This window comes from Apodemus sylvaticus, chromosome 8 (genome assembly GCF_947179515.1).
Source record: "Apodemus sylvaticus chromosome 8, mApoSyl1.1, whole genome shotgun sequence".
Classification (NCBI taxonomy): Eukaryota; Metazoa; Chordata; class Mammalia; order Rodentia; family Muridae; genus Apodemus; species Apodemus sylvaticus.
In genome coordinates this window covers 38,333,570-38,477,748 of record NC_067479.1, presented here as the reverse complement: position 1 = coordinate 38,477,748, position 144,179 = coordinate 38,333,570, and the positions used below count along the sequence as shown (strand labels likewise).

Genomic DNA, 144,179 nt, shown 5'->3' with positions numbered 1-144,179 from the left:
GAATACATTTTTTATTTTCCTCCTAGGATAGGTGAACAGAAGTGTACTCAAGCTAATATAAAACCCACGAAAAAATTGCTGCTGACCAGTGAAGATTGCACTAAGATGGCATAAACCCCAAGCGAGCAAGCAGAGACTGAGACACTGACTTGTGTGTCTTGCTCTTTAACTGAATGCAATGTCTAGAGGCTTTTCATGTAAGAAAGAATACACAGCTGATGCCCACCCCCTGTAATTCTAGCAAGTGCAGTGGTAAAGCAAACAGAAAGCAGGTGGAGTTACACAAAACATTTCACTCTCCAGCAGGTCAAATTTGTAACACATGGCAGGGTGTTGATGCTTGCCCCAAATGAATTGTACTTCTTTTTAAATGTCTTCTCTTTCAAACTATAAGCCAGGTACCTATGAGGTAATACATTTTCTGTTTACAAGTGGATTTCTTTTCTTTGTCATATATTTAAGTAGAGATTCAATTTACCTTAGTTTTACATTTAATGTTAAAAACAATATATTTAAAATATACTCTCTCCTTAATTTCATGTACAACAACTATCATGTACAATGCCAAAGTTCCCTGCAAAGGGGAAGCTGGTGCCCTCTTGTGGTGAAAAGACATTTTACAATCAACAAAAAATGTACTTCTCTTACCTTAGTCTTGAGTTTTGCCAGTCATCTGCTTGGTGTATTAGAGCTGCCAGTTATAGCCAACATTTTATATATATGTATTTATATATATATAAATAACAATGATATAGCTGTTAGTACTAATTCTCCTTTAAAAATTCTGTACACCTTTTATAACTTCTGAATTTGAATTAAAAACCTGTAAACAGCTATTTACAATATGGTACAAGTTATAAATTAATCGTCCTTTAGTGGAACTGCATCAGCGCACTGTTGTTTGTGTGACAAGGATTACCTGGGGCAGTTATAATGTCCCTCCATGTTATTCCACAATGGCATATCAAATGTTAGAAATATCCACTGGTTTTCTCTCTCTCATACACAAGTCAATTTTTCCTTTCAATGGAATCTGTACTTCCAAATTGTCATCTTCCCTGTGATGTTTTTTACCTTTCCGCAAGCAGATGTATATTCCCATCCCTGTGACTAGTGTGATAGAACCCAGGCTTATGACAGACAGAGCTACCAATGTGGGCATACAGGACATAGATTCTACCTTCCTATGAGTTGGCTCTATTGAGATTTGTGGTTCTTTCTCTTCTATATTAATTTCTGGCTCCTTTCTCAAAAGGCTTTCAATGTAGCTCTCATTACTGACAGTGTCATTGACAAATAAGTTCACCATGACCGTGGAATGGAGAGGTTCCGGGTATCCGTGATCACTCACTTTCACCAGCAAGCGATGCAACCCATAATCTGTCTGCAGCAAGGCTTCCTCCAGAGTGATGTTGCCGGTCTTGGGGTCAATTCTGAAGGACTCCGGCCTGGGACCTCTTCTGCCTATGATGCTATAGGCTATGACGGCATTCATGCCTGTATCTTTGTCAACTGCATAGACCTCTGTTACTGGTGAGCCAGGGAGAGTAGAAGGTAGTACCAGCAAGTAAGACATATTAGATTGAGGAAATAAAACAAGAGGAGGGTTATCGTTGATATCCAGGAGGAGAATTGTGATCTTTGTGGTAGACGAAAGGGCAGGCTCACCCCCGTCAACAGCTTCCACCCACAGAGTGTAAGAGCTTTGCTGTTCTCTGTCTAAAGAGACTTTAGCTCTCAACATACCCTTGCCTGTATCTATGACAAAAATGTCACTCTGGTTCATTACCGAGAGGGCGACCCATCCATTCCTCCCAGCATCAGCATCTGTTACACTAATGACTCCAATTTCGCCATAGCCTGGAAAGTTTTCCGGCACGAAAAAGCTGAAGTCCTTGTTGATGAACCTCGGACTGTTGTCATTTTTATCCAACACAGTGAGAGCCACAGTGGCCACTGATTCTCTGGGTGGCTTACCACAGTCCACTGCTCGGACAGTGTACCTGTACTTTTCTTTCTCCTCTCTGTCCAGCTGAGTAGAAACTGTCAGAATCCCTGTGACACTGTCTAAGGAAAAATACGATGGAGCATCAGGTCCCAAGAAGTAGGAAACTCGGCCCATCTCTCCACTGTCAGCATCTGTAGCATAGAGCTTTGTCAGAAAGGCATTGGGCGCATTGTTTTCTTCAATGGTCAGTTCTATTAAGGGCTGAAGGAAAACAGGGGCATTGTCATTGTCATCTAAAAGTTGTACTTTAATGATTCTCTTGGCATGAAACCCCTCTGAGTTCCAGGCCACTACAGCTATTTCATAGAAGGGCTGCAATTCGTAGTCCATGGGTTTTGTGGTCTCCAACAAATATTCATTGCTGTACGGCTTATACGGTGCTAGCCTGAATGGCCCCTCCCCATCCAAGTAGCAGTTAGTCTTGTATTTACCTTCCGGATCTCTGATGGTGAAAAACGCAATTGGAGTGTTAACAGGCTCCAGTTCTTTCAGATACACAACTCCATCTGCCTCATTTGCGATATAACGTGGGACAATTTCTGGGGGTCTGAGAAGGACTTTGATGATCGACACAAGAGCAGTGATCACTGCAGGGATACAGCCAGGTCCGTTAGCCAGGATGGTGAGCTTATGTGTTTGTAGAACGTTCTCACCAATCTTACTGGAAAGCTTAACGACTCCAGTCACTTCATCCAGATGGAATAGATCCTTGGACTCTTGTGGAACTTTCTGGCTGTAAGTGTAAGTGATCTGTGCATTTGTCCCCAAGTCTCTATCCACAGCTTGGACTGTTGCAACTGGGGTGCCCACGGTAGCATTTCCATAAACGGTGACATTAATTTGGGAGTCTATAAAGAGAGGGCAATTGTCATTAATGTCACTTATGCCAATGGTGAGGGTGGCACTGCCCAGCAGCGGTGGAGACCCACCATCCTCAGCTATGATGATGCTCACATACTGGTCCTGGGTTTCTCTGTCCAAAGCACCCATGACAATCAAGTAGGGTGTGCGCTCTCCGTTCTCATTCTCCTCCACGTCTAGGGTAAACATGCCATGGTAGTCTAATAAACGATAGGTTTGCACACCATTAATGCCTACATCAGGGTCCACAGCAGGATGCTCTATCGCCAATCGGGTATTTACAGGTGAATTTTCTGGGACCCAAACGGAGATTTCAGAAATGGGGAACTGTGGAGCATTGTCATTGATATCCCGGATGGCAATTTTCACCTTCACAAACCTAAAATATTCCTGAGGCAGGACCAGCACATCCAGAAGCAAAACGCAAGAGTCAGAAGAAGGCGAGGAGGCAATGGAGGCACTGCCGCCCCAGGCAGCCCCTCCGCCCCCATCCAGGCACAAAGCTTCTCTGTCGATCTCCAGTGCAGAAGTGTGCAGCTCCCCGGAGCGGTTGTTTAGGGTCACATACTGGCCACTCAGTCCCCCGGAGGCCAAGCTGAAAGAGAGAGGGGGGTTGCCCTCAGAGGCAGTGCGCTCTGGATGCAGCAACTGCTGGCCCTGTCTCCCAGAGGCCCGAGGCAGCAGCCTCAGGTCCTCCGCCAGGCTGCCTATGAGCACTCCCGCGGGCAGTCCCTCATTTAGGCTGTACAGAAGCTCTGTAGCACGGCTGTAACTCGCGAGGCAATTGAAGGGTCCCACGAAGAGGAAAAGCAGAAAAACATGCTGGAGGGAAGGAAGGGGAAAAGTTGATTACACACTCCAGGAAGCAGAGATCAGAGTTAGGAAGTAGTGACTCCCCCCTCCCCCTCCTGGGACAACGCCAACCCTCATCCTTATTGCCACGAACAAAACCCCTAATCTGAACTGAGGGAAGTAGAAACTTGCCGCCAGAGGGGAATGATCCTGTAGGAGAGAACTGTCTCTGAAACTTAACTCCTTTCTCTTCATCTTTTATTCCGCATCCCTCCCCTGCTCCCAACCCCAGCTCCCTGCACTGTCTGGTAACTAGCTTCTCTAGTTAAGGTTTAGAATCTCAAACTTTAAGGCTTTGGGTCTCTGGGAACACAAGAGCAGAGCATACTTTGACTCAAATGGCTGCCTGCGCAAAGCGACAGGGAAACCTCCTTAGGTTATGGGGAACAGGGGAAGGTAGAGAAAAGGACTGAGAGGTACAGGATTTACTGCTCATTGAAATGATTCTGCCATTAAAGTCCCAGAACATCTAATGTGTTACACCCGTTTTCTATGAGGCCAATTAAGAACAGCATCAGTAACAACAACAACAACAACAACAACAATAACAACAACAGCAATAATAATATGGAAAATTGAGCCATATTCCCTACCTGCTTTAGGAAGGAGATTTTTCATTTTAATCCACACATGAAATTAAATAAAGTGATCTGGGTCTCTACCTCTTATTATGCCCTCTACCTCCTGCCAAGCCGACAAGCCAGCAAAGTAAACGCGAAAAATTATTATGCAAAAGCATTTGTCAGTTGCAGTAGACAGACGATTCCAAGCTGGCATTGGATACAGGAATCAATCTTTACAGCCTGGAATATAAAGCGGATTGAGCGCATCCTAGACCCTCCACCTCATGCAACATTTTTGTTTCAGAAACTTCCCCTATGGACCTGAGGGGCCAAGCTATTTGTTTAAAATACCTCTGTATCCCAAACTCCTTTCCCTCCCCCTATCCTTTCGTGAAGTTTGCATTCTGGGAAAACGTTTGGAAATACAGTCCAGGAGTAGAAACAGCTGGAGAGCATTGCAACTTCTGGAGGACCCAGGGTTCGCGCATCCTTACCGGCAGGTTCCTGTGGCTGGTCCTGCTGCTGGGACGATGTAGATGCCCCATATCCAGGCACGGGTGCCAGGTCGCCGTCGCCGGGCGCAAGCTCACTGCCTGGACCAGCGAGCTGCGCGCGTTCCCTCGGCCGCCGCGCATTCCCTGGGAGGCTGCAGTCAGAGCGCTCCAGAAGGGAGGGTGGCAGAGGACACTCCCTCTCTGTTCATGCAAATCGCTGGGGAACTTCAGCCAATAGTCACTGGTCTGTCAATTAAGAACAGAAACTGGGATGGACTGCAAAGCTCAGGGCCAGAAGGGGACATTTACAGCGTCTGCTCCTGGACGTGCTCTGCCCACAACCCACCAAAAGAGCCAGAATAAGGAGGACTCCCTCTTCACAGCTGGGAGGAGATGCCATCAGGTCAGGGACCAGAGCGCATGACTACTAGCTTGAATTAGCCTCGCTCCTTACTGCACCTCTTAAATCCCAAGTCTACAGGTTGTTAGCAAGAAAGAGAGAATTAAAATAAATTAACAAGCTCCCATTGGTGTCTCAATGCACAGACATGTTTCCACAAAACCCTGCTTTGCCAACCAGTTCCTCGCTGTCAGTGTGGATCCAGCAGTTGTTTGCACAGAGCAAGAAAACACACTTTTCTCAAATAAGAGCAGCCGCAACTTCTTGGTGCCAAAAATGCAAGCCGGAAAAGCAAATCTCTAAAATCCGTGGAGGCTCTTCATGTCTTCATTTTAATCTTCTCTGTTGGTGATGGTAAAGCAGATAGTTTCCAGGGCACAAGTTTTTCTCCGTGTCTGCCTGGAGGCTAATAAAGGTAGCTCCAGTCTCTAGCTGAAAGAGAGTTTCTAGTTGAAAGACTACAGGAACATTTTGTGTGTGTGTGTGTGTGTGTGTGTGTGTGTGTGTCTGTGTATGTGTGTGTGTGAGTGTGTGTGTGTGTCCGTGTGTCTGTGTATTTGTGTATTGCAAGTAATACCAGCTCTCCTTCTGGAATGGGAACACTGAAAGGAAGGAGGCCAGTCATTGAAGCTTAAATAAGATAGGGGTCTCTCTTCACACGTTCTCGTTTCTCTCCCCACTCTGCTCTCCTAAATGCCTACTAGGTTATGCCCCTTTACAAACAGGTCCTGCAACTGTCCAGGTCCAGCATCCAAAATGCTTTGCTATTTTTTCTGACTCTGATCTTCAACAGTTTGTGACCTGTACTCTTTCATGGAATCAGTTGGTGGGAGAGTCCAATACCTTCAGTCTGTGGAACTGGCTGATCTCAGGTGTAATACAAGTCTTGGCCAAAGACATTAAGCTTCAAGTCTCTATTCTCTTCACTAGGCTTCCAAATTCTCCCCCTAACTGCCCTAAACATAAAGTGACTGAGTTAAAACCAGAAAATTCTCTGCCTCTGGCACCAGAAATAGCAATTCTCTGTACTTTCCAAAGGAAAGCTAATTTAATTTTCTTCTACCTTCTACTAACCAAAATAGAAATTGTTTGGCTAAGCTAATTGTTCAGTTTATGGCCATATTTTCTCCTTGATTCCACTAATCCTAGATGGAAACTCATGAACATGGATAAAGTACTACATCAGAACACCTGGTGTGTTCTGATGATGCTTGTTATTGCCAAGTTGTGTTGTATATGGAAAAGACAAAACACTATACTACAAATCTGACAAATATTATGAACATAGCTCTTTACAGCCCAGGGGTAGTGTAGATGCAGTAGCCTGGCCACATGGAGACATCCGGACATGGTCTTCTGGGTAAAAGGCCATCAAGTATCTGGTAAACAAACCACATCCAGGGAGGCACGCTACCTCTCTTCCTTAGTCCTCTATCTGCTAGTTCTGCCCTACAGCTGAACATTTACCAACATTCGTAAATATTTACCTTGGAGTCTGGAGTCAAGACATTACCGGAATCTAGAAATCAGGACCACGCTCCATCTAAATTGTGTTTATGTCTTAATGCAATACCCTTAGCTTCAAGAAGCCAGGAACATATGCCTAGACTTAGAATACATTTTAATAGTCATAAATCCCACAATATGCAATCATTCAAATGCTATATAGACAGTAAACACATTGGAGTGGGTACGCTCACATACCTTATAATCTCAACTGGGTAAGTCTTCTGTCTCTGACCCTGTCTCTCTGCATGGTGGGTGGTTTTCTTAGATTTTCTTTTATTTATAACATTGCAGTAGAACTTGTTTATTTTTTTAGAAAGACAAATTAAATGGAGGCAATCTTATTTTCATGACTATTTTCACAACTGTCATTTCTTTTCCCTGGTGTCTTTCCTTTCTTTATTACAAATCTACATTTTGAAGATGTAGAAGTCTGCCACCCCACTACAGCAGACTTCACTCTTTTCACCATATTATCCATCCGTCTCTTTAGAAAATACATTATTACTGCCTCTCTTTGTTAAGGTGAATGGAAATTAAATCTCCCTATTAGACTATAATATGTCTCCAGTGTTTCTAAAATGTATGGATATAAGAAAGGTAGCAAAATCTCTCACGGTGAGTAGGCAGACAGAAATTCAACAGGTTCTGAAAGTACTGTTTGGAGGGACAATATGAAACCCGTTTCTTTTAAGTTACAATGCTGGTTATCGTGTTCACGAATAGCTGTTTGTCACAAAAACTTGAAATCTTGGCACAACACTAGGTGACATCTAACACGGGACATGTGTGGTGTTAAACATAGTACTTGTTATCATCTTCCCTCTTTGAGGATCTAAAGAAAAGGAAAAGTTTTGTGCAGCATTTTGTTTTTTAACTGGGCTTAAAAAAACAGAGACAGAACCAAATGAGCTTCTTTGGTTATGTGCACTCTTTTCCTGGACGTTGTGAAAGCATTCCCAGACTACTGTTCCTTCTGGAGGTAGCCTTGTAACCTACCATCTGGTGCCACAGATTTCTTTTTAAAGATGATTTAGAGAGCTTACATGCTATTAGTCCCTTGAAAATAATACTCATGAGCATCTCAGATGTCTCACTCGCTCTGGGCCTGCTTCCCAGGTGTTTTGTAAAAAATTGATTTAGAAGAATAGTTAGATTATATGCCTCCCAAGCCTTTCTGCTGAGGACAAAGGACACAGCATGCAATAATGGCCGGCATTTTGAACAGAGCTAAGGATTTGGATTCTACTTCGGGGTTTGTTGCTTATTTCCTGTGTGACTTTAGGCACCATTGTCTCACTTCTGCTTCAGTTTTCTTCTGAACATCCCCAAATACCACAAGCACCTACATGTCTGAACTGACTTCCATGATTTTTGTCATTAGCAGATGCTCCATGATAATATACAGATTAGTTTGCTTGTTATTCATCACGTTACATGATGAAAGGTAGTAATGCTTTTCCCTTGCTGCAAGCCTTCTCGCCCTAGTGTTTTCCCTTGTTATAATTCAGTGAACATGTTTCTATATTCTATCAAGACATCAGTTTCAAACATTATACTTTAATAAGCACACTTTGAAATATTTAAAATCTTAATATACTATCTATGTTATTGAATATGCCTATAATTAATTTTCATTATACAGTTCCTTATTTTAATAATAGCATGGTATTCACAAAGGCTCAATTAACTAATTTATTAATATTAATATGTAATGTACTTTGAAGCACAACCCAATATATGTTCAATCTAGCTTAAAATTATGAAATAATGTGAATTATATTACCATATTCAGAGACCATTTGTTTATACCATTAATAACATATAAAACTGTAAGCATGATGATTTAGAATGTATGCTATGCATGGATGTGTATTACACATATTAATATATGAGCATTTATATAGTTATAACACATGGTATGCTATACAAAATCTTATTTGATCAATTAATCAATCTTAATGATGACTATTTCAGAATACAAATAATATTTGTACAATATTAAAATGATCATTTTTATACCCAGGTTCTGAACATACAGCGAAGGAATATATTTGCTATTTCCTCAATCCTCATGGCATCTTATGATATAATTAATATTATATTAATTTTACAAAATTGCATGTTATCCACTGTAGTTACTAAACCACATTTGTAACCTAGACTATGTATGATTTTTTTTCTTTTACTATACCCTTCTTTCATGAATGAATAGACTGATTAATCAACCAACCAATCCATCAATCATCAATCAATTGAACAATCAAGCAATATACCCACCTGTCATCTAAATGTGTTTAATTCAAACAACAAACTGGCAACTACAGAAACATTGTTACAGACATAGATTTGTGATAGTTTTTAAGACAGTTAAAGGTAAATTAAAGTAAGAATTTTTAAAAATGTCATTTTTAAAAATGTCTTTAACCCATTACTATTGTTCAATCATTTTCCTCTGATTGAAGAGCTTAGCTCTCTCAGTTTGAGGACTTAAAATATATTCTATGTGTAATTGTATTTATATTGAAAACATGAATAACCATCATTTAGTACGTGTCTGTATGCTCTGTGTATGGATGGGGCATGTGTGTCATGTACCAAATATGGAGGCTAGAGTACAACTTGAGGATGTCAATTCTTCACAGGTTGAAAGGAAGTTGCTTGAATTCTGAGGCAAGTGAAGTTATAGGCTAAGCAATATCAATGGCCCTTTAAGTACTCTTTCAGACCTCAAGACCACATAGTTTATTTTCTTTTCATTTATTGACAGAAAGTGAGAGAGACATACCCAAGGGCTCAAAGTAACCCATTTTTTTAAAAAAATGTACTAAATTTTGAGATCAAGATTTTTTGATATTAAAGATAGCTTCAATAAATAGCACTATTTCTTTTTTATTTTGTTTTGTGTGTTTTTTTTTTTTTTACTGAAAATATTCTTCATTTACATTTCAAATGTTAGACCTTTTCCTGGTTTCCCCTGTCCCAGAAAATCCCCTACCCAACCTCCCACCCCCTGCCTCCAAGAAGATTCACCCAACCCATTCTCACCTCCCCCCCTTCCCCCCCCCCCCCCCGATTTCCCCAGGCTGGGGCATCATCTATTGAGCCTTCATAGGACCAAGGACCTCTCCTCCCACCGATACCCTATAAGGCATTCCTCCACCACAATTGAGGCTGGAACCATGTGTACCCCTTGGTTGATGCTGAGTCCTTGGGAGCCCTGGGGTTTTGGTTGGCCAACATCATTGTTCTTCCCATGGGGCTGCAAACCTCTTCAGCTCCTCCAGTCCTCCCGCTAACTCCTCCAGTGGGGATTCCATGCTCAGTCCTATTGGCTGCTAGCATCTGCCTCCATATCAACAGCACTATTTCTTAAACTCTAATTTTATGATCAAATCCTGATTTCAAGTATTGCATTAAGCAATGATTCTCCCCTTCTTTAAGATTAGTTACTAATTTTCAAATATGCAATTTTTTTGAAGAAGCTATTCATTTTGGTAAAGTACATTAGGAAAACTAAAATATGTTGTTTTAGTTCTCTATGCAATTTAAAAATTAAATTATGCAGCTAGTAAGGAATCACCATACTAGTTCTTTGCTAAAAAGCTAGAATTTCAGCAAAATAAATAAATGACATTTACACACCAAGCCTGGCAGATAAGTCAAATTGCTATAATAACAATTTCCATTCTATATTATGTATTGCTATTCTGTGAAGTTCATAAGCAGGACCTCTGTAGATATTTGTCTTTATTAGTATCTTTTATAGTTCAGAAAGTTTTGTGTAAGTATATTTCATGTATCTTTAACTATATATCAAAAAAGAAGGAAGGCATTAGCGGACAAATAGCTCTTTTCAAAATTGAACATCACGTAACAAAGGTAAGTATATCTGGATGAAGTCACTAGAAAGACCCAGGTCTAATTATAGCTAACATTTTCAACTTTCTCTCCTTATACTCAAAATAAAATTTAAAAGCCATTTTTGACTCATTTGAATTTCACGGTCTTCTTTCTCACTTCTGCAGAGGTGATAATGAGCAGGAAAAGCAGCAGAATCAAGGTGGTTGGGTTGAGGAAGAGAAGGAATGAGGGGCATGGAAAATCCAAACATGTGAATCAGCAACTGCTCGCTGATGAATGCGTTACTGAAGTCATTTCATTCATTCGTGATGTATGTGCATTACTCCTTAGAGTCAGTACCTTGGAGATATGAAAGAAGGAGAAATACCGGCTGTGCACGGAATAAAGCAATTGTAAAAACCTATAAATTAGCATAGAATTTAGGTCACAGCCATAACACATCTATTGAAGGACAGAAAGTTCACTTTAGGGCATAGAACCTGTGTATTTTCTGACATCCATTCTTCATTTTCACAAGCAGAATGTTTCATGTAGGAAAGATTAAAGCATATTTATGCTAAGGTAATATTTTTATAGAGATTTTCACCTAGCTTTACAAAACATCTTTTTATTTCTTTTTTATTTTATTTTATTTTTTTGTAAATCTAGCTGGGTTGCTATACACTGCAAACCCTCTCTGACCTGTGCATGTAAAACATAAAAGCACCAAAGGAGTACTGTAGGGTCAGTGACAAGTGTTGTGTACCAAGTAGTACTCAACATTTTCTTGTTGGAATTGCTATCATTAAGTTATACCTCATTTGGGGTATCTCTTGAGTTACAGACTCTTACCCTTGACTTCATTTATTATTAAAGCTGTAAGTATTGCTCAAGAATTGCTTAAGAATTTTGTCAGATGTCAGAAAACTGGGCATAACACTTCCAAAGGACCTTGCCATACCACTCCTGGGCATATACCCAGAGGATTTCCCAGCATGCAATAAGGACACATGCTCCACTATGTTCACAGCTGGAAAGAAACCAGATGTCCCTCAATGGAGGAATGGATACAGAAAATGTGGTGTATTTACACAATGGAATACTACTCAGCAATTAAAAACAATGAATTCATGAAATTCTTAGGCAAATGGTTGGATCTGGAAAATATCATCCTAAGTGAGGAAACCCAGTCACAAAAGAATATACATGGAATTTAGTCACTGATAAGTGGGTATTAACTCAGAAACTCTGAATACCCAAGACACAATTCACATATCAAATGACTCCCAAGAAGAAGGAAGGAGAGGTCCCTTATCCTGAAAAGGCTTTTCCAGCATTGTAGGGGAATACCAGGACAGAGAAGTAGGAGGGCATTGATAGGAGAACGGAGAACGGGCAGAGGGAAGAGGGCTTAGAGAACTTATGAGGAGGGGGGGAACCGGGAAAGGGAAAATCATTTGGAATGTAAACATAGAATATAGAAAAAAACAGGGAAAAAAAACCCCAGAATTTTGTCAGATGAATGGTGGACATTACCTCTGATCATCACTAGGTGTTAAAACAATGACTTAATTGGAGGGAATGGAGAACTGCAGGCTCTCAGATATTTAGTAGGTTGCTTGAGCTCAAACATGGAAGTGGCTATGTTGGGATTGGACAAAGAATACTTGTGATCATTTGCTATAATGATCATGCAGCACTTTTGTTTATAGTACATTTTTCCTGTGTTCACCAGATGTAGATATTTATTGATTGCACTGACACTACTTATAAACAGTAATTAGAACCTTAGAGTAACAAAGCCAGTTCAAAAACATAAAACTACTAACTTTTAACTAAATTTTTTCACAAAATACATTTGATCATTATTCAAGGAATTTAAACAAACAAAACCAAAGCCAAATCTAAAACCAGCCTACTTTAATTAATTTGACCATAATGATTTGGGTTAGGGTTCGGGTTAGGGGGTTAGGAAGGGCTTTCTCCTCGAATCTTTATGATTAATATTAACTTCAATTATATTTGTATATTTCTACCAATTAAAGAGAAGATTACTTAGTAGTTTTCACAAGCTGAAGAAAGCTAGTAACAACATAGTTTCCAGGTTCTTGTTGTCTGTGACTTTTCTTTTTTCATTTTTTTTTCTGAGGGTTTCTCTATGTAGCTCTGATTGTCCTGGAACTCACTCTGTAGAACAGGCTGGCCTCGAACTCAGAAATCTGCCTGTCTCTGCCTCCCAAGTGCTGGGATTAAAGGTGTGCGCCACCACTGCCCGGCTGTCTGTGACTTTTCTAATGAGTCTTTACACACACATAAAACTCTTTGCCTGCCTTTTGTCAGATTACACTGGTATTTGTTAAAGTTTTAATCCTGCTCAGTTTTGCTTTGCTGGATTTCCTTGTCCCTGTTTTCACCATTTAGTTCTTGTTCCATCTGGAGGACTCCTGTTTTCTTTCTGTGGAGTTCGTTTATTATAAGCCTACTTTATCTGTTCCTAGATGCAGGTCTTCTAAATCCTCTCTCTATATCTTCAAATTCTATGCAGCCTCGGTTTTCCCGTGATTATGGGATGTTAGCTAAGGTTGAAAAGGTCTTTTCTCTCCAGGTGACACTTAAAACAAAGGTTGTTGGCTGTTCTAGGACAGATAATTAGCATATGGCAATGTGTCTAGCACAAGAGAAGATCACCCATATTCACAAGCCTGTCATCTGTTGAAGTGCAGTTCATCAGCATTATTCTGACATTCATTTATGAAAATAACCACTTGTGCCATCTGTTGGTGGAAGGCTGAACTGAGATTCACAGCTTTTCTGATATTAATGCACAGAGGAACAAATAACACTGGTTAAGATTTGATGAAAATGCATAGTAGAATAGGGCATTGCTGCCTAGGGGAATTGAGCTGCTCACCCCATAGGAGACTGAGCGTGGCATTAAATAGAATGATCAGAAAATAGCAACAGCTACCAGGTTGTGAGCATTTTATTAGACTAATACGTTTAAAGGTGTGCATCTTTCCATTTGGCGGTGGGGTAAAATTTATCACACTAGCCATTTCAGGTAATGTTTTTCATTTAAAATAATTATGTCATAATTTAACATTTCAATTTTGTACAGTCATGATTTAAATCATGCCTTACCTTTATACTAATATTATAATCTAGAGTAGACTTTGCTATAAGGCCTAATAGACAGAGCAGCATATTTTGGAGGAAAGGACTTTAAGAAAACAGTCTCAATGTGCAGTTTTTAATTCATGCACATGACCTAATGTGGGTATACCAATTTTCCCAGGACGATCACTTTTAACTTGTTTTCCTGTGACATTCATGATGCTCTCCCACATGTCTAAAGTGTTGTGCTTTAGATAAACAATACGTGGTCAACTTAAATTAAGTGCATTTAGAAAATTGGTACATATAATCAATGTGTAATAAAAGATAATAATGCATTTTAAGACTCGTATAATAAAAGATAACCAGTGTAAAGATGTCAACATTCATGTGGCATGTAATTGTTTCTCTTCCTGAAGATGAAAATGGAAAGCAAAAGAGAAATCAGGGAGGACTCAAATGATAAAATAACTGAAATATTTATTCGCAGTAGACTGAACTTGTCGTCATGAATGCCTAACAGCTATTTGGCCCTCAGTCATTTTGCCTTCTTCCATGCTTCCACATGGTAGTCTTTCTGAGATGCGACTGGCCATTATTTCTCTAAGAGCAGAGGAACTTCTTCCAAGTGCGAGATTGTCATAGAATCCTTCTCTTTTACTGAAGCACACTTTCATGAGAATGTATCAGAGGAATTGCACAAGGTTTCCTCCTATTTCCAGCATAAGAGATGACATTTCACTAAAGACTGAATGGACAGACAGGCGAACAAAGAAAAGTGTTTTGATTATGAGATTAGAATTTAAATAAGAAAACCATCTAGGTTCAAGTCCTCAAGATGCATGTTATGTGTCAGGCTGCATGAATCCTGCTTAGAATCTTTAAAGACTCCGTATTTCCATTCCATAGAGAGAGTTGAATATTTTTTCAGCATTTATTTTCCAGATTATAAACACATTATAAATGTACATCCTTACATTAGTTACATGAGAATTATATATAAATGTAATTCTCATAACTATATATGTGCTAAGAGCTGATATCATCACTAATTTTAATATGAGCCATTAAAGAATCTATTTAGCTTGTGTAATCTTTCATTGGGGAAGCAGAGACAGGAGATGGGGCAGACTGTCTTTGGCTCTCTCCCTCATATGTTATTCTGTATTGGTTCTGTGGAATCCATCCTATTGATACAGATTTATAGAATAAAAATTACTAAATTCCTTACCATAGTTTTTGGCACCGCCAAGTTCATTAAACAGAGCCCATAATAAAAGCATTTCAATTCATACCTTTCCTTTCCTCATATGTTTTTATTTCTGCATAATTACTGCTATTTCTGCACTCTGCCAGCACATTTTGCTGCAACTGAAGTTTCTCTACATTATTTGCTTAGATTCTTCCAAAATATGATTATTATTTTACAGTATATTTTATGTGACTTCAATTCAATTTGTTCTAGTGACTTTTTTGCATCAATTTAAATTCCTGAGAGATTTTATTTAGCTTAGAGATTTTTCAGAATATTTCATTTATGTTTTTGTTTATTTTATATACCTTCTATAAATAATTATATATATATATATATATATATATATTTGCCAAATGGATATAAGCATTTACCTATCTCAATATTTTATGCGGATGGATTTTCAGACTTTCTTTCTTTCTTTCTTTCTTTCTTTCTTTCTTTCTTTCTTTCTTTCTTTCTTTCTTTCTTTCTTTCTTTCTTTCTTTCTTTCTTTCTTTCTTTTTAACTTACAGGACAGCCTGAAACACAGCAAGACTGTCTTTATTATTATTATTATTTTTTAGATTTATTTATGTATTATTTAAATACAGCTTAGCTGTCTTCAGACACCAGAGAGGGCATCAGATCTCATTATAAATGTTGTGAGCCACCATGTGGTTACTGGGATTTGAACTCAGGCCCTTCAGAAGAACAGTCAGTGGTCTTAAGCACTGAGCTATCTCTCCAGCCCAAGACATGATTCTTTTATTCTTATCTTTTTACATATTCGTGAATAATTAGTAGGATGGCTGGGAGAAGTGAAGATTTCCCGGATGTTTTAAATAAACTAAATCTAAAAGTCTTAATAATTTGTGCTATCAGAAGTTTATTAATATATTATCATTATTTTATGTTATTAATAAAATATCAATAATTAACATATTTAGGTTTTATTTTAATACGATTATTTATTATTAATTTAGAAGTATAACTAATTTTGTAAGTGTAAACTGTCTTTCTTTCACAATGTCCCTTTGACTAATTCATGATGTTGCTTATTGCTACATCACAAAATTCAGGAGCCACATATTTCCTTCAAGTTTTTGACACTTCTTACATAGAGCTGTATCTTGACATATCTTTATGTTACTGTTTACAATTGGTTAAAAACAACAAGTTTTAATAGAAATATTAGATACAGATCACATGTGTAGTAAATGTCCTAATAACTATTAAGCACTCGAAGCAATAATATCTTTAAATATTTATTGCTAGAAAACTTTTAAGTTTTACTAACAGTACAGATACTAAATAACTTGATACAGGTCGTTGTCAATTTAGATAATAAGTGCCAAACTGCTCTTTTTAATTATCACAATAATTTGAATTTAACTATTAGATTTTGTTTTTAATGTGTGATATATAGTCTTCAAATTTAATAATGAATAATTTCACATTATTATACCAAACTTAAGACACAATCTGTTTAACATTAATATAGCTCATAGAAGTATGAAATTGTTTTATTTTAAAGTGAAGGATGAATAATATTGAAGGCATTATTTTCTCATTTTTATTACAGTTCCTTGAGCGACTTTTGATGCCCTATGAACTATCTGTAGTCACTTCTTTTTAATTATGATAGATTCTTCTGTTGACTTCAGAAAATGACAACAATGTTGAAATTTCTTCCTCCTACAAGGAGAAAAGTTGTTTTTTTCTGTTTGTTTGGCTGTAGTTTTCAATGTGAAACCTTGCAATCGAGAATTCATGTCAACAATGGCAGCTATGGTCCAGCTGTATACATGTTCCTTGCACTAAAAGAAGGGAAATGATGTACCCATACATGTGGTATCTACTAGCAAGCATCAGGTTATGATTGATTTTTTAAACGAAGCATTAAGTTGTTTATTCTCCTATTTTATTGTATATTTTCTTTATTTACATTTCAAATGTTATCCCCTTTCCCAATTCCTCCGCCCCCCCGAAACCCCCATCCCACCCCCATTTCTGGCTTCCATGAAGGGGTTTTCCCCACCAAACCACCCACTCCCTCCTTCCCACCCTAGAATTCCTCTACACTGGGGTATCAAGCCTTCATAGGACCAAGGGCCTTTTCTCCCATTTATGCCCAACAAAGCTATCCTCTGCTACATGTGCAGCTGGAACCATGGACCCCTCCATGTGTACTCCTTGTTGGTGGTTTAGCCCCTTGGAGCTCTGGGGTGGGGTCTGGTTGGTTGATATTATTTTTCTTTCTATGGAGTTACAAACCCCCTCACCTCCTTCAGTCCTTTTTCTGACTCCTCTACTGGGACACTGTGCTCAGCCAATGGGTGGCTGCTAGCATCTGCCTCTGTATTCATCAAGCTTTGGAAGAGCCTCTCAGGAGACAGCCCTACCAGGTTCCTGTCAGCAAGAACATCTTGACATCTGCAGTAGTGTCTGGGTTTGGTGCCTACATGGGATGGAAGCCCAGGAGGGCAGTCTCTCGATGGCCATTCCTTCAGTCTTGGCTCCATACTTTGTCTCCATATTTGCTCCTGTGAGTATTTTCTTTCCCTTTCTAAGAAGTAATGAAGCACCCACACTTTGGTCTTCCTTCTTCTTGAGTTTATGTGGTTTGAATTGTATCTTGGGTATTCCTAAACCTGATAAACAACTTCAGCAAAATGGCTGGATATAAAATTAACTCAAACAAATCAGTATTCTTCCTCTACTTAAAGGATGAACAGACTGAAAAAGAAATTAGGGAAACAACACACTTCGCAATAGTCACAAATAATATAAAATACTGTGTTGTGATTTTAACCAAGAAAGTGAATCTGTATGAACTTCAAGTCTCTGAAGAAAGAAACTGAAGAAATGCTTATGGATTGGCTGGATTAATATAGTAAAAAGGGCCATCTTGCCAAAAGCAATATACAGATTCAACGCAATCCCCATCAAAATCCCAACTCAGTTCTTCATAGTTAGAAAGAGCAATTCTCAAATTCATCTGGAATAACAAAAATCCCAGAATAGCGAAAACTATTTTCAACAGTAAAAGACCTTCAGGGGCAATCAGTATCCCGGACCTCAAGCAGTACTACAGAACAATAGTGTGAAAAACTGCATGGTATTGGTACAGTGACAGGCAGGTAGATCAGTGAAATAGAACTGAAGAGCCAGAAACGAGCCCACACACCTATGGTCACTTGATCTTTGACAAAGGAGTTAAAACCATCCAGTGGATAAAAGACAGCATTTTCAATAAATGGTGCTGGTTCAACTGGAGGTCAACATGTAGAAAAATGCAAATTGACCCATTCTTATATCCTTTTTCAAAGCTCAAGTCTACATGGATCAAGGGCCTCCACATAAAATCAGATACACTGAAACTAACAGAAGAGAGAGTGGAGAAGAGCCTTGAACACATGGGCACAGAGGAAAATTTCCTGAACGGAACACCAATGGCTTGTGGTCTAAGATCAAGAAACTACAAACAGGACCTAATAAAACTGCAAAGGACACTGTCAACAGGACAAAACAGCAACCAACAGATTGGGAAAATATCTTTACCAATCTTACATTCAATAAAGGGCTAATATCCAATACATACAAGGAACTCAAGAAGTTAGACTCCAGAGAATCAAATAAACCTATTAAAAATGGGGTACAGAGATAAAGAATTCACAACTCTGGAATACCAAATGGGTGAGAAGCACCTAAAGAAATGTTCAATATTCTTTGTCATCAGGGAAATGTAAATCAAAACATCCCTGAGATTCCCCTTCACACCAGTCATAATGGCTATGATCAAACCCTCAGGTGACAACAGATGCTGGTAAGGATATGGAGAAAGAGAAACACTCCTCCATTGTTGGTGGGATTGCAAGCTGGTAGAACCAATGTGGATATCAGCCGGGAGGTTCCTCCAAAAATTGGACATGGTATTACTTGAAAATTCACCTATACCACTCCTGAGCATATACCCATAAGATGCACCAACATATAACAAGAACACATGCTCCACTATATTCATAGCAGCCTTATATATAATAGCCAGAAATAGGAAAGAACCCAGACATCCTTTAACAGAGGAATGGATACAGAAAACATGGTACATTTACACAATGGAGTACTACATAGTTAGTATGCATATTGTTACCATGCATAAAAACAATGACTTCAGGCAATTTTCAGACAAATGGATGGAACTAAAAATATCATCCTGAGAGAGGTATCACAATCACAAAAGAACATATGGCATGCACTCACTGATAAGTGAATATTAGTCCAAAAGCTTGGAATAATCAAGATCTCCTCCTATTTTTAATGCTAAGCAACATCTCTTATTTTATGAGATTACTAGCCATGGAAAGGGACAAGCACACAGCCTTCAAAGATAAATTAATATTTCATTAATTATACACATTAATGCACACTTTGGGTAATGTTTTAAGTAATCTATACACACATTTCATCTTTTCTATGCTGTAATTTATTTCCAGTCTTCAAATTCTAGATACTCATATTTTTTCCTTCAACTTAACCTATTAATATAAAAACACAATGTATTCCATGTTAATTCTGTTCTATTGTTTCTGACAATCTATTTAAAATTTTATTAAAACATGGTAATAAGATGAACTGGAATTAATTTGACTTGTATAAATTTATAAGTTAGAATTACCAATTAAAATTACAAACATCTAGAGGAATCTAGGCATTAGTGAGTTTTGATATTTTCAACCTCTCTTGTTATCTCCAGGGAGAAATTAGGTTTTCAGAAATATTCCATCAACTAATAGATAGTTAATATATGTCAACTCTTTTATATTAGTGTGTTATATATTTTTGTAAATTTCATTGATGTATTATAATGAGAGATCCTCAATTATAGCTAATATGATGGTATTGTTACCATGCATAAAGATGTCTATCACAACATTTTGAATTTCAGAGACTGAGCAAAAGTCACACTAAAATAATTTAAAACAATTTACCATAGGAATTTATTAATATGGTGACTGGTATTGATTTGGGACATATTGGAAGTTCAATTTAGTTCTGTTATGCTAAATAGTCAAATATTGTTATTCTAAAGATCATAGGACAATTTTATTAATCTCAAAATAATGACCATTGAAACAGTATTTTTTTTTTTACTGATTTGTCTATATTAATTTCTTTGTTTCTGTTCTTTGGTGGGATCTAGGTGTGGAGGTAAGGATGGCCCTGACATCCAATCCTCCTGTCTTCATCTTTCAAACTCTGGAATTAGAAGCATGTGCTATCAGACTTAAGTATGAAGGAAGATTTAATTAGAGATTTCAAGTTCTGCTATGTTGATATTTATCTAGGATACTCCATAATATATTTTGTCATAAAAATTACCAGTAAAGAATTATGTTAAAGACATACAGTGCAATTGAAGCTTTTCTATTTTTAGCAGTCACCTATTAATGCATCAAAGGAGCTAAAGGTAGAAGTAGAGGATTAATATCCTACTGAGTTTTATCTCTACCCACTCATTGACTTCTAATCTTTTCTAAGCCTATTACAAACTACTTTCAGATTCTGCAGACAGCATATAACCTGAACTGATAGCAGTGAGGTATTTGATTTAGATTCTCTTCTACTACTTCTCCATAAGCATATTTTATTCGTTTCAAGTTTCATTTATTTACTGAATGTCTATTGGCCACATCTGTTCACAATAACTTTCCTTTGATTTTTCTTACTTCTTGTCTCATTTCCCCCCAAACTTTAGCCCTTTTTCAATTTTTCTCTTGTTTTGTTACAATCTCTGAGTCCAGTTAGTGGTTTCCAAATGTGCAAGGGTGTGTGACCCTCCACTAGGGCATGAACATCTTGCCATCAGCCATTTCTCCAAAGGAGAGCCACCTGACCACCAGTAACTGCATTTTATTTCTACAACCATGATTAAGATATATCACCATGTTTTTCAGTTTTACACATTAATAATCCATTGCTTTGGGACACACTATCACCACTTATCCTAAAAGGCATCAATGTGTCTTTCAGATTCCTTTATTTATTTTTTGACAATTGCATGTATGCATTCAATGTATGTTTTAATATTTATCCCTAAGCTTGCTCTCCCATGACACCCACAACATGTCACCTCCCACCTTCTTGTTCTGTTTCTCTCTGTATGTCTGCTTCTCTCTGTCTCTGTGTCTCTGTCTCTGTGTCTCCGTCTTTCTACTTTCTGTCTGTGTGTCTCTCTCTTTTTCAATCTTCCCTCTCCCTCTCATAACTCCAGTTTCATCTGCTGGGATATCACCAATGTCTAGCCTCTCTTCTCTATATCCCCTGAGCTTTGGGGATCAAGTTGAAATTTTGTATATAACATCTATTACTCAGTATGTTTTGATGAGAAAAGTAGAATACATTGTTTTATGAAATTGCTATTTTTCTTTTATCTTCTTAATTAAAAGAAAAAGACTACTCCTTTTGATTGCCTTCAGAATTACTTGACTAAACTCATCTTACCATATGATTAATAGAAACGTAGTCTTGTTATAGAAATGCATATTGATATCACCAATCAATAAGCAGAACATATTGATTTTGTTTTAATCAACAAAAAATAGATGCAGGAGTTTGCTTAGTTTTCTGACAACTGAAACAACTGCAATCATATGGGAAGAAGGACTCTTAATCAGGAAAATGCTTCGGTAAGATGTGCTTGTTGGCAAGCTTTGACACATTTTATTCACTAATGATTGGTCTCTGCATATTCATCTCACGTTAGTCAGTGCCACACCCGTGCAGATAATCCTAGGTAGTGTACAGGCTGAGGAAACTATAGAACCAAGAAACTAACAAGAAACATAGCTGAGAAACTAACAAACCAAACCAAGAAGAAGCGCTCCTCCATGGACTCTATTTTTTCATGCCTTTAGGTTCCTCCCTTGAGTTTCTGCCCTTATTCTCCTCAACCATAGACTGTAATCTGCTAGACAATTTTTTCATTCCCAACTTGCTTTTGGTTGTGAAATTTTATCACAGCAACAGAAAACCTACCAAAGACAGAGAACTGTAGCATGTTCATGCAATATTGCTGTGACGGACAGTTTGGGGGACAATTGTGGAACCATTTTGTGATTTGAGGCTTGCAAGCCATTGAGTATTCAAGCATAATGAAGTCAGAATATAATGCTGAGTGCATTTGCAGATGGTGGAGCCATGGCTCATGAAGTTTCAGAGAACGATTTTGAGAGACTCTTAAATACTCTAGGAGGGCAGTTTGTATGCTATTTTGTATTAAGGATCTGTGGTGTTCGGTTAGCCAGAGTTGAAGAATCACCTATAACATGAAACAAACATCATTGGTGCAAAATGTTCTGAGAAGTGCTTCCTCAAGGTTAGTACACAAAGTTTGGTCCAGAGATATCCACAGCCATACAGCTAAAGTTAATAATGTGTTAGAGTTTCCCAGGTGGCTTTGAAAACATAAAGGTTTTATGGGTAACAGATGAAGCTTGATACTGTGAAAGGACAGGAGAAGCCATTAGTCAAGGTTCAGCTTCACTTGTAATATAAGTCTCAAGATTGAAGAGCTCACAGAAATAAGTTGAAGCTTGGTCCCATGCAGCAGGGTTAGAATCCCTGAAGGGAGGCTAAGAAAGGCTATGGTGAAGGTACAGACTAACTGGAGTAGAAACCATGGCATTTGGGAGATGCTAGACGATGGGATGGCCAGTAATGACAGCAGCACTTGTGGAATGGAGTTGGCTGGGATGAGTAGACAGGATGTATGAACTTCAGATGGCAGAAAAGGGGAAATGGAACGGCCAGTGTCCTTTGGAGTCTAGATGATCACCAGGGAGTTGTAGGTATCAAGAACTGTGCTTTTTATGTTGCTGAATTTTTGGTTTGGTTTGCTTTGCTTTTAACTATGCTGCAGTTTTTCCTTCTGGAATGAGTGTGTGTGTGTGTGTGTGTGTGTGTGTGTGTGTGTGTGTGTGTGTATGAGGGGGCGTGGTTAAGTAAGCCATGTGGAGCAGGTTAGCAAGCAGCCTGCCTCAAAGGCCTTTGTTTCAGTTCCTGCCTTCAGCTTTCTGTTCTTGACTCCTCTTAATGAGAAACTGCTATTGGCCAGGTGAAACCCTTCTCACCCATTCTGCTCTTGGCCACAGTGTTTTATCACACATTAGAAAGCTTACTGATGATTAGGGATATCAAAATACAGAATTCATTGTTGGGGTTTCTGCTTTTTCAGTTAGCCCAAACTGGAAAGCTTGACAATGTCAATTTTGAGTGGGCCAGAAGTCATTGAGATTGTCATAAGGTATTCAATGCTGATATGATAATGATCAACCCCTCATCTCCCTCAACAATTTTTGTTTCATTTTGTTTTTAAATTTACCTTTTGAAGAAGGAAACTGAATACACAATCTAGGTCTAAATACCAGATGTTTTATCTCAAAGGATGGAAGAAGGTAGCATAATAAAAGAAGGAAAAAAAAGTTATTTTTACTTAGCTTTTAACTGAGTGGTAAATTGTCATTGTCTTTGTTCTGTATTTATTTTCAATGTTACATTTTGTTTATATTAAATATTATATAATAAAAGAATTAACAGGCTTTCATAGAATATATGTATATGTTTCTCAAGTTTGTTTTTAGAAACACTCTTGTGGGTTTTATATAAAACCTAAAACTGGAAGTCAAAAATATCTAGTTATAACTAAATCTTTAAGTAAATCTGTATTTAAGAAATCAGGAATGAGAAAATACTGTGAATCTATTAATATTCAGACTTTGTTACTAGCAACATAGAAATAACAAATGATATAACTTGTGAGAAGCACACAATGTTTGTGTCAACTTATGAAACAATCGAATTAACCCTGTGGGATTTAAGAACAAGAGCAACTAAAAGCTCTTGACCATTAAGAACATTTGAGTATAGGAGAGGGAGAGAGAAAATAACAGCCTTGGCAAAGAGGTAACGAAAAGCATTTTGGAGAGGTTTAATAGACAGGGATAAGAGTCTGTGAGGGTCAATGATGCATCCAATTAACCATAGAGAGGAAGCCATGTGGTAAGGTATATGCTGTGTTTGATGACAGCTTACATTCCTAAGGTTACTCAGTACCCAAACACATAAAAAAACAAGTTGGTACTGTCCAAATCCAAATGTTATCAAAAGGAAATTGTAATAAATAAAATTTATAGAACATGAGGAAGAAGCTATTTCAATTTGGTTATCATTAAGACAAAGTTTAGCCAGACATTGTGGCACATTCTTTTAATCCCAGTACTTGTGAGACAGAGGCAGGCATATCTCTGAGTTCAAGTGTGGCCTGGTGTACAAAGAGAGGACAGTCTGGACTAAGAAACAAACTCCTGATAAAAATCAAGCAAGCATGCAAAAAGGCAAAGATTGTTATATTAGAAATAATCTGCTACATTTTTAAGAAACAAGGGGAAATATTTTATAAAATGTCACTGGAAGGAATGGTCATAGTTACTTCTCTTTGTAGGCAAAATACTCATTGTTAACTATGTACAATGAGTATAATTTGTTTGCATCTCAGTTTCAGAGTGATTCATCATCCATAATTACTTGTCTGTTGCACTTGGTCAGAACATAGAGAGGAAGGAACAGGTCAGGAATGATGATGTTTACCTCATAGGGCACAGAAAGCAGTCAGGACTCAAGGAAATAACATTCAGTACTCATTGAGACACATCACTTCTTGCTCTAAAGTTTCCACAACCCCTCAAAATAACAGGATTATAATAGTTTGTTTATGCTTGGACCAGGGAGTGGCACTATTAGAAGGGTGTGGCCCTTGTGGAGTGACTGTGTCCTTGTAGGAGTAGGTGTGTCACAGTGGGTAGGTGTATTAAAACCCTTATCTTAACTCCCTGGAGGACTGTATTTTGCTAGCAGACTTCAGATGAAATGTAGAACTCTCAGCTCCTTCTGCATCAAGCCTGCGTCCATGCTGCCATGTTCCTGCCTTGATGATAATGGACTGAGTCTCTAAACCTGTAAGCAAGCCCCAATTAAATGTCCTTATAAGAGTTACCTTGGTTATGGTGTCTATTCACATCAGTAAAACCCTAACTAAGACAATGACATTAATCATTGGCATCATTGGTCCAAAGATTGATTGGACAACAATCATTCAGTATTTGAGCCTCTGGGGAATATTTCATAACCAAACTGAAAAGGAAGATTTCAAGGAAATCATTAGATAAATATAATTGGCATCAAAAAAATGTCTGTCAAACTGAGAAAAAAAAAAGGACAAACTGCTTAGTAATTCAGTATCTAACATATTACAATAGCAGTTTTCTTATCATAGGTATATAAATCTTTCTATATTTTCTATGTTTAAAATGAGTGGAATATATGAAATCCTCCATGGTAAATAGTTTGCAATAGCAATTCAAAGAAAAATAGTATTAGCTGTCTCAATATATGACTTGTTCAATTTGACTGAGGAGTGGGGTGCACAGATGATAGATTGCAATAGACTAAATAAGAAATGGGAGATACTTTAGTAGAGGTGATGAATGTAGATTAGTTTTCTAAATGTTCAGCATTTAAGAAGGATTGATTGGGTTGCAGTTGCATCATACTCTAAGCTACTGAAGTTGGAGAAGTTGATAGGGAAGTGTTATGGAGAAGATTTAGTATGACAAAGCTGAAATCTCTAGAAGGAATTGAACTAATGATGTCAGTCTGATCATTTTTTAGGTATTCTCTTTCCAAACATAGTGAAAACTGGGCCTGGATGCCTTGCTTTGAAAATAATATTACACCATCTTGCAGAGCCATAATACCTGATTTATTCCTTCTTGACATGAAGTAGCCATTTGACTAAGGGACAGTCATTGTCCCAGGAAAGAGTTTGTTCATCTATATCATCAAGTAGTTGAACTAGAAAACTTGTGGAATCAGTGCTTCTTGTTCTGACTTTGCTCTTTCCAGTGGTTAAAACAAGTTTTCAATAAATTTTCATACTTTGTGTGCTCTTTTCCTACTGTTAGTCTCCAAATACTTGGGGATTTTGAGGGGGGACAGAGGGGTTAAAGGCACTATAAGAAGACCTACAGTGTCAACTCTTCTGGGCCCATGGGGGCTCACAGAGACTGAACCATGAACCAATGATCATATAGGGGCTGGACCTAGGATCCTGACACACCTGTAGCAGATGTGAAACTTGGTCTTCTTGTGCATCCCTAACAATTGTAACAAGGTTGGAGGTAGGTTGGAGGTTTGTCTCTGACTCTGTTACCTGCCACTGGATCCCCTTCCCCTAGCTGGGATGCCAGTAGGTCTCAGTGGCAGAGGATACATTACGTCCTGCTGCAGTTGGATGTCCCAGAATATGGTGGTAACTAAGGAGGGTAGAGGTGCTTCTCTTTCCCTGAGGGGAAGGAGAAGGGGTTATAGGAGAAAGAGAGATTTGTAATGCTGGGACTAGGATGAGATGAGGGAGTAGGAGTTGCAGTTGGGGGTATAAAGTGAATAAGTAATGAAATAATATAAACAAAATAAAAATGTTTTTTCATGTTAAGTTGAATAAGTAATTACTAAGAAAATATTCTGTCCTTTGCCTCAGTGAGCTCAGCTATTTGTTTCCAAGCTAAAGATGGTGTCTTAGTCAGGTTTCCATTCCTGCACAAAACATCATAACCAAGAAGCGAGTTGGGGAGGAAAGGGTGTATTCAGCTTAAATGTCCACACAGCTCTTCAGCACCAGAAGCAGCAGGTGAGGAAGCAGGAGCTGATGCAGAGGCCATGAAGGGATGTTACCTACTGGCTTGCTTCCACTAGTTTGCTCAGCTTGCTTTCTTGTAGAACCCAAGACTACCAACCCAGGGATGGCATCACCCACAATGGGCCCTCCCCTCTTGATCACTCATTGAGAAAATGCCTTACAGCTCAATCTCATGGAGGCATTTCCTCAGCTGAAACTGCTTTCTCTGTGATAACTCCAGCCTGTGTCAAGTTGACACACAAAACCAGCCAGTACAGATGTGCATATGTAAATCAGATCTTTTCCCTTCCTCTCCCTCTGGCTTCCTGAATTCTCCGTTTGCTGAGTTCTTTCCCTAAATGAGCTTTACTTGTAAGATATTTCTATTCTTTGTTCCTATTTTTTTTCATTCTGGTGCCTGATAACAAAATTAAACCTTGATTCAAATACAAGTAACACAGTTGCATGCCATTTTCAAACAGAAATTAGTGCAGATAAATATTGAAAATTACATCAGATGCAACATATTTGGTAACATGAAACATTAAATATAATCAAGTTAGAGAAGATATCTTTTATGCTTTTATTTATGCTCACCTAAGATCCATTCCAGAAGAAAGTAGAAAAATTACTATTTAAATTAATATACATTATTCCAGCTATAAAGGAAACTGAGGCACAATGTTATAGTTTCTAGTTCTGCTAAGGTTATAGAACGACTTTAAATTAAGCTTGGGCTACTTGCTGAGACCTGATTGAAGAAAGGGCTAGGGTCACTTTGTGGTAAAGCTCTGGGCTGTAATAAGTAAGATTAAACCAACAATGAAAAAAGAAAGGAAATATGTCTACATCAGGTAGACAAAAATGTTCAGAGAAACTGGTTAAAGGCTCAAATTGAAAAATTCTTAGATTTCATCCCCAGGAGATTGTCAGTGGTTCAATGATTGCATGGCTATTCGTTATTTTTTAAAATACTCCCCATGTCTAGTACTGTCATGGTGCAAAAATTGATATTAAATGAAAATAGTGATATCAAATTATCCCCAAGCCCCAACATTGTCAAAAAGCAGATGAAAACAAATGGAATGCAAAAACTTTTTGTTCCTTAAATTATAACAAGGGCTATCAGGAAGTCATTAGAAAAGGCAGTGTCTGAAGTTCTTCAGGTGAAAATTCTTTGTTTAGCTCTGTACCCCATTTTTAGTAGAGTTATTTGGTTTTCTGGGGTCTAACTGCTTGAGTTCTTTGTATATATTGGATATTAGCCCTCTGTCAGATTTAGGGTTGGTGAAGATCTTTTCCCAATTTTTTGGTTGCCGATTTGTCGTTTTGATTGTGTCCTTTACCTTAGAGAAACTTTGTAATTTTATGAGGTCCCATTTGTCAATTCTTGATCTTAGAGCATAAGCTTTTGGTGTTCTGTTCAGGAACTTTCCCCATGTACCAGTTTCCTCAAGGGTCTTCCCCTGTTTCTTTTCTATTCACTTCAGTGTGTCTGCCTTTATGTGGAGGTCCTTGATCCATTTGGAGTTGAGCTTAGTACAAGTATATAAAGAGAAATCAATTCGCATTCTTCTACATGCTGACCTCCAGTTGAACCAGCACCATTTGTTGAAAAGGCTATCTTTTTTCCACTGGGTGTTTTCAGTCCCTTTGTCGAAGATCAAGTGGCCATAGGTGTGTGTGTTCATTTCTGGATCTTTAATCCTATTTCATTGATCCACCTGCCTGTCACTGTACCAATACCATGCAGTTTTTAACACTATTGCTCTGTAGTATTGCTTGAAGTCAGGGATACTGATTCTCCCAGAATTTCTTTTGTTGTTGAGAATAGTTTTAGCTATCCTGGGTTTTTTGTTGTTCCAGATGAATTTGAGAATTGCTCTTTCGAACTCTATGAAGAACTGAGTTTGAATTTTGATGTGTATTGAGTTGAATCTGTATATTGCTTTTGGCAAGATGGCCATTTTAACTATATTAATCCTGCCAATCCACAAGTATAGCAGATTTTTCCATTTTCTGAGGTCTTCTTCCATTTCCTTCTTCAGAGACTTGAAGCTCTTGTCATACAGATCTTTCACTTGTTTGGGCAGAGTCGCACCAAGGTACTTTATATTGTTTGTGGCTATTGTGAAGGGTATGCTCAACATCATTAGTCATTAGGAAAATGCAAATCAAAACAACCCTGAGATTTCACCTTACACCAGTCAGAATGACTAAGATTAAAAACTCAGGAGACTGGAGGTGTTGGCAAGGATGTGAAGAAAGAGGAACACTCCTCCACTGCTGGTGGGAATGCAAATTGGTACAACCAATCTGGAAATCAATCTAGTGGTTCCTCAAAAAACTGGGCATATCACTTCCAGAGGACCCTGCTATACCACTCCTGGGCATATAGCCAGAGCATTCCCAAGCATGTAATAAAGATACATGCTCCACTATGTTCATAGCAGCCCTATTCATAATAGCCAGAAGCTGGAAAGAACCCAGGTGTCCCTCGATGGAGGAATGGATAAAAATTGTAATATATATACACAATGGAGTACTATTCAGCCATTAGAAACAATGAATTCATAAAATTCTTAGGCAAATGGATGGAGCTGGACAACATCATACTATGTGAGGTAACCCAGTCTCAAAAGATCAATCATGGTATGCACTCACCGATAAGTGGGTATTAGCCTAGAAACTTGGAATACCCAAGTCATAATCCACATATCAAATAATGTCCAAGAAGAATGGAGGAGTAGCCCCTGGTTCTGGAAAGGCTCAGTGCAGTAGTATAGGGGAATACCAGAACAGGGAAGTGGGAAGGGGTGGATGGAGAAAAAGGGGGGAGGGAAGAGGGCTTATGGGACTTTCGTTGAGTGGGGAGCCAGAAAATGGGAAATCATTTGAAATGCAAATAAAAATATATCGAATAAAAAAATGTTCAAGGAAAAAAAGAAAAAAAAAAGGAAAAGGCAGTGTCTATGCTTGGTAGGGTATCTCCTTGTGCAAAATACTTGTAAGTTCACCTATGACTCTAAATTCTCAGATGAATATTAAGATACCCCTTTAAGCATATATGTTTAAATATATTTTAGACAATTTTACATAGGGATATTGAATATCATTATTTACTGAGCTTAAATTAAAATGTTATTGTAAAGCACTCTCTGGCCAGAAAGATAGCTTAACAGTTGAGAGCACTGATTGTTCTTCCAAAGAAAAATGTTCTATTCCAAGCACTCACATGATAGCTAACAATCATCTGTAACTCTAATTCCAGAGGATTTGTTGCAAATAAAAATTATATTATATATCAAAATTAATAAGAGCCAAATCTATACATTTCAGTGATCTTCTATACGGTTTAAATAAAAAAAATTTTATTTGTGGGCTTTAAATTAGTTTTTATATTTGCACAATCAAATATACATTTCGAACTTTAACTCCAGAGAAAACTGAAAAACCTATGACAGTGTTTAATAGAAGTCAGAGGGTCTGGAAACTGAACAGAGTTGTGTAGCAATGGGGGATGTGGAACTGGGACAGCCAACAGAAATTTACAGACACCAGGAAAGCAAGAGGCTTCCCAGACCCAAGGGGGATGACATTAGCTGAATGAAGTACCCAACAAAGGGAAGAGAAAACTTGTAGAGACCCTAAGGAGAGGTTAGGCATGGCTCCATGTTGTGGAATGGTGCCACCCACCTATCTTAAAAAATTTAAAACATAATTGCTCCTGTGTAAGGGAAATACAGGGAGAAAGTGTGGATCAGAGTCTAAAGGAAAGGCCATCCAGAGACTGCCCTTCCTGAGGATCCATCCCACATAAAGTCACCAAACACAGTCACTGCTGCTGATGACAAGAAGTGCTTGCTGACAGGAGCCTGATATAGCTGCCTCCCAAGAGGCTCTGCCAGAGCCTTACCATAGATGCTGATGCTCTCAGTCAGCCATCAGACTGAGCAAGGGGACCACAATCAAGGAGTTAGGGGAAGGACTAATGGTGCTGAAGGGGTTTACAACCCCACAGGAAGAACAGCAATATGAACCAACCATACCTCCCTCCTCCCCCAGAGCTCACAGGGGCTAAATTACTTCCATGTATAAAGAATGCTCATGGAGTGATCCATGGCTCCAGCTGTATGTGTATATACCCATGGAGTGATCCATGGCTCCAGCTGCATATGTATATACTCATGGAGTGATCCATGGCTCCAGATGCATGTGTATACACTCATGGAGTGATCCATGGCTCCAGCTGTATGTGTATAACTCATGGAGTGGTCCATGGCTCCAGCTGTATATGTATATACTCATGGAGTGATCCATGGCTCCAGCTGCATGTGTATATACTCATGGAGTGATCCATGGTTCCAGCTGCATATGTATATACTCATGGAGTGATCCATAGCTCCAGCTGTATGTGTATATACTCATGGAGTAATCCATGGCTCCAGCTGTATGTGTATATACTCATGGAGTGATCCATGGCTCCAGCTGTATATGTATATACTCATGGAGTGATCCATGGCTCCAGCTGTATATGTATATACTCATGGAGTGATTCATGGCTCCAGCTGCATGTGTATATACTCATGGAGTGATCCATGGCTCCAGCTGTATGTGTATATACTCATGGAGTGATCCATGGCTCCAGCTGCATATGTATATACTCATGGAGTGATCCATGGCTCCAGCTGCATGTATATACACTCATGGAGTGATCCATGGTTCCAGCTGCATATGTATATACTCATGGAGTGATCCATGGTTCCAGCTGCATGTGTATATACTCATAGAGTGATCCATGGCTCCAGCTGTATATGTATATACTAATAGAGTGATCCATGGCTCCAGCTGTATGTGTATATACTCATGGGGTGATCTCTGGTTCCACTGCATATGTATATACTCATGGAGTGATCCATGGCTCCAGCTGTATATGTATATACTCATGGAGTGATCCATGGCTCCAGCTGTATGTGTATATACTCATGGGGTGATCCATAGTTCCACTGCATATGTATATACTCATGGAGTGATCCATGGCTCCAGCTGTATGTGTATATACTCATGGAGTGATCCATGGTTCCAGCTGCGTATGTATATACTCATGGAGTGATCCATGGATCCAGTTATATGTGTAGCAGAGGACAGTCTCATCTAGCATCAATGAAAAGGGAGGCCCTTGATCCTGTGAAGGCTTGATGCACCAGCATAGGAGAAAGCTAGGAAGGTGAGGCAGAGTTGGATGGGGGAGCACCCTCAGAGAAGCAGGGGGGAGGCTGTAGGATAGGGTGTTTGTGGAGGGGAAATGGGAAGAGGGCTAACACTTAAAATGTAAATAAATAAAATAACCAATAAAAAATTTAAAAAAGAAAAATAAATTCTTTTATATCCCTCTTTTATCATTCAAATGTTATTACATGATGAAAGTCTAATGAAGAAACATTTTATTTAAAATAGTTCTCAAGAATCTGAAAGATAAAATAACCATATTTTATGTTGATACTTTTAATAGTTTATTAAAATGAGAAGACAGAAAATTCCTATAAGCACTTCTCTTCTATAAAGCCATGATTTTATGACTTCTCTTCCCCACCCCACCCCTAAAATACTTATTAATGAAGTTATACCCACAGTTTTGGCAATAGGTCGAGTTTTCATTTATTTTTAAGATTTATTTATTATGTATACAATACTCAGGTTGCATGTATGCCTTCAGGTCAGAAAATTATTATAAATGTTATTACTTATCTCATTATGGGTGGTTATGAGCCACCATGTGGTTGCTGGGAATTGAACTCAGGACCTGTGGAAGAAGAGCCAGTGCTCCTAGCCTCTGAGCCATCTCTCGAGCTAAGTTGAGTTTTTGAGGAGAGAGAAGCACTGTGAATTTTCTACAAGCTTATTTCATTGTGTTTCTGTAAGATGTGTATAATGTCAATATGTTTAGTCAAATATTGGTATGGAAAATACTTAAAAGATGTGTCATTTTAAAAGAAAAGCATTTTAAATAAAAAATGCTTTCACATCTCCTGTTCCTTTCATTGTTTTCCAATTATTTCTTGGGATGAAAGTTTTAATACAATAATCATTTTCTTTGGGTTGTCCTAAGAAATTGTCATTTATGACAGTGTATTAATATGAGAGAGCAGAAACATTTCATAACTCATGTCTTCCACACCCTTTTCAATTCCATTGATAGAATTACTACTTTGCTTTTCTGGTCAGCATACTGGCTGCCCACAACTACCGGGCTTTCAAGCATATTTAGATGTTACAAAAGTAAGTTCATGCCAAAACTATTTCATAGTTTCTAAATAAGGTAACGTTTTTGTAGTTACAGATCATGGAATCTTTTAATGAAGATTGTGGCGCCATGGTGGGTACTACACCTGCAAGAGCAAACTCTGACAGACACTTCTCAGAGCACAACATCCATGCTCTCTGCTGCTGCTGTGTCACTAAATTCACATAGGCCAGGGGACTGCAGATGTTAGTGTTATCATGTTGTCAGTTAAAGCAGAGGTTTCTTCATTCTATCTTAATTATTAATGCATTTATTTATTAACTTATTTATTAACTTACAAATTTCCTGATAGTGTTTTGCCATTGAGAATGTGACAACTTATCATTTTACTGTAGGTCTTTATAAAGCAGATAATTTTGTAAAAAATAATCAGTATATGCATTTAACTATTTACATGCATACACACACATATACATATGATATTGTATATCATAAAATTATTATATATCAGATACGTTGATAATAACTCACATTTGTGCAAGACACATAGATGTCCTTGTAATAGTGTCCCAAATGCTGAATGAACACTTACAAACACACATACACCCACGCACATACACACATGCATGTTTACAGACACTTACCCCATTACCTGCACATCTTTGGGATTGAAGAAAAAGCAGACACACAGAGAGACAATCAAGAAAGTGGCATTTCCTGACATCTGATACAAAGGCACTAGCAGCCTGGAACCTTAGAACATTTAGTATATACAGCCAAATGGGGAGTGGGAATAATATATGCGTGTAAATGAGGAGGCACGTTTATTGTATACAGCCGAAAGGCGACACAGTTTTTCTAATCTTGGCAAGGACTCTATAAGGACACAATAAAGCTGTAGCTAGTGTGAATGACAAAACTCTCCACCACTGGAAGGCCTTACCTTTTATATTATTCCTGTGCACTGGGAAACTTGATATGGTTATATTCATATCAGTACATAGTCACTCAGGACTAAATCAATTCCCCTTATGTACATTTTATTAATTTAGATAATTTTATTTTATAGGTACACAAAATATATTTGTCTTAGGGTTTCTATTCCTGCATAAACATCACAACTAAGAAACAAGTTGGAGAGGACAGGGTTTATTCAGCTTACACTTCCATGTTGTTGTTCAGCACCAAAAGGAAGTCAGAACTGGAACTCAGGCAGGTCAGGAAGCAGGAGCTGATGCAGAGCCATGGAGGGATGTTCCTTACTGGCTTGCTTCCCCTGGCTTGCTCAATTTGCTTTCTTACAGAACCTGAGACTACCAGCCCAGGGATGGCACCACCCACAATGGGCCCTCCCACCTTGATCACTATGTGAGAAAATGCCTTGTAGCTGGATCTCATGGATGCATTTCCTCAACTGAAGCTCCTTTCTCTGTGATAACTCCAGCCTACGTCAAGTTGACATACAAAAAACCAGCCAGTACAATATTCTATCATTATTTGAAAAAATATAATTTAGTATAAGTTTTTAAGTTTTATATATTTAATCTTTAGCTGATCTAGAGTTATTAGTACATGAGTAAAGATGGCATCAACTTGTTACAGGTTTTGATTGTGAGTGGATGGTGACAGCGAAAACTTAAATATGGTTAACTTGGAATTATATTAATAGTAGATTCATCAAGCAAGCTAAATAAACATCTGTTGCCGGTTTTTGTCTTACATTATATGCAGCCAAATTATAAGTTGATTCGACATATGGCATGATATGGGATCTGGTTCCATTATTCTGTATTTTTTTTGTGAGTATCCTAGACCTTAAAGCATTGTTATTGTCACCATCATAATGACACTAAAGGTGATATTAAAGGAAAAAAAAATCCACCAAGCAGATGGAAGACTCTACCTAGAGATACAGCCAAAAAACCAGGAAGAATTTTCAGACCTGAATGAAGTATAATATAAAAGCCCTCATTATCTTTTTCCAGTGGTAAACTAAGTTTAGTTTGTAGTCATGACATTACATGGTTTCATAGCTAGGAGCAAGGGACCAGAGAAAAATTGGGCTCCTGCCTTCACAAAGTAGTCAGCACAGAGGTATGCTCTCATTCAGAAAGAAAATTGTCTTTGCCTAAAGTCTTGTGTTGAAATCATGGTCTTAGGTGCAGTGTCTAGAAAGGGGATTTTGGGGTTATAATTAGATCATAATAGTTCTGACTTGAGGAAAGGATTAATACACTGCTATATTTACAATTCAGTGAAAATTCTTGAAATAATATAAATAGGTTGTGGCTGGTGGTATGTCTTTGAAGATGACTTATTTGCATTTCCCCTCTTTCTTAATTTCTCTCTGACTCCAATTCATGGGCATATGATGATTATTTTGCTCCGTGTTCCCCACTGTGATACGCTGTCTCCCTCTCACAAGCCCATGTACAGAAGAGCCATGTCACCTTGGAGGGAAACCAATAAGCTATGACTCAAAATCACTATTGTTCCTTTAAATTGTCAAACAGCTGAGAAGCACCTTAAGAAATGTTCAACATCATTAGTCATTAGGGAAATGAAAATCAAAACAACCCTGAGAATTCACCTCACACCAGTCAGAATGGCTAAGATTAAAAACTCAGGAGACAGCAGGTGTTGGCGAGGATGTGGAGAAAGAGGAACACTCCTCCACTGCTGGTGGGAATGCAAGTCTGTACAACCACTCTGAAAATCATTTTGGTGGTTCCTCAGAAAACTGGCCATGACACTTCCAGAGGACCCTGCTATACCACTCCTGGGCATATATCCAGAGGATTCCCCTGCATGCAATAAGGACACATGCTCCACTATGTTCATAGCAGCTTTATTTATAATAGCCAGAAGCTGGAAAGAACCAAGGTTTCCTTCAATGGAGGAATGGATACAGAAAATGTGGTATATTTATACAATGGAATACTACTCAGCAATTAAAAACAATGAATTCATGAAATTCTTAGGCAAATGGTTGGAACTGGAAAATATCATCCTAAGTGAGGTAACCCAATCACAAAAGAACATACATGGAATGCAGTCACTGATAAGTGGATATTAACCCAGAAGTTCTGAATACCCAACACACAATTCACATATCAAATGATTCCCAAGAAGAGGGAAGGAGAGCGTCCTGGTCCTGGAAAGGCTTGATGCAGCAATGTAGGGGATTACCAGAACAGAGAATTGGGATGGGGTTGATTGGGGAATGGGCAGAGGGAAGAGGGCTTAAGGGACTTATGGGGAGGGGGAACCTGGAAAAGGGAAATCATTAGGAATATAAACAAAGAATACAGAAAATTTAAAAAAAGGAACAGCAACAAAAAAAAAAAGAAATTGAAAAAAAAACTTTCTTCCTATTTGATTAATATTTGAAAGATTGATCATAAATGGTTGAGAAAGGCAATCCTTGTTTGAAAAGCTGGTTACGTCGATTTGACAGATTTCCATTTCAGAATTTATGAGGCAAGTTCTTTGATTGAACAGGTTGTTTCTATGTATGTGCATGTGAAACAATAACAACTAAAGAAAAAAGAGAACATGATTTCAAGGGGTGTGAGATAGGAGAGGAAAAAATGATTAAAAGATACACCGGGTCCTGTCTAAAATGTATTCATTCTAAGGGGTGTATCAATGTTGCCTTCCACACTTACAGTATGACTTCCCATAGCAATTAATGTAATTTTCATATATAAATCCAGGAAATGAAAGAAGTGACCAATATTGAGCAAGTATAGATATAGATTACAATTACATAAAATACAGAATTAACAAATTATGTACATTTTGTTGATGATCTGTGTGTGGGGAATGATCTTATCAAGTAATGGATCAATGGATTAGAATTCATGTATTCTATTATAAAAGACTATATGTAGAATTAAAATGCACAAGAGTTCCACACAACACTCTTAGCAATGATAAAACAGAGTAGCTGGCTATAATGCCTAAAAATTATGACATAGATAAAACATAAATTACATTAAGACTTGTTTTAGAGAAAGATACAATTTAATCTTACGGATATTTAATAGAGGTTGAAACAAATGTGTTTAGAGATTCAATCTTTAAAAATGTATGAAAATAAAATGTGAAAATCTGAGACTCAGGGTAAGTATCTTAACAACAGAGCCATGTAATAATATTTTTCTGTTACATTTATGAATTCTTATTTGTAAGTCATTAACACAGAACACATCTTGAATTAAGGATGAATGTTTTGAGTTAAAAGAAGGATAGTGATTATAACTATCTTTTATCTGTTTTTTAGAATATGAAAAGTCAAGTTATTGCATAATTCAAAATTCAGATGCATCAAACATAACTCTGTTTGGATAATAAAAGCATCGTCTGCACCAGATGCCAGCTCTTCCACAATAAGTTACTAGATTACTTGATTTACATACTCAGTGTTTGCATAGATAATCTGTCAGGTTTAAAAGCCAAAGTGAAACTTCAAGTTAGAAGTTCCACATAGCTAGCAAAAGATCTGAAATGCATTTGTAGTTTTAAGTATCTGAAACTTAATATGTAACCCAAATGGAGAGAGAATCCAATTTCACTTGGATGCATTAGATTGCATTGCATAAAAATGGTAAAGTTAGTGTGCCTATTTCCTCTTTGTTATATACTCATCAGACAAAATTACTTACATTAATGACTATTAATACCTTTACAATTATAAACTATACTAATTTTTATGTATGTGTAAGCGTCCTTTTGTGAGGATATCCCAGACAAAGCTGTTAGCAATTCACTTATGAATTTCTTTATGTTGATAACTTGTAGAATTTAATTAAATTAGCTTAAGTGTGATCTCCATTAAAGTTTATTTTGCTTTTCTGTGTTTAGAACGACTTAGTGTCACTTTGCTTACAATTGTCATAGTTTCCTTTTATTCTAAGGCACGACCAATGAATTTCATCAGAAAAAGGTTATCAAAAGAAATAAGCACATCAAACCCATGTCTTTAATTACTCTATTTGTCCTTATACAAAATTCTATATGTTCGATAAATCTTTCTAAACCTTCTTACAGATTTACCAACAAACTATTGCATACTATTAAGTTAAAAATCTAATAAGGAAAACAATTTAGATATTCAAAGCAGCTTTTAGAAGCTATTTTGTTTTATTTTACTATTTATTATTTATTTATTTATTTATTTATTTATTTATTTATTTATTGGTTTGGTTGTGAACCAACTTTATACAAACTGTTGAGAAACTGAGTTGTGGTTTTTGGGGGGCATTTCAAGTGAAAAAAACCAGTTTAGAACATCATCCCAGGAACTGCACAAAATAATGTTATCAAAACTTCCCCAATTAAGCTGGAACTCTGTTGGGGTAGATTTTCATGATACAAGTAACCCAGAATGACTTGATTTCATCCTCAATACAGATCCAGGTTTTTGTCATCTGAGTGACAGAGTGACCTTAACCTATCAAAAGTAACACTAATTTGTTTTCTTGAATTCACTCCTAACTAAAATGAACGAACTTTCTCACTGAGAAAGCTTTCTGTCAAATTGCATTGAAATTAATCCTAAGAATTTTATCCAATTATATCCGTACCAAAGACAAGAGATAATGAAGTTATCAAATTCAAGCTGAAAACTAATGAGAAACAAAACTGAAACATTTGAAAAAAAAGAATCAATGAAGTGTAGTATGCCAATTTAGAAAATAATGAATAGAAATTCTGGAAGTAAAAATAGTCAATAGTTAAAATTATTGGTGCCTTCTCATAGTCCAGCAAATGACTTTTGCTGTGAAATAGAGAAGACATTGAAATCAATAACTTATTTAAAACCTCGAACTATTATTCTAAAATCAAATCAAAGCTACATTTTAAATAAGAAAATCTAACAGTTAAGAATGCAGAAATCCAAGAAAATCGAAGTGGACAAATTTCAAGGTAAAGATAAATGGTTATAAATAGATCATTTTTTTTTGTATAAAGGAGGTTTATTTGGGGGGAAGGGAGGAAGTGAGGGCCTGGAGAAGGGGGTGAGATAGAAGCAGAGATAGAAGGGCAGAGAAGCAGGAACATAGAGGGACAGAAAGGAAGAGACAGACCACCGGGGAGAGAGCTTACATAGAATTTTTAAATAACTGCAAATGGGAAAAGAGAAAAACCAAGAAGACTGGATAATCATTTGTCCCACATCTATAATAAACAAAACAAAACAAAGCGAAAGAACAAAAATGATAAATGTATGAAAAAACAATAAGTTACCATTACTCACTCAAAGCATGTTAACATGAGCAAGTGAATTACTTTTATGAATTATGCAAAATAATTAATTTCACAAAAAATATATACACTGATCAGAAACAGATCTTCAATCTTTTATTTAACAAAAACTAACCAAAGGCCTTCATTGAAGTTAGACTTGGAAACGTCATTGATTTTAAAATCCAAGTGAGTTTCAAACCAATCTATTACTTCATATTAACTGTGGTAGAAATTAAATTCAGGAATTGAGATTGAAAGATAGCTCTGGAGAAACAGTGATGTATGTGAACATTGAAGTGAAACCCAAGTTTTTCTTTTTCTTTTTTCTTTTTTGTATTTTCTATATTCTTTGTTTACATTCCTAATGATTTCCCCTTTCCCGGTTCCCCATTCCCCATAAGTTCCCTAAGTCCACTTCCCTCTGACCATTACCCAATCAACCCCCTCTCACTTCTCTGTCCTGGCAATCCCCTACAATGCTGCATCAAGCCTTTGCAGGATCAGGGCCCTCTCCTTCCTTCCTTCTTGGGAATCATTTGATGTGTGAGTTGTGTCTTGGGTATTCAGAGTTTCTGGGTTAATATCCACTTATCGGTGAGTGCATACCATGTGTGTTCTTTTGTGATTGGGTTACCTCACTTAGGATGATATTTTCCATTTCCAATCATTTGCCTAAGAGTTTCATGAATTCATTGTTTTTAATTGCTGAGTAGTATTCCATTGTGTAAATATACCACATTTTCTGTATCCATTCCTCCATTGAGGCACATCTGGGTTCTTTCCAGCTTCTTTATATTCTATTATAAATAAAGCTACTATGAACATATTGGAGCGTGTGTCCTTATTGCATGCCAGGGAATTCTCTGGGTATGACCAGGAGTACTATAACAGGGTCCTCTGGAAGTGTCATGGCCAGTTTTCTGGCCTCCACAAGGACTTTGTCAGAATGGCTGCTTTGGGGCTTGACTCTACCAAGACCGTTTTCTTTCTCTTGTCCCCATCAGTTACACAAGGCTGTCTTCTTTGTTTCCAATCTCCCTGGTCTGTTTTTCAGTACTCTGAGATCATATATAAGATAGTCAAAAATATACTATTTTGTAAAACATCTAAAAACTCCTGAAACAATTTCAACCACATAGAACATATTATTGACTATTGTTCATTCAAATAGATATTAATGATAAGAAATAACTAAGCTACCCTGCAGTGAGAAACACAAACTATGAAACCAAATATTTTATCTTACTAAAATCTGGGAACTTTTTCTAAGAGTAGAGATATGAGAGAAAAATCAAAGCAATTGAAACAACAAAAACCATAAACAAACATGGGAACCAAAAAGGAAAAATTTGTTTTCAGCACAGTGCAATCTTTTCTGCAAACTATGTGTAAAAGTTTCATATCAATTATCCCCTTTCTCTCTTGTCTAACAAACTGTTAGAATTTATCCCACAAAGTATCAGTTTACTGTATAATTTTAAAGCTTGGTTTCAAGAAATAGAAAAAATAACTGGACAGAGTAAGAAGAGCAAAATTGACACTAGATGATTACAGTTAAATAAAAATGTAAATGAAGAAATTAAATTATGAGGCACAAATTAATTAATTATAGAAAATAATGCTCCTATATCAGATCCTTGGTGTTGAAGATAAATCATTATATTGTATTTTTCTCTGTAATTCTCAGAGTTACATTATAACAGCAGGTGCTGTCCCTGAGATCCCCAGAGTTACTTAATTTTTAACAGCCTCTTGATTATTTTTTTAATCTATTTCCAAGAAATTGGAATCAGTTGTGACTTTTTTCACATTCAAATAATTGAATACATCTTGAGATAGTAGCCATCCATGCCACATTTAAAGAGATTCTTATTTAGAAACTCTGACTGGCCTTTGTAGGTGGCAAGGTGGATTTGATAAATGGGATTGGTTCTTGGGCAGAAAGATGTGCTCTCCATAATTTTAAGACTATTATCACTAATGGCTGCCATTTTATACCATTATCATAAGAACCTATTCTGTCTTTTTAAATTTTCTTTTATCTTGGTGCTACATCTCTTACCTCTCCTACCACAGGAAGCCAGATAATAGTATTTACTATGTATTGTTTGACTCCCTAAGTATTGAAATGGGTATTATTGTGTGTGTATATACATATGGTCTTAGGGGATATTGGATTGGGTGGTACGTCTTATTCTGTTTCTCACTCCCTGCCCCCACCCCTGAGCACTACACTATAAGGTCACTCAGTTTCAGTCTATGCATATCTACTCACTTGTTCCTGTGTGATGAACTATTTGCATGGATCAGAAAAGAATTATTTGCATCCCAGTTTTCCTGAGGAATTATTTGCATCCCAGTTTTCCTGTTACCCTTCCATGGTCTCACTGTTTCTGACTCTATATGGAAAGTTTTCTAAGAGCTAGGGCTCTCTGGGAGGCATGGGTCTTCCTGCCCTATGATCTTTCATTTGGTCTTGCACATATCTCATTGATTTGTGGTTGCCAAGGGATAAAAGAGAAAAACTATAATTATTCTGACAGCCTCCTCCTAGGAAGTACAATAATGTCATTTCTTTCAAATCTCATTCATCTAAGAAAAACAGTCAAAGTACAGCCTAGATTCATGAAGCTGGAAAGTGGCCCATCCTTCCAAGGACACAGCAAGCAAGTAAGTGACACTCCAGAGTACTTAGATAAGGAAGGCCATCTGAATGAACAAGGAACAGCAGAAGATTTTTACATAAATCAAACCTCATTGAGAAATGAACAACTCTGAAAAATTCAAATATACTCCATTAATATAATAAAACAAAATATTTACTGTGTTTTGAGGACACGTGAGGAAGAGTGTGAAGCAACACACTATGTCTTGAAGAAATAGCTCTACTTCAATTCATGAAAGTGAAATAATGTACAATTTTATTGAAAAAAGATATCATGAAATTTCAGTAGAGGTATTTTTTGCAATAAATGGGTGCTGACTCTGGAAAGTTTGATTAACCTCAGAAACTCTTCTTTCAACATGCTGATATATGGTATATCTTTGATGAAAGCCATTTGATATACCTACCTCTTTGTAAAGACCACTAATACTAAGACCTATCTGTCTGTGATTGGACCAATCACCAAATGTACTCATTTCATTTAATCAATGTGTCTGAGTGAATTTACCTTCAAGACTTTAGGAGTCAAGGACAAAGGAAAGAAATAAGCCATTAAATTGACATGCATGTTAAATTTAGTATTTGTTGATGTGCATATCATCTATTCTGTGGCCAAAAGGGCTGAAAGGTCAGTAAGTGGGTTTTGTAATTGATATATATTACAATTATATATATATATATATATATATATATATATATATATATATATATATATATATATATGAGGGGTAGAATGTATACTCTTCATTAAATTAATCTTAAGATATTTCTAATTATAATTTTGGCTTTTAGGAGTAAGTGAATAAGCCTATAAATACCTAAGTATTACATTTATGTATGCGTGGTATAAGAATAATTACTATCATTGATGTTGCATTTATAGTATGCCAAAAACTAAAGCTAAGGTATTATATATGCAACTTTTTATCATCCTCATCATATGTGCTGAAAGACAAACATTTATTTTTTATTTTAATTTATATATTTATTTGCTTTTTGAAATTAAATATGCTACTGTAGTGACAAAAGGAAGGAAAGGCTTGGGCTGATGGCATAGTTCCAGAGACCAGCACCTGCCTATACTACACAAGGATATTCAATACTGCAATAAAGAAGAAAAAACAAAACCAAAACAGGCTTCCTAGTAACTATCATTATGAACATCAGCCATGAAAGTAAAACAAGTAAATAATAAATGAAGGAAAAATAGCTGAGTGAAATGAATCATCATAGACAGCGACTGTTCTCTGATTGTGAATATCATTTAGCAAGCTCTGTAGCAGACTTCCTGGTGTCAAATGCTCAAAAGATTGTTTACAAATTCAGTAAATTCATGGAAAAATATGTGTGTGTGTATATATATATATTTAAATGTATATACTTAGATATAAATATATTTATATTTTCAGTATATTTTTAATATATTCATTTTAAAAAACATGAACACTCAAACTTCTTGAAAATGTGAGAGCTATTGTCTGTAATGGGGCTAAGTTATTGACTTGAAAAATAAATACCAGGACTCCCTTTTCATTAGGGCCTTTTGTCACTTTTCAAAGTATGCACTAAGAACCAGTGTGACTTTATTTATTCATTTACTTATTTTGTTTTTTCAAGACAGAGTTTCTCTGTCCTGGAACTCACTTTTTAGAGCAGGCTGACCTCAAACTCATAAATCCGTCTGCCTCTGCCTCCCAAGTGCTGGGATTAAAGGCATGCGCCACCACTGCCCGGCACCAATGTGACTTTAAATTATCAAAGCCATAGTAAACCTCAGATAAACAAAACAATTAGATTATATGCTGTTTAAATTAGTGTCTGATTTGCTACATACCAATAAACAATAACAACACCAAATTAAACTATTTAGGAAGACAGACTAACAGCAAATTCAGTATACCAGCTATGAGAATTTGAAGTCTGTTTCCATATTGCTGGAGGAAGTATTATCAATTACAAGCTCAAGGTACACATCTTTTATGAAGGAATATACCACGTCTCTTCAGTGTCACTCCTGTTTTATAAGTCTGCAACATGCATCTGAATTTGAGTACACTCAAAAATTCTTCCAAAATGGTTAGAGCCGACATGATGCCTACTTTCTGTATAAAACAGCAGGGAGAAAAACCGAGTTTAGACTAACCGACTTCTTAAACCAACTAAAGGCAGTTAGTATAGGCAGAAAATGCTTGTCATCTGCAGTGTAGTTGTGTGCTATCACAGAGTCGACAATTCTCCCTTCTGGCTTTCTTTTTAATGAGACTCTTTTCGAATACCTTGCCTTAAACAGATCCAAACCAGCAGCAAAAGCCCCAGTAACAGTCCAAAGGGTTTTGTATTTTTTTGCATAGATTTTTGCATATAGTTTGTGTGTAATTGCATATGTTAATTTTGTTTTCTCATGAATCTATGCCTCTTTGACAGTCAGTAAACTATGCATGCACAAAAAGCCTATCCTATTTCAGTCTAGGAAGCAATACCAAAAAAAAAAAAAAAAAAAAAATGTCTGCATGAAATGGAATTAAGAGATAACCTCTTGAAAGTCTTTTGATCAAGCTGCAGGAATGATTTCAGATTAAGTATTTCTTTTTCTTGCATACAATGCAGTCAACAAATAATGTATTGAACTTGAAAATTATTTTAAAACATGTAAAGAAAATATATATGATATAAACAATATAAGAATCGATGAATAGTATCAATGATGAATATATTTGAACTGCATGATTCTGGATTTTGTTGCTCTAGTTAATTTGATTTTCTATAGTAGATCAGAAACTGACTTTACTGTTGTAGTTTTATACTAGCTTAATGAAAATACACCACTATCACCCAGAGAAAATCTTGAAAAATAGATGTATTTATATAACTTTTTTGGTCTTCTCTTTTATTTGCTACCCTTTTTGAAAACATGATTGTAAATATATACACTTACTTTAACATTTTTCTTCCCACATAGGTTGTATCTCAGTGGGGATAGTAAACAGGGAAATTTCTGGTATTCCTTTGTTTCCCAATAATACTTTGTATATAAAAAAAGAAATTGTTCAAGGTACGTGTCTTGATTTCATTAAATACTATGAAATGAACTTTTAATAGAACATATGTACTACAAGTGTCCATCAGAGCCTAACTTAGAGAAATACCCATTACTTAAATATCATTTTTATATACTTAAACACACACACACACACACACACACACACACACACACTCACAAATAGCAGTTTTGTAGGAGAATAAAGGTACAGGTTCTCCCCTGCCTGTGGGCTTAACACTATGATTTATTTACACGGTGAAATATTGACAGTCAGAAAGCAGAAACTGGAACTGTATTTATAGAGTTGTGTTTGGTTCTGTACCTCAACTCTTGCCATGAAAAGAGTGCATTAAGTCCAACCTACTGGTCCAAGGAGGATTAAAAAACAGGTGAACTGGACAGCCCTGATGAACCCTATCTCTAACAATCTACTGACTAGGCATGTGAGAAATAAATTATTGTTAATTCAAGTCATTGAAGTGGATATGGGTGTCTATACCTTTAAATAAAATGGATAAGTGGCATACTCCCAAAATAATCATCGCGTATTTAATTTCATATAAAATAAATATACTTTATATTTTATTGAAATATATTTTATATGAAATAAAATTTCATATAAAAATAAATTGTATATCTGTTAATAAGACATATCACACAAAACTGTACATAATGTATATGATATGGGACAAAAAGATTTACCACTATTGTATGACCATCATGGAAGAACAACAGACTTGGCACTGCAGCAGTAGTTGAGAAGACTATATTTTGATCCATAGTCAGCAAGTCAGAGACAGAGGAAGAGGGGAGAGAGAGAGAGAGAGAGAGAGACAGAGAGAGAGAGAGAGAGACAGAGAGAGAGACAGAGACACAGAGACAGAAACCGAGAGACAGACAGAGAGACAGATACAGAGATATTGGGCCTGACATGGGCTTTTGAAACACCCCAAGTGCCTCACGTCTATCAAGGCCACACATATTCCAACAAGGGCACACCTCCACTCCTAATTCTTCTCAACCTTAACTTTATCAATGGGGACTACTAAGCATTCCAATATAGGAGCCCATGGGGGTAAGGCTCATTTAAATCATTACATTTGGTTTGCTTAAATGCTATTAAATTACATGTAAGACACAAACTTTTAGCTCTTATTTTAAAAATCAATGAATTAAAGTTGTTTTGACTTGTGACTCCCTAAGCACAAAACTTTACCTTTATACAACTATAGAATAGTATAGTAGAATAAATCAAAACACCAAGTTGAGAACTTATTTGAATCAAAATATAAAAAGATAAATCAAAGCAACAAGTTGAGCGCTTATTTGAATCAAAATATTTTGAAATAACTGAGTTTTTTTTACATTAAAAAACAAAAACAAAACAGATAAATGTGTATGCAATAGGGCTGCCAGATATTAGAAATAAGAATTTATGAGCAATATATTTTTAAAAATCTCACTAAAATATTCAAAACATGAACTGGGGATGATTTCCCAGTCAGAAAAGTTATATTTTATCAAAATAATGTACTGTTAATTTAAGCTGATCACTGTTTCTTAGATGCTGCATACATCATAATCACTTTCATTCTAGGAAGTAAATTTTAACTCTGGTCACTAAAATCAGAATTCAGTACTAATTATGCAATCATGTAATCCAATCAGGAAACACTTAACTTCTTGTTAGCTTTTTTAAATCATTTCACTTTTACATCACAATCTGGGAAGCTGTCTTGCTTCTAAGGGGCTTAGCCCTTTCTGAAGCATTGAAAATTATGTTCTGGGAAATGAATGTGTTACTTTGCACAGTCATTGTCTACTGTTCATTTTGTACAGCTGAGACTTAAGACCAATCAAATAAGAACATTTCATACTTTCAATTTTGGCCCCTGATGGGCAATCATTTTGCTTCTAGTTTTTATGAGTTTGTCTATTTTAAAATATTCACATAAGAAAAGACAAGGAATGTTTCTTTTTTTGTGACTGAGCTTATTTTATGTTGTTTAAGGAACTTTCTGTCCAATAGGTAATTTCTTCTCTTTTAAAGAGCAAGATTGCATTATTAATTTTTCTCACATAATCTTTGTACATCACTGGACATTAGCTCCTTGTACATCTTGTCAGATTTGAATGATAACACATCAAAGGGGAGTGCACAAATCTCCTTGAAATTTTCATTTCAGTTCTTTTGAATATACACACAGAATTAATCTCTGAATCATAAGCAAGTTTTTTTTTTTAGTATTTGAAAAGATTATCTTTGACCATTGTTTTTATTGGAAACTTCACTACATCTAGAATCAGGTAAAGAAATGAGCCTCTGGAAAGATCTCCTAAGGGTATTTCTAAGAAAGATTAGCTGAGCAACAGGGTATCTCCGATGTAGGTAGTATCTTCTGGCAGGGAACCTAGTTACAACAAGAAAAGAGGACTAAACACTGTTGCTTGCCTGGCTGTATCACTTTCCTCTGCTCTTCCTGTGATCATTCTCTAATACCAGAATCCAAATTATTTGTCCTTTCAATGAAGAATGAAAACTAGCAACTTCCAGGAATGTGTTTGCCCTTCCTCACTAGACTGGAACTGCTCTGGTATCTAGAATTGCAGGCTAGCCAGCTCCTGGGTCATCAACCCCCATGTTGCAGACAACTAAGATCTGAAGACGCAGGCTGTATTAGTTGCATTCAATTTCAGTGCATTTCTTTTTGTTTAGTAAGTCTCTCTCTCTCTCTCTGTGTGTGTGTGTGTATAATATATATATATATTATATATAATATATATATATATATATATATATATATATATATTATGGGCGCATATACAAGATAAAGGCCAAATCTCATTCTTTTATTTGTAAGTATCTATTTTTCTCATACTACCTGCTGCAAACTATCACTCCCCCATGTATACTCATGGTACCCTCACCTAAGCCCAGTTGATGATATATAAATTAATGTCAAACTTTAACTTTTCTTATATTTCTGTATCTTTATACCAACCGTGTGCTATTTGAATTCTTTATGTTTTACATATTGAAATTAGAAGATGTCTTTACTTTTCTCAAAATAATGTTGGTGATTCAATCTTTCTCTTTTGTTTGAAGTTTAGTATTTTTTCATATTTCTACACACAAAAACTGCCAGTCATATTTTAACAGCACCAGTCTCACTGGACTTACAGACAGCTAAATGGTACAAAATTTTGTAATTCATGCAAAACCAGAACGGGGAAGTGGGAAGGGGTGGGTGGGAGGACAGGGGAAGAGTAGGGGGTTTGCGGGACTTTCGGGGAGTGGGGGGGCTAGAAAAGGGGAAATCATTTGAAATGTAAATAAATTATATCGAATAAAAAAATTTATCTAAAAAAAAAAAACAAAAAAAACCCAAAAAAACAAAACAAAAAAAAGATATATCTTCATTCAAAATAACATTAAGACATAAATGCTTTGGTAATTTATGTATCAGTATTTTACAATTATCATCACATCAGTCTTTGACCCCTCTTGGTTATGAACTCTCCACTAGAATTATGCTCTTTTATGCTAGTATATTAAGTCTTTTTATTGCTTTAACTTTTGTACATGTTTCTATTGATGCATATACACATTGCACATTCTGTATATTGGTTTTATCTTCCATGTATTTTCTTTAGTAAATCTAACCAGTTTCGTTGTATTATATGTATCTTCTGTATCTAGAATCATTTGTCTACAGATACAACATAACCTTCTGCATTCTGCCTTGGGATTCCTGTGCTATGTGGGATAACTGAAGCAACACAGCAAGCTTTCGTTCTGCCAAGTCTACAGAAAAGGCTCCAGTATTTCAGTCCACGTCAATGCTACCTGTGCATACTTTAGGTATGGTCTGAATTTGATAAAGGTTCCCTTTCTGAAATTGTAGGGTACTTTGTTCCATGGAGAAGTATGGAATTTCATTGCAGATTTTTTTTCTGAATTTACAGAAATTATCACATAGTGTTCACACATCATTTTCTTAATCTTTATTTCATTAATTCATTTGCATGTATGGAAAATTTTCATACCAGGAAGATCACACTTCATAATCTTGAATCTTGAATGTGCTACTGGATCCACTTTATAAACATCTTGTTGAAACTTTTTACTCCTCATCATCTCACGTATATTGGCCTGTTTTTACATTTTTAGTGTCTTTGTGTCAGTCATCTTAGAGTAATTCTTACTTCATAAGATTTTAAAAATGTTTGATCGTCAATTGTTTGGAAAATGAATTTCTTCAGTAGAATTCAGTCACACAACTGCACTTATTAAAGAAATATATTTGCATTAACAACTTAATTTCAATATTATGCAAAACCCTTCAATCTTCCTGTATACCTAGTGTTAGAGCAAATTATACCTACAATATAGTATATTATCTATTTTATTAGATATTTGCTTTATTTACATTTCAAATGGTATCCACTTTCTGTGTTACCCCTGTGAAAATCGCCTATCCCTTTCCCCCTCCCCCTGATCACCCCCTTCCCCAAATTTCTGACTTGTATTCCCTAATTCTGGGGAATCGAGCTTTCGCAAAACCCATGGTCTCTCCTCTCATTGATTTCTGAAATGGTCATTTTCTGCTACATATGTATCTGGAGCCATGGGCCCCTCCATGTGTACTCTTTGGTTGGTGGTTTAGCCCCCTGGGACATCTAGGGGTACTGGTTGGTACAAATTATTGTTTCTCCTGCAGGGGTAAAAACCTCTTTAGCTCCTTGGGTCCTTTATCTAGCTGCTCCATTGGGGAGCCCATGTTCATTCTATTGGTTGGATGTGAGCCATGGGTATTTTAATCCACTTTCCAAAAAGGAAAAAAATATCCACACTTTGGTCTTCCTTCTTCTTGAACTTCATGTGGTCTGTGAGTTGTATCTTGGGTGTCATGAGCTTTTGGGCTAATATCCACTTAACAGTTAGAGCATACTGTGTGTGTTCTTTTGTGATTGGGTTACCTCACTCAGAATATTTTCTACCTCCATCCATTTGCTTAATAATTTCATGAATTCATTGTTTTTAATAGCTGAGTAGTACTCCATTGTGTAAATGTACCACATTTTCTGTGTCCATTCCTCTGTTCAGGGACATCTGGTTCTTTCCAGTTTCTGGCTATTATAAATAAGGATGCTATGAACACAGTGGAGCATGTGTTCTTATTACATGTAGGAGCATCTTCTGGGTATATGCCCAGGAGTGGTACTGCTGGATCCTCAGGTAGTGCTATGTCCAATTTTCTGAGGAACCACCAGAGTGTTTTTACCAGCTTGAAATCCCACCAGCAATGGAGGAGTGTTCTTCTTTCTCCACATCCTCTCCAGTATTTGCTGCCCCCTGAGTTTTTGATCCTGGCCATTCTGGCTGGTATGAGGTGGAATCTCAGGGTTGTTTTGATTTGCATTTCTCTGATAATTAAGGATTTTGAACATTTCTTTAGGTGTTTCTCAGCCATCCAGTATTCCTCAGGTGAGAATTCTTTGTTTAGCTCTGTACCCCATTTTTAATAGGGTTATTTGGTTCTCTGGGGTATAACTTCTTTAGTTCTTTGTATATATCGGATTATTAGTTCTTTGTATGTATTGGATATTTTATATATTGGATATATTGGATATTGTATGTATTAGATATTGGATATTTTAAATTTTGATTTTTATATGTTTATCTTCCATCTTGTATGTAAAAAGGAACACTGGTTAGTGTGAAATGATCTGACAATTGTCGGATTTAATACATCTCTCTACATTTGCCTTTATCAGTTTTTTAGGCCTCTGATCTTCATAGTAGTATTGAAACATTTCACTTCAACTTAGAGAACTCCCTTTCATAGATATGGAAAGTTAGGTATGTTGTTCTTGGGGGAAGCTTCTGCTCTTTATTTTTGAATGATTATAGTTTCCAGATATGGTACACACACAGTTGCCAGAATCTGCAGTGGAAAACAGGATCCATGACATATGATTACCCTCTGGCTCATTAACTTAACATGATGCATTAAAAAATGTATTGTAACCATAAACTTGTAGCTTTGAACTCAACTGAGAAATCCAAACTGTATAGTGACATCTGTCCCCAGTGTGAGAAATAGATGGGATTGGAAATACTTCAGCTGACAGGTTTGGAATAAAAAGGGCTCTCAATTGTACTGCAGTAGTACACTTAGTACAGTAGTACAGTACTACTTAGTACAGTAGTACATTAGTAGAGGAGAATTTGCCAACAGACTGTGTGCCACCTAAAAGGATACAGGAAGCACATTCAGGAGAAGCTGCTAGGACCTTAACTGTGCTGGGTATTTTCCACTCTCAAGCTTCTCCTCTTACGTTTTCTTCATGGGTGGATTTTCTCCAGTCACACTTTTTCCTCTTTCGTCTTGTTTTGAGGGCTATGGACTGACTGTCTTCTCAAAACTTCTGCATTTCATTTTCTCCCTGAAGTCTCCTCAGCTCCCTCTTCTCACCTCTTGGCATCATTTTTCCCCATGACCCATTATTGAGATTTCCCCCTATTTCATTTATAACATTTTTAAGCATGTTATTTTTGAATTGATTGAAGACCAGATTTTTTATCTTGGGGCATCTTGCCCCACACATGCACAAATATACCTCTTTTCAATTTTTGGTGCTTCAATGTATTTGTAGTAACATATTTGAATTATTGCCTAATCATATATATATTTTTTATTAGAATGTAAGTACTATATCTCTTATACATAAGGCATTAATACATGAATGGAGCAAGGAGACTAGAGTATTGGGAAGACGTTTGATGGAAGAGAATGTAATGATGCCTCCAACTTTGCAAAAGCAGAATAATAAATATCAAGCTGGTAATCATTTGACATTTTTAACTGAAGGATGTAAAACCATCTGTCAGGGATAGGGACATTCCAGATGGGTTTATACAAATATTGGAGATGGAAGTGGATAGCCTCTGAGGTCCTTTCTGACCTTTATATTCTGTGGCTTGCAAATTAACTTTGTAATACAACTTACTCATAAGTTAGAAATGCCAGCATTTAAAAACAGTCTCAATCATTCTGAAACATCTGCATATGAACCTGTTGATTGCTTCTTATTATATTTGTGGGAAAATAGTGGATATGCATGATACTATTTTCTCATTTTTCATGATAAGGTTTTGAAAGTTCATACACAGTGTACATAGAAGGGAAAATATGAATTAGAGTGATATAATTTTAATTTTTTTTAAATAATTAAAATTACTTAATTTTAGATATTTAAAAATAAAAATATTTATATTAGTGAGATGCCATGTTTTAATACATTCTTAATATTGTTTAATATTAAGAATATATATTCTTAAACATTATCATTTCTAAAACTTTCCAAGTTATTTTTTCTTTTCAACTTTCAAACATTTTTAGCTTTTTTGTTAAATATTATAGCACATCATTACTTTTTTACATTCACCTATCATATCATAACATATCAGAAGTTTGCATTATTATCTCCTAGTACACATTGATCATACTTTGACATCTGCTTCTTACCTCACTATCCCCGGGTAAGTCATAATTCATCAGACTCTAAATGTCATTGATATATATCAGATTCTAAATATTACATAAATAGTGCAATGTTTGTCTTTCTGTGCCTGGCACAGCATGCTTAGGATGATTTCTAGGTCCTACCATATTGACCAAAATGACAGACAGAATTTATGCTTTTATACATTTCCAATGTATAAGTGTATGTGTACAACTAATGGTATTTTAAAATCAATTTAAAATTTTTCATAATATATTGTATTCATATCATTTCCTTGGTATTTTGCCTCCTTTTCTCTAATACCTCCTGTGACTCTCAAATTCTTACCCTTCTGTCTCTGTCTTCTCTCTCCCCTCTCTTTCTCTCTCTCTCTCTCTCTCTCTCTCTCTCTCTCTCTCTCTCTCTCTCTCTCTCTCTCCATATATATATATATATATGGAGAGAGATACATCTATCTATCATCTATCTATTAAATCTTATTAGTCCATTTACTATTACTTGTATGCATATGTTGTCAGGTCTGACTTATTCCAACTATACAAATTAGATATTAAAAACAATATTAGTCTCACCCTCCTTTTCTCTTGAGCCATTAATTGCCTGGAGCTTTTTTGACAAGGAGTCTATGAAACCATATTTTCTGTATGGTTCATCCTCTGACAGAATCACAATTTGAATCCATTTAATTTCTACTATTATCAGTTCTATAAAATTGTGATTTTGAACCTAAGACTCAAGAGAACTCAATGCTAAAATCAAGTAAAATTTTAATGAATTTAATTGCTTTTAGATTATTTGTAATTACATATATGTGTGTGTGTTTTTGTGAGTATTTTCATATGATTACTCATCCCATGAAGGTAAGAAAAGGGTATCAGATACCTAGTAGCTGGAGTTAAAAGGTAGTTATGTGTTTCCATTTATGGACAACGATTAACAAACTCACTCTAATCTTTTAAGTGAATTAGTTTGACCTCTAGCCATCTTGCCAGTCTTTTTAAAAATATATTTTAGTATACAGTTTGCAACAAAATTGACTAGACAAAATAGCATATTCTTACACTATAATTATTTTTATTTTTATTTTTTTATATTTATAATTTGAAATTTAATGTTATACTTTAGTTTTAGACCTAATGACAAGTGATTTTTTTTTATTTCATGGTTATATATTCTTCGAATAAAATGAATCATTTAATAGCAATATTTATTTGTTTCTGATAATGGATAAAACTTGTAAGAGGAACCATCATTTAATAATATATTTGTTATTCATTCTGGGTCATCATAACACAGTAATTCCCTTTTCCCTTTTTTCTTTTTTCTAATTTTAATATTTTTATTTTCTATAATTTTTGTTTACATTCCAAATGATTTCCCCTTTCCCAGTTCTCCCATTCCCATAAGTCTCGTCAGCCCCCTTCCTTCTATCCATTCCCCAATCAACCCCCTCTCACTTCTCCATCCTGGCAATCCCCTACATTGTTGCATCAAGCCTTTCCAGGACCAGGGACTTCTCCATCCTTCTTCTTGGGAATCACTTGATATGTGATTTGTGCCTTGGGTCTTCAGACCTTCTGGGCTAATATCCACTTATCAGTGACTGCATTTCATGCGTGTGTTCTTTTGTGATTGGGTTACCTCACTTAGGATGATATTTTCCAGTTCCAACCATTTGCCTAAAAATTGCATGAATTCATTGTTTTTAATTGCTAAGTAGTATTCCATTGTGTAAATATACCACATTTTCTGTATCTATTTGTCCATTGAGGGACATCTGGGTTCTTTCCAGCTTCTGGCTATTATAAGTAAGGCTGCTATGAACATAGTGGAGCATTTGTCCTTATTGCATGCTGAAGAATGCTCTGGGTATATGCCCAGGAGTGGTATAACAGGGTCCTCCAGAAGTGTCATGCCAAGTTTTCTGAGGAACCACCAAACTGATTTCCAGAGTGGTTGTACCAACTTGCATTCCCACCAGTAGTGAAGGAGTGTTCCCTCTTAGTTTTTAATCTTAGCCATTCTGACTGGTGTAAGGTGAAATCTCAGGACTGTTTTGATTTGCATTTTCCTAGTGACTAATAATGTTCAACATTTCTTAAGGTGCTTCTCAGCCATTCAAAGTTCTTCAGGTGAAAATTCTTTGTTTAGCAATGTACTCCATTTTTAAATAGACTCCATTTGGTTCTCTGGAGTCTAACTTCTCAAGTTCTTTGTACATATTGGATATTAGCTATACATTATCTATTATATAGATATTATGAAAATATATACAATACAATATATTATGAAAAATTTGTACATATTGGATATCCATATTATATGGATAACATAGAGTATGATGTAGGGATGGTGAAGATTTTTAAACAACTTGTTGGCTACCATTTTGTACTTTTGACAATGTCCTTTGCCTTACAGAAACTTTGCAATTTTATGAGGTCCCATTAGTCAATTCTTGATCTTAGAGCATAAGCTATCAGTGCCCTACTCAGGAACTTTCCCCCTGTGCCCATGTCGTCAAGGGTCTTCCCCGGTTTCTTTTCTATTATCTTCAGTGTGTCTGGTTTTATGTAGAGGTCCTTGATCCACTTGGACTTGAGCTTAGTAGAAGGAGATAAGAATGGATCAATTTGCATTCTTCTTCATGCTGACCTCCAGTTGAATCAGCACCATTTGTTGAAAAGGCTATCATTTTTTCCACTGGATGGTTTTAGCTCCTTTGTGGAAGATCAAGTGACCATAGATGTGTGGGTTCATTTCTGGGTCTTTAATACAATTCCAATAATCTACCTGCCTGTCACTATACCAATACCATGCAGTTTTTTTTATTCGATATATTTTTATTTACATTTCAAATGATTTCCCCTTTTCTAGCCCCCCACTCCCCGAAAGTCCCGTAAGCCCCCTTCTCTCCCCCTGTCCTCCCACCCACCCCTTCCCACTTCCCCGTTCTGATTTTGCCAATTACTGCTTCACTGAGTCTTTCCAGAACAAGGGGCCACTCCTCCTTTCTTCTTGTACCTCATTTGATATGTGGATTATATTTTGGGTATTCCAGTTTTCTAGGTTAATATACACTTATTAGTGAGTGCATACCATGATTCACCTTTTGAGTCTGGGTTACCTCACTTAGTATGATGTTCTCTAGCTCCATCCATTTGCCTAAGAATTTCATGAATTCATTGTTTCTAATGGCTGAATAGTACTCCATTGTGTAGATATACCACATTTTTTTGCATCCACTCTTCTGTTGAGGGATACCTGGGTTCTTTCCAGCTTCTGGCAATTATAAATAGGGCTGCTATGAACATAGTAGAGAATGTATCCTTATTACATGGTGGGGGAATCCTCTGGGTATATGCCCAGGAGTGGTATAGCAGGATCTTCTGGAAGTGAGGTGCCCAGTTTTTGGAGGAACCGCCAGACTGATTTCCAGAGTGGTTGTGCCAATTTGCAACCCCACCAGCATTGGAGGAGTGTTCCTCTTTCTCCACACCCTCTCCAACACCTGCTGTCTCCTGAATTTTTAATCTTAGCCATTCTGACTGGTGTAAGGTGAAATCTCAGGGTTGTTTTGATTTGCATTTCCCTAATGACTAATGAAGTTGAGCATTTTTTAGGATGCTTCTCTGCCATCTGAAGTTCTTCAGGTGAGAATTCTTTGTTTCACTCTGTACCCCCATTTTTAATAGGGTTGTTTGGTTTTCTGGAGTCTAACTTCTTGAGTTCTTTATATATATTGGATATTAGCCCTCTATCTGATGTAGGATTGGTGAAGATCTTTTCCCAATTTGTTGTCTGCCGATTTGTCCTCTTGATGGTGTCCTTTGCCTTACAGAAACTTTGTAATTTTATGAGGTCCCATTTGTCAATTCTTGTCAATTCTTGACATGGTAGTCTACCTAAGTGACCCAAAAAATTCCACGAGAGAACTCCTACAGCTGATAAACAACTTCAGCAAAGTTGCAGGTTATAAAATCAACTTAAGCAAATCAGTGGCCTTCCTATACTCAAAGGATAAGCAGGCTGAGAAAGAAATTAGGGAAATGACCCCCTTCACAATAGCCACAAACAGTATAAAGTATCTTCGGTTGACTCTTACCAAACATGTGAAAGATTTGTATGACAAGAACTTCAAGACTCTGAAGAAGGAAATGGAAGAAGACCTCAAAAAATGGGAAAACCTCCCATGCTCATGGATCAGTAGAATCAATATAGTTAAAAAGGCCATTTTGCCAAAAGTAATCTACAGATTCAATGCAATACCCATCAAAATCCCAACTCAATTCTTCACAGAGTTAGAAAGAGCAATTATCAAATTCATCTGGAATAACAAAAAACCCAGGATAGCTAAAACTATTCTCAGCAACAAAAGAAAGTCTGGGGGAATCAGTATCCCTGACCTCAAGCAATACTACAGAGCAATAGTATTAAAAACTGGATGGTATTGGTACAGTGAGAGGCAGGAGGATCAATGGAACAGGATTGAAGATCCAGAAATGAACCCACACACCTATGGCCACTTAATCCTCGACAAAGAGGCTGAAAACATCCCATGGAAAAAAGATAGCCTTTTCAACAAATGGTGCTGGCTCAACTGGAGGTCAGCATGCAGAAGAATGCAAATTGATCCATCCTTGTCTCCTTGTACTAAGCTCAAATCCAAATGGATCAAGGGCCTCCACATAAAGCCAGACACTCTGAAACTAATAGAAAAGAAACTGGGGAAGACCCTTGAGGACATCAGTACAGGGAGAAAGTTTCTGAACAGTACACCAATAGCGTATGCTCTAAGATCAAGAATACCATGCAGTTTTTAACACTATTGCTCTGTAGTCCTGCTTGAGGTCCAGGGAGTCATCTCAAGCAGGAACTCCCAGGAAGTTCTTTTACTGTTGAGAATAGTTTTAGCTACCCTGGGTTTTTGTTATTACAGATGAATTTGAGAATTGCTCTTTCTAACTCCATGAAGAACTGAGTTGGTGTTTTGATGGGGATTGCATTGAATCTTTATATTGCTTTTGACAAGATGTTCATTTTTACAATATTAATCTTGCCAATCCACAAGCATGAAAAATTTTTCCATTTTCTGAGGTCTTCTTTGATTGCTTCAAGTTTCTCAACATTTAGTTTGATGTTGGCTACTGGTTTGCTATGTATTGCTTTTACTATGTTTAGGTATGGGCCCTGAATTGCTGTTATTTCCAACACTTTTAACATTAAAAGGATGCTGAAGTTTGTGAAATGCTTTTTCTTCATCTAATGAAATGACCATATGTTTTTTTCTTTGAGCTTGTTGATTTAGTGGATTTCATTGATGGATTTCTGTATATTGAACCATCTCTGCATCCCTGGGATGAAGCCTACTTGATCATGGTGAGTGATGGCTTTGATGTGTTCTTGAATTTGGTTGGCAAGTATTTTTTGAGTATTTTTGCATCGATATTCATAAGGGAAATTGGCCTGAAGTTCTCTTTCTTTGTTTGAACTTTGTGTGGTTTTGGTATTAGCATAATTGTGGCTTCATTGACTGAGTTGGGTAGTGTTCCTTCTGTTTCTATTTTGTGGAAAAGTTTGAAGAGTATTGGTGTTAGGTCTTCTTTGAAATTCTGATAGAATTCTGCACTAAAACCATCTGGTGGTCCTATGCTTTTTGGGGGGTTGGAAGACTTTCTATGACTCCTTCTATTTCTTTAGAGATTATGTACTGTTTAGATGATCTATTTGTTCCTGATTTAAATTTGGTATTTGGTATCTGTCTAGGAAATTGTCCATTTCCTCCAGATTTTTCAGTTGTGATGGGTATAGGCTTTGGTAGTAGGATCTGATGATTTTTTGAGTTTCCTCAGTTTTTGTTGTTATATCTTCCTTTTCATTTCTAATTTTGTTAATTTGAATACTGTCTACTGGCCAAGGGTTTACCTATCATTTCTCAAAGGACCATCTCCTGGTTTTATTGATTCTTTTTATGTTTCTCTTTGTTTCAACTTGATTGATTTCAGCCCTGAGTTTGATGATTTCCTGTCTTCTACTCCTCCTGGGTAAATTAGCTTCTTTTTGTTACAGGGCTTTCAGGTGTGCTGTTAAGCTGCTGGTGTTTTCCTCTCATGCTTTCATTGTGCCCCATAAATTTGGGTATGTTGTGCCTTCATTTTCCTTAAATTCTAAAAAGTCTTTGATATCTTTCTTCATTTCTTCCTTGACCATTTCTTCCTTCAGTATAGTATTGTTCAACATTCCATATGTATGTGGGCTTTCTGTTATTTTTGTTTCTATTGAAGACCATTCTTTCTCCATAGTGATCTGATAGGAGGCATGGGATTAGTTTGATGTTCTTATATCTGTTGAGGTCTGTCTTGTGACCAATTATATGGTTGATTTCTCAGCACCTTGAGGCGCTGAGAAAAAGGTATATTCTTTTGCTTTAAGATGAAATGTTCTCTCTCTCTCTCTCTCTCTCTCTCTCTCTCTCTCTCTCTATATATATATATATATATATATATATATATATATATATATATATATATATATATAAGCCTACTTGATCATGGTGATCAAGCTTCAATTAGTTTCACCATGTCCATTTTTAGTTTCTCTTTTCCTGATCAGTCCTTTGAGGAGAGTGGAGTGTTGAAGTCACACACAATTATTGTGTTAGGTTCAATGTTTGCTTTGAGCTCTAGTAAAGTTTCTTTTATGAATGAGGGCACCCTTGCATTTGGAGCATAGATGTTCAGAATTGAAAAGTCTTCTTGGTGGATTTTTCTTTTTACCAGTAAGATGTGTCCTTCCGTATCTCTTTTAATGCCTTTAGGTTGAAAGTCAAATTTATCCGATATTAGAATGTCTACTCTGGCTTGTTTCCTGAGACCATTTACTTGTAAAATTGTTTTCCAGTCTTTTAGTCTGAGTAGTGTTTGTCTTTGACACTGAGGTGTGTTTCTTCTATGCAGCAAAATGTAGGGTCCTGTTTAAGTATCTAGTGTGTTTGTCTATGTCTTTTTATTTTGGAATTGAGACCACTGATATAAGAGATATTAAGGAATAGTGATTATTACTTCCTGTTGTTTTTGATGTTATTTTTATGTTTGAGTGATTATCTTCTTTTGGTTTGATGAAAGAAGGTTACTATTATTGCTTTTTCCAGGGTGTAGTTTCCCTCCTTGTACTGGCATTTTTCTACCTATTATCCTTTGTAGGACTGTGTTTGTGGAAAGGTATTGTATAAATTTGGTTTTATCATGGAATATCTTGGTTTCTCCATCTATGGTGATTGAGAGTTTTGCTGGGTATAGTAGTCTTGGCTGGCATTTGTGTTCTTTAAGAGTCTGTATGAGATCTGCCCAGGATCTTCTAGCTTTCATGGTCTCTGGTAAGAAGTCTGGTGTAATTCTGATAGGTCTTCCTTTATATGTTACTTGGCCTTTTTCTCTTACTGCTTTTAATATTCTTTATTTGTTTAGTACATTTGGGGTTCTTATAATTATGTGATGGGAGGTATTTCTGTTCTATTCCAATCTGTTTAGAGTTCTGTAGGCTTCTTGTACGTTCATGGGCATCTCTCTTTAGGTTAGAAAAGTTTTCTTTCATAATTCTGTTGAGGATATTTGCTGTTCTTTTAAGTTGTAAATATTCACTCTCATCTATACCTGTAATCCTTAGGTTTGGTCTTCTCATTGTGTCCTGGATTTCCTGGATTTTTGGGTTACAAGCTTTTTGCATTTTTCATTTTCTTTGACTGTTGAGTCAATGCTTTCTATGGTATCTTTAGCATCTAAGATTCTTTCTTCTTTCTCTCCTATTCTGTTGTTGATATTTGCTTCTATGACCCCCTATTTCTTCCCAAGGTTTTCTATCTCCAAAATTGTCTCCTTTTGAAATTTCTTAGTTGTTTCTACTTCTGCTTTTAGATCCTGGATGGTTTTGCTCAGTACCTTCACTTGTTTGTTTGTGTTTTACTGTAATTCTTTAAGAGATTTTTGTGTTTCCTCTTTCATGACTTTTGCCTGTTGAACCAAGTTCTCCTGTATTTCTTTAAGTGATTTTTGTGTTTCCTTTTTATTGCCTTCTATCTGTTGACCCATATTCTCCTGAATTTCTTTAAGTGATTTTTGTGTTTCCTTTGTAAGCGCTTCTACCTTTTAATTCATGTTCTCCTGTATTTCTTCAAGAGATGTATTTATGTCCTTCTTGTAATCCTCTAATAGCATCATGAGATGTAATTTTAAATCCAAATCTTGTTTTGCTGATGTGTTGTGGTATCCAGGATTTGCTGTTGTCAGAGAATTGGGTTAGGATGCTGCCTTGCCTTGATTTCTGTTAGTACCGTTCCTACCTTTGCCTTTTGCCATCTTGTTATCTCTGGTGTTAGTTGGTCCTGTTGTCACTGGCTGGTGCTTGACACTCCTGTGAGCCTGTAAGGCTATTTCTGTACCTCTGGATGACTAGGTTTCCCCTGGCATATATTGCTGATGGGCTGCCCTACTCTTGGGTTTCTTTGGAGCCCTGGTGTGCCTTGCCCCAAGAAATGTTATACTTGGGTTGTCTCTGTGTACCTGGTGTTGCCTGTCTTGTCTATCCCTGACCGAATATGGTGTCACCTACAGGGATCTCTTCCCAGTGCTGGTCACGATGTAGGGCAAACATCCCACAAGATGGCTGGCACACAAATGACCTGCAGAGCTGCCCAGGCCTTGGGCGCCAGCAGAAGCCTGCCAGGCTGTGTCCCGATTGATGTTAAACTGGGGATATCTCTGTATATCTGGTGTTGCCTGTCTGGTCTATCCTGGAGTGATCATGGCAGAGGCTCGTCTCTTTTTTCTTATATTTATTTAAGTTATATATTTTCAATTTTTGTTTTGTTTTTTTCTTTTTACTAAAAAGAGATTTGTTTCTCATACAATGTATCATGATTATAGTTTTCCTTACCTTTATTCCTCCCAGTTGTTATCCACATCCCCTTCGCTCTAATCTGCTCACTTTCTGTGACTTTTTAAATAAAAGAGCACACTTTTAATCCATAATAACAAAACATGATAAAACAAAATAAAATACGATGAAGTACCCGACATGGCAACCCAACAGAATAAAAAAATGTTGCAAGAGCAGGCATAAGAGTCATAAACCTACTGTGTCTCACAGTCAGGAATCCCATAAAAATACTAAACTAACAGCTATAATATATATGCAGAGGTCTTGATATAGAAGAGGTTGCCAGAGGAAGGTTCTCCTATAATGACTAGATAAGGCATTGATGTCTGAATATAACAAAATACATTAAAATGACTCTTTTAACCTTTCTGTTTTTCTTTCTTTCTTTCTTTCTTTCTTTCTTTCTTTCTTTCTTTCTTTCTTTCTTTCTTTCTTTCTTTCTTTCTTTCTTTCTGTCTATCTTTCTTTTATTCTTTCTTTCTTTTCTTTATTCTTTCTTTTATTCTTTCTTTCTTTCTTTCTTTCTTTTTTTCTTTCTTACTTTCCTTCAGAACAGTTGTGTTTGGTTTTGCCCTTAAGTATCTAGGCTATCTAGTTTCTCGTTCTTGGTTACTCAGTGTCAGGAGTGGGTCTCTTCTATGGAATTGGCCTTACAAATCAGACCTTTGTTGGCTCTTCCCATGAGTTCTGTGCTACCTTTGCCCTAGCATATTATTCAAGTAGGATAGACTGTAAGTAAAAGGTTTGGTGTCCACATTTCTCTTTCAGTAATCTACAGAGCAGCTTCAAAGACCAAAGTGGATAGAATATTGGAGGTAAGACTCAATAAAGGCACAAGTTTGACTTATCTGTGTTCAGTGAGTTGTATGGGCATTGTCCTTGACAATGCAGCAAGCTGACAAGCTTGCAAAGAACTACCTATTTTCTTAGCAACAAGCTGGAATCTTTGGGGGATTTTCTTTGGACCCTTTTGGCTAACAACTCATCTAAATGAAACACAGTCACATCACTAGAAATATCCTCTGGTTAAACAGAAGTCCAGTATAGAGTCCATATTTCTCTATTAGGAGTCCTCATAGGATAAAGACACATTCCAGAAAGTTTCTACTCTACTAAGTTTCACCACCACTCTAAAAATGACCTTCAATCTAAGCTGTCTCTATATACTCTTCCTCTCTCTCCCTCCTCCCGACTTGATGTACCCAATCCCGTTAACATCTTCTTCCAGTCTGCCTCTAGTATTTGTTCTATTTCCCCATCCCAGAAAGATCCATGAGTTAGTCTATAAACACCTCTTATTTTAAATCTAACCTCGCATTATATCCAGAGTGTATCTTGATTATCATTTACTTAACAGCCATTATTCACTTATAAGTAAATACATAGCCTATTTACCTTTCTACATCTGGGTTATGTGTGGAAATTGTTCTTTGGCAGTTCCATTCATTTCTCTGCACATTTCATGATGTCATATTTTTAACAACTGAGTAAAAATGTGTTTGTATCATGGTTTTTATCTCTCCTTCTGTTGAAGAATATTTATCTTTTACCAGTTCCAGAATATTAAGAATAAAGCCACAATGAATGTGATTGGGCATGAGGTACCTTTTCAGTATATACCCACAAGATTTATAGTTGGATCCAGAGGGAAATTTATTACCAACTTTCTGAACGGCTGTTATACTGGAGATTCACAATATAATAAGTTATTTGTCATTAAGAGTCATCATAAAATAATAATTTCAATTCTTTACACTAATGATATGTTGGTAGCCATGATGAATATGTAGTTTTAACTTAAAGATACACTATATTTTTAAAATACCATACATATTCATTTTATTTTTCTTTTTTAATACCTTCCTCATGTCTAGTAACTGATAATCCTTGTACTATCACTATACTTTTAATTAAAAGTATATTTTAAACTGACAATTCATCAAAGTAATATGGTCAAGTGCTTGCCAGTTTTGAAACATCCGAAAAAAGTCTTAACTTTTTTGCTATTCTGACAGTTAAACTGCAAAGAGTTTAGTCTATAATTTTGTGCTTCTGTTTAGAGAATGATTTGATGCATTGTAGCTGGTGTGTGGTATGAATACTTTGATCATGAGTCAAGAAGCAGACAGAAAAGGAAAAGAGAATCTTTTTTTTTATTGAAAATTGATTCTTCTCTCATGTAATATATCTTGCCCCCACTTCCCCCACTCTCCACTCATCCTAGCTTCCCACCACTTCCTTTATATCCTAGATCAACCCCCTCTTTTGCTCTTCAGAAAGGAGAAATTCTCCATGAGATGACAGCCAAACAGGGCAAAGCAGGATATAATAAGACAAGGCAAAAGCCCTCATATAGAGTCTATAAAACGCAAATGAACAGGAGGAAAAAGCTCCAAGAGCAGGCAAAAGAATAAAAAACATACCCACTTCCACTCTTTAGAGTCTCACAAAATTACCAAGTTAACAGCCCTGACATACGCACAGAGATCCCACTGCAGCCCCATGCAGTCCCTTTCAGTCTCTGTAAACCCATATGAACCCCATTTAGTTGATTCAGTGGGCCCTGTTTTTCTGGTGTTCTTCATTCACTTTGACTTCTATAGTATTTCTTCACCATCTTGCATGGGGTTCTCCAAGCTCTAAGGGAGGGACCTGATGAAGATCTTCAATTTAGCCTCTCTCAGCAAAATGTCTAATTGTGCACTCCCATCTACTTTGAGAAGTCTCTCTGATGATGACTGCACAAGGCTCCCACCTACACATACAGCAGAATATCTTTAAGAATATGTATTAGTCTCTAGTTCCTGGATACCCAGGAAATACAGGGCATGACATCGCTGACATGAAAGGACTTTATGTTAAACCAGACTTTAGTTAGACACTCCAAGTTTTGAGCTACCAACACATCTTATAGGCAGGACAGATTGTAGTTCCAGGATCTTGTGGTTGGGTTGATGTCTAGATTTATCTTTCTGTATTCTGAAGAGTACCTTCTTAAGACAAAGAGACTAGAAATAAGGGGTTAAGACACCATGAAAACACCAGATCAACCTCTCCAAAGTCAATGAGTTGTGCAGATAGTGTAAGCAATAGGATGCCATGTCTATTTTCAGAACTGGAGGATAGCCTTGAATGCATTTGCACAGGAGACAACTTTCAGAACACTGATAGAATAGGAATTAAGTTCAACAATTAATAATTGAGATATCATGAAACTTCAAGATTTAGGTCAAAATATGCTATCAATTACACAGAGGTACAGCCTGCAGAATGAGAAAAGAATTTTACTTATTACACATCTGATAGTGGTACAAATCTAAAATCTATAAAAAATATATATGAAGAACCTAGGAATCTAGATTTTGAAAAGACAAATAATCCTCTTTATTAAAAAGATGGAATACAGGTCTAAACAGAAAATTTTCAATAGTGGAATCTCAAAGTGATGAGAAACACTTAAATGTTTAACATCCAATGTTATCAGGGATATGCAAATCAAATCAACTTTGAGATTCCATCTTATACCTACCAGAATGCCTAGATCAATAACACAATGGACATCTCATGCTAGCAAGGACCAAGAAGAAATTGTTTCCATTACTGAATGGCATGAGAATATCTCTAGAGCCATATAAAAATAAACATGGCAGTTTCCCAGGAAGTGGGAAATTAATCTACTTCAAGACCCAATTTTACCAATCTTAGAAATATAATCAAAAGATGCTTTATCTATCACAATGACAGTTGTTTGATTAAGTTTCTAGTGGTTTTATTGATATTGGCCAACTACTAGAAACAAACTAGATGTCCTTCTCCTGAAAAATGGACAAAGATAATGTGGTACATTTATACAATGGAGTATTACTCAGATGTTTAAAAATGTTGCATCCCGAAATTTGCAGGCAATTTGATGGAACTAGAAAAAAAAATCATCCTCAATAAGGTAACCCAGTCCCAGAAGGACAGATGGTTTATATTCACTTACAAGTGGATATTGTATGCTAAATAAATGATAATCAAGGTGTACTCCCTAGACCAAGAGAGGATTGGTAAAGAGGAGTGTGCTAGAAACCAGTGTTGGGTATGGATCTCCTTGAGAATTGGAAATAAAAGTAGATTTTGAAGGTGGAATGGGGATGGATATTGATGGCATAGGAGGAATATCTTAGTTAGGGTTTTTCTGCTGTGAAAAGACACCATGACCAAGGCAAGTCTTATAAGGACAGTATTTAATTGGGGCTGGTTTACAGGTTCAGAGGTTCAGTCCATTGTCATCAAGGTGGGAGGATGGCAGCATCCAGGCAGGCATGATGCAGGAAGAGCCTAGTGGTATGGTAATCCAGTGCAGTAGAAACCTCCTGGAATCTGTAAGGATGACCCTAGTGAGGATAACTAGTAATGAAGGAACTAAACTGAACAACTTTGTATACAGGCAAGGTTTCCAGTTGTGGGACTAAGTTACAGTTTTGGAGCTGGTGTCCAAGGCGGTCCTATGAAGTTCCCTAAATAACCCAGATTGATCCTATGTCAGAGAGTAACTCTTTAAAAACTGAGGATCACATTTTATAATTCCCTTTGAGGGCACATTTTCAATGACTTAAAGACCTTCCAATAGTGCTCACCTATAAGGTACCAGGGAATCTGTTCTTAACTCTAACACAGAAATCATATTTTATAACAAGATATTGGGAGACTCTTTTCAAGTATAAAAATTATATAATATTTCAATGTGTAAACATTATATAATGTTCAAATTAAAGTATGTATACTGTACCATTTTTATCATTTATCCTTAACATGAGGGTAAACAATAGATTATTAACTTTTGATAATTTGAGAGAGCAATTATAGAAGCATTGTTAGTTTTCTATCCACAGAATAGTAGTCTAAGACAATATGATATACACTGAGTTTAAAAAAAGCTGAAAGTTGAAAGAAGTGTAGCCCAGTTTTAATAAGACAAGATGATATGCAGACTGAGGACCTTAATCCTATGATAGCAAATAATGTATCCACAGTGCAGAGAGAAAACTACAGAGCAAATGTTTCCTGCGCTATTTCTTCCTTGTCTCTTTTTACCAGTTTTAGATACACGTAAATTTATCTTTTTCTGCTTGTAATTGTTAAGGAATATGCCATCATATTTTCAAGGCTGGAACATTTAACTCTAGTGGTTTAAATGACATTTTGATATAATGTGAAAATGCTCTTTTTAATTCTCTTTAACTTTCTTACTGAGCATGCTTGTCAAATGCATGTTTATTTTACTACTTCTCTGTGACTCCTCAGGACATAAATATTTATCTTAAATATTCAATTCTTATTCAACCACTTGAGATGCTTTTCTAAATAAATTTCTTTTCTCCTGGGAGACAGGACACAGTACTATTTAATTTCTTGAGATTTATTTTTGTTTTTCTCTATTTGTGTTTTTCCTGTGTGTACATCAGTATATCATATCATGCCGTTTCCATGGACATCCAAAGAGAACAATGATCCCCTCGAACTGGAGTTTTGAATGGGTATTAACTTCCATGTTGGTGACCATGTTAAATTCAACATGGTCATCTCTAATATTGTTCAATGCTTTTTGCATTATTCATTCATTCATGCATTCACTTTAAATAAAAATCCCTGGACCCCTCTCTGGTCCCTCCTCACACAGTTTCTCCCTCTATTCCTCCTCCCCATCTCCTTTGAGAAAATGGAGGACCTCCCTGGGTATCTCCTTACTCTGCCACATTAAGTCTCTGTATGTTTAGGCACAATCTCCCAAAGAAGAACTAGTTAGGGGAACAGGATCCACAAATGGACAACAGCTTTAGGGACAGCTCCTGTTCCAGTTGTTCGGGGTGCTATATAAAAACCAAGCTGCATGTCTGCTGTGTTTGTCTGGGGATGAGAGTTATGCTCTTCAGTTGTTAGTTCAGTCTCTGAAGGCCCCCAAGATTCTAGGTGAGTTGATGTTGATCTTCCTATGGAGTTGCTATTCCCTCTGGGGTCCTCAATCCTTCCTTCAAATCTTTCATAAGACTCCCAGAGCTCCATCTAATGTTTAACTGCATCTGCGTCAGTCATCTTCTGAGTGGAGCCTCTCAGAGGACAGTCATGCTAGGCTCCTGTCTGCAAGCATTAACAGATTATCATTAATAGTGTCAGGGACTGTTACTTGCCCATGAGATGAGTCTCAAGTTGGACCACTTGTTGGTTAGCCATTCCCTTAGACTGTGCTCCATCTTTGTGCTGTATTTCTTGCAGACAGGACAAATTTTGGGTTGAAAGTTTTGTGGGTAGGTTGGTGCCCTTTTACTTCACCTGGGAGTCCTGCCTGAAGACAGAAGGTGGTCACTTCAGGTTTCATATCTCCACTGCTAGGAGTCTCTGCTAAAGTCACTACCATAGACTCCTTTAAGCCTTACCCATCCCAGGTCTCTGGCACATCTTACAGATATCCCTAACCCTGACTAAGACTAGCAGCTGATTTTCATTAATTTCCTTGCTTTCTGCATTCGTTTCTCCCCACAGTATCCAACACTTTATATCTAATAAACACTTATAAGTGAGTACATACCATGTATGTCCTTTTGGGTCTGGGTTACTTCACTCAGGATGTTCCTTTCTATTCCCATCCATTTGCATGCAAAATTCATGATACTCTTATTTTTAATAGCCCTGTAGTATTTCATTGTATTATTGAATCACATTTTCTGTTGTTCGGTTGACATGCATCTGGATTATTTCCAGTTTCTGGCTATTATGTATAAAGCTGTTATGAATGGAGTCAGTGCCCTTGTGGTGTGATGGAGCACCTTTTGGGTATATGCCCAGGAACAATATACCTGAGTTTTCAGGTATAACTTTCTGAGAAACTATCAGATTGATTTTCTGAGTCGTTCTACAAGTTTGTATTCCCACTAACTATGGACAACTGTTGCCCTTGCTCCATACCCAGTGCTTTTAACTACTGAAACATCCCCTAGGATATTACCTTTATATTATCAAATGATGAATAATTTTTAAAAAAGATTACACACATTAAAAACCAATGGTCAGTTATTCTTATGTTCCATTTAAAAATACATAGGTAAGTGCTGTAAAGAATTTATCATCTGGGTCCATTAAAATATGGGTCCATTCTTCCTTTTTTCTTATAAGTACTCATAATTATGATGTAATTTTCTTTACTTAAGTTTAGATTATAATGTTCTTGTACTCTTAAGATTGCCTTGATTTTCAGTGTCTTTGTTGCATTTATAGAAGAGCTGTATGATGATATTCCAATCCATTAGCCATGAACTCTTTTTTTTTTTGCTAATTTTTTATTTTCATTATTTTTGTTTACAATCAAAATTATTTTCCCTTTTCTGGTTCCCCCTTCTTCATAAGTTCCCTAAGCCCTCTTCCCTCTGCCCATTCTCCTATCAACCCTCCCCCCCTACTTCTCTGTCCTGGTACTCCCCTACAATGCTGGAACAAGCATTTTCAGGACCAGGGACCTTTCTTTCCTCCTTCTTGGGAGTCATTTTATATGTGAATTGTGTCTTGGGTATTCAGAGTTTCTGAGCTAATATCCATTTATCAGTGACTGTATTCCATGTGTGTTCTTTTATGATTGGGTTCCCTCACTTAGGATGATACTTTCCAGCTGCAAGCATTTGCCTAAGAATTTCTTGAATTCTTTGTTTTTCATTACCGAGTAGTATTCCATTGTGTAAATACACCACATTTTCTGTATCCATTCCTCCATTGAGGGACATCTTGGTTCTTTCCAGTTTCTGGCTATTATAAATAGGGCTGCTATGAACATAGTGGAGCATGTGTCCTTATTGCATGCCAGGGAATCCTCTGGGTATATGCCCAGAAGTGGTATTGCAGGGTCCTCTGGATGTGTTATGCCCAGTTTTCTGAGGAACATCCAGACTGATTTCCAGAGCGGTTGTACCAACTTGCATTCTCACCAGTAGTGGAGGAGTGTTCCTCTTTCTCTACATCCTTGCCAATACCTGCTGTCTCCTGAGTTTTTAATCTTAGCCATTCTGATGGGCATAAGGTGAAATCTCAGGGTTGTTTTGATTTGCATTTCCCTAATGACTAATGATGTTGAACATTTGAAGTTCTTATGGTGAAAATTCTTTGTTTAGTTCTGTACCCCATTTTTTAATAGTTATTTGGCTCTCTGGTGTCTAACTTCTTCTGTTCTTTGTATATATTGGATATTAGCTCTCTTTCAGATGTAGGGTTGTTGACAATCTTTTCCCAATTTGTTGGACGCTTGACAGTGTCCTTTGCCTTTCAAAAACTTTGCAATTTTATGAGGTCCCATTTGTCAATCCTTGATCTTAGAGCATAAGCTATTGGTGTTCTATTCTGGAACTTTTCCCCTGTGCCCATGTCCTCAAGGTTCTTCCCCAATTTCTTTTCTATTAGTTTCAGTGTGTCTGGTTTTATGTGGAGGTCCTTGATCCACTTGGAGTTGAGCTTAGTACAAGGAGATAATAATGGATCAATTTGTATTCTTCTGCAAGTTGATCTCCAGTTGAGCCAGCACCATTTGTTGAAAAGGCTATCCTTTTTCCACTGGATGGTTTCAGCTCCTTTGTCAAAGATCAAGTGACCTTAGGTGTGTGGGTTCATTTCTGGGTCTTCAATTCTATTCTGTTGATCTACCTGCCTGTCACTGTAGCTGTACTCTGTATACACAGAAACATCAATTTTGAGGCAATCAGAATTTACAGAATGTCTAATTTTTTAAAAACTAGTTTCATGTCCATGTATATAAAATATAAAGTAAAGTTGTATCTATTCTTTAAATGAAAATACTTCAGAAAAATATAGGCAAGCATAATTATTGTCTTTTAAAAAACCTGCTAAGTGGGTGTAGTGAATCTACAACTTACATAACAATTTTACAACTATGTAAAATTATTAGCATTATTTTAGAAGCATTTTGCTTTCTTTGGTTCACTCAATTATTTATATGTCTAGAGTGAGTTTTAATTTTCAATGAATCTAAATAGTTTTTTTAATAAGTTGTCTAGTTCCACACAAATTTAATACTAATTTATTCAATTTCATGCAGATGTTATTTATTTTTTGCTAAAATCAGTAATTCTGAGACTTTCAAATACACTACTTCACTTGTTCAGCATTTTAATGTATCATAGTGAGTGTCTTAGTTAGGGTTTCATTTCTGTGAAGAGACACCATGACCAAGGGAACAAGGACAACTTTTATTTGGGACTGATTTATAGTTTCAGAGGTTCAGTCCATTGTCACCATGGCAGGAATCATGGCAGTGTCAAGGCAGGCAGTACTGGAAAAAGAACTGAAAATTCTACATCTTGATCTGAAGGTAGCCCCGAGAGGACTGTGCCCACACTGAGTAGAACCTGAGCATAGGAGGGAACCTCCAAATCCTACTTCTACAGTGACTTGTTTACTCCAACAAGACTATATACACTTCCTCCAGTAAGTCCACACCTCCTTATAGTACCATTTCCCAGGGGCCAACCACATTCAGTCTACCCATGTTAGTTACTGTGGTTGCTATATACATTTTTTCAGACTTCATTTTTTAAGTCTATGTCTTTTTGTAGGAGAATTGAGACCATTGATATTAAGAGATTAAGGAAAAGTGATTGTTGCTTACTGTTATCTTCTTAGTTAAAGGTGAAATTTTGGTTGTGTATCTATCTTCTCTTGGGTTTGTTGAAAGATTACCTTGTTGATTTTTCTATGGTGTGGTTTGCTGACTTGTATTGGTATTTTCCCTCCATTATCCTTTGCAGAGCTGGATTTGTGGAAAGATATTGTGTAAATTTGCTTTTGTCATGGAATGTCTTGTTTTCTCTCTCTATGGTAATTGAAAGTTTTGCTTGGTATAGTAGTCTGGGTTGACATTTATGTTCTCTTAGGGTCTGTATGACATCTGCCCAGGATCTTCTGACTTTCATAGTCTCTGGTGAGAAGTCTGATGTAATTCTGATAGGTCTGCCATTATATGTTACTTGACCTTTTTCTCTCACTACTTTTAATATTCTTTCTTTGTTTAGTGCATTTGGTATTTTGATTATTATGTGACAGGAAGTGTTGGACTCTGGTCCAATCTGTTTGGAGTTCTGTAGGCTTCTTTATGATCATGGGTATCTCTTTCTTTTAAGTTAGGGAAGTTTTCATCTATACTTTTGTTAAAATATTTACTGAGCTTTTAAGTTGTAAATCTTTGCTTTCTTCTATACTTATAATCCTTAGGTTTGGTATTCTCATTGTGTCCTGGATTTCCTGGATGTTTTGGGTTGGCATTTTCATCATTAGATGTACTTGCTCTCTTTGCTTCTTTGAGTAAATTGCATGAGGTGCTAAGGAATCTGACAAGCCATGATGCATTAATGTCCCCTGTAGGTAGATCATATAGACATCCCTTCCTAATAAAGTTGCTCATGTATTAATCTTCTTAAGGAAAGTATCTCTCAGAGAGCTTGAGAGTGCTGTTTCATATCAGATTGTTAAAAATCTGGGAAAAATCAGTGGAAAGAAGAAGCTAGCTGTAATATATAATACCTTTCATGATTCTTTTATTTGTATGAGAATGATATATTCTTTTTTAATGAATAGCGTCTTCATTTACATTGCCAATGGTAAAACTTTTCCCAATTTCCCCCCTCCCTAAAGACTCCCAACCCCTCCTCCCACCTGCTGGCTCCACATATATGCCCCTCAACCCGACACATATTCCCACCTCTTCCCCACCCTGTTTCCCTTTGTTGGGGCCTCTATTGAGTCTGTACCTGACCAAGGACCACTCCTCCCACTGATGCCCAACAAGACCTTATTCTGCCGCATTTTTAGTTGGAAGCATGTGTGCCCCTTGGTTGATGGTTCAGTCCTTGGGAGTCTTGGGGCATCTGGGTGGCCAAAATCATTGTTCTTCTCCTGGGGCTATAAACTCCTTCAGCTCTTCCAGACCACCCTCCAGTTCCTCCATTGAGGACCCCACACCCAGTCTAATAGTTCGTTGCTAGCATCTGCCTCTGTATTTTTAGGGTTCTGGCAGGGCCCCTCCAAAGACAACCATGGCATGCTCCTTTTGGTGTATGCTCCTTGTCATAGTTTCAGGGTTTGGCGACTGTTTATAGGATGAACCCCCAGGTAGGGCAGTCTCTGGGTGGCCTTTACTTCAGTCTCTGCTTCACACATTGTCTTCCTTTTTGCTCCTGTGTGTATTTTGTTCCCTTTCTCAGAGCAACCAAAGCATCCTCACTTAAGTCCTTCTTCTTCTTGAGCTTCCTGTACTGGGTGAATTGTAAATTGTTTATTTTGAGTTGTGGGGCTAACATCTGCTTATTAGTGAGTGCATAACATGTGTGTTTTTTTGTGATTGGGTTACCTCCCTCAGGATGACACTTTCTAGGGCCATCCATTTGCCCAGGAATTTCATGAATTCATTGATTTTAATAGCTGAATAGTACTTCATTGTGTATATGTACCACAGTTTCTGTATCCATTCCTCTGTTGAGGGACATCTGGGTTCTTTCCATTACATTTCTAATTTAGCAAATCAGTATCAAATAATTACATTCAGTGACTTTATTTTTCCTTCAGAATATATCATTCCTGCTCCTGACTATTATAAATAAGGCAGCTATGAACATAGCGGAGCATGTGTCTTTATTACATGTAGGAGCATCTTCTGGGTATATGCGCAAGAGTGGCATAGCTGGCTCCACAGGTATTACTATGTCTAATTTTCTGAGGAATCACCAAACTGATTTCCAGGGTGGTTTTACCAGCTTGCAATCCCACTGACAATGGTGAAGTGTTCCTATTTCCTAGATCCTCATCCTCTCCAGCATCTGCTATACCCTGAGTTTTTCATCTTAGCCATTCTGACCCATATAAGGTGGAATCTCAGTATTGTTTTCACTTGCATTTCCCTGATAGCTAAGGATGCTGAACATTTCTATAGGTGCTTTAGAGCCATTTGAGTTTCCTCAGTTGAGAATTCCCTGTTTAGCTCTGTACCTCATTTTTAATAGTGTTATTTGAATCTCTGGAGACTAACTTCTTGAGTTCTTTGTATACATTGGGCATTAGCCCTCTATTGGATGTAGGGTTGGTAAAGATCTTTTCCCAATTTTTTGGTTGTCATTTTGTCAGATTATTAAGATCTGTATTTTAATAGTGAATGAGAAGTACAGTATAAAATGTAGGAAAGTATAAAGTTTTGGAACATTGCATAAAAATTATAATATTATAGTTTTTTAAAAATTTACTTAGCATTACGTACACATACTTAATATAGCATATAATATATTATACATAATAATATTCAGTTATATTCAATAGATATTCACAAATTTATTAATCTGATTGATATAGTAAAGAAACTTAATTTTCCTTCTTTTGCTTTTCATATATGCTGTGCATTTCAAGCTGTCTTTCTCTCTGAACCAGGCTGGCCTTGAAGTCAGAGTTCTGTCTGCCTCTGGTTCTTGAGTACTCCAACTAAAGGCATGTGTTATCATCACCCAGGAGGAGACTTATTTTTTATTCACAATACTTAAATTAGTAACATAAATTCCCATATACTATATATTTAGAATATCCCACATAATACAGTGTCTACAATCTTAGGAATCTGATTCATGGATGGAATGCTCATGTACACTTGTATAATGTTCGTGTAGAAATAAAATCACTTTCATTAGAGCTTGGGTTAATATATTTTAGAAAGAAAAATATTAATATGATTTTATCATTGAGTCAGTATTGTATGTCTCTAGGCATTTATAGATGATCCCTGAACTTTCATTGTTTACCATAATATTTTCTTCTATGTTTAGTGATATTTTAAATACATGTATGGGATAAAAACCAGAAATGTTAATGTTTTAACTTCTACAAATCAGCCATTTCCACAAAGGAAAATATATACTGAGATTTCAGGTTTTTTTTTTTTTAATGGAAAGAAAAAAAAAAGATAGTTCTAGGTTCTCCTGATTTCAAAGAGTGGTAGTGATGTGGGATTTTAAGATCTTCCTAAACCATATCAGAATCAAATTAGAGTAGTGGAGGCTTCGAGTGTACCATAGTATCTGCAGTACAACATAGGAATCATGTTGTATTATTACTTTAACCTTGACTAAATATTAAATATATTTACAAAATTTCAAGGAAAGACTGCAATGCCTCTTCTAAAGGAACATTTTTATGAGTTACTGCAAATTTTGATTCTAATAAAAAAACAGCTATAGCTTTAGTTTATGTTCCTCAACAATGGGGCTGAAAACATCCAATGGAAAAAAGATAGCCTTTTCAACAAATGGTGCTGGTTCAACTGGAGGTCAGCATGCAGAAAAGATGTGAATTGATCCATCTTTGTCTCCTTGTACTAAGCTCAAATCCAAATGGATCAAGGACCTCCACATAAAGCCAGACACTCTGAAGCTAATAGAAAAGAAACTGGGGAAGACCCTTGAGGACATCGGTACAGGGAGAAAGTTTCTGAACAGAACACCAATAGCATATGCTCTAAGATCAAGAATTGACAAATGGGACCTCATAAAATTACAAAGTTTCTGTAAGGCAAAGGACACCATCAAGAGGACAAATCGGCAACCAACAAATTGGGAAAAGATCTTCACCAATCCTACATCAGATAGAGGGCTAATATGCAATATATATAAAGAATTCAAGAAGTTAGACTCCAGAAAACCAAACAACCCTATTAAAAAATGGGGTACAGAGTTAAACAAAGAATTCTCACCTGAAGAACTTTGGATTGCGGAGAAGCATCTTAAAAAATGTTCAACTTCATTAGTCATTAGGGAAATGCAAATCAAAACAACCCTGAGATTTCACCTTTCAACAGTCAGAATGGCTAAGATTAAAAATTCAGGAGACAGCAGGTGTTGGCAAAAATGCCGAGAAAGAGGAACACTCCTCCACTGCTGGTGGGGTTGCAAATTGGTACAACCACTCTGGAAATCAGTCTGGTGGTTCCTCTGAAAACTGGGCACCTCTATTCCAGAAGATCCTGCTATACCACTCCTGGGCATATACCCAGAAGATTCCCCAGCATGTAATATGGATACATGTTCCACTATGTTCATAGCAGCCCTATTTATAATTGCCAGAAGCTGGAAAGAACCCAGGTATCCCTCAACAGAAGAGTGGATGCAAAAAATGTGGTATATCTACACAATGGAGTACTATTCAGCCACTAGGAACAATGAATTCATGAAATTCTTAGACAAATGGATGGAGCTGGAGAACATCATACTAAGTGAGGTAACTCAGTCTCAAAAGATCAGTCATGGTATGCACTCACTAATAAGTGGATACTAACCTAGAAAACTGGAATATCCAAAACATAATCCACACATCAAATGAGGTACAAGAAGAACGGAGGAGTGGCCCCTGGTTCTGGGAAGACTCAGTGAAGCAGTATAGGGCAAAACCAGAACGGGGAAGTGAGAAGGGGTGGGTGGGAGGACACGGGGAGAGAAGGGGGCTCATGGGACTTTCGGGGAGTGGGGGGCTAGAAAAGCAGAAATCATTTGAAATGTAAATAAAAATATATAGAATAAAAAATAAAGAAATAAATAAGAGAAACAACAGGATGAGAAAGGATAGACTTATTTTGACCCATGCTTTCAGAGGTTTCATTTCAAGGCAGACTGGATCCAGCTTTGGGCCTAAAGAGAACAAAATAGGGTGGTAGTGGGAAGTTGTGGTGGAAGCTGCTCACCACACAGTGAATAGGAAGAAAATGAAAGAAATAAAGTTAATCTTCAAAGATACCATGGCTTTAAATTATGACCCATCTTCTCAGGCTGTAGTACTGCCTTATATTGCCTTCAAAGTATGATTCCATCAATGGAGTTATGCACTGAGTCTCTAACACATGAGCCAATTCACAGACATTCCCTATCAAACCAGAATACCTATGCTTATACATTTTTACTTGGATGAAAGATAAAATAGATATAAGATATATTCCCATTACAAAACAGGATAGATTTTCAATATTGACATGGAATAATCTTTTCAATTTTTTTTTTAACTGAAACTTTTAATCCTGGACAGGATCAGTGATAAAATACTTGACTATCATGTTTTAGACACTGAACTGTATTGAGTTCTCTATCTGATATCAAAAATCACCCCACATCCACCCACTCACATACCAATACACCCCCACTCCCCACACACAGTGGGGGATAAACAGAGAAAATGACAGAGAAGGAAATGCAGAAAGACACAGAGAGAGCAAAAGAGAGAGAGATGGAGAGAGAGATAGAAAGAGATAAAGGGAAAGGGAGAGGAAGAAGGACAGGGAGAGGGAGAATTAATTATGAATCATCAATTATAAATTAAAATAAAATAGGGGAGTGGTATCACAAGTCTGTAATCTACTATTTGTGAGGCTAAGTCAGAGGATCAATTTAAAGTAAGTTTTTCTACATAGTGAGTTTGAGGCTGCCCTATACTATGTCAGTCCCTGCATCAATAACAACAAAAATTCACAACCAAACAATTAGCATTATTTCTTGGATTGGCAGCCTTTCTAGATCAAGTGCACAAATTCAATTAGATAGGATAAAAATTCTCCTAAGGAACAGCAATCTCTTTTACATTTTTTTTCTTGAATTTAAGTAGAGTGTTTAGTTAGTATGACACAAACATAAAAGTTATTATTAATAAAGGTAATAAGCTCATCTATATGCAATAACTTAAGGAATTTATCAACATGTCCCTTTAACTTGGGATAAAATAAGTAGGCTTATGTATTGGAATATGATAGGAGTCAATTTCTTTGATCAATAGAAAAAGTGTTTTGGTAGTGATGATTTGAAAGGAACACCCTTATGTAAATAACAAATAATGTATTTGCTTTATTATTCTTAATGTCTATTCGTTTCCTGTTTTGCAAATCAAAACAACCCTGGGATTTCACCTTACACCAGTTAGAATGGCTAAAGTCAAAAATCAGGAGACAGCAGGTGTTGGCGAGGATGTGGAGAAAGAGGAACACTCCTCCACTGCTGGTGGGGCTGTAAGATGGTACAACCACTTTGGAAATCAGTCTGGAGGTTCCTCAGAAAACTGGACATGAGACTTCTGGAGGATCCTGCTATACCTCTCCTGGGCATATACCCAAAGGATTCCCCGGCATGCAGTAAAGACACATGCTCCATTATGTTCATAGCAGTCTTATTTATAAGAGCCGGAAGCTGGAAAGAACCCAGATGCCCCTCAAAGGAGGAATAGATACAGAAAATGTGGTATATTTACACAATGGAATACTACTCAGCAATTAGAAACAATAAATTCACAAAATTTTTAGGCAAATGGTTTGATCTGGAAAATATTATCCTAAGTGAGGTAACCCAGTCACCAAAGAATACACATGGAATGCAATCTCTGATAAGTGGATATTAATTAGCCCAGAAGCTCTGAATACCCAAGGCACAAATCGCATAACAAATGACTCCCATGAAGAAGTATGGAGAAGGTCCTGATCCTGGAAAGGATTGATCTAGCTTGGAGGGGAATATAAGGACAGAGAAAAAGGAGGGAGGTGATTGGAGAATGGATGGAGAGAAGAAGTTTTATGGGACATATGGGGAGGGGGGATCCGGGAAAGGGGAAATCATTTGGAATGTCAACAAAGAATATAGAAAATAAAAATATTAAAAAAAAAACATGGTTTCACTGTGTAGCCCAGTTCAACAGTAGCTCCTGTAATCCTCTTTTTCACTTCCTATGGAGTTTCAGGTTTACATGTGTGAGCCCTCATTTCCAGTTCATCATATGTATTTTTAAATCTATATGAAATGCGTAGAGGATAATCAAGCAAATCAGTGCTGAGCACTCTTCATTTGCTCGCAATCTTCTTGCCAGCTCTTTTGCCAGTAGAGGACTGAATCGTTATTTGTACTTGATTATACAATGCACGTCTCATAATAAAGTTCTGTCGTTAAAAGGCTTTAGTGTCTTCACTGTACAAAGTGCACTGTAATGGAGACAGCCACATCTAAATGATACTCCTGAGTGCATCCCCCCCTCTCTGCTCCTCTCTTTCTGCCTCTTTTTGTCCTCCTCCTCTTGGAACATCAGACAACTTCATACTCTTAAAAAAAAATAAAAAAATAAAAAACTGCAGGAACAGCATGCCCCTGTGTTCCCACCTTTCTTTTTGCCTGAAACCCACATTAAATTAATCATTCTGTTTCTAAGGTGAATTAATCACTGTGTACGGAAATCACTGATATGTAGTCTACAGTATTTTAAATATCTTTCTGCATCTGTTAGCACTGCCTGTCTGAATTTCTACAGAGACTGTGTGTACTTTTATTCATCCTTACAACTGTTTCCTTAGCACAATCATAAACACATTAATCCTGGTTGAACAAAGGCTAGTGATATACATGATTTCTTTTTCTAATTGAAACTGGAAAGATCTTCTACGCACTATGCTCTGATTATGGTTTTCCCTCCCTGATACTCTGCCCAAACCCGGCCACTGTCTACCCACTAAAATATATACTCTTTCATTCTTTATCTTATTAGAAAACAAATAAGCATCTAATAATAATGATTTAAAATATTATACATAAAAAGCAAATAGGAAAAAAACAAACAGAAAAACAGAATAAAAAGTCCATTAACAAAAACCACAGAGTAACTGTGACACACACATTTGTACACACAGAAGACCCATAAAAACAAAATCAGAAACTATCATTTATAAGTAAAAGATGTTTAAAGTTAAAAATTACCTGGACAATTCACTATGAGGCAAAAAAAAATATTTTCAAAAATTATCACTGGACATATTTTGTTTTAGCCACCTACCTCTGGGCATGGGCCCTACCCTAGAGTATGGTTTGCCTACCCAGTTAAACATTAATGAGAGAAACTATCTTTTCCCTTTGTGGTTTTGTGGTTTGTTACCAAGTGATATCATTTCTGAGTAAGGGATGAGTGTTATGTCTACTTACTCTCTCAGCATCTGGCTTGAACCTGTGTAATCCATTTGCATGCTGCCCTGGTCTTTCTGAGTTCAGAGTTGTGTCAGTAGTGTCTAGAAGGCCCTATTTCCTTAGAGTCTTCTACCCCATGTGAATCTAAAACTCTGCTAGCTTCTTTCCTAGAGTTCTCTGCACCCTGGGGGAGGGATTTGATGAAGACATCCGTTTAGGACTGAGTGATCCAAAGTCTTTACATACTGCCTGGTTGTGGGCTACTGTATTTGTTCCCATCAACTGTATGAGGAAACCTCTCTGATGATGGCTGGCCAAATAACCAATGAATGATATAAATGTTGTTAGGATTCATTTTATTGCTACATTCTTTTATCAAAAAGGTAGCATTTCCATTTTACTTGGGTCCATTGCCTATAGAATCTCATGCTCTTATGGACCAGAACTGTGAGGTTCCATCTCATGGAGTAGTAGATATCTATCTATCTAGACTTGCAGACTATACATTGTGAGACAAAAAAAAATCCTTCAGAATTACTACTGATTTTATTTTGTTTTAGTCATCTGCCACTGGGAGTGGGGGCTGCCTTCAAAGTGATATATATATATATATATATATATATAAATTTCTGGATTATTAAGTTTTTCTTCACCTAGGAGTTGCACTATTATAAGCTGGCCTTGAACTCAGAGATCTGCTTATCTTTGCCTCCTGGGATAAAAGGCTTGTACTAAAAATTTACCTTAGTAGGATATTTATTTCTTTTATTGGAAATTATTAAACCCACACGGTCTCAGAATTGACTGGGGTCATGCTGCAAAATAAATAATAAACAAATAAATAAATAAAAATAATTATAATAAATAAATAAGATATAAATATAAAATAAAACATAATAAAATGTAAAATAAATATAATTAATTAATTAATTAATCAATCAATTAAAATAAAAAGCCCAACAGAAACTGTGTTCTCTGTTTAAGTCTGCTGAAGAGCATTTTGAACAAACATAATATATATTCAATATATATATATATTTCTTTATTATTCTGTATATAAAGCCCAGTTATTTTATATATGTGCCTGTGCCATGTGCATGAGAAGGGTGAGTGTTTCTTTTATTGGTGAATTACATTAGTGTGATGGTTTGTATATGCTCGTCCCAGGGAGTGACCATGTTAGGAGGTATAGCCTTGTAGGAGGAAGTGTATCACGATGGGGATGGGTTTGGAAATACTCCTTCTAGATGCCTGAGGATGCCCAGTCTGCTCCTAGTTTCATTTGGATAAAAATGGACCTTCAGCAATTCCTTCACCACACCTCCCTGGATGCTGCCATGCTTCTGGACATGGCAATGGTCTGAACCTCTGAACCTGTAAGCCAGCTCCAATTAAATGCTGTCATTTATGACTCTTGCCTTGGTAATGGTGTCTGTTCACAGAAATAAAATTCTAAGACAGAATTGGTACCAGGGACTGGGGTATTGCTGTGATAAGCCTGACCATGTTTTTGTTTGGAAGAATGTGGATTTTGGAACTTTGGATTTGGAAAGTCATGGAATGCTTTAAGTGGGGCTTAATGTGCCAGCCTTACAGGAATTTGGAAGACAGTGGTTTGCAGGGTCATTTGAACTATGTAGGCCTGCTACCCCAAGACGTTCCAGAGGAGTTGAACTTTAATATGTGGCCAAGAAACTGCTGTTGTGAAGTTTTGGTGAAGAACATAGCTGCTTTTTGCCACTGTCTGAAGAGACTGCCTAAGGCTAAGGTAAAGAGATTTATATTAATTGAATCAACAAAGGAAGTCTCAATGAAAGAAACAGGCTTCAGGCAAGATTTTGAGCTTGGACAAGGAAGTAGGCTCAGGTAGTTTGGTTATTCTGCAAAGCCCTTGGAAACAACTGTCACAGGACTTTACTTATTGCCTTGTTTTTACTGTCTTGGTTGTTCCTCATTGTACTACTAAAGATCTTAATATCGGCATGTAATTAAATTTATATAAAAGTGGATTGGAAATTATTAAACCCACCCTACAGTCTCAGAATTGACTGGGGTCACGCTGCAAAATAAATAAATAAATAAATAAATAAATAAATAAATAAATAAGATATAAATATAATATAAAATATATTAAAATATAAAATAAATAAAATTAATTAATTAATTAATTAATTAATTAAAAATAAAAAGCCCAATGTTCTCTGGTTACATCTACTGAAGAGCATTTTGAACAAACATAGCAAGATGAGAAAGGAAAATTAGAAACTATATAGTTTGAGTATTTAAGGGGCACTAGGAAGTGAAATGGAGCTGAATCCTGTGTTCAAAGAATTGAATTAAGGGAGTGGTGACCTTGGGGAAAGATTCCACCCAGCTAAATTTAGGTTCAAGCCTTTAATCCCAGGAGGCAAAGACAAGCAGGTCTCTGAGTTCAAGGTCAGCCTAGAACAGAGCAAATTCTAGGTGAAGAAAAAGTTAAATCCACACCTTTAATCCCAGTGGACCACACCTTTAATCCCAGTGTTTAGGAGACAGGCATGCAGATCTCTGAATTCAAAGTCAGTCTGTGGAGCAAGATCTAGGACACAGGTGAAAGTGCAGCTTCAGTTGTAATTGACAGCCCAGGTCTGAAGGAACCATGCAAAGTTTTTGAGGCTTGGTACCATGAACAGAGACTAAGAGAGGCTATTGGTGAAGCCTAGTTGCAGTGAAAGACCTCAGCATATTGTAGATGCCCCTATCATGGGATCACCATCAAGAGCAGCAGTGACAGTGGAGTGGATCAACCTGAACTTAGAGTGCTACAGAGGGCAGAGCTGGAGAAATGACACCAGTTCTTTGAAGTTACACAGAAGATCATGTGTGGATCTCAGACACTGGAAAAATAGCTGTGAAGCTGAAGTTGGCTTGGGGACCCCAAGATGTTAAAGATTCCAGAGCCACAGAATGCCTGCCAAGGAAAACTACTAACAGGGAGAAGAACCAGCCCAGGAGAACCTTGTTGCAGTAAACAAAGATGAAAAAGGAGTTGAAGATCTGAAGACTGCTTTGCCATCAGACATGGAGATACAGAGTTTGGAGTAAATTTACCCAGCTGGTTTCCTATCTTGCCTATGATTGCCATTAAGTGTTTGGGTGAATCTCAGCAGAGACCTTGATCTGTGAACTTTTAACATTGTTGAGTCTTCTATAGACTATGTGGACTTTTGAAGTTGGACTAAATGTATTTTGCATTATGCTATGTTTAGGTATGGCCCCTATAGACTCATGTTTGAACAAGCCTATGGGGACCAGGGAGTGGAATGTGATGGTTTGTATATGCTCATCCCAGGGAATAGCACTATTAGAAGGTGCGGCCTTGTTGGAGGAAGTGTGTCACTGTGGGGATTGAATAAGAGATTTTCCTCCTGAGGATGCCCAGTCTGTTTCTGGCTTCCTTTGGATAAAGATGAAGAACCCTCAGCAACTCCTGCACCACGCCTGCCTGGATGCTTCTATGCTTCTGGATATGACAAAGGACTGAATCTCTGAACCTGTAAGCCAGCCCCAATTAAATGTTGTCATTTATAAAACTTGGCTTGATCATGGTATCTGTTCACAGCAATATAACCCTAACTAAGGCAGCTAGTATGACAATATGTTAGTGGAAATAAATATTAAAGTATAATATTAAAAGTGAAATATTTAGCCGGGCAGTGGTGGCACATGCCTTTATTCCCAGCACTTGCTAGGCAGAGACAGGCGGATTTCTGAGTTCGAGGCCACCCTGATCTACACAGTGAGTTCCAGGACAGCCAGGGATACAGAGAGAAACCCTGTCTCAGAAAAAAAAAAGAGCAAAATATTTAATATTTCAATTTTTAATATTTGTTTAATGATGAAAGTAAACATTAGTACAAAATATAAAAGTAAAAAGAAATATTGTAAAATAAACTCGTTTTAAACTAATGAATTAGAATTTTTATTATAAGTTTAATTATAATATCAGACAACTAAGAGAGTTGATGCAATATTTTTTTTATGTTTCCTTTACTTATTCTGAGGTATTTATGTTTTTGTTAAAGACATTTTAAAGTTATAACTGCTTGGGTTTTTGTGTTTTTAAAAATGTTTCATAAAAAATGTTAAAGCTCTTAGAAACCTGATTTTATCAGCACCCAAAGTAAAGTGGTTGAAATAATTGAGATAATGTCTGCATGCAGGGTAAACCATTATGACTGACAGCCTTAATTTGTTCAGAAAAATATGATGTGGATAAAAAGGTACCAAAATTAATGGCTTATCTAAGGTGTTCTGTATAAACTCAGAAAAAAAGTTACTAAATAGAAATCCAAAAAAAGTTATGTACTTGGCAGAGCTTTGAATATTTCGAGGAGACAAAATCTAACAGCAAAGTTTCTCTTTGTTCACCTTTATCATCTTTCTACCACCTGTTCTTCACTGATCCCCTACCTTAGATGTAGGAGTAGTGCTCCAGATATATGAGTTGAGAATGATCTCTCCAACTCTGTATTTTGATCCATTGTGATTTTTTTTTTGTAATTGTGTCCATCTTTTTCAAAGAGAAGTTTCTTCATGACTAAAGAGAGCTACACTTACCTGGGTATTCGGAAAAATTGACAGTTAGGGCTTATGCTGGTTTAACAGCAAAGCAATTACTGACTTTTCTTTGAAATCAGTGACTTCACTAGCCCAGTGTAGTTGGAAGGGTTTAGAGTAGCAGCAAAGATTTCTCTCCTGTTGAACAGGTTTTATATCCAAACACAGAGCCATTAGTTAAACTGATATTCAAGCCACTGCTGTATGGTTTGTCTGCCACGATAACCTTCATTGTTTATTTCTAGTTTGTTTGTCAACTTGTCTACATCTGTAAGGAACTGTAAGTCAGACACACAGATTTTTGCTTAGTTGAATTATTTAAAATAGGAAGATACAACTATAATCCAGATCTTTTCGTATGGGAAGACCCATTTCTATTCTGGGCCATCCCCTCTGCTGCAAACCTTTATTAAGGGCGCGGCAGAGTAAAGACTAACTCCTGGATTGCTTCCTCATATCCTTCCTACCAAGTTCATTCCTTTACTGAGATTAGAGCCTACTTCTTCAAGATGCTGACATTTACTTAAGATCAGATTTCATAAGTAGAGAGCCATTGTCTGTCAGCTGATTAAGTCATTCTATAATTCCCAATTCTGTGTACATAGAGATATTTTTTATAGGCTTTGATAGTCTAGAGAACTCTGAATAATACATGGTGATTTATAGGTATCATAGCTTGTAGAGCTATTGGTTGCTTCTTTCCTTTTGAAACTTAGTTGGTGCCTTCTGGTACTTTGAAAAACTAATCCTCATGGAAGAAACTTTCTGGTCAGTTTCAATTCAGGGGCCTTTCAGTGCTATGTCTAAAGTGTGTTGTAGAGGAATTTTTATCCAGCAGCATGGCTGCTCTGGAAAGAGATCACATCCAAGGACCTTCTAGGGCTATGTATTCTGATTTGGATTCAGATTCACCTTGAGTACACACTTTGTTTCTAAGGTCATTTGTATAAAGAGGCAGCCATGTTTGAACATGATGGAAGGTAGTCAGTCAGCTCAGTCCAGGCAGTTCAGCTAAGTAGAATAGAGTTTGGTGCAGTCAGTTGGAATTCAGGGCAGTCAGTGCAGTACAGTGGAGTTGAGTTCCTTCATGAGTTCATGCAGTTCAGTGCAGGTCAGCAAAGGTACTTGAAAGAAGAATATTGAGGCAAAGTAGAAAAATTCCACGAAAAACCCAGGGACAGTTGAATCAGTCTTCTTGGAGAGGAGTTTGGGAGAGAAGAACTGAGTTGAAACGGCCAGCCAAAGTTCAGAAAGAACTTGAAAGGGTGAGCTAATTCAGCAGCAAGCCTTTCAGATGACAATTATATCTAGTGAAAAAAAGATGCATGACTGGTGAAGAAGAAACACTACCAGCATTATAGAAAGCAGAGGACATGTGACAGAAACTTTGCAGAAGACAGGAACCATCTGACCAAAAGCCACAAAGGAGAAATGTGCATGGGATTGTCTTCACAGGAAGATACCCTGTGAGTTCAGCTGGGCACCCAGGCAAACTTGTGAGACTCCAAAGTAATGAGACCTCATGCCCAGAACAAAGAATGGGACAAAAACCTCTGAGTCAATCACAGTTGACTGTGATTAAGGCACCACAAAAGGCAGTTTTAATTATATAGACATTCTTCCACACATCAAATGAGGTACAAGAAGAATGGAGGAGTGGCCCCTCGTTCTGGAAAGACTCAGTGTAGCAGTATAAGACAAAACCAGAACAGGGAAGTGGGAGAGGATGGGTGGGAGAACAGAGGGAGCGAAGGGGGCTTATGTGACTTTCAGGGAGTGGGGGACCAGAAAAAGGGAAATCATTTGAAATGTAAATAAAAAATATATTGAAAAAAATTGGAAATCTCCATGTCTGATTTCTTAAGGGCAAGTGATAGGAACATTAAGGCATGGGGCTATCTACCCATCTTCAAAATTCTTAACCAAGAATTGTTCCTGTTTAAAGAAAATGCAGGGGCAAAATTGAAGCAGAGACTGAAGGAAAGGCCATCCATTGACTGGCTCAACTTGGGATACATCTCATGTGCAAACTCCAGCACCATTATTGATGCCATACTATAGTTACTGTAGGGGCCTAGCATGGCTGTCAACTGAGGGCCTGATAATATTGATGTTCTGTTTAAGGTAACATACAGTCTATCATTCTAAGTGCTTTGAACTGCTATTCATTTCATTTTTGTCTGCTTCCCACTGCAAAAAGTAACTTCTCTGACAAAAAAGGATGATGGAAAGCCAGATCTATGAATATAAACACAAATATTGTGAAGAGACTTTGGCAACAAAAGCACTTAGCAAACTAACAGCTCTATGCTCTATAATTGGCCTAATGACTTGTTGAAAGGCTATTTTTGTTTCATAGACACATAGAAGTACAAAAGTAAAGATTCAGTGGTAAATAAATAACATGGACCATAGGGCTGAAATTTTAACTTGAAAAGTATAGAGCTCAAGGCTCTTTTCTATTTTCTCTTCTATTAAATTCAGTGTATCAGGTTTTATGTTAAGGTCCTTGATCCACTTGGACTTGAACGTTGTGGAAGGTGCCAAATACGGGTCTATTTTCTTGTTCCTACATATTGATAACTATTTAGACCAGCACCATTTGTTGAAGATGCTTTTTTGTCCATTGTATATGTTTGACTTCTTTGTCAAAGATCAAGTGCCTCAAAGTGTGTGATTTTATTTCTGGGTCTTCAATTCTATGCCATTTATCAACATGTCTGCCTCTGTACCAATACCATGCAGTTTTTTTTTTTTAATCGCCATTGCAAAATAGTAAAACTTGAGGTTAGGGATGGTGGTTCCCCCAAGCCATTCTTTTATTGTTAAGTATTGTTTTCACTATTCTTGATTTTTGCCTTTCCAGATGATTTCCAGAATTGCTCTTTCCATGTCTTTGAAGAATTGTGTTCAGAATTTGGTGGGGATTGAATTGAATCTGTAGATTGCCTTTGGTAGGGTGGCTGTTTTTACTATGTTAATTCTGCCAATTTATGAACATGGGAAATCTCTCCATTTTCTGAGATCTTCTTTGATTTTTTTTGAAGTTGTTGTTTAGATCTTTCACTTGTTTGGTTAGAGTTACCACAAGATATTGTATACTATTTGTAGCTATTATGAAGGGAATTGCTTTCCTAATTAGCCTGCTTATCATTGTATAAGCGAGGGCTAGTGATTTATTTGAGTTAATTTTATATCTGGTTACTTTGCTGATGTTGTTTATGGGGGAAATTTCCTAAACAGAACTCTAATGGTTCATGCTCTAAGATCAAATATTGATAAATGGGACCTGATGAAAGAAAGCCTCTGTAAGGCAAAAGACAAAGCCAATAAAACAAATCAGCAAAATAGAGATTGGGAAAAAAAACTTCACTAATCCCATATAAGATAGAGGGCTAATATCCAAAATATATAATGAACTCAAGAAGCTAACCACCAAAAAAACCAAACAACTCAATAAAAAAATGGGGGTATAGAACTAAACTCAGAATTCACAACAGAGAAATCTCAAATGGCTGAAAAACACCCAAAGAAATGTTCAAAGTCCTTAGTAATCAGAGAAATACAAATCAAAACAAACCTGAGATTCCACATTACACCATTCAGAATGGCTAAGACTGAAGCGTCAGGTGACAGCACATGTTGAAGAGGATTTGGAAAAAGAGGAACACTCCTCCAATGCTGGTGGGATTGTAAACTGCTACAACTACTCTGGAAATCAGTCTGGTGGTTCCTCAGAAAAGTGGAAATGGATCTACCTGGAGACCCAACAATCACATTCTTGGGAATATACCCAAAAGATGACCTACCATGCCACAGGGGTATGTGTTCTACTATGTTCATAGAGGCCTTGTTTGTTATAGCCAGAAGCTGGAAACAACCTAAATGTCCCACAACAGAAGAATGGATATAGAAAATGTGGTTCATTTACACAAGGGTATACTACTCGGATATAACGAATGAGGTCATTCTGCGTTTTGCAGGCAAATGGATGGAAATAGAAAATACCATCCTGAGTGAGGTAATTCAGATCCAAAAGAACATACATGGTATGTACTTACTAATGAGTTGATATTAGACAAAAAAAAAATTTTAAAAAGATACATACCACAGAACTCAAAAAGGACAACAAGCTGAAGGGTCCAAGTGAGGATGCCTTAGTCCCACTTAGGAGGGAGAAGAAAGTAAACACAAGAGAAAAATGTGACCTGTGGTCTCCTAGGATCATGACAGTCATCCCCATGCTTATGAGGTAAGTAGAGGCCAAGAGATCTTTGCCAATAAGATTCCCTTCATAGACATTTCTCCCTGCAAAAGGTATTTAATCTCAGGCCCACCTTAAGAACTGGGATATGGTTTATGCATATACTTTCCACCATGATAATAAACGATTTGAAGCCACAGAATTGTCTCTTTTCTTGGTCTGAGATATTAGGGATGCCTCAACTGCACGAAGAAGGGCTTGGGGTATTGTTCTTATGTGACTGATGGCTACAAATCTATGAGGAGGGGGCCTGCAACTATGTGACAGAGGCCTTGTGTCAGGAACAGGCAAAGCTCCTACTGTCCCTTCAGGGTCTCTGGGGCTTCAAGCCCCATCTCATCTGAGATCAAGCTCATCTGAGGACCAGGCTTCATCTTATGGTCCACTGCTCCACACAAGGGGACTAAATAAAAATAAAATGTTTCTGCAAATATAAAAGTGATGCATGTGATGAAATGTAGTTTGGCAAAGAAATAACTTTGCCAAGTTATCTCCTTTATAAACCACATAGAGCAGGTATAGTAAATATGGACTTTGATATGTGCAGAGAGAGGAGAAAGCTGGAGAGCATAATGGTTTTCAGCTTTGGAAAATAGAAGAAAGCTGGTGTTCTTCTATAAATGGATGGTGATAGGTGATGGGTGATGGGTGATAGGTGACTTTTCTTTTTAGGATGTGTTGAGAGTGAAGCATTTCTTGACAATCAGTGAATAAGTTATATGGAAATATCTTGAATTATTAATGTACATATAATGAGCATGTGGGTGTGATTTCGAGTTGTAGGAATAGATGTGAATTCAAGAAGAAATGTCAGGAGTAGAAAGTATCGGCATAGGAAATTCTATACATTAAAATTTGAGAACTCTAGTCTCATATTTTCATCATTTCCTCATTTGCCACAACTTCCCAGGAGATATGCAAGATAAAGAGTATTTTGCATTATAAACCCTATGTGACTCATCTACCATCTTACAATACAACATGCATTGTGTTATGTACTGCCAATTCTGGCCTACTTATAATTGTTGTCTTAATATCAATTCTAGAGTACTGGGTTGACAACTCAAATTGAACATATCCAGAACCCAATTCTTATCTATCCTCTCCATGACTTTCTCAGTATCTCTAAAAGCACTCCTTTTTGCTGTATGTCTCAGTTAATATGTTGACAGGATTCCTGTCATGTCTCCAGCCATTTCAGACTTGAGTACTGGTCTGCCTTAACTACTGATTCAACATGCTAGCTGTAAACCCACTCATCCTAATGATAATTGTTTCAGATCTGCAGCCACATGTGATTTTTTTAAATTCATCTTTTGCAGTTCTTCTAATGGATATCACTGTATCTCAATGTTCCCTTAACCTTGTCAACATAGTTCGGTAAATTTATTCTTCAGTCTTTGGATTTTCTGATGCCTTTACAGGGGAGCTGTTTTCCCCACATCTTTGCAAGAATTTTTCCCTAATTTAATTCAGGTCTCTACTGAGATAAACTTTAGAAAGAATGAATATAATTATTGTGGTACTTTAGTGCTCATCCTAATGACTTTTTCAACCTGATTGTCTTTCTTTATTTTATGACAAAGTACTAATATTTTATTATTCATCTATTTATATTTTCAACTGTTCATTGTTTACCTCTGTCATTGCTCTTTAAATCATATAATAAAAATTCCTCTTTCTTATACATTTCTTTATCTGAGAATCTTAAAATACTGTCATGAATGAACAAATGGTGGGGGCCTATAAAAGATGTTACAAGTGTTTCACGTTTGACTCAATGCTGCCTCAAACAGAACTATTGGAACAAATGAAGTGAAAATATTTAAAAATAGAGAAAAGTGAGACTTAAGCATTCTCTTCTCACATATTTGTCTGCGAAAAGGCTGCATTTTCTATCTGAGCAGTCATGTTTCAGCTCTTACCATTGTGTTTGTCTTAAGAATCTTTGAAAACCAGACTGCCTTCTTCCAGAAGGTTTTCTTTTCTCGTGCTGAATGTAGGACTTTTATATTTAGAAACACAAACTCTTTCCTAATTATATACAACCTACTGTTCTAAATTCTGCATTCCACTTAGCAGTTTAGTGCTGTGTGCTTTTCTTGGTACCAATTTTGGTGTCAGAAATTTGACATTTAGATTGCTTTTGAAAACCAATGGTAAAGTGGAATTCATAGTGAATAAACCTTGCCTTTGCTTTCATAGCGTCTTTTTTAATTGTCTTTTCATTTATGTACAATGATCCACCTGCAGTGTCATGGTGTCAATTAAAATACTCATCCAGATTTATAAATCCAGAGAAAATGTTTATAATTCTCAATGGGATAATTTTGTTAATTGTTTTTCTCCAAACAAGAAGGGCTATAATGCAATTTGCCAAGTATATTAAACATCTGTAAATGACTCAAATCTTTTAAGATCTTGTGTTGTATGGGAATACAGTAAGAGGAATATCAGCATAATAAGCAATTTTGATATTAACTAGTTGTCCTGCCTCTGAAGTTTAAATATGATTTCTCTTGTGGAACTGCAGTATTTTCATTTTTGTTATGTGTTAGTTTGTTATGTGTAGTTTTGTTATGTGTTAGTGTATAGTTAGTCTTTTTCTCTCACTTTCTCTCTGTTTTTACAGTTCTTTCTTTATACATATATTATTTATGTGTGTATATCATATACTAAACATGGAACAGTGTATCCATTATTATGTATAGCTATTTATAATAAAATGTGACTTTACAATTAAATGTTAATATAAAAATAACATGAAAATGAAATCCATCCTGTTTGTCCTATTGCATTTACTGTTTACTAATAAAAAACACTAAATTTGACTATTTTAAATGTGTCATATAATGTTTTTGGGTGGGAAATGCAAATCAAAACAACCCTGAGATTTCACCTTACACCAGTCAGAATGGCAAAGATTAAAAACTCAGAAGACAGCAGGTATTGGCAAGGATGTGGAGAAAGAGGAACACTCCTCTGCTGCTGGTGGGATTGCAAGCCTGTACAACTACTCTGGAAATCAGTCTGGTGGTTCCTCAGAAAACTGGGCATGACACTTCGGGAGGACACTGTTATACCATTCCTGGGCATATACTCAGAGGATTCTCTGGCATGCAATAAGGACACATGCTCCACTATGTCCGTAGCAGCCTTATTTATAATAGCCAGAAGCTGGAAAGAACCCAGATGTCCCTCAATGGAGGAATGGATTCAGAAAATGTGGTATCTTTACAAAATGGAATTACTACTCAGCAATTAAAAACAATAAATTCATGAAATTCTTAGGCAAATGTTTGGAACTGGAAAATATCATCCTAAGTGAGGCAACCCAATCACAAAAGAACACACATGGAATCCAGTCACTGATAAGTGGATATTAGCCCAGAAGCTCTGAGTACGCAAGACACAACTCACATATCAAATGATTCCAAAGAAGAATGAAGGAGGGGGCCCTGGTCCTAGAAAGGCTTGTTGCAGCAATATAGGGGATTACCAGGACAGAGAAGTGGTAGGGGGTTGATTGGGGAACAGGAAGAGAGAAGAGGGCTTATGAGATTTATGGGGAGGTGGGAACCAGGAAAGTGGAAATCATTTGGAATGTAAACAAAGAATATAGAAAATTAAAAAAAAAACAATTTTCTAACAGATTAAAAACAATAGTATTATTCAAAATCTCTTCAGGAAGTAGTCTATGTTAGTCATTCTAGAAGGTAGTTTGAAAAAGGGCAAACCCATTAAATTATTTCTATGTGAATATTTTTACCTTTAAATAAAAGTGAAATTATAGTGTTTATAGTTTATCCTTGAAATATTTCTTCCTTTCATTGTAAAATGAAAGCAGTTGGTTGTATTCCAAAATGTTAGCCAAACTCTGAAGACACTCTTAGAGCTTTTGGTTGTTTGACATTATCTTTCAGTATATGTAACTAAGACAAAATGAGAATTGTCCTTGACATTTGGACATTAGAGATGAGAAACAATGTACACGAGAACGTTTTGAGCTAGAGAGTTTGTATTTTATCATACAAAAGGTGTTTGAATCCTACTTACATTAGGCTTTTTTTCCCATGAACTTTCACAGTCTCTAACCTAAAACTTTCTGTTTTTCAAAGATTGTAAGAAAATCTTGCAGAAAACCACTGTTGGCTTATATTTTATTTAAGCAAGCTGCATATTATGTTTTGCTTTCAGTTTCAATAAAAGATTTAAAGGCTTTACTTTCAGTAAATACATGGTAATCAGAATTTATATTTTACTAATTTCATTGCTATGTATAGACTTGTCATATTATCTCCAAATATCTGTTTATGCCTTTGTATGCCTTTGAATTGAAAGGGAAATGACTTAGCCATTAGAATTCTACTATTTTTTATGCTGTAAGAAAATTTAAAATACACATGTAACAAATGAAAGAGGGGGGTAGGGGGAACTGGATGGAAGAGGGGAGGGGAAGGAGAAAAGGGAAAAATGATAAAATACCGGGGGGGGGGTGGTCAGGAGAGAAACCCTGAGGGCCAGCAGAAAACAAAAGCATTATATACTTATCAATTATCTAACACTATTTTTACTTTGAAATAGAGGTTAAAAATAAGGGAATATGCTTTTCAATTTGGATATCAAAATGTAATTACCATGTGAAGCATTTCATAAAACTGATCATCTTTCATAGTTCTTCAAAGCATAGCAAGAAATAATTAAGAGAGCAGACTTATGAAAAAAATCATTGCAAAACTATGTGTTTATTATTGGATTAGTTTATATTATCTAATGATGAGCTGTAACTTATAAATAATATTTGTGTTTTCTGATATTCTTGTTTCTTTTTAAATAATTTGTATGAGTCTAGATCTTCTTGAGCAAATTTTTCCAATATAAAGTGCTGATGCCTACTGTCAGTATAAATGTAAAAGTAGAAAAGGAAAGACGAGTACCCCTCCACTCAAGATGTTAATACTATACACAAATGTATATTAAAGCTATCCTAATGAATATGCTACAGAGAAAAATATCCATTTCCAACAATATAAATATTGAACCTCATATATGTATTGGATGTAACTATAGGCATTTTTTAAAATAGAGGATGGATAGATATTTCTATTTGAGAATGAAGAAATGTAATGTTGTAGGACCAACAAATCCTCCGGGAAAAAAATTTGATAAAATTAAACCTAGGGAAGTAAGTCCATAAAAGTCTAGAAAAATATAGCATTGTTTTAAAAACCGCAATTGTTTATTTGAAAAAAAAAAAAACAGAGAAATGGAGTCTATGTGGCAAAGAGGGCAAAAACTAAAGTACCAATAAATTATATGGAGACTAATGGGGTTTTAGAAATTATACAATATCAATTGCATTGCTATTTTAATCTATTTAAAGCCTACATTGCCTAAAAACTCTCTTAACAATTTAAAACAGCAGAGCTATTTTGTTACTGAGTATATTACTTTTAGCCAAAAACAGCAATAAAGTTAGAACACACATAGTAGGACATTTTTGATGCTCGAAGGCCACAACCAATGATCCATTCAACTGTTTGTACACTAAGTAGTCTGATTGTACTTCCACATATATTTTCTTCCTTTTTATTTTTATTTTTTATTATTTTTATTAAGTATATTCTTTATTTACATTTCAAATGATTTCCCCTTTTCTGACCCCCCCCCCAAATCCCATAAGCCATCTCCCCTTCCCCTGTTCCTCAATTAACCCTCCTGCTCCCCTATCCTGGTATTCCCTTACATTGCCGCATCTAGCCTTTCCAGGGTCAAGGGCCTCTCCTAACTTTGATGTCCAACAAGACCATCCTCTCCTGCCTACGTGTCTAGAGCCATGGGTAACACCAGGTGTACTATCTGATTAATGGTTTTGTCCCTGGGAGCTCTTGGAGTACTGGGTGGCTCATATCATTGTTCCTCCTATGGCACGAAAAACACCTTCAGCTTCTTGGGTCCTTTCTCTAGCTTCCCCATTTGGAACCCTGTGCTCAGTACAATGGCTGCCTGAGAGTGTCCCCTTCTATATTAGTCATGGGCTACTAGAGCCTACCAGGTGACAGCTATATCTGGCTCCAGTCAGCAAGCACTTATGGGTATCAATAATATTGTCTGGGTTTTGTAACTGTATATGGGATGGATCACTAGGTGGGGTAGTCTCTGGATGGTCTTTCCCTCAGACTCTGCTGCACACTTTGCCTCTGTCTCCTTCTGTGGGTATTTTGTCCCCCCCTTCTAAGAAGGACCAGAGTCAAATTATATACTTTGTTCTTCCTTCTTCTTGGGCATCATTTGATATGAGAATTGTATCTTGGGTATTCTGAGCTTTTGGGCTATTATCTGCTTATCAGTGAGTGCATATCATGTGTGTTCTTTTGTGATTGGGTTACCTCACTTAGGATGATATTTTCCAGTTCCAACCATTTTCCTAAGAATTTCATTAATTCATTGTTTTTAATAGCTGAGTAATATTCCATTGTGAAAATATACCACATTTTCTGTATCCATGCCTCTCTTAAGGGACATCTGGGTTCTTTTCATCTTCTGGATATTATAAATAGGACTGCTATGAACATAGTGGAAAATGTGTCCTTATTACATGCTGGAGAATCCTCTGGGTATATGACTAGGAGTGGTATAACAGGGTCCTCCAGTAGTATTATGCCCAGTTTTCTGAGGAACTGCCAAATTGATTTCCAGAGTGATTGTACCAGCTTGCAATCCCATCAGCAGTGAAGGAATATTCCTCTTTCTCCATATCCTCTCAAGCACCTGTTTTCTCCTGAGTTTTTGATCTTAGTCATTCTGATTGGTATGAGGTAAAATCTCAGGGTTGTTTTGATTTGCATTTCCCTGATAACTAATGGGAAGAAACTATTCACAATGTTTATTTTCATTAAGAAAGTTAGATGACAAAGCATGTCACTATTTTAACTCTTATGTGGAAAAAATTCAAACAAAAGCAGTTACAAAATTGAACAGAGGAGATTTGTCATGACAGAACACCACTTTGAAAAATGAGCTCTAGTTCCTTAGTCTTAATGAATGCTATACATGGTATACTATAGCAATGCATATGTGCTTTAGAAATAGTGTCAGAGGCATGAGATTTCAAAGAAGGCAATTTACCAGGCAGGCCAAAGAAGAACAGATAAAATGTGAGAACTCTGCCATACTTCTTTCAGTCTTTATAAATTGTGAACCACAAAGTTCACATTGCATATCACAAAATAGGGACATAGAAAAGTAAGAAGAAGAATTGGGGATAATGGCTTTATTAATGTAGGAGAGTTGGTAGATTTTGTTTATTCTCTGCATTGACAATTTGAACTATGAAGTTTGTGTATATTCAGAAATATATATCACATGTTAAAAGGATAAGCAAAATAATATTCACTAAAAGGTCCTCATAATAGTTGGGAGGATTCAAGTTAAGATTCTATTCCTGATGACATCACATTCTTTGACTGAAAGACAAAAGGAAGGCTGAAAAATAAATAAAAACTGTCTCCTTAATGACTAGATTTTGTACTAAGAGATGGTTCTATGCAAACAAATACGGGAGAAAGACATCAATAGTCTTGCCCAGAAGTAGACTCCTACCATTCCAAAACAACTTTTTAGGCAACATCTGCTCAGTATGTAAGGAGGGAACTCTTGTCTGGTACCATGAACTTGTTCATTGGCGTATGGCTGGGATGAGATTACAGGATGGTTTACTAAATGGAAATGTTGCTAAACTGCCTTCTAGATATAGCCATAGAAATATTGCTCTCAACCTTGGTCAAACATTTTTCCCCATGAAAAGGTATTAATACAGAAACTCATTGTTGCCTAGAATTGAAAAACTAGTGAACACTAAATGGCTATTTCTAAATGGGAAATATCTACCACCCCTCCAAGGCTCATAAAACATCCTAGGTTAAGAGATAGGAAAAAAACCTAAGTCCTAAATGTTTGGAAGAAGGACAATAAGATGACATTTTCTTGGCTGTTGCAATTATAAACACACTGAACCTAGGTCTGTCAGCAATGGGACTACATGAAATTGAGCATGTTCATCATGAATGAAGGAGAAGTTTTGAAGACAAGCTGCTTCCTGTGTAATTATTGTCTACTGAGTGATGTGAGAGAAAGGGGTAGTATGTGTAACCAGTGGTGTAGTCATTACTCAACTGCTGATGTTTGTGTTGATAGTTCTACCCAAATACACATAAGTACATAATTTTCTAGATTCAGAGTCCAAACTGGGATGTGTTGAGACTCTCTTGGTCAATGCAGTTAATGAGACTCTTCAGACAAGACTCTTCAGACAAGGGCAAAGGGCAAACGGCAACCACATTCTCACCAAAATATCACAAGAATGATTTCTAGGTTACATACTATAATTCTTATCCTCTTAAACCTCTTGAGCTACTCCCTAGAGTTCAAATCATCTTCATCACCAATATCTTCCATATTCCTATCCCATAATGTACCTACTATTGTATCACATTAAGTCCCAGTTAAAGCATCCACTGCTTTCCAAATTCAAAGTCCAAAAATCCACATTACTCCAAACAAATATATTGTCAAGCCTATCACAGCAATACCATAGTCCCTGTCATCAGTGTCAGTGTTAGTTTGAGTTTTATTGCTGTAAAAAGATACCATGACCAATGCTACTTTTATAATGGCAAGCATTTATTTGGTCCTGCCTTACAGTTTCAAATGTTAAGTCCATTATCTTCATGGCAGGATGCATGGCCAAGTACAGGCAGATACGGTGCTGGTGGAGCTGTTTTGATGGCAGTCAGCAAAAGACTAAATTCTACAGGCAGCTAGAAAGAGGATCCTGCTTTTGCACTGGGTGGAGCTTGAGTAGTTGGAGGCTAAAAGGCCACCCCAACAGAGACACACTCCCTCCAACCAGGCCACACCTCAAATAGTGCCACTTCCCATGGACAAAGCACATCCAAAACACCACAAGTGGGTAGGAGTTTCTGTGGTGTGTGTACATTATTGTCTGGGACTGAGGTGTTGGGATTTCTGCATTTTATAAAGAAGAATACCAGGGTCTTGCTAGACATGTTCTTATAGGGCGAGGGAAGATTAAATCTGAAATTTGAACATGAGGCTATTGGCTATATTAAGGGATGTGGAGATAGAGGTCCCAAGGATATGTGTAGTGTGGCATACAGGCCCAGAACAGAGAGGGAGCCATCTTTATTCCTGCTGCTCTCAAGACGAGGATTTTGGAATTTGGACAAATCTCTACCTCATTCTTGTTCCAGGCCCACTGCCTCTCACAAAGCTTATTTTGCTCCACAGAGACACACTGAAAACACAGGAATAGCATTAAACATTATATTAGAACTCATAAGCTACAAACAAATGCCTTGTTGAGTAAGGAAAAAATACAATTCCAGGCAAAGCAATGCCTTCTATAAATACTGCTGAGTTCATTTTTTTTGTTTTGTTTATTTTGGCTGCTGGTGGGCATAGGTCCTGCTTTTAGAGTGGTGTCTAGTATTCCCAGTAAGACTCTTTGGAAAACACCTATATTTTCATTTGCAAGTGGTAATCAGGTGGAGATACCTCCTGGGTTAGGGATGTGGGCTTTATTTCCACTTTCATTCTCAGGACTGGGACCCTATAAAGCCCAAACCTGTGCAGGCCCTGTATATACTGCTAGTCTCTGTAAGTTTATATGTGCATGGGTCCTGCTTTTCTTAGCAGGCCATATCTCCTTCTTCATGTTTTCCATCTTCTCCGGTGCTTACAGTCTTTCTACCTCATTTCTTCCCTGAGCAATGAGGGAAAGGAATGAATGCAGATGTCCCATTTAGGAACGAATGTTTCAAGGCTTCCTGCTCTCTGCATTTGACTGTCTGTGGATTTTTCCTGCCTACTTTTGGAGGAAGACTCTCCAACAATGGCTGAGAAAGAAATTGATCTGAGTATAGCAGAATATCTATATTCTCTTGTTCTTGAGAAACTGCCCCACTGACTTCCATAGTGGCTGTACAAGTTTCCTTTCTCCCAGTTCCCCTTCCCAGAGTTCTGTACATCATCTCCCATCCCCTTTGCCTCTGAGAGTATGTTCCCCACTCCTTGCATACCCCTTCCCTGGGGCAGAGTGTCTCTATAGGATTAGGTGTATCCTCTCCCACTGAGTCTAGAAAGAGCAGTCCTCTATTACATATGTGCAAGGACCTAGAAACAGTCTGTGTATGCTCTTTGGTTGGTGACTTAGTATCTGGGAGCTCCCAGGGTCTGGGTTAGTTGACACTCTTGTTCTTCCTATAGGTTTGCCACTTGTTTCTGTTCCTCAAGCCTTCCCCTAACTCTTTCCTAGTTTAATGGTTGTCTGTAAGTATCTGCATCTGTCTCAGTCCGCTGCACTTACAGCCTCTCAGAGAACAGCCATGCTAACTCCTATCTGCAAACACAAACTTGCATCAGTAATAGTGTCATGATTTGGTACTATTCAGCTCTGAAAAATGAGGACATAACGACATTTCATTTATCATTTTCAGGTAAATCGATGGAACTACAAAATACCCTGAATGAGGTAACCCAGTCCCCAAAGTGTTTTGTCTTTCAGTCTGCTAGTAGAGTAAACTGTACTTATTGATATTTGTTGAACTATCCTTGCATCTCCGAAATGAAGTTTACTTGGTCATGGTCAATGACAGTTTTGATGCGCTCTTGATTTTGTTTGTCAATACTTTATTGAGAATTTTTGCATCTGTGTTCATGAGTTGGTCTTTAATTATCTTTTTGTTGGATATTTATGTCATGTAGGAAAAGGGTAAAGTGTGGTCTCAAAACAAATTAAGCAATAATTTTTTTTCTATTTTGTGGAATAATTTGAGGAATACTATCATTAACTCCCTTAGAAACTCTTTTAGAATCTATGGACTTCCTTCTGGTTAGCAGACATTTAGTCACCACTGACTGATAGTTCATCAGGAGACTTAGGTCTATTTAAATTGCTTATCCCATTATGTTTTAACAGTGTTAAGTCATATACTGCAAGAAAATTATTCATTTCTTTTTGATTTTACAATTTGGTAGACTATCGGTCTTTAAAAGATGCCATTATACTTCTGAATTTCCTCAGGATCTATGTGTATCCCTTTCTTCAAATCTAATTTTCTTAATTTTGGTTTTCTTTTGCCTGCCTTTTAGTTACTTTAAATAAGAATTCTTCAATCTTATTGATTTTTCCCACAGAGCCACATCTTTGATTCATTAATTATTTATACTTGATATTGGTGTTTATTTTATTGATTTCAGCCTTAAATTGATTGGTGCTTGTCATCTTTGCCTTTGAGAAATTGATTCTTTTCATTTTAGAGCTCTCAAAGTGTACTGTTAAATTACTAACACGAGACACCGCCAGTTGTTGTTTGTTTTATATGTAGGCATTCAGATCTTTGAATTTGCCTCTCAGATCTGCATTCATTTATTCCCATAGGACTATATACATTGTGTTTTCATTTTCATTCATTCCTAAGTGTTTTATTAATCTCTTAATTTCTTTGTTAACTCGTTTTTCATCTAGTAAGGTTTTCCATTTCCTTGAGATGAGCTTTCCATTCTTGTTTATTTGTTTGTTTTCTGATTTTCTTCGTATCCAGTTTAAATAATATGCTCCATGCTCCAACAGGATGCAAGGTGCTATTTTGATTTTCCTGTATCTGTTGAGACTTGCTTTGTGTTCAAATATGTAGTCTATTTTGGAGAATGTTTTTTAATGTGCTTAAGAGAAGGCATATTCTTCCATGTTTTGGTGAAATATTCTGAAAATATATGTTAGGTCCAGTAAGTTTATGATATCATTTAGGGAGAGCATTTCTATCTTTTTGTCTGTGTAACATGTTTATTGTTAGGAGGGGATATTGAAGTCACTATCAATTGTAGCGGTCAATATGTGATTTTAGCTGCAGTAACATTTCTTTAATGAAACCGGGCATACTTGTATTTGGTCTACATATATTTAGAATTTCAGGATTTTTGGGGGGATTTTTTTTTGGTGATTATATAATGTGATACTCAATCTCTTTGGATTAGTTCTGGTTTGATTTCTATTTTGTCACATATTAAAATAGTTCCACCAGCTTGTTTTGTATCTGCATTTGATTGAAATATCTTTTTCTATCTTTTTACTTTGAGATACGGCCTGTTCTTATTGTTAAAACATGCTTCTTGAATAAAGAAGGGGCATGACCCCTGCGGTTGTATCCAAACTGTTAGTGTTTGTCTTTTTTATTGGGAATTGCGACCATTCACACTGAGAGTTATCTATGAGCAGTTTGTTGGTTGCGATTATTTTGTTGCTGTAGTGTGCATTCCCCCTGCCTTTGACTTACTGTCCTGATATTATTTACTCCTTGTTTTTTCTTGGGTGTGGCTAAGTTCTTTTGGTGAACTTTACTGCTAGAGCATATTATGGAGCTGGATTTTTCCTTAGATATTGCTTAACTTTGGTTTGTATCATTGATCATCTTTCCTTCTCAAGCTGTTGTCATTCAACGTTTTGTCAGTTAGAGTAGTCTTAGCTGACAGCTGTGGTCTCTTATATTTCCCAACCATTAGACCATCATCAGAGGCCTCCTGGCTTTTAGATTCTCAACTGAAACATCAGGTATTATAATCAATCTCTCCTTATATTTTACTTGCTCTTTTTCTCTTGCAGCTTTTAATATTCTTTCTTTGTTCTGTACATTTAGTATTTTAATTCCTAAGTGCTATAGGGAATTACTTTTGTTTTTCTGACTTGGTGTTCTTTATAATTCTTGTACATTTATACATATTCCTTCTTTACATAAGGAAAATTTTCTTTTGTGATTTCATGGAAAATGTTTTCTATGTCTCCAACCTGGGTTTCTCTTCTATTTATACTATTCATAGATTTTGTATTTTTATAGTGGCCCATATTTCCTGAAAATGTGTTCCTTAATATATTTGATTCTTAATATTTTATTTATATAATACATAAAACATATAGTACTCATATAAATTAAATGAATTTAAATATATACATATATTTATTATATTTTTCATAATAACTATTTTAAAGTCCATGTCTTTTGCTTCCATTGTATTGCATTAGTCAGGGCCTACTGTATTGGGGTTTCAGGTCTCTAGTAGAGACAAAATCTTAACTCATTAATTTTTTTATTAAATTTATTTATGATTCACTTTACAATCCTTTTCAGCCCTTCCTTTCCTCCTAGCTACCCCTCATGTATGTCCTACTCCAGTTTCCCTAGGAAGGGGGAAGTCTGTCTTTGTGTGTCAGCCCCAGTACATACTCCCATCAAACCCCACACCCCACTCTGCACATCAAGTTGCTGTGGAATGAGACATATCCTCTCCCACTGAAGCCAGAGAAGGTTGTCCATTTAGGGGTGTGAGATACACAGGCAATAAAGTAGGCAACAGACTCAGGGACAGGCCCTAATGTAGTTGTTTCGGGACCCTCATGAAGACCAAGCTGCTTGTCTGCATTAATGGGAGTAGGCTAGAGGGTGCTGAGATGTAGCAAACACGGATAGGCCATTATGATCTGTGTCTCTACCTGGGATTTTCAGCATACTTTCTGACAGACAATAACTTAGGTGTTGTCAAATGAGACAAAAAAAAAATAATATGAGGAAGAAAGCCTGTAGAATATCTGTTTCCAGTAATTCTCAACCTTCCAATGCCGTGAGCCTTTCACATTGTTCCTCATTTTGTGGTGACTCACAACCATACAATTATTAATTTCCTATTTCATTACTGTGATTTTGCTACTGTTATGAATCATAATGTAAATATCTGACAGGCTGATGTGCAACTCCCATATCATAAGGTAAGATACATAGGTTGAGATATCTGGTTCAAACCCTCTGGAATGGCAGCAGAGGAGGAGAGAATGCAGCAGGTCTTTTGCTACTGAGCTGGAAACAAACCTGAGGAATTAGAATTGGAGGATGGGGAGGAGAGTGAAAACTACCTGTTTCCCTGGCTAGGGTGGCCAGCAGGTTTCTAGGGAGAGAGCAAGTCTTAGGTGTTGGCAGGTTTGTTCCCAAAAATGTAAAGCTTTGTAGGCCATTAGTAATTACTTATCATCTACCTTGAATATTTACCTTGAAAAGTTTGCATGTTTATTCTCAGTGTTTGAAAAAGTGTCATATTGATGTTTTCTTTGTGAATGAAATAACAAATGCAATAACCATCAAATAATTTACATAAATAAAGAAAATTGTGAAACTATTTTTGCATGATATTTCACTTATAATATAAGAAATATATGCAGTAACTAATAATATTTTCTGTAGTGGCCATAAATGCAGTGCAGCAGTCTGTGGTCACATGTTCTATCAAACACACTCTCTCAGTGCTCATAACTGTTTACATTCTCAGTTCATATGCCTCATGTCCAAATAGAACAGATTTAAACTTTGATCTTTAATTCTTGTACCACAAGATTTTATTGGCCCAAGTTTAGTTTAGGCTATTGCTGAACAATTTACTCAGTCTCTAAGGATAATATTGCGTATTTGTGTGTGTGTGTGTGTGTGTGTATGTGTGTATGTGAATATCTGTATGTGTATGTGTTTAATTGGTTATTAAACTGCCTTTAGGACCCAAATAAGAAATTGAAAATAGTTTTACATTTCATAATTCTAGACCTCAGTTCTGCTTCTCTCTCCCCTCTCTTCATAGCGCCCCCCCTTTACTCTTGTAACCTACTCTCAAAACATACACACACACACACACACACAGAGAGAGAGAGAGAGAGAGAGAGAGAGAGAGAGAGAGAGGGAGACAGAGGGAGGGAGAGGGAGGGAGGGAGGGAGGGAGGGAGGGAGAGAGAGAGAGAGAGAGAGAGAGAGAGAGAGAGAGAGAGAGAGAGAGAGAGAGAGAAGTATAGAAAGAAATTTGCATTGTGGAAGCTGTAATATGTCATAGTGTGTCCCATAGTATATCTCTTTCTCCATACAGTTTCATTTGCAAATGTCCATTGCATTGAATCCTTGATCTAGTTCGTCGAAGTCTCTATCTTCTGCGACACTATCACTATTGGATACTCACAGGAATGCCTCTCAGTTATCCTGCTGTTATCTGGTGTAATGGAGATCCTACATCTTTAGATCAGCAGGACTAGCCCTTTCAGTAGTCCCAACCTTTCACAAATGATATAGATTCTGGGGTGGTGTCTTAGTTAGGCTTTTACTTCTGAGAACAGACGCTATGACCATGGCAACTCTTATAAGCACCACATTTGATTGGGATTGGCTTATAGGTTCAGAGGTTCAGTTCATTATTACCAAGATGGAAGCATGGCAGTTTTCAGGTAGATATGGGGTTGGATAAATTGAGAGTTCTGAAAGCAGGTAGGACAAGAGTCTTAAAGCCCACACCCACAGAGACACACCTATTCCAACAGGGTCACACCTCCTAATAGCATTACTCTCTGGGCCAAGCATATACAAACCATTACAGGTAGACCAACTATGGATCTGGGCCTGGGAGGTAGATGAGTCAGCCCACCTGTTGCTCTCCCTTATCCTCCCCACCAAGAATAGATCTTTAGCACTGTTCCACCCATTGCTGCCATCTGCATTGGGTAGGGTCAGCTCTTTTGTTCTCATGCCTTCAGGCTGGCTCATGCCTCCAGAGCCAGCTCCACTGTGCTACCCAGTCAAGATTGGGGAGGACACTTTCCAAGTGCTTCAGCCTATAGGGGGTTGGGACAGCTCTCCAGCTCTCACACTCTTGGGGGATGTTTCTCCCATTCCTTCACCACTAGGCTTAGCTCCACTGTGTTGTCCAGGTGAGGTATAAGGGAGGGCCCATTCTTCCTAGTGATACAGCCAATGAGGGGCAAGGTTAGCCTCCCTCTTTGATGTCCTCATGCCCTTGGGCCAGCATTCCAGACTACATCATGTGGCAAAGGGAGGAGGAATGAAGAGATGAAGAGCATCACCCTGAATTACAGATGAGTGGCAGGGTCAGCTCTACCCTACTCTTTCCTTCACGGGCAAATCGCCTACATTCCCTCCATCAGGTCTAGCTCTATTGTTATTTTCAAGTGAGTTGGAGGGCTCACTCTCCCAAGTTGGGCAAGGAATAACTTTTGGACATGAGAGCTCACCTGCTGTCATGACCCCAGTGCAAACTCTCCTCCTGAATGCCACAAGTGGTAAGGTCAGACTGGAGAGGGCATCACTGTCATACCTACCACACCACGGCTTTCAAGTGGCTGGGCCAGCTCTCTGTCAATTTGCCCTCAGGGATGTGTTATCGGTGCCCCCTCAACCAGGGCCAGCACCCCAGGCAAGGTGCAGGGTCTGCTCTACTGAATACTGTACCTGGTAAGGTACAGAATTCACTATCTCAGGGGTAGCTTGACAAGCACTTTTGACCCTATTCGCAGCTTTCTTGACTGCCATATTCAGCTGTCACAGTCTCAAACCCTCATAATCTGCTCGCTGACACCCTTCCCACCAGGGTTAGCTCCATTGTGCTGTCTGAGGGAGACACATGGCCTGCTCTCCCACTCTTTGCCTGCTGCCAAAGGTGAGCTGTCTTCATCTGTTTGATACTGGAGAGAGAGAGCTGATTCTCTAGTCTGATGCATTTACTTTCAGGTACTGTTAAATGCACTGGGACTTAATCATAAGGGATGTTGTGGTTATAAAATTGCCTTTAAACAAATAGGGAAGAAGGACTAGAGAGAGGTAGGAAATAAATGAGCAAAGATTCCCAAAAAGCCAATGATAATTATTTTAAAAGATTAGCAAAACACATATTGTTATCACTTGTCATTTTTTATTGAAAACAGATTCTCTTCTCATACAGCATATCCTGATTACAGCTTTGCCACCCTTTACTCCTCCCAGCTTTTCCCAAGCTCATCACAACCGCCCCATCCCACCCCTCCTCTCCCCTTCCTTCCTGCTAGCATCCATTAACTTTCTGTCCTTCATTTAAAAAGCACAAGGTTATAGAAGATAACAACAAAACATAACAAAATTAAATATAGCGTAAAACAAAAACCATCCCGTTGAAGTTAGACAATGCAAAACCACAAGGGAAAGAAAGAGTCCAGGAGTAGGCAGAAGCATCAGAGACCCATTCATTCACACACTCAGGAGTCCAGTAAAAATAATAAATGGAAAACCGGAATATATGTGCAGACCACACATTCTGTATTTGTTACTCCAGCCTCTGTGAATTCATATAACCTTTGACCAGTTGATACAGACGGAGTTGTTCTGGTATCCTTCATCTCCTCTAGTTCTTATAGTTGTCCCTCTTTTTCTAATGGGGGTTATAAGCTTTAAGAGGAAAGGTTTGATGGGAAAACACTATTTACAGCTCACTCTTTCCCTCTCTCTCTCTCTCTCCCTCTCTTCATAATGTCCCTGTGTGTGTTTTTATTTACTCCCACCTGCTGCACAAGGAAGCTTCTGATGACCACTGAATAAGGCACTCATCTACAAGTATAGCGGAATATTATTACCACTTTATATTGTTTAAGACTGTTTGGTAATTTGGTTTAAGAGTATTTGGGTTTACCCTAGGTTAATGAGCTATCTAATCTCTGGTCCTTGGTCACTCAAGTAGTAAGAGGCATGGCTTCCATCTTATACAAGGGGTCTTAAATCAAATCATATGTTTCTTGTTTATTCCCAATCATTGTGCTACCATTGCCCCAGCATATGTTGGAGGCAGGAAAGATTGGAAATGAAAGGTTTTGAGGCTAGGTTGGTGCTTACCATTCTCCTTTGGGTACATTCTTATACAAAAGTTAGAACTTAGGGGTAGAAGTTCTATGTAGGCAATGGTTCTAACTCTCCATGTTGAATGAATTGTGTGGGTGTCTTCAGCAACAGGACCTATCAGTCTGCAGAGTATAACCTATTGTCCTGGTAACAGCCAGACATATTTGGGGATTTCCATAGAACTCCTTTGGCCAACATATAATTAATTGTATGTAACTCAGTCCTGGTACTGAAAGGTTCATTTGGTGACAAGAGAAGGTCAGTTGGGACTCCACATCCAGCAGTATTTAGAGATTTGATTAGGACTACCTTGATATATTTTAAGAAATTTCTCCTGATTGTAGCTTTTCTACCAGGCCTGAAATGTCCCTCAATTCTAGCTGTGTTTCCTCATATTCTCTCTCTTAATCACATCTCCCAGTTCTCTCCTTACCTCCCTGCCCTTTCCTGCACACAATGCTCCCAGCGCACTCCTATTCTACTTTGCCTACCAAAGGAGATCCATGCTATCCCTCCTAGTTTGTGCTCTATATCTAACCTTTCTGGGTCTAAGGACTGTATCACGTCTATTATATACTTAGCTACAAAAATCTGCATATTATCAAATCCATACCATATTTATCTTTCTGATTCTCAGTTAACTCACAGAGGAAGATTTTTTTCTATTTCCATGTGCCTGACAATTTCATGAAGTTATCATTTTAACAGGTTAGTACTATTCCATTTTGTAAATGTGCAACATTTTAAATACATTTATTTTTTGGTAAGGGACACATCTTATTTATTTTATATTCACTTCTTTGATACTGTTTCTTTCTTCAGTTTCAGGCAAGCCCAGTATAATATAATTCAATTATATTATAATTAAATAATATAATATAATTCTTGTTGATATTTTAAGGAATGATTTATTACTCATAAAGAAGTAAAATTAAGGATTTAATTTATATTATATAGATAAATCTTTTATGACAAAAGATTTTTGGTTTATTATAATATAAGTACCAACTGATCAAAACATGAATAATTTTAGAGAACTTTATGTATTTATTTTTATGTGTATGGAATTTTGGCCTACACATGTGAATGTGAATTCAATATATTCCTGGAGTCTGGAGAGATGATAAGAAGGCTTTTAAAACCCTAAACTGAAGTTAAAGATGGACATGAGACATGTTTTCTTGCTGTTGTTGTTGTTCTGGGAAATGTACCAGGTCATCTACTAGAGCAGTAAGTACTCTTTACCACTGAAGAAACTCTCCATCCCTTGGACAAAGGTTTTGAACTACTTAGGCAGTAAGCTTTCAATAATGACATTGTTTTTTATAGAACAAAATGACATTTGAAGTGAAGGAGAAATTGTTGTGTCATGTAATAAGTTCCCTTGTTTGGACTATATTCAGTGTAATAAAAATTCAAATGTAGGAAATTTGAGAGGTATTTTTAGCTTTATAAATTGTATTCTGTTTTTCCCAAACTACAAATATTTCATTAAAATGACTTCACCTTGAGGATGCATCAGGAAGAAAGAATACAATCTGAGAGTTGGTCAGTTACAAGTGAAGACTCAGTACAACACAAGCTTTGTTCCTTAATATTGTCTATAATTACTCAATAATAAAAGCAGTTCTCACTTTTAAAGGACATGAAGTTGAACTGTTTAGCAATATACACCTCATTTGTTTTCTATATTTAGAGTCTTGACTTTTGCTCCAAGAACTCACATAAACATTAGCAGTTTATACATGAATATCAATTAGTATCAAAAAGTCTGAAGTATTAAAAAAAGATTAGCATTGACTCTATACAAGAAAAATTTCCAGAGATATTTTAAACTATTTTAAAAATAACATTTACTTTCCCAATTTTTTCTTTAAAGTTGTGCATGGCTATGTCATAAGAAATGGCTTAGCTTTTAAGAGCATGTCTTGCATTTTAAGAGTACTTGGGTTTAGTTACCAGCACCACACACTGAACTGTTCAGAACTGCCTGTACCTCCAGTTTCAATGGATGCATCCCCTCTGATCTAAACAGTCACCTGTACTCAAATGCATACAAACATGCAGACACATATGCATATACAAAACTAAAAATAAAACAAACCAAAATTCAGGACCTTATTTTTAATGAACAAGGTTCAAAAATCCAAAATATAAACCTAAATAATTCATTTTACAGTTGTGTTGTGGGGCAAATAAGTATAACTGCCATCAGCTACAGCGAACTGGGTCCCTGGAAGAGAAGTGGTGAAAAGAACGAAGACTGAGACAATACCAGCTGCTCAAAGTCTCATGGTTTATTGGGCAACCCAATGTTTTAAGGATTCAGGCAAGACTTTCCCCAAGTTCCAGAATGTGTTCTGGGAAACTGTTCTGGCTGTTCCTTGGGTGTTTGCTACACCCAGACAGCTAGGTGGACCGCCTGATTAATTCAGGAATTCCTAGACCTGGAGAAAAAAAGAATTTCACCTTCACTCTGAGCATTCTACCCTAGGTAGAACAGGATCCTGACTAGCACAGGAATCCCTGCTCAACAAAGGCTGGGAGAGGAAGTTCACCTTGATTAATGTCGAGTTCCTATCAGGTAGCATGACACCCCATTATGTTCTGTGCAAATAAGACGTAATTAAGTAAATCTTACATTATGAATTTTTCAGACAAATGGATGGCATTTGAAAATAACATCCTAAGTGAGATAATCAAGACCCCCAAAAGGACATGCATGGTATCTACTCACTGATAAGTGGATATTACCCAAAATATACAGAATACCTAGGATACAACTCACAGACCCTAGGAAGTTAAACAAGATGGAAGGCCCAAGTGAGGATGCTTAAATCCCACCTAGAAGGGGAAAATAACATAATCATGGAAGGTAGAGGGAGGGAAGGACCTGGATGGGAGAGGCGATTGGAAGGGAAAAGGAGGTTAGCATCCGGTAGGGGGAGGTGAGACAGGAGAGAGGCTCAGAGGGCCATGAGAATGAATGAAATGTGCAGGTTCCAAGTGTGGGGAATGGGGATAACATCTAGGATGTTCCTGTGACCTTGGATAGGTGAAGTTCACAGGACTCAATATGGGTGACTTCAGCTGAAATGTCCAACAGTGGACCCGTTGAACCTGAAGAGACCACCTCCAATAATTAGACATTTTCCACAGTGGAGGGATGGGGAACCCAGTGGAGGGATGGGGACCCCAAACTACATTCAAAATTTTCAACCCCCAAATTGTTTCCGCCTAAAGGAAATGCAGAGACAAAGTGGAGCAGAGACTGAAGGAATGGCTGACCAATAACAAACCCAAACTGAGATCCATCCCAATGGTAGCCACCAAACCCTGACACTATTACTGATGCTTGTGCTTGCAGACAGGAGCCTAGCATGGGTATCCTCTGAGAGTCTATACCAGCAGGTGACTGAGAGAGATAAAACTACTGAAAGGAAAGCATTGGACTAAGGACAAGTACCTCTGTGGAAGAGTTAAAGGACAGATTGAAGGAACTGAAGCTGATTGCAACCCCACAGGAAGAACAACAAGGTCAACAAATTTGAACCCCTGGGAGCTCCCAGACATTAGCCATCAACCAAGGAGCATAAATTGGCTGGGCCAAAGCTTGGAGGAACATATGGAGCACAGGGATGACTTGTCTGGACTCAGTGGAAGATGATGTACCTAATCCTATAGAAACTTGAATCTCCAGGGTTGGGGAATATGGGGGTGGAGGAGTTTGACTCTCTAAGAAGTGAAGGAGAGGTAGGATATGAGAAAACATTCTGTGAGGGGAAACTGGAAAGTGGGGCAGCATTTGGGATGTAAATAAATACAGTAATTAAATGAAAAAACTAAAGTGATACATTAGGCTACATAAAAAGGGGGTCTATAACATTCTATGTTTATTTCTGGTATGACAGAGAAGAATAAAATACTGATCTCCCTGTAAAATAATAAATATACAACTCATAGATTTTTCTATGGATCTAATACAACTTAACAAAGTTTTTTCAACTAAAACTTTCTACATCCTTATCTGGATGTCCTTTATCCAATCTTCTTTATTGCAAGTGATGAGCAAATGAATGCTGGTGTTTTTTCTTATGGTGCAACCTGGTTAGATTCTAGCCTTCACAGTCTATGAAGCATCTCCTCCGCAGCATGTCTTACCATGCTCTTTTCTTTTCTTTTCTTTTTTGTAAGATATTATCTGTACTCACCATTGAAGTTCTATGTGCTCAAGACACCTATATAAAACAGGTTCATTTTTCCAACTCAAATGCATGAAAATATTTTCAACAGTTTCATCATGAAAATCCTCTTCCTTTATTTTATTCTTGTGTAGAAAAAAATAAATTTTACTTTTTTTCATAGCATTTTTGATATATTTTATGAACGGGCTCTCAATACACATCTAAAATTGTATATATTTATGAATTAAAATATTTTACCTTAAATGTTATATTTTCTATATAGTATAATTTTAATTTTTCATAATTTAAATGTATAGTGTAATGATCAAGACACACACCCGTGTGTGCTCATACACACACACATGCACAAACACGTATAATGTATGTAATTATCAAATCAAGGAGTTTAGAATTTCCATCTACTTAAATGTTTTTAAACTTTTGGGTTAGCATAATAACTATACATATTTGTGCTTTTGTTATATTTCAATAAATATATTTCTATTGCTCAAATTGGTGTAGTTAAAGCTTGTATCTTCCTAAGTACTCTATAATTCAAGTCTTTGATCTCCTTTCTTAATTTTATGCATATTTATGCTATTTCAGTTATCTTACTATTATAAAAATAATAGAATCACTCTCTGTTTCTGTATACATTATAAGTCTCTCCTTCTTGGTTTTTTCCTCTGCCCTGGTCCTCTATACTCCATGTTCAGACTGACCTTAGTAACATCCATGATGCTCAGTCATCAGCTCTGAACTCAGCAGGGACCAGACAATCTCATATTTCTTGATGAAGCAGCACATTATTAGAAAAAAATGGACTGAAATTATGAAATAGTATATGTCTGTTATCTGTTCTCAGTTTTATTTCTGAGTGTTAAACCAAATTTCAAGTATCTGAAGGGCCGATTGCAACTGTCATTATTAACTATTAGAGAAAGTATATAGAGTAACTGATAATCAATTGCCTGTAAGCAGATGAGAAAAGTGTTATGAAATAAGAGAAAAATGTTTAAAAGGGAAAGCAATGAGAGAAAGATAATAAAAGTCATGAAGATAATGGTTGCATTATGGGACAATAATTAGATTTGGGGGAGCAGAAAGTATGAATAGAAGTTCTGAGTGCTCTCCATGTCACAGTATTCTTAGAAAAATATTGGTAAATGGAGCTAGCTGCTGTAACTGTTTTGTTTGTGATTCAATCTCATTTTGCAATGAGATTGAATCACAAAAGACTGCTGGCCTCTTTATTATTATCAGGTGTGGGCTCCATCTCACAGAGTAATAATTAGAACCAATTTTAAATGGGAGTTGGTAATCTCCAGAACAGTTGTGCCACTATTCCACAAGCATATTTGCAGGTAGGTTGCTACTTTAGGTCACAGGGGCAATAGATGGAAGACAGTGATGATTATTTTTCTCTTCTGATTGGGTGTGCAGTACCTCTCAGTATTATGAATTCTTCTCAGTCTGAGTAGAGTTTCTTCTTAAGCACTGGCTTCTTGTATTTACTATTAAATGACATGAATATGTTGTGCCTTCAGAGCTGGAAATGTAGCATAAGTTTTACATTGACATAGCCTGTATTATATTTAGCATTTATAAGATCTTTTTGGCCAATGCCTCAATAATATGTAACCCATTCTTGCTTTTGGAGTTTTATTTTGTAGCATGAATTGTCTAGTTGGGGCATTCTCTCCACATTATATGTGGCACCACTTAAATTCTTATATATATTTATGAAGATTCTAGAGAAGTAGAGTTCCCTATAGTTTCTCAAAAAATCTTGAGTATCAGTTGTCCCTTCCCATATTCCATTCTGTATCCTGTCCTCCCATTACCTTCCTCATTTAATCCTCATATTCTAGTTACTCCTGAATCTTCTAATAGCATTATATTCTACTTCCATTTTTGTAGACAATTCCATATTCCATATTGTCCTCTAATGAGCTACCTAACCTAGGTGGATAGGCTAAATATAAAATATTTAAAATCTAATATCCAAATTAAAAGACAATACACATTTGTTTGTATTTATGGCTGTAGGGTACCACAGCCAGAATGCTTTCTTCTGGATCCATCCATATAGCTGTAAATTTCATAATTTAATTTTCTTAAATTGCTGAACAATGTTCCAGCTTAGGCTTCAGTCCTGAGGCCTCTGGTGGTAGCCCTCGGAGCTCTCCACTTCCGCAGCCTGAGCAGCAGCGCCACATCTCCAGGTACTGAAAGAGGCAGGTGGGGCTTCCGGGCAGCCAACGGGAGAGGTCGGTGTGCTCCTGTGAATCCAGCGGGCCCCAGCAGGAGCCTTCGGGCACCTGCTTTAGGATCTGAACAGACTGGGCCACAGCACTCTGTTTCCAGGAAGTGCGGGGGACCTGGTGTGAGCCCAGAGGCAGTCTGGGAGCTCACAGCACAGCTCATTCCAGCTTAGGCTTCAGTCCTGAGGCCTCTGGCTGTAGCCCTCGGACCTCTCCGCTTCCAGATCCAGATTGGCCTGAGCAGCAGCACCACATCTCCAGGTCCTGAAAGAGGCAGGTGGGGCTTCCAGTCAGCCAGCGGGGAGAAGTCGGTGTGCTCCAGTGAATCCAGTGGGCCCCAGCAGGAGCCTTCAGGTGTCTGCTTCAGGGTCTGAACAGCCTGGACAACAAAACCCTGTCTCCAGGCAGTGCAGGAGGTAAGCTGTGCACCAGAGGCCACCTGGGAAGGGGCAGCTTGCACTGGTGAGTCCAGCATTGACAACACCAACTAACACCAGTGAGAACTAGATGGCAAAAGGCAGACGCAGGAACGTCACTAACAGAAATCAAGGCAATATGGCAACATCTGAACCCAATTCTCCTTTACCAGCACGTTCTGGATACCCCATCACACCAGTAAAACAAGATTTAGATTTAAAAGCACTGGTCATGATGCTGGTATAGGAACACATGAAGGACATACTTAAAGAAATTCAGGAGAAAATGGATCAAAAGTTAGAAGCCCTTGCAAGGGAAACACAAAAAAATCATTGAAAGAAATCCAGGAGAATACAAAAGCCAATAATGAGGAAACACAAAAAACACTTAAAGAAATACAGGAGAACTTTGGTCAACAGGCTGAGGTCATGAAAGAGGAAACACAAAAATCTCTTAAAGAATTACAGGAAAGCACAAACAAGCAAGTGAAGGAGCTAAGCAAAACAATCCAGGATCTAAAATCAGAAGTAGAAACAACTAAGAAAACTCAAAGGGAGACAACTTTGGAGATAGAAAGCCTTGGGAAGAAATCAGTGGACATAGATGTAAATATCAACAACAGTATACAAGAGATAGAAGAAAGAATCTCAGACACTGAAGATACCATAGAAACCATGGACTCAACAGTTAAAGAAAATGCAAAAAGCAAAAAGCTTGTAACCCAAAATATCCACGAAATCCAGGACACAATGAGAAGACCAAACCTAAGGATTATAGGCATAGATGAGAGTGAAGATTTACAACTTAAAGGGCCAGCAAATATCTTTAATAAAATTATGGAAGAAAACTTCCCTAACCTAAAGAGAGAGATGCCCATGAATATACAAGAAGCCTACAGAACTCCAAACAGACTGGACCAGAACAGAAATACTTCCCGTCACATAATAATCAAAACACCAAATGTACTAAACAAAGAAAGAATATTAAAGGCAGTAAGAGAAAAAGGCCAAGTAACATATAAAGGAAGACCTATCAGAATCACAGCAAACTTTTCACATGAGACTATGAAGGCTAGAAGATCCTGGGCTGATCTCATGCAGACTCTAAGAGAACACAAATGCCAGCCAAAACTACTATACCCAGAAAAACTCTCAATCACCGTAGATGGAGAAACTAAGATATTCCATGACAAAACCAAGTTTACCCAATATCTATCCACAAACCCAGCCCTACAAAGGATAATAGGAGGAAAACACCAATACAGGGAGGGAAACTTCACCCTGGAAAAAGCAAGATAGTAACCTTTCATCAAACTCAAAAGAAGTTAAGCAATCAAATTTAAAAAATAACGTCAAAAATGACAGGAAGTAACAATTACTATTCCTTAATATCTCTTAACATCAATGGACTCAATGCCCCAATAAAAAGACATAGACTAACTGACTGGATACGTAAACAGGACCCTACATTTTGCTGCTTACAGGAAACACACCTAAGGGTCAAAGACAAAACACTACCTTAGAGTAAAAGGCTGGAAGACAATTTTACAAGCAAATGGTCTCAGGAAACAAGCTGGAGTAGCCATTTTAATATCAGATAAAATTGACTTTCAACCCAAAGTCATCAAAAGAGACCCTGAGTGACACTTCTTGCTGCTCAAAGGAAAAATACAACAAGAAGAACTCTCAATCCTGAACATCTATGCTCCAAATGCAAGGGCACCCTCATTTGTAAAAGAAACTTTATTAAATCTCAAAGCACACATTGCACCTAACACAATAATTGTGGGTGACTTCAACACTGCACTTTCCTCAATGGACCAATCAGGAAAACAGAAACTAAACAAGGACATAATGAAATTAATTGAAGCTTTGGACCAATTAGATTTAACGGATATATATAGAACATTCTATCCTAAAGCAAAACAATATACCTTTTTCTCAGCACCTCATCGTACCTTCTCCAAAATTGGCCATATAATTGGTCACAAGACAGACCTCAACAAATATAAGAAGATCGAACTAATCCCATGCCTCCTATCAGATCACTATGGAGTAAAAGTGGTCTTAAATAGCAACAAAAACAACAGAAACCCACATACACGTGGAAATTGAACAATATTCTACTCAATGATACCTAGGTCAAGGAAGAAATAAGGAAAGAAATTAAAGACATTTTAGAACACAATGAAAATGAAGACACAACATACCCAAATCTATGGGACACAATGAAAGCAGTGCTAAGAGGAAAACTCATAGCCCTGAGTGCCTCCAAAAAGAAAATGGAGAGAGCGTACATTACCAGCTTAATGACACACCTGAAAGCCCTGGAACAAAAAGGAGCTATTTCACCCAGGAGGAGTAGATGGCAGGAAATCATCAAACTCAGGGCTGAAATCAATCAAGTAGAAACAAAGAGAACCATACAAAGAATCAACCAAACCAGGAGCTGATCCTTCGAGAAAATCAACAAGATAGATAAACCCTTAGCCAGACTGACCAAAGGGCACAGAGAAAGTATCCAAATTAACAAACTTAGAAATTAAAAGGGAGATATAACAACAGAAACTGAGGAAATCCAAAAAAAAACATCAGATCCTACTACAAGAGCCTGTACTCAACACAACTGGAGAACCTGGCGGAAATGGACAATTTTCTTGACAGATACCAAATACCAAAATTAAATCAGGACCAAATAGATAATCTAAACAGTCCCATAATGCCTAAAGAAATTGAAGGAGTCATATAAAGTCTTCCAACCAAAAAAAGCACAGGACCAGATGGTTTCAGTGCAGAATTCTATCAGACCTTCAAAGAAGAGTTAACACCAATACTCTTCAAACTATTCCACAAAATAGAAACAGAAGGAACACTACCCAATTCATTCTATGAAGCCACAATTACGCTGATACCAAAATCACACAAAGATCCAACAAAGAAAGAGAACTTCAGACCAATTTCCCTTATGAACATCGATGCAAAAATACTCAATAAAATTCTTGCCAACTGAATCCAAGAACACATCAAAACGATCATCCACCATGATCAAGTAGGCTTTATCCCGGGAATGCAGGGTTGGTTCAATATATGGAAATCTATCAATGCAATCCACTACATAAACAAACTCAAAGAAAAAAACCACATGGTCATTTCATTGGATGCTGAAAAAGCATTTGACAAAATTCAGCATCCTTTCATGCTTAAAGTCTTGTAAAGAACCGGAATTCAAGGCCCATACCTAAACATAGTAAAAGCACTATACAGCAAACCGGTAGCCAGCATCAAACTAAATGGAGAGAAACTTGAAGCAATCCCACTAAAATCAGGGACTAGACAGGGCTGCCCCCTTTCTCCTTATCTTTTCAATATTGTACTTGAGGTACTAGCTCAGGCAATTAGACAACATAAGGAGGTCAAAAGGATACAAATTGGAAAGGAAGAAGTCAAACTATCATTATTTGCAGATGACATGATAGTCTACCTAAGTGACCCAAAAAACTCCACTAGAGAACTCCTACAGCTGATAAACAACTTCAGCAAAGTTGCAGGTTATGAAATCAACTCAAGCAAATCAGTGGCCTTCCTATACTCAAAGGATAAGCAGGCTGAGAAAGAAATTAGGGAAATGACCCCCTTCACAATAGCCACAAATAGAATAAAGTATCTTGTGGTGACTCTTACCAAACATGTGAAAGATCTGTATGACAAGAACTTCAAGACTCTGAAGAAGGAAATGGAAGAAGACATCAAAAAATGGGAAAACCTCCCATGCTCATGGATCAGTAGAATCAATATAGTTAAAATGGCCATTTTGCCAAAAGTAATCTACAGATTCAATGCAATACCCATCAAAATCCCAACTCAATTCTTCACAGAGTTAGAAAGAGCAATTATCAAATTCATCTGGAATAACAAAAAACCCAGGATAGCTAAAACTATTCTCAGCAACAAAAGAAATTCTGGGGGAATCAGTATCCCTGACCTCAAGCAATACTACAGAGCAATAGTATTAAAAACTGGATGGTATTGGTACAGTGAGAGGCAGGAGGATCAATGGAACAGGATTGAAGATCCAGAAATGAACCCACACACCTATGGCCACTTGATCCTCGACAAAGAGGCTGAAAACATCCAATGGAAAAAAGATAGCCTTTTCAACAAATGGTGCTGGTTCAACTGGAGGTCAGCATGCAGAAGAATGCGAATTGATCCATCCTTGTCTCCTTGTACCAAGCTCAAATCCAAATGGATCAAGAACCTCCACATAAAGCCAGACACTCTGAAGTTAATAGAAAAGAAACTGGGGAAGACCCTTGAGGACATCGGTACAGGGAGAAAGTTTCTGAACAGAACACCAATAGCATATGCTCTAAGAGCAAGAATTGACAAATGGGACCTCATAAAATTACAAAGTTTCTGTAAGGCAAAGGACACCATCAAGAGGACAAATCGGCAACCAACAAATTGGGAAAAGATCTTCACCAATCCTACATCAGATAGAGGGCTAATATCCAATATATATAAAGAACTCAAGAAGTTAGACTCCAGAAAACCAAACAACCCTATTAAAAATTGGGTACAGAGTTAAACAAAGAATTCTCACCTGAAGAACAATGGATGGCGGAGAAGCATCTTAAATGCTCAACTTCATTGGTCATTAGGGAAATGCAAATCAAAACAACCCTGAGATTTCACCTTACACCAGTCAGAATGGTTAAGATTAAAAATTCCGGAGATAGCAGGTGTTGGAGAGGGTGCAGAGAAAGAGGAACACTCCTCCACTGCTGGTGGGGTTGCAAATTGGTACAACCACTCTGGAAATCAGTCTGGAGGTTCCTCCGAAAACTGGGCACCTCACTTCCAGAAGATCCTGCTATACCACTCCTGGGCATATACCCAGAGGATTCCCCACCATGTAATAAGGATACATGCTCTACTATGTTCATAGCAGCCCTATTTATAATTGCCAGATGCTGGAAAGAACCCAGGTATCCCTCAACAGAAGAGTGGATGCAAAAAATGTGGTATATCTACCCAATGGAGTACTATTCAGCCATTAGAAACAATGAATTCATGAAATTCTTAGGCAAATGGACGGACCTAGAGAACATCATACTCAGTGAGGTAACCCAGACTCAAAAGGTGAATCATGGTGTATGCACCCACTAAGAAGTGGATATTAACCTAGAAACCTGGATTACCCAAAACATAATCTACACATCAAATGAGGTACAAGAAGAAGGGAAGGGTGGTCCCTTGTTCTGGAAAGACTCAATGAAGCAGTATTCAGCAAAACCAGAATGGGGAAGTGGGAAGTGGTGGGTGGACAGGGGGAGAGAAGGGGGCTTACAGGACTTTTTGGGAGTGGGGGGGCTAGGAAAGGGGATATCATTTGAAATGTAAATAAAAATATACCGAATAAAAAAATTAAAAAAAATTGCTGAACAATGCTCCATTGTGTGTTGTAGATTTTCAAATGATTGACATCTAACTATTCGAATATTATTTCTGTTATGAATGGAACATAATCTGTATATGTGTATTTTTGTCTATTTTTATGTTTATCTCTATGTCTGTCTCTCTATGTCTATCTGTATCTGTACCTGTATCTGTATATCTCTATCTCTGTCTCTATATAATTAAAACTGGGTCTTGGTTGTAGACCAGGGTGATATCAAACACATGGTCCTTCTCAGTAATAATCCCATATGCTAAGATGGCAGGAGAATATTACCACACCATGTAGAATGGCCATATTTAAAAAGTGTCAGTATCTTGCCTTGTTCATGGGGATTACAGCACCCAGAACATAACATGTTTATTACTCCACATGCTTAATATTTAAGAAAGTTAATTCATGAATTCAAATTTCTTTGAATAGATCTCTAAACTACCCTTGATGTCTATTTTCTCTTCCTTTCTAAAGTTGAGAAATTACAAAGACTCTCTTTTTTCATTTAAAAAATATCACTTTTCAATTTCTTTTGGGTGGTACTTTTTATTTACTGCATCACAACTTCTGTGGTTTGGGGCCATTAATAAGTAAATTAAGAGTCATTTAAATTTAATCACTCACATTTGACAATAAAATTTATGAATGTAGCTGCTAAGAATTCAGTAAATGCTGGTTCATCTTAAGCTCAGATTTCTTATCCCAGGAAGAATGGAACTTCCTCCTCAGAACATCCTAGAATTTTAAATTTATCATCTTTAATACTACATTTTTCAATAATATCTTGCAATAAGAGTTAATCATAAGTAGTAAATTAATTCACAGAATCAAACCTTGGAAAAGTAAACTATTCTATATAAGGCCTCTAGAGACAGAAAATACATTCATAAGAAAGAAAATGTATTATCTGTTGGCTCTAAATACAACAGAGAAGTCTCATATAGATGTCTAGGTAATGCAATTCCAAAAGAATAGATGAAGCTGTGTCTTTCTGTACATGCCTTATGCCAATGGGGCGTTCATAATGAACTCAGAGTTTGGCTGGGGAAAGAAATCTGTTTCATCAGGCCACACTCTTGGTAAGAGGATTTTGGGCTGTAAACATGTAAAAACATTGTCACTTACCCTAATTAAACAAAAATAATCACCTACTAGTAATAATTAGCACTGATATTATAAAGTTAAATAATAAAGTATCTCATTTGGGAACTCAACACTATTATTGAAAGCATATGTATTTTTCTATTACTTGAATATTTATAAATGTGGGCTCTATACTAACATTCCTTAATGGTCGCAGAAATTTGCTAAGCTAGTTCTGATATTATGTTACAATGAGTTTAGATCAGAGTGAGAAACGGCCTTATTTATAACTTCTTTTTATAAATGGGTTACACAAGTATCCCAATGTGTCAGTTTTAATAATTTATTGACCAGAATGATATGTATGCTGTTAGATTTTGCTTGATAGTAAACAGAGACACAGAGCCTGCCTCAGTCCACTTCGGATTTTTTTCTCTCCAGGATCTGGAATAATGAGGTTCAGTTAACAGAAAGAATGTGAATTTTGGTGAGGCAAGCCATGGCTTGCACCTGTGCTAAAGGCTATCAGAAGTCAGCAAATAAGTCAAGAAGGAATCTAGGAATGGAAACACAAAATGAAGAAGTATGCTGTGTGGCTGAAGGGAGAAAAGGACCCTTTACAGCCTGAAAAGGTCTAAATATTGATTTAAAATTAACACATTTAACTTATGGTGTTCTGTAGATGACAATATAGCTTTTTTCTCTTCCCTTCTCTGCTTCTCATATCCTGAGTTTTCTCTCTTTCAAAGATTCATGTTTAAAATTAATAACAAGATAAATGTCTTCTGTGGAAAATGAGTTGAGGACCTAAATAGGTGTCAATAAGTTTAGCATTCATTATAATGAGGGAGGTTGAGAAGCTACAGAACTTCTCTAATACTTTGAAGAAATAATACCTATAATTTTCTGCAGTTGTGAATATGCTATCAAAAAATTCTAAGGTTAGGAAAATCTGTGCCTTAAAACAGAAACTACAACAAAAATATATTATTATAATTTCTCTAGTTCTATTTCTGTTGTATTCATTCATATAAGAATAATCATGATGTTATTTTCCTTTATTTCAGCTCGATATTTTATCTGTTTCAGGAGGTATCATTTAAGTGAGTGGTGAAGAATTTCCATATGTCTGTGTAGCAGATGAATAATATGCCTTCATTTGACAACTTAAAAACTAGTGATAGATGTTATTTTCTTGTATATAAAAATAATAACTTGAAGAAAAATATCTTACTGTTATGAATACAACAATAATTTTAGCTGTTGAATTATTCAAAAAGAACTTTTAACTTTCTGTAGAAGTTAGCCCAAACTCTTACAGAATATATTTAAATATAGACAAGATTTAAATATTTTCAATATTAAGAAAAATTACTTACATTTTATGAAATATTACATAATATCATTATAAATAATTAACCAGTTTTTCTTCATCCACAATTATCTACTTATGCTCATAACACATTATTCAGTTAGCCTTTTGGCAAAACTAAATTGTATTAACAGAGTATTTCAAATGCCACATTGTTTTATATTTGTTTCATATTTTTTTGCCTCTCAATAGTTCTAGCTTGCATTGTAAGAAATAAAACCATTTGTTGAATTTAGTTGAATAAATGAATAATAACAGTTAATAAAAATAAAACAATAACATAAAAACAAGACATACTTTGGTTGGAGAATCAAGAATCATTGTAGTTCTGTATCAATAACGATGTTTAAAAGACATTTATATTTATAGTTCCAGATAGGTCACATTTCATATTTTCTGAATCTGTAAACCTGCCAGAATCACTAGAAAACTTGTGGTAGAAAATTTAACAAAATATCAGGATTCATGCAAGTATCACACTGATCTTTTGATAATATGTTGAAAGAGAACACAAATTAAAACCAACATTAGACACAAAGATTGCCTCTTAGCAAAAATATGTGTGGACATTCACCATGAGATATTTATTAAAAGCTGCTTGTGATAAACATGTTCCATTTAAAGCTGGTGTTCTGATTCATCTCTGTGACTGTGCATTTGGTTGTAACATTCCTACAAAGCTAATGAAATGTTTAATAATGTCTATGGAGTTGAAAAGCACATCTCACAGACATGATATTTGTCTTCTATTCTTAGAGTAGGTTGGTAAATGTCTATGCTTTTTAGAGTTAGATGAGATCAGCAGGGAGTGCCTAAAAGGCTTCACAGAGAGGACTTTTGCTTTATGCTAATAAGCATACATTTCATAATTAAATGGGGGAACTTCTATCATTCCACAAATATTTAATTGTCAGACTAAAGTCAAAGTCAGCTTTGTTCAATTCCCTAAAATAAACCTTGAATCACTGTGTCAAAGACTCAGAAGAGTCAGTATATTGTCATTGCTGCATGGCTTGATTATAACATTGGAACTTTTAAAATGAAGGAACATACTATACAGGTGCTACAGAGTTTCCAGACTATTTATTCATATCTTCTATTTTTTATACTCATGTATTTCTTGTAACTCAAGTAACGTGTATAAATGTAAATCAAAGGCCTTGGCTCTGTCTTTATGAGATCCACTTACATATATCTTGAAATTTTTGTTCAAACTATTAAGCTATTTTAGTGTACTTGATTCTTATCATTCATATACATCATCTCTTTCTCCTGTTAAGGTCTTTATCAAGTATTGTGATAGTGTGCTATCCAGATTTCCAGACTATCTTATTATTCTGGTTCTCGTATTTAGTAAGCACAAAATTAGCACTATATACTGGACTGTGTCATATGTTCATGTATAAACCATTCATTCAACTGTGCTGTGATAAGCTGGATTTCAGTTTCAAGCTCAACGTTTTGAGTTGGATCAGCAAAACTCAGCACAGGAAAAGCTTGCTCTGCAGAGAAATTTTCAGGTAATGTTGCTGAGAATATATAACTGGATACTGTGTCAAAGAAGAAATGTCTACCTCATCCCTTAAGAAATCTATAATACTATTTTCAAGACTCATCTGGTTTGACTTGTTAAACATTTTTGAAAATTGACTGTATTTACCATATTTAAATGGATGTAGGACAACTCAGCTATATTAAATATGAACATATTTAATATATAAATAAACATGAATATGCAATTTGTTTTCTTGTTAATGTCCCTATTTATATTAAGCATGGCATATATCACAAAGTCGGTCTAACTGTATGAAATAACTTTACCCTCTTTAGAAAAACAGAACCAAGAAAGATACAATTTAGAACCTAATACTTGATAGTAAACTGTAATTTAAAACATTAAAATATTTGTTCCAACTTTTATAAAAACTACATAATTTTGAAAAACTAAGAATGTAGAAACATTGCTTTTTCTTGAAGCTATGTTCAATGGCTCGCTGTAACTTTGTACTTAACTTTCTAGTTTGTGCTGTGCTCTTTAGAACTGATATTCTCTTTTTTCCTTTCATTTTGCACATGTAATTATTTTGTGCAAAATCATTTCAAAGTGTAGTTTTCTGTAAAGAGTACCAGTGTAAGTAAACAAATAGCATAATAGATTATGAAACCCACTCTTTCTCCATACGTGATTTTTTCACAAATTATTTTGAAATTTAAAATTCTATAGAAGTCGTTTCCAATATAAGAGACATATATGAGCACTGAATTAGTAGCCATGGTTTCCATACATGGGTATGTTTCAACATTTGATTTAGGATTTTCTGTGGTTTGTCTCAACTTTGGTGATATATTGTTACATAATATCTTACTCAACCCCTTGGTGCTGAGTAAGCAGGATCATCTGAAATGAAATTGGCATTTGCTTGCAAAATTTCTGTTACCTTTTTCAAAATACATCTTCTTTCCAGATAATAAATAGGAATTTATTTTGAGAATGAAGACATCATGTAATTTTTTTCTCTTTGAGTTTGAATAGAGTGATACACTTGAGGTGTTGTTTTTCCCCACAGGAAGTCTTTCCTCATAGCCAAGCAATGTATCTTTACTTATATTGAGACTAGCAAAGTGTAAAACACCCATAACCACAGGAAAACTGCAATATTTATCATTTGATTCAAAGAACTTTCAACAGGAAAAGGTTGAAAGCACATATGTCTGCTTGTGTGGTGACAGCAGGTTGTCTCTTTGGATAAAACTCAGGACATCTGCGACTGTCATCTGCACTCATTCCCACCCTCTTCAAATAATTACTACAGAAACATACAGAACTATCGCTATCTCCCCACTTCTCCCAGGATAGATGCCCTCTATAGTACAGTGCTTTCAGTGAACTCTAGTTAGATTGACCCTATCATTAATATTGAGCTAGAATTCTGTGATTCAAGGTAGAGAAAAGACTAAGATATTTGTTTAAGGATGTCTTAGTTAAACAGACACAGTAGAGTCAGGTTGATGCTAGATAGGCAATAAGGCTAAGAGAAAGAAGACTGCCCGTAGAGCACACACCAAAGTCTCATTCTGAGCAGCAGCATCCTTCCCAGAATCTTCTACCTTCTACTACCTTCTTTCTCTGCTCCTCTCCACAGCCATACTCCCACTTCATCCTTCCTGTTCTTCAGCATAGTCCCACCCCACTTAGCTCCTGCTTTTCACTATGCTCCTATCTCCCCATGATATCTCTAATTGCCCTCTTATCTCCTATCACCCTCTGATCTCTGAACACCATCTTACTCTCCATCAAGTTACACACAAAACAAAGCAATAGTAATGGAATGAAAGCACGAGTTATTTTCTTTATGAATCGCAAAGATATTTGAAAAGAAATGCTATATATTTCAAAATTCAGTCTTAACCTTTTTAAGATTTATTTATTTTATTTGTATGAGTACACTGTAGCTGTCTTCAGACACACTGGGAGAGGATTAGATCCCATTACAGATGGCTGTGAGCCACCATGTGGTTGCTGGGGACTGATCTCAGGACCTCTGGAAGAGCAGTCAGTGCTCCTAACCGCTGAGTCATCTCTCCATCCTTCTGAGTAAAATTTAACAATTTTATTTAATAAAAAAAAAATCTGTCACTGTCAGGATATTGTTCAGTTGAAAGGAGATTTTGTTTTTGAAACTACATATCAGTTTAAAAGATTTACATTCAATTCAAATGTAGTTTTATTATATCTACACACACACACACACACACACACACACTCAAAACCATATGGCTAGAGAGACAATGTAGGAATACTGAAAAGTGATAGTCAAAGGGCAAAACATAGTCTCTTTATTGACTACAGCTTGGAAGTAGATAATTATAGGTATAGCAGTCAGCCAGCAATCCAAAGGAAAGCCATGTGCTTCCAATAATGAAGCAGGGATCTAGGAGTATCCTAATTCTAAAGGCTAAATTCAGAGATGCCTTAGAAGTCAGAGTCTGCCCAGTTTCTGGACAGTTTTGTTAACAAAAACACATCCCTCCAGTAGTTGATTCTTCTGTTATAAGTTTTAAATTTGTTTTAAGTAACAATTACTTCCAAAAGAAATATATAATAAATTATCTGTTTGAATAAAAAGAAACTTATAGAGAAACAAACTTCACAATTTTTTATCAATTATCAAGGAAAATTATATTATTAAATAATTAAAATTTTATGAAATAATTTTCTCTTTTTAAAAAAAAATTGTAACATGGTAGAATAGAGTATGTGATTATCATCCCACACATTCCAATAGAAGGCTTCTGTAAGAAAAGGGCATAGTCAATAGCACAAATAAACAACGTAAAGATTGGAAAAACCTTTACTAATCCCACATCCAATAGAAGATTTCATATCCAAAATATATAAAGAACTCAAGAAGCTAACCACCACAAAAACCAAACAACCCAATCAAAAAATGGGGTACAAACTAAACCAAGAATTCAAAACAGAGGAATCTCTAATGACTGAAACGCACCTAAAGAAATGTTCAAAGTCCTTAGTGATCAGGGAAATGCAAATCAAAACAACTCTGTGAGTCTACCTTACACCAACCAGAATGGCTAAGATTAAAACTTCAGGTGACAACACTTGCTGGTGAGGATGTGGAGAAAGGAACACTTCTCCATTACTGGTTGGATTGCAAATTGGTACAATCACTCTGGAAATTAGTCTGAAATTTCCCCAGAAAATTAGAAATAGATTTGCCTGAAGACTCAGTAATACAACTCTTGGGAATATACCCAAAAGATGCCCCACCATGCCACAGGGCACATGTTTCACCATTTTCATTGTAGCATAATTTTTTCAGAATTTTAATAAGTCATATTCTGATAATAATTTCTCTTTCCCAAAAATCCTCCTGGATCTTCCATACTTTATCCATACTTTATCATACTAAATCCAAACCTCTTTTGTTCTCTCTTCAAGATAAAATCAGGCATCTAGAAATATAATAATAATTAAATAAAATTTGATAAAATATAGACAAATAAATATAAGTAAGAAAAAACAAGAAGTAAAACAGACAAAGGAAAAGCTAAAGAAACACATATAGACACAAAAACACACCTTAGTTTCACACAGAGACATTCCAAAAAATATAAAAATTCAGAAACTATAACATATATATAAATCAAATGTTAGAAAAGCAGCAAACAAAAACCCTGACAGAGCATTAGGATGCAAAGAAGCTCCAAAAGTGTCATTGAATTTATTCTGTGTTTGCTAAGGGTGTGTGGCACACCCAGTGAGACTCCATTGGGGGAATCCAATTTTTCATTTGTGAACAGTTAAATAACGGAGAGAGAGATGGGTTGGGATGGTGGATTGCATCAACTTCTGCATTTGGTGCTGGCATCCTGCCTAGCAGAGATCTGTTCCAGCCCTGAGCTTGCTGCCACACTCTCTGTGAGACCATATGTGCATTTGTCAGGCTTCATTTAGAAGATGGAGTCTTCCAGCCATTCTAGCTCTTACAGTCTCTCTGCATCCTCTTCTACTAGGTTCTCAGAATCATCAGGGGAGGGTGCTGATGTCATTTCTTATAAGACCAGCCAATGGTTCTTAGTGTGTGTATTGTCCAGCTAAGGACTGTTGTATATTTGAATATATTCTCATGGGTTTTTTATACTACATTTTATTGGATATTTTATGTGTTTACATTTCAAGTGTTATCCCCTATCCTGTTTTTTTCCTCTTTAAGCCCCCTATCACATCCTCCTTCCCCTGCTTCTAAGAGGATGCTCTCCCTCCCACCTACCCACTCCTACCTCATGGCCTTGGCATTTCCCTACACTGGAGAATCCAGCCTTCACAGGACCAAGGGCCTCTCCTCCCATCGATGACTGACAAGGCTATTCTCTAATACGTATGAGAATGGAGCCATGGGTCCCTCCATGTGTACGCTTTGGTTGGTAGTTTAGCCGCTGCGAACTTTGGGGGGTCTGGTTGGTTGATATTGTTCTTCCTGTGGGGTTGCAAACCCCTTCAGCTCCTTCAGTCCTTTCTTTTACTTCCTCACTGGAGTGCCCGCATTCAGTCCAGTGATTGCTACCCCATAGGATATAGCTCTCAACTACAGCTCCCAAGCTCATCTGCATGCCTCCCTGATGTCATGATAATGGAGTAAACCTCTGATACCACAAGCCCAATTAAATGATGTCATTCATAAGAGTAGTGGTGTGATCTGCATCTGTATTTGTCAGGCTCTGGCAGAGCTGCTCAGAAGACAGCTGTATCAGGCTCCTGTCAGCAAGCTCTTCTTGGCATCTGCAATAGTGTCTTGGCTTGGTGTCTGTGTATGGGATGGAGGCCCAGGTGGGGCAGCCTCTGAATGGCCTTTCTTTCAGTCTCAGCTCCATGCTGTGTCCCAGTATTTCCTTTAGACAGGTGCCATTCTGGTTCTAAATGTTGGAGATGAGTAGTTGACCCCATCCACAAACTAGTGGACTTGCCCAACATCTGGATGTTCTTTTTGAATGACATCATTTAACTGGGCTTGTGGTATCAGAGGTTTACTCCATTATCATGATGTCAGGGAAGCATGCAGATGAGCTTGGGAGCTGTAGTTGAGAGCTATAACCTATGGGGTGGGGAGAGAGAGAGAGAGAGAGAGAGAGAGAGAGAGAGAGAGAGAGAGAGAGAGAGAATATGGAATATGGACCTGGCATGCATACTTGAAATCTCAAAGTGCTCTTCCAGTAACACATGGTCATTTATAAGGCCACACCTTCAAATCTTTCTACTCCTATCTGAGTCCCACTCCTTCATTAACAGTTTGCCAATATATGAGGCCATGGGAGACATTGTTTTCCAAACCATCATACTCAAATTATTAAAATTCTAAACCTATTATTTTATTCCTGTTATAATTCACCAACATATATTGATATAACCAAAATCACCTTCCAAAAATAATAGAAAAATATGTAAATATCAGCAAGTTGTACCACAATGTAGCTGAAATGTATTAAAGTATAACCAAAGAACACTTATATTTTTAAGGAACTGCATAGGATTCTATGGGAAAGTCAGTTAAATTAAACTTTCAATGAGTCCACTAAATAGCAAGCAAGTTCAGATGGGTAAATAATGAGAATTTTAAAACTAAGAAAATTCTAAAATAGTGATATAAGTATACTATGTAAAATAGAAAATAATGGGTTATTTTGAGAATCCTTAAAGAATAAATAATTACGAGAAATTCTGAAGATGCAGCATCTAAGATGAATTTCAAGAATTAAGGAATATATACATTTTTATATTGAACTGCTGAGCTTGGGTAAGCAAACAATACAATAAAATGTATGACTAGACACATTGACTGAACCTTGGAGAATGAGCTGTCAGCTAGAAAAGACAAATTAATCATAAAATACCAAATGTTAAAACTATGAGATCCAAGTCAGCAAAAAAAGCCTAGAAGACAATAGGGTGGTAACATCTGGGAAACTGTGTTCCAGAATCATATTTCATTCTATATTTAATTTCTTGCTGGAATGGGAGTTAAATAAGAATAGTTTCAGAACTACTAATACTGAGAGAACAAATACTTCTGAACAAAGATGGCTTTGGTCCTTTCCTTTGCTGAACTTCACATCAGTCAGGCTATTGACTTCATAGTAAGTATATTACTACCTACTCTTTTCATGACCCACTCCAATAATCTACTTTATGTACCAACATTATAATTGAATAAATTATAATGCTTAAATTAATTAGATAAATATATTCAACTAAGGAATTCTGAGTGCAGAAAACAGTTTTACCTAAGGAAGAGCTGCCCATGGAAGAGACACATGCTCTCTCTCTCTCTCTCTCTCTCTCTCTCTCTCTCTCTCTCTCTCTCTGTCTCTGTGTGTGTGTGTGGGGGGGTATGTGTGTGCATATTCTTTTGTACAGTCATGTAAAGAGTACATTAGGAAGAAATTATATTTTAATTTCTAAATAAATTTTAATTACTGAACATCCTAGTTGCTGCATAAGGAACAACTGAAATGTCCTTAAACAATTCTCAATTACCTTCTAAGTAAACATGTTCTCTCAGCCTAAAGGATATCTAAGGTCTGCCAGTAAACGTTGATAATCTTGTTTCTCAGTCTTTCTCATTCTTACGTCCAGCATGCTGCACTACAATTTAGGCTATGCTTTCTCTTGTCTCTGTGTTCTCGGGCTTGTTTGCTCATCTCCCTGTTCCTCTTCTTTCAGAAAATTCTTCTTTGAGTTTATATTGAGTTCTACCATTAATTTCTTAATGTGGCTTATATTTTCTTTTCAAACTTACTATCCCTTTAAATCCATTCAGAGTTGACCATTTTTAAAATTTCCCAAAGACTTCTTCATCTCACATTTGACCCACAGGCTGGACCTACAGATAAGAGAGTGCAGAGAGCCTCATACAGGAGTTTGTGAGTACAGACTTCAGTGTGTAGTATGGAAAGTCTTCACTGACAGCTTCGTAAGCTTTCCACACAGCTGTCCCTTGTTTTGAGTTTTAGAAGAGAACTATGCTTAATGATGTCCTTTCAGCCTGAAAGACTAAAGAGCTTTCTGAACTAGAACTTATGATAAGACAGATTATAAAATCTGTGCATGTTAGAAGGTGAAATTTCTTCAGAGGGAGAACATAGAGGCAAATGGGAGAAGAGGGTGACAGCAATGTTTCATTTTTTGGTTTTAGCCTCAAGGTTCATTAGCGTAACTTCTTGGAGACTCATTTTAATAGTGGCCTTAGAGAGAATGAAGTTCGAATAATGCATTACAGAATGCTGCTAGCTGAAAGTTACATTAGAAATTGCAAGTAGTTGAAGTTTTGCCTTAATAATAACTGGCTTGGACATAAAAAGAGGGGGAAGCGAAATTCTTTACTTATATGAAAAGTGGATTGAATGAGTGTAAGGAAAAAGAGCTGTTTAATGCCCCTTTCATTGAGATGTGGTTCAATACCAAGGAGATAACTTGGAATAAGATAGCTCTTACTTTAAAGGGGCAAAGTGATTCCTTGTTCTTTGTCCAAATATGACTAATCATATACTGTGATCACAGGATTAAATTGTTCAAAGTTCATGTTCCAACATATTAATAATTTTAGGGAGTTTAGATAGTTATAGAACAAAGAAAATTGTAGGTCAAAACTCTTTCAAGCTTACTGATGGCAGTATCTGGTAAGTGTATTAGGACAAAGAGGATCTCTGGCATGTGGTTCATGTCCTATCTGATGTCCTCAATCCTTAGTGGTCTGTTCACTTGATGGATCTCACAAAGTTACTCAGACACAGACAGGGGCATAGGATGGTTACAAATGGGCGTAAAAATCATACACTATAAATTGTAATTAGGCTCTGGACCAGCAAGATCCAGTGTCTTCAGAAATATTGATGCTGTTTGGCCTTGTAGGTTCCAAGTAATGTGAGATTTCCTTGTTCTGGAAAGACTCAGTGAAGCAGTATTCAGCAAAACCAGAACGGGGAAGTGGGAAGGGGTGGGTAGGAGGACAGGGGGAGAGAAGGGGGCTTACGGGACTTTCGGGGAGTGGGGGGGGGCTAGGAAAGGGGAAATCATTTGAAATGTAAATAAAAAATATATCCAATAAAAAAATTACAAAAAAATGTTTGTTAACAAAACTTCATGGATGACAAATCTCTGTTAAATTGCAGAAAAAAGTATTATTCAAAGGCTTTATGATAAGAGTGAAATATATCAAGCAGGAGAAATGATCATGATTTTAGTAATACTAAAAAGAATCATCTTTATCCGGTACATTTGCACTTGCATTGGTATCATTTTTGAGTTCTTCAGGGATCTTAAAAGGAAAGAATCTTCCCAGCCACTGTACTTGGAAATGATGTGAAAGACAAAGTTGCTCAATGTGCTTTGTGTTGAAAGAAATATTTCAGTTAAAATGTACTTATGGCCTTAGCAGGATTTTAGCACACCAGAGCGAAGAAATTGGACCAGCTTGAGCTGGATTTTTGTTCTTTTCTTTTTTTCTTTACTATCTTTTTCTCCCTCTCCTCCTTCTCTCTCTGACTGTCTGTCTCTCCCTCTCACTCTCACTCTCTGTCTCTCTCATACTATCTCCCTATCTGTCTCTATGTCTCTGTCTCTGTTTCTCTCTGTCTCTCTGTCTCTCTGTCTCTGTCTCTCTGTCTCTCTGTCTCTCTGTCTCTCTCTCTCTCTCTCTCTCTCTCGCTCTCGCTCTTTCTCTCTCTCCCCTACTGTGTCTGTTTGTGTGTGTTTCCATGCATACATGCCCATGTTCTTATGCATGGAAATTATAGGGAGCAGCCCATTAGGTATGGTGCTATAGATTTTTAAAGGAAACTTTTAGCATCAAGAACATAGCGATTTGGAAATATACATGGAGGCTAGGGGATTATTTCTTCTTCATTCATATTGTTCAGATTTCCCTTTTAGGATATTTGTTCTCATAATTTTCTTAAAAGATCTAGTGCTGCTGGTAGGGGATAGAAGTCAAAGTGTACACGATATTATGATGAAGCTGGACTTTGGAGCATGCAAATCCTTCATTAGTTCACATGTAAAGCAATGGAAAGGGGACACTGACTTTTGGTAAACTGAGAATAATAGCACAATAGTTACAAGGATATTTTTTCTTTTTTTTTATTCGATATAATTTTTTATTTACATTTCAAATGATTTCCCCTTTTCTAGCCCCCCACTGCCTGAAAGTCCCATAAGCCCCTTTCTCTTCCCCTGTCCTCCCGCCCACCCCTTCCCACTTCCCCTTTCTGGTTTTGCCGAATAATGTTTCACTGAGTCTTTCCAGAACAGGGGGCCACTCTTCCTTTCTTCTTGTACCTCATTTGATGTGTGGATTATGTTTTGGGTATTCCAGTTTTCTAGGTTAATATCCACTTATTAGTGAATGCATACCATGATTCACCTTTTGAATCTGGGTTACCTCACTTAGTATGGTATTCTCTAGCTCCATCCATTTGCCTAAGAATTTCATGAATTCATTGTTTCTAATGGCTGAATAGTACTCCATTGTGTAGATATACAACATTTTTTGCATCCACTCTTCTGTTGAGGGATACCTGGGTTCTTTCCAGCATCTGGCAATTATAAATAGGGCTGCTATGAATATAGTAGAGAATGTATCCTTATTACATGGTGGGGAATCCTCTGGGAATATGCCCAGGAGTGGTATAGCAGGATCTTCTGGAAGTGAGGTGCCCAGTTTTCAGAGGAACCGCCAGACTAATTTCCAGAGTGGTTGTACCAATTTGCAACCCCACCAGCAGTGGAGGAGTGTTCCTCTTTCACCACACCCTCTTCAACACCTGCTGTCTCCTGAATTTTTTTTTTTAATTTTTTTATTCGATATAATTTATTTACATTTCAAGTGATTTCCCCTTTTCTAGCCCCCCCCCCCCACTCTCTGAAAGTCCCGTAAGCCCCCTTCTCTTCCCCTGTCCTCCCTCCCATCCCTTCCCAGTTCCCCGTTCTGGTTTTGCCGAATACTGTTTCACTGAGTCTTTCCAGAACCAGGGACCACTCCTCCTTTCTTCTTGTATCTCATTTGATGTGTGGATTATGTTTTGGGTATTCCAGTTTTCTAGGTTAATAACCACTTATTAGTGAGTGCATACCATGATTAACCTTTTGAGTCTGGGTTACCTCACTTAGTATGATGTTCTCTAGCTCCATCCATTTGCCTAAGAATTTCATGAATTCATTGTTTCTAATGGCTGAATAGTACTCCATTGTGTAGATATACCACATTTTTTGCATCCACTCTTCTGTTGAGGGGATACCTGGGTTCTTTCCAGCATCTGGCAATTATAAATAGGGCTGCTATGAACATAGTAGAGCATGTATCCTTATTACATGGTGGGGAATCCTCTGGGTATATGCCCAGGAGTGGTATAGCAGGATCTTCTGGAAGTAAGGTGCCCAGATTTCGGAGGAACCGCCAGACTGATTTCCAGAGTGGTTGTACCAATTTGCAACCCCACCAGCAGTGGAGGAGTGTTCCTCTTTCTCCACACCCTCTCCAACACCTGCTGTCTCCTGAACTTTTAATCTTAGCCATTCTGACTGGTGTAAGATGAAATCTTAGGGTTGTTTTGATTTGCATTTCCCTAATGACTAATGAAGTTGAGCATTTTTTAAGATGCTTCTCCGCCATCCGAAGTTCTTCAGGTGAGAATTCTTTGTTTAGCTCTGTACCCCATTTTTTAATAGGGTTGTTCGGTTTTCTGGAGTCTAACTTCTTGAGTTCTTTATATATATTGGATATTAGCCCTCTATCTGATGTAGGATTGGTGAAGATCTTTTCCCAATTTGTTGGTTGCCGATCTGTCCTCTTGATGGTGTCCTTTGCCTTACAGAAACTCTGTAACCTTATGAGGTCCCAATTGTCAATTCTTGCTCTTAGAGCATATGCTATTGGTGTTCTGTTCAGAAACTTTCTCCCTGTACCGATGTCCTCAAGGGTCTTCCCCAGTTTCTTTTCTATTAGCTTCAGAGTGTCTGGCTTTATGTGGAGGTCCTTGATCCATTTGGATTTGAGCTTAGTACAAGGAGACAAGGATGGATCAATTCGCATTCTTCTGCATGCTGCCCTCCAGTTGAACCAGCACCATTTGTTGAAAAGGCTATCTTTTTTCCATTGGATGTTTTCAGCCTCTTTGTCGAGGATCAAGTGGCCATAGGTGTGTGGGTTCATTTCTGGATCTTCAATCCTGTTCCATTGATCCTCCTGCCTGTCACTGTACCAATACCATGCAGTTTTTAACACTAATCTTAGCCATTCTGACTGGTGTAAGATGAAATCTTAGGGTTGTTTTGATTTGCATTTCCCTAATGACTAATGAAGTTGAGCATTCTTTAAGATGCTTCTCCGCCATCCGAAGTTCTTCAGGTGAGAAGTCTTTGTTTAACTTTGTACCCCATTTTTTAATAGGGTTGTTTGGTTTTCTGGAGTCTAACTTCTTGAGTTCTTTATATATATTGGATATTAGCCCTCTATCTGATGTAGGATTGGTGAAGATCTTTTCCAATTTGTTGGTTGCAGATTTGTCTTCTTGATGGTGTCCTTTGCCTTACAGAAACTTTGTAATTTTATGAGGTCCCATTTGTCAATTCTTGATCTTAGAGCATATGCTATTGGTGTTCTGTTCATAAACTTTCTCCCTGTACCGATGTCCTCAAGGTTCTTTCCCAGTTTCTTTTCTATTAGCTTCAGAGTGTCTGGCTTTATGTGGAGGTCCTTGATCCATTTGGATCTGAGCTTAGTACAAGGAGACAAGGATGGATCAATTCCCATTCTTCTGCATGCTGACCTCCAGTTGAACCAGCACCATTTGTTGAAAAGGCTATCTTTTTTTCATTGGATGTTTTCAGCCTCTTTGTCGAGGATCAAGTGGCCATAGGTGTGTGGGTTCATTTCTGGATCTTCAATCCTGTTCCATTGATCCTCCTGCCTGTCACTGTACCAATACCATGCAGTTTTTAACACTATTGCTCTGTAGTATTGCTTGAGGTCAGGGATACTAATTCCCCCAGACTTTCTTTTGTTGCTGAGAATAGTTTTAGCTATCCTGGGTTTTCTATTGTTCCAGATGAATTTGATAATTGCTCTTTCTAACTCTGTGAAGAATTGAGTTGGGATTTTGATGGGTATTGCATTGAATCTGTATATTGCTTTTGGCAAGATGGCCATTTTAACTATATTGATTCTACCGATCCATGAGCATGGGAGGTTTTCCCATTTTATGAGGTCTTCTTCCATTTTCTTCTTCAGAGTCTTGAAGTTCTTGTCATACAGATCTTTCACATGTTTGGTAAGAGTCACCCCAAGATACTTTACACTGTTTGTGGCTATTGTGAAGGGGGTCATTTCCCTAATTTCTTTCTCAGCCTGCTTATCCATTGAGTATAGGAAGGCCACTGATTTGCTTGAGTTGATTTTATAACCTGCCACATTGCTGAAGTTGTTTATCAGCTGTAGGAGCTCTCTAGTGGAGTTTTTTGGGTCACTTAGGTAGACTATCATGTCGTCTGCAAATAATGATAGTTTGACTTCTTCCTTTCCGATTTGTATCCCTTTGGCCTCCTTATGTTGTTGAATTGTCCGAGCTAGGACCTCAAGTACAATATTGAAAAGATAAGGAGAAAGGGGGCAGCCTTGTCTGCTCCCTGATTTCAATGGGATTTGTTCAAGTTTCTCTCCATTTATTTTGATGCTGTCTACCGGTTTGCTGTATATTGTTTTTACTATGTTTAGGTATGGGCCTTGAATTCCTGTTCTCTCCAAGACTTTAAGCATGAAAGGATGCTGAATTTTGTCAAATGGTTTTTCAGCATCCAATGAAATGACCATGTGGTTTTTTTTCTTTGAGTTTGTTTATGTAGTGGATTGCATTGATGGATTTCCGTATATTGAACCAACCCTGCATTCCCGGGATAAAGCCTACTTGATCATGGTGGATGATCGTTTTGATGTGTTCTTGGATTCGGTTGGCAAGAATTTTATTGAGCATTTTTGCATCGATGTTCATAAGGGAAATTGGTCTGAAGTTCTCTTTCTTTGTTGGATCTTTGTGTGGTTTTGGTATCAGCGTAATTATGGCTTCTTAGAAGGAATTGGGTAGTGTTCCTTCTGTTTCTATTTTGTGGAATAGTTTGAAGAGTATTGGTGTTAACTCTTCTTTGAAGGTCTGATAGAATTCTGCACTGAAACCATCTGGTCCTGTGCTTTTTTTGGTTGGAAGTCTTTCTATGACCCCTTCTATTTCTTTAGGCATTATGGGACTGTTTAGATGGTCTAGTTGGTCCTGATTTAATTTTGGTATTTGGTATCTGTCAAGGAAATTGTCCATTTCTGCCAGATTCTCCAGTTGTGTTGAGTACAGTCTCTTATAGTAGGATCTGATGATTTTTTGGATTTCTTCAGTTTCTGTTGTTATATCTCCCTTTTCATTTCTAAGTTTGTTAATTTGGATACTTTCTCTGTGCCCTTTGGTCAGTCTGGCTAAGGGTTTATCTATCTTGTTGATTTTCTCAAAGAACCAGCTCCTGATTTTGTTGATTCTTTGTATGGTTCTCTTTGTTTCTACTTGATTGATTTCGGCCCTGAGTTTGATAATTTCCTGCCTTCTACTACTCCTGGGCGAAATAGCTTCTTTTTGTTCCAGGGCTTTCAGGTGCGTCATTAAGCTGGTAATGTATGCTCTCTCCATTTTCTTTTTGAGGCACTCAGAGCTATGAGTTTTCCTCTTAGAACTGCTTTCATTGTGTCCCATAGATTTGGGTATGTTGTGTCTTCATTTTCATTGTGTTCTAAAAAGTCTTTAATTTCTTTCCTTATTTCTTCCTTGACCAATGCATCATTAAGTAGAATATTGTTCAGTTTCCACGTGTATGTGGGTTTTCTGTTGTTTCTGTTGCTATTGAAGACCACTTTTACTCCATAGTGATCTGATAGGAGGCATGGGATTAGTTCGATCTTCTTATATTTGTTGAGGTCTGTCTTGTGACCAATTATATGGTCGATTTTGGAGAAGGTACCATGAGGTGCTGAGAAAAAGGTATATTGTTTTGCTTTAGGATAGGATGTTCTATATATATCTGTTAAATCTAATTGGTCCAAAGCTTCAATTAGTTTCATTGTGTCCCTGTTTAGTTTCTGTTTTCCTGATCGGTCCATTGAGGAAAGTGCAGTGTTGAAGTCACCCACAATTATTGTGTTAGGTGCCATGTGTGCTTTGAGTTTCAATAAAGTTTCTTTTACGAAAGAGGGTGCCCTTGCATTTGGAGCATAGATGTTCAGGATTGAGAGTTCTTCTTGTTGTATTTTTCCTTTGACTAGCAGGAAGTGTCCCTCAGAGTCTCTTTTGATGACTTTGGGTTGAAAGTCAATTTTATCTGATATTAGAATGGCTACTCCAGCTTGTTTCCTGAGACCATTTGCTTGTAAAATTGTCTTTCAGCCTTTTACTCTAAGGTAGTGTTTGTCTTTGACCCTGAGGTGTGTTTCCTGTAAGCAGCAAAATGTAGGGTCCTGTTTACTTATCCAGTCAGTTAGTCTGTGTCTTTTTATTGGGGCATTAAGTCCATTGGTGCTAAGAGATATTAAGGAATAGTGATTGTTACTACCTATCATTTTTGACGTTATTTTTAAAATTTGATTGCTTAACTTCTTTTGGATTTGATCAAAGGTTACTATCTTGCTTTTTCCAGGGTGAAGTTTCCCTCCTTGTATTGGTGTTTTCCTCCTATTATCCTTTGTAGGGCTGGGTTTGTGGATAGATATTGGGTAATCTTGGTTTTGTCATGAAATATCTTAGTTTCTCCATCTATGGTGATTGAGAGTTTTGCTGGATATAGTAGTTTTGGCTGGCATTTTTATTCTCTTAGAGTCTGCATGAGATCAGCCCAGGATCTTCTAGCCTTCATAGTCTCGGGTGAAAAGTCTGCTGTGATTCTGATAGGTCTTCCTTTATATGTTACTTGGCCTTTTTCTCTTACTGCCTTTAATATTCTTTCTTTGTTTAGTACATTTGGTGTTTTGATTATTATGTGACGGGAAGTATTTCTGTTCTGGTTCAGTCTGTTTGGATTTCTGTAGGCTTCTTGTATATTCATGGGCATCTCTCTCTTTAGGTTAGGGAAGTTTTCTTCCATAATTTTATTGAAGATATTTGCTGGCCCTTTAAGTTGTAAATCTTCACTCTCATCTATGCCTATAATCCTTAGGTTTGGTCTTCTCATTGTGTCCTGGATTTCGTGGATATTTTGGGTTACAAGCTTTTTGCATTTTGCATTTTCTTTGACTGTTAAGTCCATGGTTTCTATGGAATCTTCAGCATCTGAGATTCTTTCTTCTATCTCTTGTATTCTGTTGTTGATATTTGCATCTCTGTCCCCTGATTTCTTCCCAAGGCTTTCTATCTCCAAAATTGTCTCCCTTTGAGTTTTCTTAGTTGTTTCTACTTCTGATTTTAGATCCTGGATGGTTTTGCTTAGCTCCTTCACTTGCTTGTTTGTACTTTCCTGTAATTCTTTAAGAGATTTTTGTGTTTCCTCTTTCATGACCTCAGCCTGTTGACCAAAGTTCTCCTGTATTTCTTTAAGTGTTTTTTGTGTTTCGTCATTGTTGGCTTCTGTATTCTCCTGGATTTCTTTCAATGCTTTTTGTGTTTCCCTTGCAAGGGCTTCTAACTTTTGATCTATTTTCTCCTGAATTTCTTTAAGTATGTCCTTCATGTGTTCCTGTACCAGCATCATGACCAGTGATTTTAAATCCAAATCTTGTTTTACTGGTGTGATGGGGGTATCCAGGACATGCTGGTATAGGAGATTGGGTTCAGAGGTTGCCATATTGCTTTGATTTCTGTTAGTGACGTTCCTGCGTTTGCCTTTTGCCATCTAGTTCTCACTGGTGTTAGTTGGTCTTGTCAGTGCTGCACTCACCAGTGCAAGCTGCCCCTTCCCAGGTGGCCTCTGGTGCACAGCTTACCTACTGAACTGCCTGGAGACAGGGTGCTGTTGCCCAGGCTGTTCAGATCCCGAAGCAGGCACCCGAAGGCTCCCGCTGGGTCCCGCTGGCTGGATTCACTGGAGCACACCGACTTCTCCCAGCTGGCCGCCCAGAAGCCCCTCCTGCCTCTTGCAGGACCTGGAGAGGACCTGGGTGTTGCTGCCCAGGCTGATCTGGATCTGGTAGCGGAGACAGTTGAGCTGAGGGCTCCAGCCAGAGGCCTCAGGACTGGGACCCAAGCTCTGGGCTGTAGGAGCAAGCAGAGCTGCCAGCTCCCAGACAGCCTCTAGGTGCACACCCGGTCTCCCGCACTTCCTGGAGACCGAGCGCTGTAGCCCTGGCCGTTCAGATCCCAAAGCAGGCACCCGAAGGCTCCCTTTGGGGCCTGCTGGATTCACCGGAGCACACCGACTTTTCCCCGCTGGCCTGCTGATGTGTTTTTGGGTGCCCTTACAGCTCTACTGTGCTTTGCCCCAGATTGTGTCTGTGAACCAGATGGAGTCCGTGTGCACCTCCAGGGAGTGCAGACTGTGTATGCTGCAGGGACCTCACCCGCGTGCTGATCAGTCCGCTGGGCAGCTGATCCCCCAACTGGGCTGGTGCACACAAGGTTAGCCTGGCTGCCCATGCTCTGGGTCCATGCAAAAGCCTGGGAGGCCAAGGTCTGAGCAAAGTTCCCCTCGGGCTATGACTGTCAATGGAGTCAGCCAGGTGACCAGGATGGCAGGCGTGAGTACTTGTGCTCCCTGAAAGTGCTGGGAGAGTCTGCTGGGCTAACAACCTCCTGGGCGGTTGACACACAGATGGCCCACCAAGCTGCCCAGTTCTTGGGGTCAGTCCAGGGCCTGTTGGGGCCTAGACCCCCGATTTGTTAGCCTCAGGCTATGCTTGTTAGCTGTCTCTGCCCTCCGCAGCTCTCTGGGTCCTGTAGGCAAAATGGCGGCGTGCATGCTGGCCAGGGCAAAAAAAAAAACCTCCTGGCTGGGTTGGTACCCTGATGGCCCCCCCGAACAGCCCAGGGCCTGGGTGCAGGCCAAAGCTCGTCAGGCTCAGACCCCCGCGATGTTGGCCTCGGGTTATGTTTGTGTACCTCAGTCTGTCCGATCTCTCTGGAGTCTGAAACCAAGATGGAGGTGAGCCTCTCCTGACTGGTGGGAGGCCGAGTTCTGAAGTGACTTCCATGCAGCGAAAGGCACCACACAACTGCAGCTGCTTGCCGCCCGGCTGGTCAGTGAAGGTCAGTGGTCGTGGGCGCAGGGCCTAACTGGACCCTGTGTCGCCTTGGTTCCACTGCTGATAGCCCTTCAGCTGGACCAGCCACTGCTGCGCTGCCGCCATTGCTGCTGCTGCCGCCAGATTCATCTTACAAGGATATTTAGCAAATAGAGCACAGCCTGATCATCATTAACTCAAGCAACCAAGACATAGCTGCCCTGACTTTATGCATTGGCTCCTTCACTAACTGGGAGTCTATAGTTCTAAGATATAGCTAATTTCCTATTCACCTCATATCTAATTTGCTCATTTTGTTTTTGAAGGTCTACAGTGAAAGCAACAGCAAAAAAGAATGCTTCATGTAGCATTGTTTACAAAATTCCCTGTGACTGAACGTGCACATTCCTTTCTACAGAGCCAGATAATTTAATCAAGAGTGCATTAAATGCTATGATGTTCAAAACTCAAATTAAAACTAATTTTATTTTTAGAGAAAGAGTGAATTCTTTCAATTTGTGTATTTCTCTTAAAAAATAATTCTTCCTTATTGCAACATACCGGATAATTATTTTATTCAAATAAAATATCAAAATTTATTGTATTTTAAAATTAAAATATGTCATAATATTCATAAGGTCACTTTTCTTTGAAATTAATCTGAATTATAGCTATTACTCATAATTCAGGCTTATCAGGCTCAAAGTCAAATCTCATCATATAATTCGATGATTTAATAAAAATTAATTTAGAAAAGCGATGAATAATTTGTGAGTAGTTACGTAGTAGTGCCAAGAGCAAAAAAAGAAGTGGACTATATTATAAATATTGGACAAACAGTTCAAGATAAACACAGAAATGAGTCCAATTGGAAATTGTATTTTAATATATCTTAACACAAATTATCAGGCACTGTATTCAAAACTGAGAAAATTATGAAATATCAATACTATTTTGTAATGAGAATACTTGTTCTAAGAGGAATGAGTAAACAAAAGAATGTGTGAAACAGAAGAGTCGGGACTGAAATGGGTTAGACCTAAGAATCGCTGTATTTTTCATAAAACTTTCAATCCTGTGACAGTTTATTTTAGACTTGCACAATAAATGTTAAATCAAATAAAAAGAAACTTACAATGCCAACGTCCAATATTCTTCCCTTTTTATATCACACAGGAAAGTCTAATAACTGCACAATGTGGCTTTGTCTTTCTGTAATGAATACTTCAATACTGTTTTCTAACTTTTTAGATGTTTTAGTGTTGAGTATAAAATATGTTAAAATTTTAATTATACTTTTTTTTACAAAGACATATTTAAACTATGCTTTTAAATATGCCTATGATGAATACTTAAAACATGTTTAGTAGGTTCTATGTAAGGCTATCAGACTCTTTTGCAACACTCCTCATTCCCACCTCCCTTACTACTTTCCAAGCACAGAATCACCACTACTGCCAACATCAAATATATATATATGGTTTATTAGAGTTGCTTACAGGTTATATTATTATCAAAAGGGATGTCTCTTTACAGAAATTCTAAGAACCCAATATTGATACATTCCATAGTGTTAGAAATCTGGATGTATCTGCAGATCTTCAGAATACGCCAGAATCCCACAGAAGTAGGCTCCAATACAAGTGAAAAAATGAACATCTTATTGAGAGTGAGAAGAAGCCGTCAGGATTCCTTCCTCCATGTCCTTTATATAGACTGTCACTAGGAGTGACCCATGGTTAAGATGGATCTTCACATCTCAAAAGATCCATGTTTAGTATGGGGCTTCCCACTTCTAGTGATTCAGTCAAGAACGTGCCTCAGTAATATACCAAGATGTGGATGAATTGACTACCTGGAGTAGCTATCACGTATCAGAATAAATATGTGTGCAACACAAAATGGTCTTTACTCTATAGAAACTATTATTGCATTTGGAAAATCAACTACATGATAAAAATAGAATATAATTGAAAATTTTCATATTTATTTAAGATGACTTGCTTAAATTTTTCTTTCTCTTTCTTTCTTTCTTCCTTTCTTCCTTTCTTCCTTTCTTTCTTTCTTCCTTCCTTCCTTCCTTCCTTCCTTTCTTTCTTTCTTTCTTTCTTTCTTTCTTTCTTTCTTTCTTTCTTTCTTTCTTTCTTTCTTTCTTTCTTTCTTTCTTTCTATTTTTGAGACCGGTTTTCTCTGTGTAACCCAGGCTGTCCTGCAACTCACTCTGTAGTCCAGGATGGCCTCAAACTCATAAATCTGCCTGCCTCTGCCTCCCAAGTGCTAGGATTAAAGGCGTGCACCACCACCACCTGGCTGCTTACATTTTTTCATATGTGCGAAAGTTTGATAGAAGGAGAATCTCAAAATTAAGAAATAAAAGTATAGAGTGCATGCTACAGATCAATGCTATAATTTTTCCTTTAGTGCATTAAAAATAAAATTCATCTATAAAACATCTTTGAATGTCCTTCCTTTAAAATAGAAACAAAAAAACTTGTTCAGAGATGCTATTATTGAAAAGATCTTGAATATTTTTAAAAAACTGAGGATGCATTGTGAGTCTGTACCCAACAATACTCAAGAGTGCCAGCATATAGCGGATTTATACTACTACTTTAATTTTTAAAGATATGATTATGTTTGTGAGAATATGTGCACTGCAACCTTTGCACTTGAAAAGGAAAAGCCAATGTCTCATCCTTTTGAACTGGAACTACATGTAGTTTTGATCTACCTGAGATAGATACATAGAACCAAATTCTCATCTGCAAGAGAAGAACGTGCCCCTAAGCACAGAAAGATCTCTTTAGTCCCATAGTCCTTCATATCAAGAAACCCACAAAGTTTGCCCATATTCCTGTACTGTGTGATTATTGTTCAACGGGCACAAATAAAGAAATATGATTGAATGTATATATTACTTTCTAATTTTACCTTTTGTGCTTTAATTCTTTTATCTTTATCCCATCTCTACCTTAAGTTAGGAGATAATTCCAAAGCATAGCAAACTTTATTATTAAAAAAAACACCCTTAAAACTCCTTTTTAAAGTAATAATGCTAAGTTTTCATTTAAGGACATCAAGACTAGAGATGTCTACTTTTTTGGTGACATGAAAGCACTTTAGTTAAATTTCCTTTTGCATATAAGGTTATATATCACCAACAGAGGTTATCCAAAGACATTTAAAAAAAATAGTTTACAAGCAGTGGGTGATATGGAAATATTCGCTTCTGAAGAGGCATTTGATTATTCACACTGTGAGCCAGTTTTCACTGTCATTAAGATATCTTTAGGGAATCTTTTAAATATAGTTTGATACCCTTGAACAGAAATATTAAAATTTATCTATGTTGATTTGAAATCTCTATTACTCACTTATTTACTTATTGCATATTAGCAGTTCTAAATAAGGGACTGACTCATATAATCAGACATAAATTATTATAAATTAGTGTAAAATTATAGCTGTTTGTATTCCCCATCTAGTGACCTAATTTCATTTATCCTGCTTGTCGTTTTAGCACTTCATCTCCCCAGGCATATGCTTTTGTTTAAAAATGATCTGCTTTGCTTATTCACAGAGATGTTCTTCTGTAATACTTCCAACTTTATGGAAATGACAATTAGGGATTGAGTTAACATTTTAAATTTTTCATTGCATGTTTATATATCCTATTTATTCTCAAGATAGGTCTCTTATAATTTTTCTTTTATAAAATATTATGTTTGCAATATTCTGTAAGGTATGTTAATGTAAAATGTGCAGAGTCCAACAACTCTATACCCTGGGAAAAATATTTGGATGAACCTATTTGAAATTGTCCATTCTGAGGCTTCTCAATATACGTTAAACCCTGAAACAACAAAGGATTTCTCCATGAAACCATAGCCAGAAGAAAATATGAATTGCATCTCAAAATACAAGTTAATTTCTGAAGTCACCTTTCAAATATATAAACTCTAAGGGAGCATGATCATGTACAACATTTAGATATATTACATTATAGGATGATTGGTGAAGGCTCATGGTATATTTTCTTTATCTGATTATAAAACATAAATAAATTCACCATTTCACTATTTCCAGGCTATGTCTCTCTGTCTTGACTCACATGCACTCTTATTTTTACACAGTACTACAATGCTTAAGTCAGAACGTCTCTTTAATGAATCAGATTTAAAAATACCAATTTAAATTTAAAAATGTTCCTCTCTAATTTATTCTTATGAATATATACATATATAATAGTATAAGTATACTATTTATACTTATCATAGTTACATTAGGAACATTAATTATTGAGCTAGCTTTTAAGAACTATCCAACATGCCCTAATATAAAAAGGCACTTTATTGAATGGTTAGAGATTAATAGAGACCCCAGAAAGCTAAAAATCTTGTTATAGCAAAGAACAACATAATTTGAGATAAGACACAGTCTACTGAATGAGAAAAAAAAAACTTTTGCCAATTGTAATGTTGACAGAGAATTAATATCTAAGAACACTTAAAAATACCTAGAATAATGAACTGAAGAAAAACTGGAATATTAATTAAAATCTATTAAAATGGGATATAAACTTAAATGAATATTCTCAAAATTAAAATACAAATTACTAATAAATGCTGATATGTCTTCAAAACTCTTTACCATCAGGAAAAATCTCATTTACACTTTGACTTATCATCTTAACTGTGTCAGAATGGCCATGCCAAGATTTATCAAATAGATGACAACAATATGTGCACTTTACTACTCTAGAGGCACCCCGAGGAC

General features: G+C 37.1%; 1 protein-coding gene across 1 annotated transcript in view; it reads right to left on the bottom strand.

Moving 5' to 3' along the window:
* Pcdh20 (protocadherin 20) overlaps positions 1–4,919 on the bottom strand; it is a 5,275-nt gene extending 356 nt beyond the window's left edge. Inside the window, exons 1-2 of the mRNA XM_052190480.1 lie at positions 4,779–4,919; positions 1–3,691 (exon numbers count right to left, since the gene is read on the bottom strand). The exon at positions 1–3,691 is cut by the window's left edge and continues 356 nt beyond it. Coding sequence (XP_052046440.1) covers positions 965–3,691; positions 4,779–4,919 — 2,868 coding nt within the window. The 3' untranslated portion in view covers positions 1–964. The remainder of the gene's footprint in view (positions 3,692–4,778) is intronic.
* Positions 4,920–144,179: the final 139,260 nt, after the last annotated feature.